The sequence below is a fragment of the Bombina bombina genome, chromosome 3, assembly GCF_027579735.1.
Source record: "Bombina bombina isolate aBomBom1 chromosome 3, aBomBom1.pri, whole genome shotgun sequence".
Lineage (NCBI taxonomy): Eukaryota > Metazoa > Chordata > Amphibia > Anura > Bombinatoridae > Bombina > Bombina bombina.
The window spans coordinates 674,826,786-674,970,964 of NC_069501.1; positions in this window are offsets into that span (position 1 = coordinate 674,826,786).

The following is a 144,179-nucleotide window of genomic DNA, read 5'->3' on the forward strand; positions in this document are numbered from 1 at the left end:
TAGCCACTTTATACCTAAGATAACATCAAACATAGGGGAAGTGATTACATCAAGGGATATTTCTTCAGGTGTGATGTGGTCAGTAGTTAGGTGGAGTGAAATGGTTTGATGTGTGAGAGGACCACTTGATAACATACTACCATCAATGACTTTCATTGACACAGGAGTTTGCTTAGGGATTAAAGGGATTTTATTAGATTTCACAAAATTCATGTCAACGAAATTCCCACAGGATCCTGTATCAATTAAGGCTGTCGTCTTGATCTTGTAACATTCCCACTGTAGAAAGATAGGAATTGTTAGGTAGGAAGTAGAAACTATCTTAGAGAAAAAATTAGGTTGGGGTCTGGGATCCTTACCTAGTTTTTGTTTAGCCAATAAGGGGCAGTCCTTTACTTCATGCTTTGAGGAAGCACAATATAGGCATAGGTTTAAATTCTTTCTCCTAGTCTTTTCTTGTGAATATAGGGGACCTTTAATAAAACCAATCTCCATCGGTTGTGGCTGGTCCCTGCTAGGTACTGTGGAGGGTGTAGGTAGCCTTTTTGCAAAGCCTAATTTCTCAGAACGTCTCTCTCGTAGACGTCTGTCAATAGAAATAGAGACAGTATAGAATTCTTCTAATGTCTCTGGTAGCCCAATACGTGAAATTTCATCCTTTAACTCCTCACTTAACCCTAGTCGGAACTGATTTTTAAGTAAAACTTCATTCCACATAGAGTCTCTAGCGTATATTTTAAATTGTGTAATGTAAGTTTCAACCGCATTTTTGTGCTGTTTTAAAGCACGTACGTTGTTTTCAGCCGATATTTGCTTATATGGATCGTCATACAATGTTGACATCTCTGTAAAGAAAGCATCTAAGGACCCCAAGATTGGGTCTTCTTTTTCAAAAAAAGTGTCTGCCCATGCCCTGGGCTCTCCCCTTAGGTAAGATATTACAGTTAAAACCCTTGTTCTTTCAGAAGCATAAGTTTTAGGTTTCAGTTGAAACATAAGCATACATGAATTCCTAAATTCTCTAAACTGTGAGCGATTGCTGATTGTTGATACAGCTGGCTCTGGGGGATGCTCAGCAGTGTGTGGTTTAGCTGCAAGGGTTTCTCTGAGACAAGCTTTTAGAGCCTGATTCTCTACCTTCAGTTAATGAAATGAATTAGCTAGGAGATCCACCCTGTCTGACAGGTTTTTTAAATGTTCAGCCATAGCGTTAGGATCCATTACCAAAATAAACAGCAGGTAATAGTTTAACAAGAAAAAAAGGCTGGAATACAAATGAAATACCCCAAGTCCTGTTATTATATGTTGGCTGGATTATTATGTAATGATCTTTATAGCACACAGTATATAGTGATGTTTACTTGGTAATAATGGTAATGATACAGCTAAAAATTAGGTATTGTGTCACAGAGGTAACTATGCTTTTAGGGACCTTTCCTAGTTACCTATGTGACTTTATATAGCCAAAACTTATCACCTGTAGTCTGGGGTGCTAAGAGAATAGCAAGATAAATTACGGCATAAATGTCAAAGAAAAGGAAGTTCGTACCTCGAGTCCTTATGTGAGCGTACCCCTGAATAACTCTTTACTTGTCAGCTGAGAGTAGGAAGAGCGAGATCCTCTGTGTACAGCTTACCGGCGTTTGAGTGAGACGCGGTAGCAAGCTGCTGGCTGTAGCTGATGACGTAAGCATCAGCACTCAGGATCGGCTCTGTACACTTAGAAGCAGGAACTCGGAGAGAAAACAAAAATAGGTTTAAATGTTCCTAGCTTGATTCTCGCAAAGGTAAGAGACTTATCTGGTGGCTTCGTAATCCTCACGGAGAAGGAAGAGGCTGAGGTTAGTTGAATAACTTCAATAATCCAGCAACGAGTAAGGCAGGATATGACCTTTTATAGGGAGGAGGTGATTGTCCTTAAAGGTGTAGTGCAAAATAAGGTAAGACCTTACATATACCTTCCCTGTAACAGAGGACCTAAAGGTGTCAGATATGATCAAATAATCACATGCCCCACATCCCTTCGTTGAAGCTTTGCTTAGATTTTTGAGAGACACCAAGCACTTGATCAATCTGATTGATGAACTAAAATGGGATAGTGACTTATATAGCTGGGTGACCATTGATGTCACTGCTTTATATTCCTCTATCCCTCATGATAGAGGATTAGAGGCTATTGCATTTTTCCTACAGGAGTGGTCTGACTTCTCTGAAGATTTTCAGGCCTTTGTCTTGAGAGTTACCCACTTTCTTCTGACTCATAACTTCTTTGAGTTTGAGGGCACTTTCTATCTCCAGAGGCGTGGGACAGCTATGGGGGCCAAGTTTGCCCCCTCCTATGCCAACCAGTTCATGGGTTGGTTGGAGCTGTCCCACGTCTTTGGAGATGGGAATGCCCACAGGTCACAGATTATATTTTTCCGTCGTTTCATAGACGATTTGATTTTTATCTGGAGTGGAAGTGGGGTTGATGTGACAGAATTTATACATAACATTAACTCTAACACCATAGGCCTCAAATTCATGCATGAGATCCAAAAGGTCAAGATAAATTTTCTGGACATAACTCTCAGTGGTAGTAAGGAAGGTAGAATTATTTCTAGCTTGTACAGGAAACCCATCTCTGGCAACTCCCTGCTACATGCAAGGAGTTGCCATCCCAGACATGTTCCCTATGCCATCGCCAAAGGCCAGCTCATCAGGGCGAAAAGAAATTGCACTGATGAGATTGAGGGCCAAGTCCAGATGAAAGAGGTTCGTAAACACCTCTTGCAGAGAGGGTATCAACGGAAAACTGTGAATAGGGCCTTTAACATACATAGATAGATCTACTGCAGGATAGATCTAAAACTCTAGAGACACACAAAGGTGTCACTTTTGTAACTGATTACAGTTCACAATATGAAGATGTATGTAGAATTGTGAAACATCATTTTAAAATGCTCGTTGCGGATGAAAGACTACTGGTATGTGTCCAGGAAGGTGAGAGATGCTCCTATCGGAGGAACCTCACATTAGGCAATATATTGTCCCCCACAGTCCTTAAGAAACCGCTATCTCAGGCTAGCTCGTGGCTCACAAGTAAAGGCTCCTACAGATGTGGAAGCTCCAGATGTGGGGCATGTGAATATTTGATCATATCTGACACCTTTAGGCCCTCTATTACAGGGAAGGTATATGACGTTAATTTCTGTCTAAACTGTACCTCCACATATGTTGTGTACTGCATCACGTGTACTTGATGCAGTAAGCAATATGTGGGACTCACGATCAGGGATGTTAGATCAAGAATGAGAGAACATCTCTCTACCATACGTGTTGGTAAGGCGAGTACCCCGTTGATAAATCACTTTGCAATAGTACACAATAAAGATCTTACTTGCTTCTCCTGGCAACCTATAGATATGATCCCCTATCCTAAGAGAGGAGGGGATAGAGATCTAATATTGGGAAAAAGAGAGATGCTGTGGATCTTCAAACTAGAGACTAGGGTCCCCCATGGACTTAACTCCGAATTTGACCTCATCAACTATTGGGAGTAGGAGTGGATTGTCCTGGGTGCGGGGATCCACAGTGCCTCTCGCCCTCCAATATTTGTAATGGCACCTCTGCTCACATTTTATTGTGTATGTGCACATATGCACTTAAACATTTCCTCACTATCTTAGCAACTGTACTTAATGTGATGTATCAGTTTAATAAGAGGAGTCCAGGCAGGCTGGTTTTATATTAATATTATCATCCTTATGTATTATTGATAACTTAGGTACCCCTCATGGACCCTTTAAAAATTGTCTGTTTAGCTAATTTAATTAAATTCCACCTCACCATTCTAATCTTAATATATACTCTTAATGCATTCATAATAGCTACAGACATATGATATATCCATATTTGAGCAGCATTGAAAATATATATATATATATATTTTCACGTTGACAATAATATCTATGGGTGCATACATAGGTTCATTGTACATAGTGTACTATTGTTTAACTGCTCACTATTATCCTACATCCTTTGTCTGCACTATGTAATCATATGTACTACAGTCTATTTGCTTACTATCTTTTAACATTGGTATGTGTTATATATATTTGGTGTTACGTGACCTCATTTTCATTGTCTTACATCCTTTGTATCAAGGCCGTGGCTAGTATCAGGCACCTTAGATGTAATTAGCACTTTAAGAGGAGTGACTTTATTTTAAACTCTCCTTTGTTTTATTGACGTCACTTTAATCAATGTGTGTATAAAATTGCACCTGGAGTAGGCTCACCTATGCTATGATTACGGCTCACAGCTGAAACGCGTAAGCAAGCCTATCCCTTGGTGCTTATGTGTGCGCTCTGATTATGAATCTTTCACTTTTTGACCATCTGTTTTTAAACTTTTTTGAATAAAGGACTTTTATATTTACATGAATACCAGCAGTCCGCTTTTTTGCTTTTTCTCTATGGTAAGATATATAGAGTTAAGACACTCACCAGATTACAATTTTAGATCACTCAACAAGAGTATATTCCCCACTAATCGTCATTAGGCGCCTTCAACCTTTTTCACATATTCTGATTCAATAAAGCCTATAATATAATTATATAAACAAAATATATTTACCTTTAAATTCTTATTTTAATGGAAAGTTTTTTTTTATATATCTATATCTATCTATCTATCTATCTATCTATCTATCTATATATGTGTGTGTGTGAGCGCATGTATACATGTGTATTTATGCATACAGGGAGTGCAGAATTATTAGGCAAGTTGTATTTTTGAGGATTAATTTTATTATTGAACAACAACCATGTTCTCAATGAACCCAAAAAACTCATTAATATCAAAGCTGAATAGTTTTGGAAGTAGTTTTTAGTTTGTTTTTAGTTATAGCTATTTTAGGGGGATATCTGTGTGTGCAGGTGACTATTACTGTGCATAATTATTAGGCAACTTAACAAAAAACAAATATATACCCATTTCAATTATTTATTTTTACCAGTGAAACCAATATAACATCTCAACATTCACAAATATACATTTCTGACATTCAAAAACAAAACAAAAACAAATCAGTGACCAATATAGCCACCTTTCTTTGCAAGGACACTCAAAAGCCTGCCATCCATGGATTATGTCAGTGTTTTGATCTGTTCACCATCAACATTGCGTGCAGCAGCAACCACAGCCTCCCAGACACTGTTCAGAGAGGTGTACTGTTTTCCCTCCTTGTAAATCTCACATTTGATGATGGACCACAGGTTCTCAATGGGGTTCAGATCAGGTGAACAAGGAGGCCATGTCATTAGATTTTCTTCTTTTATACCCTTTCTTGACAGCCACGCTGTGGAGTACTTGGACGCGTGTGATGGAGCATTGTCCTGCATGAAAATCATGTTTTTCTTGAAGGATGCAGACTTCTTCCTGTACCACTGCTTGAAGAAGGTGTCTTCCAGAAACTGGCAGTAGGACTGGGAGTTGAGCTTGACTCCATCCTCAACCCGAAAAGGCCCCACAAGCTCATCTTTGATGATACCAGCCCAAACCAGTACTCCACCTCCACCTTGCTGGCGTCTGAGTCGGACTGGAGCTCTCTGCCCTTTACCAATCCAGCCACAGGCCCATCCATCTGGCCCATCAAGACTCACTCTCATTTTATCAGTCCATAAAACCTTAGAAAAATCAGTCTTGAGATATTTCTTGGCCCAGTCTTGACGTTTCAGCTTGTGTGTCTTGTTCAGTGGTGGTCGTCTTTCAGCCTTTCTTGCCTTGGCCATGTCTCTGAGTATTGCACACCTTGTGCTTTTGGGCACTCCAGTGATGTTGCAGCTCTGAAATATGGCCAAACTGGTGGCAAGTGGCATCTTGGCAGCTGCACGCTTGACTTTTCTCAGTTCATGGGCAGTTATTTTGCGCCTTGGTTTCTTGCTTCTTGCGACCCTGTTGACTATTTTGAATGAAACGCTTGATTGTTCGATGATCACGCTTCAGAAGCTTTGCAATTTTAAGAGTGCTGCATCCCTCTGCAAGATATCTCACTATTTTTGACTTTTCTGAGCCTGTCAAGTCCTTCTTTTGACCCATTTTGCCAAAGGAAAGGAAGTTGCCTAATAATTATGCACACCTGATATAGGGTGTTGATGTCATTAGACCACAACCCTTCTCATTACAGAGATGCACATCACCTAATATGCTTAATTGGTAGTAGGCTTTCGAGCCTATACAGCTTGGAGTAAGACAACATGCATAAAGAGGATGATGTGGTCAAAATATTCATTTGCCTAATAATTCTGCACTCCCTGTATATGTATATACAAATATATTCACATATAAACACATATATACACATGTATACACATATGTATATATACTTTGGAGCCCTTTCCACTCAAATACATTTAAACATGAAAAATCTATTTTATTCAATATTAATATTTAATAATGTGTTTTACTGTGTATTTACTGCAAATATTTTACATTCTAATGTTGTTCACAAAAAAAGAACATTTTATTCTATGTGAAGAACATTGGAATATATAATATGAATAACTGCCTTCTAGTTTAATGTGCTTGGTTAGCCTAGTTTGGATTAGCGCAAGAGCGATTAGTGAGGTTTTTTGTTTGTTTTTTAAATGTACTTCATTAAAGTTTATGGGGAGTAGCAGTTAAGCGGTATCCAAAGTCCAGAAGTTAGCCCATCAGGTTTTGCTCTCATTCTAACTTTTTTACTTTGAAGTTGTAATATCTGCGCTAACCTGCCCGCTTTAGAGGGTTGTTATATTTCTAACTCTAGCACTCAGGTCTCAAGTCACACTAACTTTTCTAGCTCTGTTATGTGCTGCACGCTTTCAGCTTGTAATTAATATGAGTGGTTTAGTGTGGTTGCACTATACATTGAAAAATTAGGGAACACAAGAGGAATTCCAGCTGCATTAAACATTCTCTGGTTATTATCATGATATAACTCAAAATACTCTCAGAAAGAGAACTATTCTATCTGTTGCTGTCGGCACTAGGGTTGCCACCTTTCGCCCAAAAAAGTCCTGGACACTTTTAAAGTGGGCGTTGAGAGGGTGTGGCTTAGGTCGTGGTTGGCGGCGTGGCTTGTCACGGCCTCAAATTAATTATGAAATTAATATATATATATATATAATATATATACATATATATATACATATATAAATATATACATATATATATTAACATTCTAAGCCAAATAATGTTATTTTCTTTAATAAAAAAACAAAACAATGCATTTATTTTTGATCTTATACTTCAGGCTTATAAACATAACTATCATTTTTATGTTTGCCAATGGAACTCAGAAGTAGGTACAGGCTTTATACAGGTGCAGGCAGGGATGATTGAGATGCAGAAATTAGGTTGCTTAATATCAAAAACATTTGCCCATTAGCCCAAAAATGTTGTCATCGTTATCATTCATAGAATATGAATGATGATAACGATGAAAACGTTTTCGGGCTAATGGGAAAATGTTTTTGATATTAAGCAATTTGCAGTACCGGGGACAGTCGAGGAGCAAGCTGCAGATTGCTGTCATGAGCAAATGCAATAAAGAGATAAAAAAAGGAAAAAAATCACGTGCTAAAAAAACACTGCTTACAAATATTACATAAACTATTTATACACAGCTCTATATACAAGTTTTTGCTTCCCTATTACAACTCTTTGAAGTAATCAAACCTTTAATGTCTCCTTTTTTTCTCCACAGTCAAATATTTGCATTTATCTTTGCAAGAGGGACCACAATTAGATGTGCCACTTTCACATCCTTTTATTTAATAGAATAGTCCCAAGGGGGGAAACTTCACTTAATTTAAATTCAACATTAGCATCATCCACCCATAACAAAAATTAGCCTAGCCCTATATATTTCAATAAAGCAACACTCCAAATAATGAGTTCTATTAAAACCTAACGCTTTGCCTTTGTTATTTTATCTGGTCTTGATATTAATAATCACAATCTCTCACTCAGATTTACTAAACAATTTAAATACATCACAATTCTATTATCCTATAAAGTTAATATTCACCATCCTTGTGTAATTTCCCAAATCTTGCCCCACAACTGAATAGATATTTTACATTCATATTGCATTTTATTAAAGGGACAGTGTACTCAAATCCAAACGTAAGGCTTCTTCACACACCTGAGCTACAAAAGTAACTCCAGTCCTCACACACTGCTCTGTTAAACTATCTTCTTGGGAATACATTACCGTGCAGAGAGGTTAATAAGGAAAAAGCACAGCAGTTTTACCAGGGCAGAGGCAGGAAGGGCAGTCTGATTGTAGCTGCTAACTTTGTCTCTGTGCTGCAGTTATGGTTTTATTTGCTAAAATATCAGTATCTCAGCTGTTTACATAGTTCAGACAGTCATGTCAGCCAGTGACTCCCTGGCTGTAGACAGCTAGTTTAGGAAGTGTTGAAAACCCTTTATCACATCAAAGTGTTTCTCTGTTTTAGGAGCTATAGTTGCAAAATTTGTAATTCGTGTATACTGCAAAGTTTACCAACATGTAATAATTTAACTAGTACACTTGTTTTTTTTTCCAATACACTGTCCCTTTAAGCCTTCCTTTAACTTTCTTTTTCCTTTTCTAGTTCCCTGTCCAAACTCATTTCTCCCTCCCACTGGGGTCCTTTCCCTATGTAGTGATGTCGCGAACCTAAAAATTTTGGTTCGCGAACGGCGGACGCGAACTTCCGCAACTGTTCGCAAACCGGCAAACCGCACGAACCGCCATTGACTTCAATAGGCAGGCGAACTTTAAAACCCACAAGGACTCTTTCTGGCCACAATAGTGACGGAAAAGTTGTTTCAAGGGGATTAACACCTGGACTGTGGCATGCCGGAGGGGGATCCATGGCAAAACTCCCACGGAAAATTACATAGTTGATGCAGAGTATGGTTTTAAGCCATAAAGGGCATAAATCACCAACATTCCTAAATTTTTTGAAATAACGTGCTTTAAAACATCAGGTATGATGTTGTATCGATCAGGTAGTGTAAGGGTTACGCCCACTTCACAGTGACAGACCAAACTCCCCGTGTAACGCACCGCAAACAACCGCAAACAGTCCATTTGCACAACCACGAGATAGATAGATTTGACAGATGGATACATAGATTGCATAGATCAATAGATGCAATATACATATGATAGATACAAATTACATAGATCAATAGATGCAATATACATTTGATAGATACGAATTACATAGATCAATAGATGCAATATATATTTGATAGATACGATTGATAGTTAAATAGATTCGATAGATAAATCGATAGATTTGATAGATATAAAATTTCCCTGACAGAGTATAACAATAAGACATGCGGTCTGGGACCCGTGGTGTGTTAATTAGTACTATTTTTAGCAGTTTACTACCTGTTACTCCCCATATCGGGGGAGGTCTATATGGCCTGCATTTTTGGAACAGGGAGATGGAAGAAGATGATTGGTCTGTCCTCCTACTTCAAATTTGGCCTAAACACAAGTGGCTGTCTCAAAACAGTCCGGACACAAGATAGATAGATTTGATAGATAGATAGATAGATATACATAGATTGATAGTTAGATAGAATAGATAGAAGATAAATAGATAGATTTGATAGATATATAATTACCCTGACAAAGTATAATAATAAGACATGCGGTCTGGGACCCATGGTAACTAGGTTGTGTTAAGTAGTTTTATTCTTAGCACTTTCATCCCTGTTACTCCCCCTATTGGGGGGAGGTCTATATGGCCTGCATGATTACCCTGACAAAATATAATAATAAAACATGCGGTCTAGGACCCATGGTAAGGTTCTGTTAAGTAGTACTGTTCTTAGCATTGTAATACCTATTACTCACCCTATCAGGGGAGTCTATATGGCCTGCATGATTACCCTAACAAAATATAATAATAAAACATGCGGTCTGTGACCCATGGTAAGGTTGTGTTAAGTAGTACTATTCTTAGCATTTTAATCCCTTTTACTCCCCATATCGGGGGAGGTCTATATGGCCGGCATGATATATAATTAGCCTAACAAAGTACAACAATCGGACATGTGTATTGTTCTGTGACCCATGATAACTAGGTTGTGTTAAGTACTATTATTCTTAGCAGTTTAATCCCTGTTACTCCCCCTATCGGGGGAGGTCTAATATCTATATGGCCGGCATGATCTATAATTAGCCTAACAAAGTACAACAATCGAACATGTGGTCTGGGACCTACAGTAACTAGGTTGTGTTAAGTACTACTATACTTAGCAGTTTAATCCCTTTTACTCCCCCTATCGGGGGAGGTCTATATGGCCTGCATGATCTATAATTATACTAACAAAGTACAATAACAGAACATACATGTGTTCTGGGACCGTATGATTCTTTCAGGTATACCAGTTGCAGTGTTTCTGACCCTGATCGGGGGAGGTCTATATAGCCTGCATGATCGATAATTATACTAACAAAGTACAACAATAGGACATACCATGTGGTCTGGGACCGTATGATTCTTTCAGGTATACCAGTTGCTGTGGTTTCCGACCCTGATCAGGGAGGTCTATATGGCCTGCATGATATATAATTATACTAATAAAGTACAATAACAGAACATACATGTGTTCTGGGACCGTATGATTCTTTCAGGTATACCAGTTGCAGTGGTTCTGAACCTGACCAGGGGAGGTCTATATGGCCTGCATGATCGATAATTATACTAACAAAGTACAACAATAGGACATACCATGTGGTCTGGGACTGTATGATTCTTTCAGGTATACCAGTTGCTATGGTTCTGACCTTGATCGGGGGAGGTCTATATGGCCTGCATGATCAATAATTATACTAACAAAGTACAACAATAGGACATACCATGTGGTCTGGGACCGTATGATTCTTTCAGGTATACCAGTTGCTGTGGTTCCGACCCTGATCGGGGGAGGTCTATATGGCCTGCATGATCGATAATTATACTAACAAAGTACAACAATAGGACATACCATGTGGTCTGGGACCGTATGATTCTTTCAGGTATACCAGTTGCTGTGGTTCCAACCCTGATCGGGGGAGATCTATATGGCCTGCATGATCTATAATTATACTAACAAAGTACAATAACAGAACATACATGTGTTCTGGGACCGTATGATTCTTTCAGGTATACCAGTTGCATTGTTTCTGACCCTGATCGGGGGAGGTCTATATTGCCTGCATGATCGATAATTATACTAACAAAGTACAACAATAGGACATACCATGTGGTCTGGGACCGTATGATTCTTTCAGGTATACCAGTTGCTGTGGTTCCGACCCTGATCGGGGGAGGTGTATATGGCCTGCATGATCGATAATTATACTAACAAAGTACAACAATAGGACATACCATGTGGTCTGGGACCGTATGATTCTTTCAGGTATACCAGTTGCTGTGATTTTGAGAGATCTGTTACAGAATCTGTGGGCCGGTATGCAAAGAGCTGGCCTGCCTCAAAGGAGCATCAATTTTAGGAACCCGGAGATAATTTTTAGGAACCGGGAGATGGTAAAAGATGCTTGGACACCCAGTACAGGTCGTTCTTCTTCAGCCTTTTTATACGTGGGTCCCGGACCCTCAACAGAAACAATAGCATGAAACACCACATATGCCATCCTTTTGCACAATAGAGTACAGGTATGGCATCGATTATAGGAACCCAGGGATAATTTTTAGGAACCGGGAGATGGAAAAAGATGCTTTGACACCCAGTACAGGTCGTTCTCCTTCAGCCTTTTTATACGAGGGTGCCGGACAATCAACAGGCACAACAGCATGAAATACAACATATGCCATCCTTTTGCACAATAGAGTACAGGTATGGCATCGATTATAGGTTCCCGGGGATAATTTTTAGGAACCGGGAGATGGAAAAAGATGCTTTGACATCCAGCACAGGTCGTTCTCCTTCCGCCTTTTTATAGGAGGTTCCAGGACCCTCAACAGGCACAACAGCATGAAACACCACATATGCCATCTGTTACAGAAGCATTAGTTATTTTGTTGTGAAGAGCTTATTTCCCAGCAGCAATGCCTAAACCAGCAAGCCAGCGCCTAAGAAGGGCTCCAAGAAAACTGTAACAAGTATCATTTCATAAAGAGTTAACTTTTTTTTCAGCTTTTAGAAGCTATTGCCTAAATACACGTTTGCTGGCCTCAGCTCTAAGTTTAGTGATAACCAATCCCATTGTCTAATCACCTCTGGAGCCAGACTGCTAATTGATAAGATGAACTTGTAAACTTGTTATCTTAAGTACTGTAATCCTATTGTGGCCTGTCAAAGGACAGTGCTCTCTATCTAAATGTGTGATGGGGGATTTTGTGCTTCCCCCCCTCGCCCCCTGGGAGTGCCCTGTGTGCATGTAACCTTAATAAAAAGCAGGCTGGGCATCCCAGTCCTGAGTTCTTGTTTGACCATCAAACGCAGCGTTGACTCGTTTTTGTGGGCAGAAGGGTATCCTAGCTGTACTGCAGCTAAGGGAGATTATTCTATATTTGCGATACTCATATAGAATACTATGGAAAGCAGCTTCTCCCCTCTTTAGCAATAGGGATCCAGGCTACTAAGCGGTCCATCTCTCAGCGAGACTAAGGGTAACCGTAACATTTGGCGGCAGCGGCGGGATTTTCCTGGATTTCCTAGGAGAGGTACAGAACGGATGGAGAGCGCTTACGAAAAATTGAAGCGTACAACCCTAAAGGATTTACTTGAAAGCAGAGGGGGGTATGCCAGCAACCGGCCGAGGAGAGAGCTGATCGCAGAATTGACCGAACTGGATCAGAGCTTCACAATGGCGGAAACACCGACCACGTTTAGTGACGAAAAAACCAGGATTGTTCGGGAAAGGCTCTCATTATACGGGCCGAACCCCTCCATGGAATTGGTACAGCAGTTGATGGCAGAGGCGGACGAGGATATACGAGAGACTCGAGCCCACGAACTCAACCTAGCGAACGCACACCGCAATGCTGAAGCCCCACAGGTAATCATCCCTGTCGAAAATGCTGGGAGGCCCAAGATACCCTATGCGGCATTTCGACCCTTCCTAGAGAGCGAGACAGGGATTGATGAATATTTGGCGGACTTCGAAAGGCAATGTGCCCTGCACCAGATTCCCAACAGAGAGTGGCCCACGATATTGTCTGGGAAACTATCCGGGCGAGCCCTGGAAGCCTTTCATACTCTGGGTGCTGAGGAAGTGACACAGTATGAGCTAGTTAAGGAGACACTGTTGCGACGGTACGCTGTAACTCCGGACACATATCGCCGACAGTTTCGGGGCACGGAAAAGAAGCCTAACGATACCCATATGGAATGGGCGCACCGAATGCGGAGAGCGGCAAATCACTGGCTGAGCGGAAGTAAAGCGGTGACTGGGGAGGAAATTTTACAATTGTTTCTCTTAGAACATTTTTATAATGGCATGGAACAGCAAGGGAAGGAATGGCTGCGAGACAGGCGGCCTTCTACCTTAGAAGAAGCAGACAAATTGGCCGATGAATATTATGACTCCCGTCTTCACGAACCCATGAACTACCGAGCTCCAGCACGGGTCGAACCCAGAGAGGTTTACCGTGCACCCCCTCGTGCTGAATTCCGAGCCCCGGTGCCCACAGGGCCCGTCCGACACTCAGGACCACCCAATAACAGCTCTGAGCGTCCAAGACCGACTTGCCACTGATGCAAGCAACCAGGGCATTTCATGGCTAGCTGCCCCCTTAATACGCACCAGACACCCAGGAATTACAATTACCCCTCTGGGTCCTATCATCCGGCCCGGGCCCTCTGTGTTAACCAAGAGGCCCCTATGGAGGGATATGTGGGGCCGCTTCACGAGGCAGACCCTGTATATGCTGCCTCAGATAACCGCCAGCACCATCGGCAGAGGGTATGGCTCGAGGGGCGATCTACCGAGGGATTGCGAGACACAGGGGCTACTATCATGCTGGTACAGAGTCATTTGGTGCCAGAGCACAAGCGATCCGGACAGACTGTGGCCATTAGAGTGGCGGGGGGGGATGTGTACAAAATTCCAACAGCTAAAGTGCATCTTGATTGGGGAGCGGGAAAGGGGGCTGTGAACGTGGGCCTAATGGATAATTTACCTGCCGAAGTACTACTGGGCAACGATTTGGGCCCCATGACTTCTGCCTATGCTCCAGTATGCAACAACGAGGCGGACCCAGTGACTACACGGGCCCAAGCCCAGACGGAGCGAGAGCTCTCACCAGTGCGGGAGACACAGGTAAGACCTACCCCGACCTTGCCTGACAGGTTAGGCCCCATACCCTGGGACACCCCAGATGCTTTCGAGGCAGAGTCTAAGACTGACCCGACCTTACAAAAGTACCGGGAACGAGCAGAGACCAGAGGGGGCGGGGCAGATAACGAAACATTCTTATGGGAAAAAGGGAAACTATACCGCTGGACAGAGAAAAGGGGACAGCGTAGGCGACAGCTGGTAGTGCCCCACAAATACCGTCAAGAAATCCTCAAAATAGGCCACGACATCCCCTTAGCAGGCCACCTAGCCGTAACCCGTACCCTACACCGCATTACTCACACGTTCTTTTGGCCAGGGGTGCACGCTGACGTTAGAACTTACTGTAACACCTGCGATGTGTGTCAACGAGTAGGAAGGTGAGGCAATCACCCTAAAGCCCATCTAGTAAATATGCCCATTGTAGAGGAACCCTTCAGCCTGGTTGCTATTGACCTAGTGGGACCACTGGCTACCCCTAGTCCCTCCGGTAAGCGCTACATTCTTACCGTAGTGGACTACGCTACCAGGTACCCAGAGGCTGTCGCCCTATCCAACATACAAGCGGATACAGTAGCGAATGCACTAGTACAGGTGTTCTCCCGGGTAGGATTTCCAAAAGAAATCCTATCCGACCGAGGCACCCAATTTACGGCTGAATTGACCCAACAACTCTGGCAGGTTTGCAAAATTAAGTCCCTCCTGAGCTCCCCATACCACCCCCAGACGAACGGGCTGTGTGAGAGGTTCAATGGGACCCTCAAGCAAATGCTCAAGACGTTCACTCAGGAATACCGAGACTGGGAACGCTTCCTGCCGCACCTCCTATTTGCTTATCGGGAGGTGCCCCAGGAAACGACAGGGTTCTCTCCCTTCGAGTTGCTCTACAGAAGAAAGGTACGGGGACCCCTAAACCTGATCCGGGAGCACTGGGAGGGAGAGATGGAGGCTGACGGTGTCCCCATTGTGCCATACATGCTGGAACTCAGGGACCGAATGGAGCAATTAGCCAAATCCGTGCGGGCTAATCTCCAGTTGGCCCAGAGAAGACAGAAAGTATGGTACGATCGGGGGGCCCGAAAGAGAATCTTCACCATAGGACAAAAGGTGTTAGTACTTAAGCCGGTGAAGACAGACAAATTGCAGGCGTCCTGGCAGGGTCCCTACCAGATCGTAGAGAAAAGGGGAGACACCACTTATGTGATAGCTAGCTGCCATGACAACAATCTTAGAAAGACATTCCATGTAAACATGCTCAACGAATATTTTGAGCGACCAGAGAACGTGACGGCCGTATGTTGTTCCCCTCAGGAAGACCCCGACAGTTTACCCATTCCAGACCTATTAGAAAAGAGTCTCCCCACAGGTATAGTGGCGCAGGTTCAGATAGGGGACCGACTTAGCCCCACTGAAAGGGAGCAGCTCAACCAACTCCTCCAGTCCAAACACCTCACCTTCTCCCTGAAGCCAGGGTACACTACTTTAACCACCCACCAGGTAGATACTCCGGGACAAGCTCCCTTGCGCCAGGCTCTGTACCGAATCCCCGAAGCAGTTAGGACAGGAATGAAGAAGGAGATCGATGAGATGCTCCAGCTCAGGGTAATTGAGCCCTCCAATAGTCCCTGGGCCTCCCCAGTTGTCTTGGTGCCCAAGAAAGATGGGACCACCCGGTTCTGCGTAGACTATCGGAGGCTCAATGAAAATACTGTGACGGACGCTTACCCTATGCCCAGGGTAGACGAGCTACTCGATCATATAGCCAGGGGAAATTACCTGACCACTATTGACCTCTGCAAAGGTTACTGGCAGATTCCCTGGCCCCGGAGGCTATCCCCAAGTCAGCATTCGTCACCCCATTCGGCTTATATCAGTTTAGGGTAATGCCGTTTGGGATGAAGAATGCCCCAGCTACATTCCAGCGCTTGGTGGATAGGCTCCTGGATGGCTTCCAGAGTTTTGCTTGCGCCTACCTGGACGACATAGCGATCCACAGTGAGTCCTGGGAGGACCACTTAGCTCATGTCGGAATGGTTCTGGATCAGATCCGGGCTGCTGGCCTGACTCTGAAGCCAGAAAAATGCCACTTTGGGATGGCCGAGGTACAGTACCTGGGTCACCGGGTGGGGTGTGGAAAGCAGCGACCAGAGCCGGCCAAAATAGAAGCTGTCGCCAATTGGCCCACCCCCATCACTAAGACTCAGGTCCTAGCCTTCCTGGGCACGGCAGGGTACTATAGACGGTTCGTACCAGACTACAGCACACTTGCCAAACCCCTGACTGACTTGACCAAGAAGAACTTACCTCGACAGGTCCTCTGGTCTCCCCACTGTGAAACGGCTTTCCAGGCTCTCAAAAATGCTCTAATTAACGCTCCTGTCTTGGCGGCCCCAGCCCTTAACAAACGTTTTATCGTCCATACAGATGCTTCCATGTTCGGGCTGGGAGCCGTCCTCAGCCAAGTAGGTGAAGATGGAGGGGAGCATCCAGTTGCCTACATCAGCCGGAAGCTCCTGCCCCGCGAAGTCAGCTATGCAGTGGTCGAAAAGGAGTGTTTGGCTTTGGTGTGGGCATTAAAGAAATTGACTCCCTATTTATATGGTCAGGAGTTCACTCTGGTCACCGACCATAACCCGTTGGTGTGGCTGAACCGGGTCTCTGGAGATAACGGCAGGCTATTACGTTGGAGCTTATCGTTGCAACCCTTCAATTTCACCATTACTTACAGACCTGGGAAACAGAATGGCAACGCCGACGGGTTGTCCAGACAAACCGACCTCAGCCCCGCATAACCAGCGGTCTGGACAGCCTTAGTCTACCCCGAAAAGGGGTCAGACCGTGTCTGCCAGAGTGTTCCACAGAAAGGGAGCACTGTTACAGAAGCATTAGTTATTTTGTTGTGAAGAGCTTATTTCCCAGCAGCAATGCCTGAACCAGCAAGCCAGCGCCTAAGAAGGGCTCCAAGAAAACTGTAACAAGTATCATTTCATAAAGAGTTAACTTTTTTTTCAGCTTTTAGAAACTATTGCCTAAATACACGTTTGCTGGCCTCAGCTCTAAGTTTAGTGATAACCAATCCCATTGTCTAATCACCTCTGGAGCCAGACTGCTAATTGATAAGATGAACTTGTAAACTTGTTATCTTAAGTACTGTAATCCTATTGTGGCCTGTCAAAGGACAGTGCTCTCTATCTAAATGTGTGATGGGGGATTTTGTGCTCCCCCCCCTCGCCCCCTGGGAGTGCCCTGTGTGCATGTAACCTTAATAAAAAGCAGGCTGGGCATCCCAGTCCTGAGTTCTTGTTTGACCCTCAATCGCAGCGTTGACTCGTTTTTGTGGGCAGAAGGGTATCCTAGCTGTACTGCAGCTAAGGGAGATTATTCTATATTTGCGAGACTCATATAGAATACTATGGAAAGCAGCTTCTCCCCTCTTTAGCAATAGGGATCCAGGCTACTAAGCGGTCCATCTCTCAGCGAGACTAAGGGTAACCGTAACACCATCCTTTTGCACAATAGAGTACAGGTATGGCATTGATTATTGGAACCCGGGAATAATTTTTAGGAACCGGGAGATGGAAAAAGATGCCTTGAAATCCAGCACAGGTCGTTCTCCTTCCGCCTTTTTATAGGAGGTTCCAGGACCCTCAACAGGCACAACAGCATGAAACACCACATATGCCATCCTTTTGCACAATAGAGTACAGGTACGGCATCGATTATAGGAACCCGGGGATAATTTTTAGGAACAGGGAGATGGAAAAAGATGCTTTGACATCCAGTACAGGTCGTTCTCCTTCCGCCTTTTTATAGGAGGTTCCAGGACCCTCAACAGGCACAACAGCATGAAACACCACATATGCTATCCTTTTCCACAATAGAGTACAGGTTTGGCATCAATTATAGGAATCCGGGGATAATTTTTAGGAACCGGGAGATGGAAAAAGATGCTTTTACATCCAGTACAGGTCGTTCTACTTCCGCCTTTTTATAGGAGGTTCCAGCACCCTCAACAGGCACAACAGCATGAAACACCACATATGCCATCCTTTTGCACAATAGAGTACAGGTATGGCATCGATTATAGGAACCCAGGGATAATTTTTAGGAACCGGGAGATGGAAAAAGACGCTTTGACATCCAGTACAGGTCGTTCTCCTTCCGCCTTTTTATACGAGGGTCCAGGACCCTCAACAGGCACAACAACATGAAACACCACATATGCCATCCTTTTGCACAATAGAGTACAGGTATGGCATCGATTATAGGAACCCGGAGATAATTTTTAGGAACCGGGAAATGGAAAAACATGCTTTGACATCCAGTACAGGTCGTTCTCCTTCAGCCTTTTTATACGAGGGTCCCGAACCCTCAACAGAAACAACAGCATGAAACACAACATATGCCATTCTTTTGCACAATAGAGTACAGGTATGGCATCGATTATAGGAACCCAGGGATAATTTTTAGGAACCGGGAGATGGAAAAAGACGCTTTGACATCCAGTACAGGTCGTTCTCCTTCCGCCTTTTTATACGAGGGTCCAGGACCCTCAACAGGCACAACAACATGAAACACCACATATGCCATCCTTTTGCACAATAGAGTACAGGTATGGCATCGATTATAGGAACCCGGAGATAATTTTTAGGAACCGGGAAATGGAAAAACATGCTTTGACATCCAGTACAGGTCGTTCTCCTTCCGCCTTTTTATAGGAGGTTCCAGGACCCTCAACAGGCACAACAGCATGAAATACCCAATATGCCATCACTTCCTTTTGCACAATCGAGTACAGGTATGGCATTGTTTTTAGGAACCCGGAGATAATTTTTAGGAACCGGGAGATGGAAAAAGATGCTTGTTCGGTCCTCCTACTTCAAATTTGGGGCACTGCTCATGCAATCTACTGTGCCACCAGATATGAGTGGTGTGTTAATGAGTACTATTCTTAACAGTTTAATCTCTGTTATGTGCCTTTTTTGGTTTTGTTTTTGTAGCCACAGTGCATCACCAGAGGCCAGAAAAATTAGGCATGTACAAGTGCCTGAAAAATAAGGTATTGTTGCAGCCGTAAGCTTTAGCAGCGGAAAGAAAAATTGATGTTTGTAAAACAGTTAGAAAGTGCACTAAAACCTTGAGGCTTGAACACTAGTTGTTGGTGGATAAGTCACACAAGTCATCCACCATTCGAAGATAAAATACGGCAGCGTGTGTACCATTTGTAGCCCAATGCAGCTCATCAGGCCTTTTTTACTCAAATGTATCGCCCAATGTCAGTCCCTTCAGGATCCATCCCTCATTCATTTTAATAAAGGTGAGATAATCAAGACTTTTTTGACCTAGGCGACTTCTCTTCTCAGTGACAAAACCTCCTGCTGCACTGAAGGTCCTTTTTGAAAGGACACTTGAAGTGGGGCAGGCCAGAAGTTCGATTGCAAATTGGGATAGCTCAGGCCACAGATCAGCCTGCACACCCAGTATTCAAGGGGTCCATCGCTCCTAAGAATGTCGAGATCCGCAGTTAATGCTAGGTAGTCTGATACCTGTCGGTTGAGTCTTTCTCTGAATCGCTGGATCCCGAAGGGCTGTGGCGATGCATAGGAGTTAAAAAGGTCCGCATGTCCTCCATCAACAACACGTCTGGAAAGCGTGCTGTCCTTGCCGGCGTGGTCGTGGGAGGAGGAGTATTAATTTCATCTCTTCCCCTGTTAGATTCCCGTTGTGCTGCTGTGACATCACCCTTATATACTGTGTAAAGCATAGTTTTTAATTTATTTTTGAACTGCTCCATCCTTTCCGACTTGCGGGAATTTGGTAACATTTCAGTCACTTTATGCTTATACCGGGGTCTAGTAGCGTGGACACCCAGTACAGGACGTTATCCTTAATCTTTTTTATACGAGGGTCCCTCAACAGGCAAGACAGCATGAAAGACCCCATTTGCACAAGGTTGGATGCCGAGCTAGTCATGTCCCGTTCCTCGTCCTCACTGATGTCACTGAAGGTATCTTCTTCCCCCCAGCCACGTACAACACCACGGGTACCAGATAGGTGACAACAACGAGCACCCTGGGATGCCTGTTGTGCTTGGTCTTCCTCCTCAAAGATACATTCCTCCTCTGACTCCTGTTCCTCACAATCCTTTTCCTGCGTTGCCACTGTTCCAGCAAGCGATGCTGATAAGGCTGTTTCTGGTGGTGATGGAGACCACAACTCTTTCTCTTCCTCTTCACGCTCATCTACGGCCTGATCCAGCACTCTTCGCAGGGCACGCTCCAGGAAGAAAACAAATGGTATGATGTCGCTGATGGTGCCTTCGGTGCGACTGACAAGGTTTGTCACCTCCTCAAAAGGACTCATGAGCCTACAGGCATTGCAGATGAGCATCCAGTACCGTGGAAAAAAAATCCCCAGCTCCCCAGAGGCTGTCCTAGCACCCCGGTCATACAAATACTCGTTCACAGCTCTTTCTTGTTGGAGCAGGCGGTCGAACATTAGGAGTGTTGAATTCCAACGCATCGGACTGTCGCAAATTAAGCACCTCACTGGCAGGTTGTTTCGACGCTGGAGAGTGGACAAGTGCGCCATGGCCGTGTAGGAACACCTGAAATGGCCACACACCTTCCTGGTCTGCTTCAGGACGTCCTGTAAGCCTGGGTACTTAAGCACAAAGCATTGTACAATCAGATTAAATACATGTGCCATGCACAGCACATGTGTCAATTTGACCAATTTCAATGCCGCCACCAAATTAATTCCATTGTCAGAAACAACCTTGCCAATCTCCAGTTGGTGCAGAGTCAGCCACTGATCCACCTGTGCGTTCAGGGCGGACAGAAGTGCCGGTGCGGTGTGACTCTCTGCTTTGAGGCAAGTCAACCCCAAAACGGCGTGACACTGCTGTATCTGGGATGTTGAATAGTACCTGGGGAGCTGGGGGGGTGCCGTTGATGTGGAGCAAGACGCTGCAGCAGAAGAGCAATCAGCCGAGGAAGAGGTTATGGAAGAGGATGGAGTAGGAGGAGTAGAGGAGGTAGCAGCAAACTTGCCTGCAAGTCGTGGCAGTGTCACCAACTCTTCTGCAGAGCCACGCATTCCATGCTTGTCAGCCGCCAGCAGGTTTACCCAATGAGCAGTGTAGGTGATATACCTGCCCTGACCATGCTTTGCAGACCAGCTATCAGTGGTCATATGGACCCTTGCCCAAACGCTGTGTGCCAGACATGACATTACTTCCTTTCGCACAATCGAGTACAGGTTGGGGATTGCCTTATGAGAAAAAATGTTTCTGCTGGGTACCTTCCACTGCGGTGTCCCAATAGATACAAATTTTTTGAACGCCTCAGACTCCACCAGCTTGTATGGTAAAAGCTGGCGGGCTAAGAGTTCTGACAAGCCTGCTGTCCAACGCCGGGCAAGGGGGTGGCTTTGGGACATTGGCTTCTTACGCTCAAACATGTCCTTGACAGACACCTGACTGTGGGCAGATGAGCAGGAACTGCTACGTAAGAGAGACTGTGTGGCGGATGTTTGAGAGGGGGCAAGGAGGACAGCAGTGGTTGACGTGGCTGAAGATGCTGGAGCAGGAGGAGGATGGCGGCTTTCAGTTTGGGTGCTGCTTCTACTCATGTGTTCATCCCATCGGCATTTGTGATGTGAGACCATGTGCCTTCGCAAAGCAGTTTTACCTAGGTGGGTGTTGGACTTCCCACGACTCAGTTTCTTTTGGCACAGGTTGCAAATGGCATTGCTGTTTTCAGAGGCAGACACACAAAAAAAATGCCACACTGCTGAGCTCTGCGATGACGGCATTCTGGTGGTGCCAACAGCATGCGTTGATTGGCGTGCTGTCTGGCTGACCCCAGGTGCTGATGCATGCTGTCTGACTGTGACTGTGCCACTTTCTCCTTGCAACGACTTCCCCCTGCTTCAAACTCGTCTCCTCCTCCTCCTTTCTGTCTCCCCATCTGAACTTTCCCCCTCTTCTTCTTCTCTTCTAGCGGGCACCCACGTGACATCCACGGACACATCATCATCAACCGCTTCACTTGTATCTTACAAATCAACAAAGGAAGCAGCAGCGGGTACAACATCATCATCACACCATACATCCATGTCTGTAATGCTGCCTGACTGAGACATATCACTGTTATCTACATCCGCTGTCAATGATGGTTGCGCATCACTCATTTCTTCCAACTGATGTGTCAATAACTCCTCTGACAGATCAAGTGAAGCGGCTGTGGTGCTATTGTTGATGGTGGCGGCAGGCGGGCGAGTGGCACTGGTCACTTGAGAGGTGCCCGAAGCTATGCTGGAGGTGGATGGTGCGTCAAGGTTCCGAGCGGAAGCTCTAGAAGATTGGGTGTCCTGTGTTATAAAGTTAACTATTTCATCAGAACTTTTCGGGTTCATGGTACGTGCCCTAACACTGGGCATTATTCTAGGGCCAAAGGGAATCACAGCACCACGACCATGATGGCACCTGTGGGGTGGCCTGCCTCTGCCTGTCATTTTTTTTTTAAAATGTAGACTTACACTACTATTAAACAAAAATGAGTGGTGCCACTGGGAAAGTGGGCACAGTATACGCTGTGAGCCTGAAACAAAAAAGCAAACTGATGTTTCACAATCCAAAAAGTTTATTTTTTTTAAATGTACACTTACACTACTATTAAACAAGATGAGTGGTGGCACTGGACAAGTGGGCACAGTATACGCTGTGAGCAGGAAACAAAAAAGCAGACTGATGTTTAACAATCCAAAAAGTTTATTTTTTTTAAATGTACACTTACACTACTATTAAACAAGAAGATATGAGTAGTGGCACTGAGGATGGAAGTAGGCACAGTATATGCTGGGAGCCTGACACACAGGCTGGCACTAGGCTGACCTGGCAACTAAAATTCAATAACACTACCAGACTGATGTAAAAAAAAAATTAAAAAAAATTTACACTAATGTTACAACAGATATGAGTGGTGGCACAGAGCAATTAATCACAGTATACGGTTGCTGTGGGCCTGGCACACAGGCCTGATGGAAAATGAAATTAGATTACACTAACAAACTAATGTAAATTTGTTGTTTTTTTTTAAATTTACAATAATGTTCTGTTACACCACCAGATATGAGTGGTGGCACAGAGGAATTAATTACAGTATATGCTTGCTGTGGGTCTGGCACACAGGCCTGATGGAAAATTCAATTAGATTACACTGACAAACTAATGTAAAAAATGTTTTTAAATTTACAATAATGTGCCGTTACATCACCAGATATGAGTGGTGGCACAGAGGAATTAATCACAGTATATGCTTGCTGTGGGTCTGGCACACAGGCCTGATGGAAAATGAAATTAGATTAAACTTGCAATTAGCAAACTAATGTAAAAGTTTTTATTTTTAAATTTAAAATAATGTTACACCAGATATGAGTGGTGGGGGTGGCACAGAGCAATTAATAACAGTATATGCTGTGTGCCTGAGAGACCCAGGCCTGATGGAAAATGAAATTAGATTACACTAACAAACTAATGTAAATTTGTTTTTTTATACATTTACAATAATATTCTGTTACACCACCAGATATGAGTGGTGGCACAGAAGAATTAATCACAGTATATGCTTGCTGTGTGCCTGGCACACAGGCCTGATGGAAAATTAAATTAGATTAAACTTGCAATTAGCAAACTAATGTAATTTTTTTTTTTTTTTAAATTTAAAATAATGATACACCACCAGATATGAGTGGTGCCACAGAGGAATTAATCACAGTATATGCTTGCTGTGGGCCTGGCACACAGGTCTGATGGAAAATTAAATTAGATAAAACTTGCAATTAGCAAACTAATGTAAAAGTTTTTATTTTTAAATTTAAAATAATGTTACACCACCAGATATGACTGGTGCCACAGAGGAATTAATCACAGTAAATGCTTGCTGTGGGCCTGGCACACAGGCCTGATGGAAAATAAAATTAGATTAAACTTGCAATTAGCAAACTAATGTAAAAGTTTTTTTTTTATTTAAATAATGTTAAACCACCAGATATGAGTGGTTGCACAGAACAATTAATCACAGTATATGCTTTCTGTGAGCCTGGCACACAGGCCTAATGGAAAATAAAATTAGATTAAACTTGTAATTAGCAAACTAATGTAAAAGTTTTTTTTTTTTTAATTTAAAATAATGTTACACCAGATATGAGTGGTGGCAGTGAGCAAGTTGGCACAATATATGCTGTGAGGCTCTCACACAGGTGGCAGGCAGGCAATTGCCAAAAAAACGACTGGAGTTCTAGCCCTATGCAAAAAAAAAAAAAAAGACTGAAAACAAAATAAAAAAAAACGACTGATGTAGCCCTAAAAAAGGGCTTTTTGGGGTGCTGTCCTTACAGCAGAGATCAGATGAGTTCTTCAGGACTGTAGTGGAGACTGAATACACTAGCCTAGCTATCAACTTCCCTATAATATCTGGAGCTGCAACACTAAACCTCCTCTCTCTTCAAAAGCTGCATCACAATGATTCTAAAATGGCTGCTGCCCGGGACCTGGGAGGGTCTGGAAGGGAGTGTCTGCTGCTGATTGGCTGTAATGTGTCTGCAGACTGTGAGAAACAGGGTCAAAGTTTACTCAATGATGACGAATAGGGGGCGGATCGAACATCGCATATGTTCGCCCGCGGCGGTGAACACGAACAAGCTATGTTCGCCGGGAACTGTTCTCCGGCGAACAGTTCGGGACATCACTATCCCTATGTCCCTCTTCCTGTCCCACATAAAAATACATAATCAGCATCCAGCCTTCAGAGTAGCCCTGAAACCAAACTCGCTTTTGACACCTCCCCTCAGGTTATTCTTACCTTGGCTGCCATGTTGTGCCCAGCCAGCCCAGGTGATGGTTGCTTCTGCTCTCAGAGACAGATAAACAGCACAGGGCTGCACACACACACCACTACCTCTTTCTGTCTCTGCCCCTCTATTTAGTATGGCAGCCCGCGGCCAGCCCACCGCACCAACGCCTGACCTCTCAGTCTGCCGCTCTCTGCAGCTCTGCTAGATCATCATATGATGAATACCCTCCTCAACCTTCTTCCACCATCCTCCAGACTCCACCTACCCAGTATTGTAGTAACCCTGGGCTAAGAGCTCCCCTGGCTGGCTATTTTTTTTTTAAAATCTTTGCTCACTGCTGCTTGCTGCATCAGGGGAGCTCTTAGCCCGGGACATTTCAGTGTAGTTCTGGGTCACGGGACATGCAGGGTCAGACTGGGACTGTCCCGGTGATACCGGGGCAGGTGGCAACCCTAGTCAGCACTGAACAGGGATTAGTTCAATCTGCCATACCCTGTGCAAGATCTGCATCTTGTCCATCCTTGTTTCTCCAGCATGCCAGCCACTCACCTTGAAGTCCTTCTCCTGTCCATCTTCACATACCCCTTTTTCATTTGCAGCATCTCTGTGCATTCTGCTATTAATCCAGTCCCCAGGCTTGAGGCCCACGGCACAGCAGTATACAGAAAGGAACATGAGCACCACCAGTCTATGTGGTGAAAGTGAGGTACTGCAAGATAGCAAAAACCTTGTAAAACTATAGGTGCATTCACTTACAAAGAATCTATACTTTAGGCTCTATTTATCAAGCAGGGGGGGGCAGGGGCCTACATATTAATCCCTGTCTGCCCTACATCTCTTCTGGAGGGCAACAATCCGCTTGCAGAATTTAAGATTGCACGCGAGACTGGGGAGATTGAAATTCTCCACCTAAGAGATGGAGAAAAGGGTAGGGAAGCATTGGTCTGATGACCGCTGCTTGATAAAGCATGACTGCAGGTTCTCTTGTGAGAACCTACAGTCATGTGGAGGAGAAGGGCTTGATAAATTGAGCCCTTTGCATTGTCTCTCATCCTGCGGGGTCTTTGCCTATAAAACTCTGCAGCTCCTTCTAACAAATTACTTGGCCATTGCTTTGAGTTTCTCCAGTTTCCCAGCTCCTGTTGCTTGGTGATTTTCCTCTTTCTGTGTTGTTTCTGGATTCCTGACATCTGCCTGTTTTCTCTGGACTTTGCCTCCTGCTTGCTCCTTTTGCATTAAAGCTTTGTTTGGACTGCCTCTCTGTGAATAAACCCTGGCCTGTTATCTGTACTTAGATTTCTCCTGCTCCCCTTGTATCTAAGCTTGTGCAGACTGATTTTCAGTGTATTACCTAACCTGCTGCTCTGGACTGTCATCTGCTTTACTCCTTTACTTCTGCATATTCTGTTTTATCATGGACTTGTAATGCCAGATTGTGCGCTAAGCTTAGTGTGGTCTTGTGATATTGATAGTGCACCCTACACTATAAATAGGGCTCTGCTTATAATCTAGGCCTTAATGTGCAACAGCTACATTGGCAGATTCTGACAGTGGAGGACCCTCTAGTGGGCCTGTAACAAAATTAAGGGATAGCTGACTTGAAGTCTGGAGTTTGCTATGTATATGTTTGTTACTTTATTGCAACTGGAGGGGCGGAGAATGTGTTAACCATTATAGGTCAATGTTGCAGTGGTTCCAGCGTCTTTTTCTGCTTCCAGACTTCAAGAGGATTTTGTTCTGTGACAAGGATTTTCTTGAAGGCCGCATGGATCGTTCCAGGAGAGCTTCTGTTCACCCCAGGTGTTAAAGGGATGAGTCGGTGGAGAGAAGAGGATCTGAAAAAGAAATTGTGGACAGTTTAGATGGAAGCGAGGTTGTACCGCCTACACCCCAATCCTGCTCCCCTGTCAAAACATTATCTAAGGCTAGGAAAAATGTTAAGAGTAAGGGTGATATCACACATAGGCCGCATATAGTGATGGCTGCCCCCCTTTAATATAGGCGAGGTGGTTGCTGGGCCTAGTTCAGTCCCACAGGGGCCTATTGCACCTCCTCTGCAGTCTGGTCTGATACAGCCTTTAGCTCAGGTGGCCATTTATTTACCAGAGCCTGCCCCTTCTATTTTCTCTGCGACACCTCTTACTGCACACACTATCCCCGTAGCTGTGCCCGGTGTTGAGCAGCTGCTCACGGCTCTACTCCCAGCAACCCTGGCAGCCGTCCTGGCGCTAGCACAGTCCCTCACTGCTGTGGCTGGTCTGCCAGGGGCTGCTGATGTGTCTGGAGGTTCAGGGCATGGGGAGGAGCCATTGGGCCTGCTTGGGCCTCGTGCGGTGTCGTTGGTCTGTGCTGTGTTTGGCCACGCCCCCTTATGTGACACAACATACGCATCATTATCATCAGACATAGAGAGCGGTGATGATCGCAGTCAGTGCATGAGTGGTGGAGGGCCAGATCTGGAATTGCATCCCCACAAGGAGTCCCCAGTAAGTTGGGGAGACTCTGGGAGGAGGGTGGCACTCCAGGGGGATGGGCTGGCCACAGGGATACAGCGGTGGGGCCTACAATCAGTGGAGAGGAAGGAGGTTCAGAGCAGGGTGTGACACACATGGGATCCAGGGAGATCATTGAGTCGCACACAGCAAACAGAGTTATGGGTTCAGATCAGCTGGGCAGCAATATTGAGACCACTACTTTGAATGCAGGGATCGCAGGGAATGCTGGCTTGAGCAATAGGAATATTGTGTGACCCACATTAGCTGGGAACAGCGTGGGGGCTAACATGAGCAGTGTTCAAGGGTGTGATTCTATTAATGCAGGGCAAGCCTGTAGTCGGGCAGCACCTAGCTACAGTGGAGAAAGCAGTATGAATGGTAATGCTCGGTTGCAAGGGTCTGTGCCAATAGGGGTTTGGGGCAATCAAGTGTCCAGAATATATGTTTGTATAGTGGATTGACAGAGGGTTATGTGTGCTGCTTTGGGAATGGCATGGGGAGGGGGGCAGTGTTTGTCATAAGGGGTGGGCCCCACTGGAGCCCCATCCTCTTTCGAGAGTACTCCCCTTCTTTCTGTTATTTCCCAGCGTGCCATGAATCCTTCATCCAGCGCATCCAGGGTGGAGCAAAGCCAGCCAACAAGCAGTGTAGATCAGCAGGCAGCAGGACCCTCAGCAACATCACTGGCGGAGCCTTCTACATCAGGCGCAGCTACGCAGGCATGGGTGAACAATGAGTTCTTGATATCTTCACACACACATGCTGGCCTTAGCTCATCCTCCAGTGGGTCAGACTCAGAGAGTGGGAAGGAGTTGAGCCTAGTAGGAAAGGGGCAGCAGTATATGTTTAGAATGATCAAGAAAATGTTTGCAGCGCAGGCACAAGCTAAAAAAGAGGGAGCTGGAGTCCCAGAGGTCAATAACAATCTTCAGTTGGCAGTATATAGTGGCGCAGGGGCTGGTATTCTGGTTCCCAGGCAAGTGGCAGCGCACGGGGACACCTATCCTTGTTTAGTACACTCTTTATATGGGCATTTAAAAGCTAAAGTGATTAAAAATATATAAGAAGGGAGGTATGTTAATATCTTTGAACTGTTAGCGGAAGCTTACAGTAACAAAGAGAGGGCGGAAGATGGCATTGGCCCTAAGAGGGTCCGGCGGCCTGAAACATACCAAGAGTGGCAAAGGTGCTTTAGGGTTTTAGCAACCTGTTATGTGGACAAATGGCCTGCGCAAGGGCACAACTTTTACAATTATGTGGATACAATTGATAGTATCTATAAGCGTTTTAAAGAAGGCATGTGGCGCAAGTATGATATGGCCTTCCGGAGAAAGATGGTTGGAAACCCATTTCTTCATTTTGGCACACAGTATATACACCTGTGGTCGAAACTGGGGTCAGAGTGGTCCGAATCCCCCCCAGCAGGAGCGAAGCCAGGGTCTTCATGCTCCTTTCCGCGCCAGCGGAGGCATGGCAAGGAATGTTGGAAATATCAGGAGAGTAGCGAATTGCTCCTTTCATCACATTTGTAAGCACTGTGGTGGCCAACACCCAGGAGTGGAGTGTGCCAAAAGAAAGGAACCTGGATCTGACAAAACGGGAATTAGAGGTGGGCCTGGTAACAAAGGCCCCAAAGCCTCTTAAGCCAATGGCAATGATCCCATGGCTGGTGTGATAGGGAAGCCGTGGGGGTGGGTTGTTCGAGGGCTTTCAAATGCCAGTGCAACATTCAGTTAGGGGGTCTTCAGTTCATCGCAACCTCAAATCCGTGTACAAATTCCCAATGGTGGTGCGAGAAAAACTTCAAAAAGAGGTGGCATTAGGAGGGGTAGTAGGACCCTTTCGGGAACAACCATTCTCAGATTTGGTGGTTTCACCACTGGGGGTGGTGCCTAAAAAGGACACAGGAAAATTCAGGTTGATACACCACCTTTCCTACCGAAAGGGCACATCGGTGAATGACGCAATAGATCCAGCTTTAAGCTTAGTGCACTACCAGTTGTTTGATGATGCAGTGGCTTTGGTAAAATTGGCAGGTAAGGGTGCACTGTTGGCCAAGCTGGATATAGAATCCGCCTTCAGGTTTCTTCCATTGCATCTGTCTGCTTTCAAACTCATGGGTTTGAAATTTGAGGGGGATACTTTGTGGATAGATGCTTGCCGATGGGTTGTTCACTGTCTTGTGCACTATTTGAGTGCTTCAGCTCTTTCTTAAATTGGATGGTACAGGAAGCATCAAAGGTAGGGGTAGTAGCCCCTTACTTAGATGACTTCTTATTAATAGGAAGAGCTGGTACTTATGAATGTGAAGAGCTAATGGCGGTCATGAGAAAGGTGATGGCAGAGTTCGGAGTCCCACTTGTGGAGGACAAAACACAGGGCCCCTGCAAATGTCTAATTCATTCTTAGGGATCGAGATAGATACAGTGGCAGCAGAGTTTCATCTCCCGTGAGACAAGTGGTCAAACTCTTGTTGACAGTCAGATCAGTGGCAGGTGCACACAGCATTTCACTTAATGAACTTCAGTTATTATTGGGGATGTTAAATTTTGCGGGCAGGGCAATCCCCATGGGCCGGGTTTTTATTAGGAAACTAGAAGAACAACTGAAGGGTCAAAGAGAGGGTGCCAGGAGATTTGTGGTGTCTGCAGAAATGAAAGAGGACCTATAGATATGGGACAGATTTTTCACCCATTTCAACGGTGTCTGCATGTGGCGGGCCGATCCAATTTCGAATCAGTCCATGCATTTATTCACGGATGCAGCAGGAGGCTTCAGTTACAGGGCATACCTTGAAGGTGAATGGAGTGCCGCTCCATGGCCTAGTCAATGGGTAGATAGGGGCCTTATCATGAACCTCACACTACTAGAACTATTTAAATTGTGGTGGCGGTGGAACTGTGGGGAACAAAGCTGGCAAACAGATCAGTGGTGTTCTGGTCAGATAACATAAGTGTGGAGTACGCCATAAACAGGTTGTCTGCACCGTCACCAGTAGTAGTTAGGCACCTAAGGCACCTAGTGCTTTGCTGTTTGCAACTTAACATCTGGTTCACTGTGAGTCATGTCTCTGGGGTGCATAACGTAGTAGCAGATGCATTATCTAGATTCAAGTGGGAACAGTTCAGGAGGGTGGCTCCAAGGGTTGCTGCACATGGTTTACCTTGCCCCTTATTTCTCTGGCAGCTTGCAGTTCCTGGGCATCCATTATACCATTAGTGAAGGCTTCTCTGGCTCCCAAAACTTGGAAAACTTATGAGTCACATTGCAAGGGATGGGAGAAGTTATGCAAAGACAGGGGTTTCGCCATGCAGCGAATATCTCAGGTACAAGTGTTGGAGTGGCTGGCATGGCTGATGCAGGCTTTCAGCAGTAGCATTCTTTAGCAAGACGCTAGGCATTCAGGAATTCTCGAATTCCTTTTTAGTGAGGCAAGTCTTAAAAGGATGGGTAGAACTGAAGCAAAGACTCAGGATCAGAGGGAGCCTATTACCCCTTGGCGATTACAGGAGTTGGTGAAATCACTAGACAGTATTTGTGCATCAACTTTTGAAGTGACATTATTTAGGGCTGTTTTCTCTATGGGTTTAATGGGAGCTCTAAGAGTGGGGGAATTGGTGTCCTCAGCTAAATGGGGGGAGGCATTCAGTTTGAGCATGTAAGGATAGGATGCTTCTATTCATTCCTCAGTCTAAAACAGATCAAGAAGGAAAAGGTGCGTGGCTTCCCCTTAACAGGCATGAGTTACCTGATTGCTGTCCGGTAGGTAATGCAGAGAATTATTTGAAGGTCAGGCCGGCATGGCCGAAAGAGTGCTTTGTGCATAAGGATTCTACTGCATTGTCAGTATTCCAATTTAAAAAGGTGGTGTCTTTAGCAGTGGCTGCGTGTGATTTAGATACATCACGGGTTGCCCCTTATTCTTTTAGGATTGGTGCAGCTACTTGTGCAGTGTTAAAGTGTTTTTCAGCTGGGGAAATTAAACGTTTTGGGCGTTGGAGATCCGGGCACTATAAGCTATACATTTAAATATATATATAAATATATACTTTAAAGACAGATAGCTAAGTCCTTCAGGGGAGTGGGACGGCTCAGTTTCTTTTATTATGCTTATGTTTTGTTTATTGTTGTCCATGTTCCAGGCTGAGAGTATCCATGTGATGTTGTTCTAGGTAAGGGCTCTTCGACAGTTCACATATGGATTGTAGGGCACTTGTTTGTGCATTGGGCCGCGATCAGGGCTCTGCGTTCTCCGGACGGGCAGCAACTCGGCTTTCCTTCAGCTAAGGCTAACGTTTGTTGGCTGGGCCACAGGGGCCTAACCTGGAACGAGTTGCCTTCACTTCTGCAAGATTCACACAGCAGGTGGGGTCTTCTTGACATTATAGTATTACACCTAGGGTGAAACGATATGGAATCCCTCCCTGCGTTAGACCTTATCAAGCGAATGGTTTCTGATATCAAATGGCTGTGTGCTTGGCTGCCAAGTGTTAGAGTGGGGAGGTACAATGTGGTCGCACGACTGCATTGGAGGTACATGGTCTCACAAAGGGCGGCTTATAATGTATGCAAAAAAGTGAACAGGGAGGTGGTAAGAGCAGTCACGGCCTTGTCAGGATTTATCATTAGGCATGATCGAATTACGGCTGACAAGAAAACATTGTATCAACCTAACGGTGTTCACTTGGCCAATGAAGGGTTGGATATGTTTATTGCTGATTTGAGAGGAGCACTGTTAGCTCAAGTTTAAAAAAAAAAATTGTTAAAAAAAAAATGTTATTAGTAAGTTATATTAAGGTCAGTTACAGTTGACGGCAAGAGTATAATCAGTCTTTCCTCTTGTGGCGGTCGGTCATGACCCTGGAGCGAGCAATCAGGATGAAGAGTGACAGCCTTGAAAATGGGGAGGGGTGATGCCCACTAGGTGCCGGCCTAGGGGTTCCCCTCCTTGACAAATTGCTGGTCGATAAATCTCTAAGCTAACATCCATCTCTTTCTGCTACTGAGCGTGAGCAACCCGTGCCACTCTGCAAGTACCGAAGGGGGTCTTGACCGTCCGTCGGTAGGGGTTAGTTAGTTATTGTTAAGTGCCACCAAAGAATTTATAGCTTTTACAAAGTTCTAATTGTTGAAAAGTTAGCTAAAACTATTACATAGTTGATAAAGTTTGCGTTTTAATAAATGTGACCGGGACCGGTCTTTTCCCCAAAATAGGTGTAGGTGTTTTATTTACAGTGCTGTTAAGTTAGTAAACGAAATGACGTAATAGGAGGTTTATCCTTTATACCTTTGCTTTTAATTTATCCAGGGAACTGATTATTAGCCTTATTTAAATACACTTTTAGATCAAAATATCTTTCAAATCTCTATTTCGACTCCTATTTAACATTTACAAAAACTTGGTTATCATACCATTACTTGTTAGTTTATTACTGCTGTTTTTTAAAACATTTTTATTTTAGAAAGTGACTTTAAAATCGCTAATAAGTATTTTGGTTTGAGAACATAGATGGAAAATGTATTCTGGTGGTCTCATATATTAATTATTGTTTTGTCATTATTTAATGCTTAACAGTTCTGAAAAGGATGTCATTAATAATTAGGACATCCTGTTTCAGGGGCTGAAAATAAGAATCATAAAATGTATTAAACATGAAATTATTATTTTTTTTCGCCTAGATTTAGAGTTCTGCGTTAGCCGTCAAAACCAGCGTTAGGGCGTCCTAACGCTGATTTTGGGCTACCGCTGGTATTTAGAGTCAGTCAGGAAAGGGTCTAACGTTCACTTTCCAGCCGCGACTTTTCCATACCGCAGATCCCCCTACGCCAATTGCGTTTCCTATCTTTTCAATGGGATCTTTCTAACGCTGGTATTTAGAGTCTTGGCTGAAGTGAGCGTTAGAAATCTAACGACAAAACTCCAACCTCAGAGAAAAGCCAGGAGTTAAGAGCTTTCAGGGATAACGCCGGTTCATAAAGCTCTTAACTACTGTGCTCTAAAGTATACTAACACCCATAAACTACCTATGTACCCCTAAACCAAGGCCCCCCCACATCGCCGCCACTCTATTAAATTTTTTAACCCCTAATCTGCCGACCGCACACCGCCGCAACCTACATTATCCCTATGTACCCCTAATCTGCTGCCCCTAATATTGCCGACACCTACATAATATTTATTAACCCCTAATCTGCCCCCCCCAACGTTGCCGCTACCTTACCTACAATTATTAACCCCTAATCTGCCAACCGGACCTCACCGCTACTCTAATAAATGTATTAACCCCTAAAGCTAAGTCTAACCCTAACACCCCCCTAAATTAAATATAATGTAAATCTAACAAAATAAAATAAATCTTATTAAATAAATTAATCCTATTTAAAGCTAAATACTTACCTGTAAAATAAACCCTAATATAGCTACAATATAAATAATAATTATATTGTAGCTATTTTAGGATTAATATTTATTTTACAGGCAACTTTGTATTTATTTTAACCAGGTACAATACCTAATTAAAATAATTACAAAATTACCTGTAAAATAAATCCTAACCTAAGTTACAATTAAACCTAACACTACACTATCAATAAATTAATTAAATAAACTACCTACAATTATCTACAATTAAACCTAACACTACACTATCAATACCCGGCGTGGTGAAGACAAGGTAGGGAGATCTTCAGGGGCTTAGTGTTAAGTTTATTTAAGGGGGGTTTGGGTTAGATTAGGGGTATATGGGTGCTGGGTTGTAATGTTAGGGGGGGGGGTATTGTATGTTTTTTTTACAGGCAAAAGAGCAGAATTCTTTAGGGCAGGGCTAGTAAGGTAAAAGAGCTTTTCAATTTTTATTTTAGAATAGGGTAGGGCATTTTTTTTTTATTTTGGGGGCTTTGTTATTTTATTAGGGGGCTTAGAGTAGGTATAATTAGCTTAAAATTGTTGTAATATTTTTATAATGTTTGTAAATTATTTTTTTATTTTTTGTAACTTAGTTCTTTTTTTATTTTTTGTAACTTAGTTCTTTTTTTATTTTTTGTACTTTAGTTAGTGTATTTATTTGTATTTATTTGTAGGTATTTGTATTTAATTTATTTATTGATAGTGTAGTGTTAGGTTTAATTGTAGATAATTGTAGGTAGTTTATTTAATTAATTTATTGATAGTGTAGCGTTAGGTTTAATTGTAACTTAGGTTAGGATTTATTTTACAGGTAATTTTGTAATTATTTTAACTAGGTAACTATTAAATAGTTATTAACTATTTAATAGCTATTGTACCTGGTTAAAATAAATACAAAGTTGCCTATAAAATAAATATTAATCCTAAAATAGCTACAATATAATTATTATTTATATTGTAGCTGTATTAGGGTTTATTTTACAGATAGGTATTTAGCTTTAAATAGAATTAATTTATTTAATAAGATTTATTTTATTTCGTTAGATTAACACATTTATTAGAGTAGCGGTGAGGTCCGGTCGGCAGATTAGGGGTTAATAATTGTAGGTAGGTAGCGGCGACGTTGAGGGGGGCAGATTAGGGGTTAATAAATATAATATAGGGGTCGGCGGTGGTTAGGGACAGCAGATTAGGGGTTCATAGGGATAACGTAGGTTGCGGCGGTGTACGGAGCGACAGATTAGGGGTTAATTGCATAATGCAGGTGTCAGCGATAGCGGGGGTGGCAGATTAGGGGTTAATAAATGTAAGGTTAGGGGTGTTTAGACTCGGGGTTCATGTTAGGGTGTTAGGTGCAGACTTAGGAAGTGTTTCCCCATAGGAAACAATGGGGCTGCGTTGGGAGCTTAACGCTGCTTTTTTGCAGGTGTTAGGTTTTTTTCAGCTCAAACTGCCCCATTGTTTCCTATGGGGAAATCATGCACGAGCACGTTTTTTAAGCTGGCCGCGTCCGTAAGCACCGCTGATATTGAGAGTTGCAGTGTCGGTAAATTATGCTCTACGCTCCCTTTTTGGAGCCTAACGCAGCCCTTCTGTGAACTCTAAATACCAGCGTTGTTTAAAAGGTGCGGGGGAAAAAAACATGCGTAGCTAACGCACCCCTTTGGCCGCAGAACTCTAAATCTAGCCGTTTATGAGTTAATGAGGGTCATGTACTTCTATAAGTAGCAGATGTCTTTAGGAAATTTAAATGGAAATTGTACTGTAAACTGTTCTCCCCTTTAAAGGGACATGAAACCCACATTTTTTATTTCATGATTCAGATATTGCATGCAGTTGTAAACAACTTTCTAATTTATTTCTATTATCACATTTTCTTTGTTTTCTTCGTATGTTATGTTGAAAAGCAGGGACTTAAGCTTGGGAATGTTCACATGTCTTGAGCACTATATGGCATCAGATTTGCCAAATTGTTATTCAATTTCAAGAGCACTAGATGGCAGCACTATTCCCTGTTATGTAGTGCTCCAGGCACTACCTAAGTATCTCTTCAACCAATACCAAGGGAATAAAGGAAATTTGATAATAGAAGTAAATTGGGAACTTCTTAAAATTTGTATCCTCTATCTGATTAACAAAAGTATTTTTGCCGGTTTCCTATCCCTTTAATGTGTTTCCAATCATCCATTATCATCTATATATCTATCTATATATATATATATATATATATATATATATATATATATATATATATATATATACTGTATATATATGCATATGGTTACTCAGTATTTATTTCCGACCTACAGGGGTACTCAAAAATGTGAGAAACACTTATTTAAAATATAACCTTGGAAAGAAAAACAGTTAATGAGGGTTCAAATTCAGAGACAATCTAGCACATTTCTCTGTAAAATCAAAGTTAAAACGTAACATTTTGCTAGCGTGACAGAGTAAAGACAAAAGACTTGCTAAACTATATAAGTCATTTCATGACTTGGTGATAGTCTGCAGTATTTTTACTTTGATTACCCAGTGGAAATATTAGCATGATGTTGGAGTTTATTGTATAAAGTTAAAAGTGGGGAGTGTCATTCCTTATTTTGTTCAGTCTTATGAAGCCTGTGATTATATTTTGTATGAATAATAAATGTATGGTGTTAAATTATAAATCAAAAACATTTTTTAAAGTGCAGCTGTTTGGTCCCTTTATTCAGGTTGTGTTCATAATCAGGTACTTTTAGTGCAAGGGAAATTCAGGTCAAGGGCTTTCTAATCTTCATAAATGTCTAAATTGTTCTAATATAATTTCTTCCTTAACCAAAATAATTCAAGAGAAAATGTTTTCATTGGTAATAGAATCCACTCCACCTTCAGTGTTATCTGAAATTAAAGGGACAGTCAACACCCAAATTGGCATTGTTTAAAAAGTTATATAATGCCTTTACTACCCATTCCCTAGCTTTGCACAACCAACATTGTTATAATAATATACTTTATAACATTTTAAACTCTAAATGTCTGCCTGTTTCTAAGCCACTACAGACAGCCTCTTATCACATGCTTTTTATTTGCTTTTCACTACAAGAGACTGCTTATTCGTGTGAGCCATATAGATAACATTGTACTCACTCCCATAGTTGTGCATGACACAACACTAATAGGCTAAAATGCAAGTCAAAAGATAACAAATAAATAGCCATGTGATCAGGGGGCTGTCAGAAGAGGCTTACATAAAAGGTAATCAAAGAGCTAAAAAGTATATGAATAAAACAGTGTTGGTTTTACAAAACTGCGGAATGGGTAATAAAGGGATTATCTATCTTTTTAAGCAACACCAATTTTGGAGGTATTGGAAAGTCATTATATTTTTACAGTTATTGCACAAAAAACTCTTGAATTACTACTTCAAATACAGAAATATATGTAAATAAAATTCAATTTAAATGTAATTTTATTTTAAAATAAGAGATGTATTTGAGGAATATATTAAGGCCATTGTGATCCAGGTACTAAATGCATTTCTTTTATTGACAGTTGGTTAAAATAATGTCACTTTTTACAGTTTATTGTTCATTCTCATACTTAGGGGCCAAATTATCAAGTGCCCCTGTTTCCGCGCAAGCCTTCAGGCTTGCTGGATATAGCAATTATGAATCGGAGGTCTAAAGACTGCTGCTCCATAACTTGTCCGCCTGCTGAGGCTGCGGACATCAATCTGCCCGATCCTATACGATCGGGCTGATTGACACCCCCAATGGCCGCTAATCTGCTGGGGGCGGCATTGCACAATCAGTGCACAAGAACTGCATGTGCAATGATAAATGCCCACAGTGTATGCTGTCGGCATTTATCGATGTGTGGCGGACATGATACGCTACATTGTTTTATGTCCGCTTGCACTTTCATGTGTTCTTTTCTTAGATGCAGTTCTGTAAAATGGTAGAATTAGAAAATAAATACATGTATGTTATTAATTCTTTCATATATTTGGTACAGCTCCTCCAAAATCAGAATAGCAATGAAAGCATTTAAAAAGTTAAAAAAAATGTAATTCCAGAGCTAATATGTGCAATGCCGACAGTGGGAATATGTTCCAGCGCAGAATTGTTTTGCTTCTGACGTTAATGTTAATAGACACTATAATTCTCTGTAACACTCACACATTCCCTTCCCTCACATCCTCCTTGCAGAAAAAGCCATAATGTAATCAGTGATGATGTATTGCTGAGGAGGTTCCGTCTGTTTTATGACTACCAGCCCTGAAGCTTTCTCAAGTGAGATACTGCGTCTCGCCTGAGAACTGATTGCCTTCAATGTCAGTGGATCAGGGACTAGCAACAGAAAAATAACTGTTGTATAAGAGGTACACAGCAAAGCAATACAGTGGATGAAAAAGTACTGATAACAGAGAGAGGGAACAAAGTGTGTGAGAGAATAAGAGAAAAAGGGAGGTAGCAAGGGGAAAATACATAACAGAAGGAGTATAACAGCACATTTTACAAGCAGAACCAGAAATGTATGACAAGAAAGTAATGAATGAAATTAGAAGTATTACAGATTGTATTTGTAGGAGGAAACAGTGAAACACACAAAAGGGACATAGAAAAATATCATCTCCTGTTTTCTTTTACCTTGTTCTGGAAGAGATTTAAGCAAGAAAGGAAATATTTTTCTTTTTTTTTTCTTTAAAATTGAGTAACTATAGATTGATATTAGAGGGACATTGTATTCAAAACTATTTTATCATGGCTATGAACATTGTAAATATTGCATACCCCCCCCAACTGTCCCGATTTTCATGGGACAGTCCCGATTTTAGGGGTCTGTCCCTCTGTCCCTCTGTCCCGGGTTGCTAGGCATCTGTCCCGCATTGCCCCATGTATTTTTAAATTATTATTTTTTTATTTTTTTTAAATTCTATTGGGCACATACTCAGAAGCAGCTGGCTTTTCTCTCCCAAGGTTATATACCTGTTAGATTCCTTGTGGAAAAGTAATGGTGTGTGGGTTAAGCAGGAGTAGGAAGGCTGTATACTCTCTGACCTTAGGTAATGATGACCTCTAACCCCTGGTAGTGATGACGTCTACCCCTGGTGATAATACTAGCATGCCTTCAGTTTCATTCAATGAGCAGTGCTAACACCAGGGTAACGCACAGTGGCAGCCTCAGACTGCCAGCTAATGTGCTTGCCAACCCCAGAACCCCATACAATGAGTTATAGATACCCATATATGATGTAGTGTGTGTGTGTCTATCTGTATCTATTAGTGTGTATGTGTGTGTATCTGCATGTATAAGTGTAAGCTGTGTAGTGTGTGTGTGTATCTGTATGTATAAGTGTGTGTGTGTGTGTATCCGCATGTATAAGTGTATGCTATGTAGTGTGTGTGTGTATCTGCATGTATAAGTGTATGCTATGTAGTGTGTGTGTGTATCTGCATGTGTAAGTGTATGCTATGTAGTGTGTGTGTGTGTGTGTGTGTATCTGCATGTATAAGTGTATGCTATGTAGTGTGTGTGTGTGTATCTGCATGTATAAGTGTATACTATGTAGTGTGTGTGTATCTGCATGTCTAAGTGTATGTTATGTAGTGTGTGCGTGTATCTGCATGTATAAGTGTATACTATGTAGTGTGTGTGTATCTGCATGTGTAAGTTTATGCTATGTAGTGTGTGTGTATCTGCATGTGTAAGTTTATGCTATGTAGTGTGTGTATCTGCATGTATAAGTGTATGCTATGTAGTGTGTGTGTATCTGCATGTGTATGCTATGTAGTGTGTGTGTATCTGCATGCATAAGTGTATGCTATGTAGTGTGTGTGTATCTGCATGTGTAAGTGTATGCTATGTAGTGTGTGTGTGTGTATCTGCATGTATAAGTGTATGCTATGTAGTGTGTTACTGTGCAGTTTTGCTAACTTTAAAGGCCAGAATCTAGAATATTAATGAGGAGAGCAGAGAGCAGCTTTAAATAATCTATTATTAAAGGGAAATGAAACCCAAAATGTTTCTATTGTGAATCAGACAGAGAATACAATTTTAAACAACATTACAATTTACGTCTATTATCTAATTTGCTTCATTCTTTAGATATCCCTTGTTGAAGAAATAGCAATGCACATGGGTGAGCCAATCACACTAGGCATCTATGTGCAGCCACCAATCAGCAGCTACTGAGCCTATCTAGATATGCATTTCAACAAAGGATTTCAAGAAAATTAAGAAAATAGGATAACAGAGGTACATTGGAAAGTTGGTTAACATTGCATGCTCTTTCTAAACCATGAAAGAAACATTTTGGGTTTCATGTCCCTTTAAATGTCCAATTAAGATAAAAATATTTAGCACTGTCTCTGCAAAGGTTAATTAAATACTGAGCTCACATAGCTATACCAGTGGTTTGAGCTTGTGTTTGATTTGCTGCCTAAGAGTATTTCACTTTGGTCTTATGATTTTTTTAAGCCCGGCCCCCGCTCCTACCCACCACATTCCAAAAATGTTTTTGCCGCGGGAGGGGGGGGGGTGTCCCTCTTTTGAATTTTGAAATGTTGGGAGGTATGATATTGCCTAAAAACATATTCATTAAAACCTGTTCTTTCTTCTAATCCTCAGTGTATTGTAAGGGGAATCTCTGCTTTATTGGTGAAGAGAGATGTGTCTCTGCAAATGTGACAAGAAAACATTTATTTATTCAGACAGTAAATACATTTAAAATGGTCTTTTTTAGAGAAAAAAAAAGTGGAATATAATGTCCCTTTAAAATATATGGGTATTATACAAAATTGAGAGAGTTATGTATAACACAAATGAGTTTAATGAGCTCAGTAAAATGCTATAATTGTGTAATTTGTTTTTATTAGAATGTTATTCTTGTGGATGTTAGCATTGGATGAGATGGGTACTTGATCCAAGTAAAGTTGTGAAGTGTTTCTAGTAACTGATTTTGCAACCTTCCAGTCATATGAGCTTTTCTTCCTACAACAACATGGGTGGCAGCAAGTTATTAACTATTTAAAACATTAATTAATCATAAACAACAAAAAAATCCTTACAAAATCTGAAAACCAGACCTGAACATTTCTCCCAGACCCAACATTGGGCCAGATTACAAGTTGAGCAATTAATATCTCTTTCTTAAATAATTCTTGCACTGGTACTACCAGTTCACAGCATTGCAAACGCAACCTCGAGGTCACATTACTAGGAAGCATTGAGATCCCAAGAGCACGTTTCCTTGGGCTCAAATGGGAGCCTTAACCTCATGCCGTGACACATAGCATGAGAACCTAGCACAGGAAAGGGGGTAAGTAGCGCAACGATGGCAGCAATTTGTAAAATATAAGTACATTATATATATATATATATATATATATATATATATATATATATAAAAATACATATATATATATATGTATGTGTTTATATGTATATATATATATATATATATATATATATATACGCACACATATTAACACATACATATATGTATATATATATATATATATATATATATATATATATATATATATATATATATATATATATATATATATATATAAAAGCACATTTGGCCGTTTGTGGGCTCACAATAATTTTGAGCTCCTTTAGTAATCTAGCCCATTGAGTGTTATTAAGCCAATGGTAAGCCAAATATTTTTAAATTCTGCAAATTCTTTCTACCCTTCTGGGCAGCATTTTATAATTTAAACCACAGTAACTTAAAGAGTGCAAGTTTCACAGTCTTGGACATTGTTCTTGTTTTGGATAAAAATGATTTGGTTTTAGAAAAATCTCTTCAGTTTGTGTTATAGTGTGAAATAATCAACTTTGCTTGGGGCAAGGAGAATAAATGTGTCTTTAATTTGCTTCATTAAACTATTTTGATATTATTACAAAACATATGACAACTAATGCCCTTCTTCAAAGACCGTGAAATAAGCACTAGCAATACCATGCTAAAAGAATCAATATCAGGTGTTAAACAGTAAAAGACAAATACAACTCACATGTGTGCTAGGATGTTACTCTTTTATTAAATATATAGGAATAGATTACAAGTGGCACACTAAAAGTTAGCACGGGTCATGATATTGCTTATCTTATGCTCATATTACAAGTTGACAGTAAAAGGGCTCGCTCAAGCTAAATTTGTGCTCAGTGGATTAGCACTAGAGAAGACCTTGCTTAAAGTGTAAGAGTTAAAAAAAATGTTCACTAAACACAACATAAGTACATTAAAATAAACTATTACACTTATAAATACTTTCTGTTTAAAATATTTCATAAAAATATATTTTTGTATAAGGGTTAAAAAGAATATAGTATATAACAAGGTGTATGTGTGTGTGTCTAAATATCTATATATATATATATATATATATATATATATATATATATATATATATATATATATATGAATATGCATACATATATACACATATAAACACATATATATGAATATATACATGCATTTACATATATACACATAATAAAGAAATAATAATTATTTATATATATATATATATATTTTTATATATATATATATATATATATATATATACACACACACACATACACTCACTTTGGGGCCCTTTTTCCACAAATATATTTAAACATGAAAAATACATTTCAATAAATATTAATATTTTTTAACATGTTTTACTGTTATTTTAATGTAAATATTTTACTTTCCAATGTTCTTTGTATTTCTAAATTGATTTTTCTATATACAGTATATCTGTATATATCTATACCTGTTAACAGTTTTTACTTTGGGGCCTGTATTTTAAATACAGTCTTTCTAAAGTATTTCTTTTTGATTGTTCATAAGAGGAAATACTCTACTTGTCAACTTAGAAATAATGCAGTTATTAAAAGGTAATACAATATATTCATATAGATAGTATATACTGAATATATAGATATGTTATACAAACAAAGTAGTCAAATATAAAATATATAGAGAAATAAATATTAAAAAAGAAAAAGAACATTGAACATGTGAAGAACATTGGCATTTCAGGTTATCGCATAATCGCTAAGTGTTATCCGATGTCCTGAAGTTAGCACGCATTGGGTTTTTGCTTACAAACTTTTTACTTTCAACTTGTAATATGCGTGCTAACTCGCCCGCGTTAAAAGATTATTTCTAGGGAAGTTTGCACAAGAGCGAAAAAAATAGGGTAATTTAGCCCATAGTTTTGAAAATGTTTTTGCAGGTGGGATGTGAAAAGCATAGTCATATACATGGCAATATCACATAAAGGTTAAACAAAGAGATAACAAATAGTTGGGTTAAATATAAATGTTGGGGTTAAATAATTTAATCTTGAATAATGAGTATAAACCCCCCCTAAAAAAAACTGTTGCTGATGGTGGACTTAGATATTTAGATCCTGCTGCATGTGTAGATATATGACATTTCTTATCAATATTTCATGTAATGCTTTTGAAAAGGTCTGGGATATTCATTATTACTATTTAAGGAATAAGTAAATCAAACTGGAAGGTTGCTCAAGGGAACACAGACCTCCATTCTAGTGCTCTCTATAGGACACTGCAACGAATCATTCCAAAGTTTTCCTTACTTGAAAAACAGCCTCACACATAGATCACTGATGCTTCCAAATTAAAAATAAAAAAGTATTAGGTAATTTGCTGCACAGAGGCTGGCAGAAAGTACTGTTCCATAATCACAACGTGTTGCTGCTTTTTAAAGGGATTTTCTACTTATTTCACGTCTCTAAAAACAAAGAAGAAAATGAAATGACAAAAGCTTATTATGGTGCTATGTTCCCAGGTAAACTCACAAATGTAGGACCATTTCTACATTTGAGTATCTGAATAAATGAAACTTGAACTTAAAAGAACTTGAAACCCCCAAAAATTATTTGATGATTTAGATAGAGTTTTAAATTCTAATTAACTTTCAAATTTATTTTTATTTTCACATTTTCTTGATATTCTTCATTGGAGAGATACCTAGGTAGGTCACATGCAGGTGTCCATAGCTTCACATGGCAGGAAACACTGATGCCATCTAGTGTTCTTGCAAATGTATAACATTGGTAAAAGTATTCTTGTAAAACTGTTGTCTTTTAGTGCTCCAGACAAGTGCATGCTCAGGAGCCTACCTACCTGCTCTTTAACAAAGGATACCAAAAGAAAAAAAGTAAATTTGATAGTGGAAGTATACTGGAAAGCTGCTAAAAATTGAACACTGTCAGAAACAGGAAATAATTTATTAGGGTTTCCAATATAAAATCTGCATCAATCCCTATATAACTTTTGAATGAAAATATTTAAAGGGACAGTCTAGTCAAAATTAAACTTTCATGATTCAGATAGGGCATGCAATTTTTTTTTTTTTTTAATCTTTTATTTATAGCCAACATTTGGTGAGAAGACACTGTACATATGGTTATGCCACGCAGGGCAAAAAGAAAACAAAAAAAATGAACAAAGAGAAAAAAAAAGAGAAATTCTGTTTCTACACAGCATTACCTTATACTTTAGGTATACAACTTTTAAACGCAATACCTGCATTAGTGCCAAGGTTTACTATACTACAAGCATGTGGAATGTGTCTTGGATAGAGTATATTCATATTTGTTTAATTCCAGTCATACTTGGGTCCACTTTTTATAGAGATAATATTTGTTATATACAGTTTATATAACCAAAACGTTGGATTTTTATATTTATAGCGACTAAATCGAAACATTTATCAGACCAGTTAACAAAACATAACTGTGGGGGGAAGGGAAGAGAAAAAAAAAAAAAAAAAAAAAAAGGGGGGGGAAAGAAAAAGAAAAAAAAAAAAGGGGGGGGGGAGATTCTCTCCCACTCTCCTCCCCCTCTCCGTGGGTTACCAAATATTTAGCTGTATTAGCTCTGAGTTTCTAAATGGGAAGATCAAGTGCTCTACTTCCTTTTCTGGAAAGCTTTTAATAAAAACAGACCATTTCTTGAAGAATACCTTTATCTCTTCTTCATTATTTAAATTAGTGTCTTTCTGTTCTAGCATGCATTGTTTTTTGAGATAATTTTTAACTTCTAATATTGTAGGGGCCCTATGCATCTTCCAACCCTTGGTAATTAGATACCTGGAAGCTAATATTGAGAGAATTACTAGTTTCTCCTGGGAATGTTGCCTTTCATGCTTCTTTATACAAAAAAAGCACCTGCGTAAGTGTAAAACCCAGAGGGGAGATCCCCAGCGTATTGTTGAGCCAATATTCTAATTTATGCCAGAATTGCCTAATTTTTGGGCAACTCCATATCATGTGTATTAAGTCTGCTGCGAAGAAAGAGCATTTTGGACATGTGTTAAAGTTTACATTGTGCAATTTATGGCCCTTCTCTGGCGTAAAATATGCTTGGTGCAAAAGTTTGACATGTGCCTCTCTCCAGTTCGCAGAGAGTGTGGTCTGGGATACTTTTCTAATAGATCTTTGGATAAATTTTTGCTCAATGTCATTAGGGACAATAAACCTGTTCCAATTCAACGTTATCTTTTCCAGTACCGATAACCCCTTAAAATTACATAAAGATCTATAGCAATATGTAATTGCTGTATATCCGCTCTTTGTTAGTACCAGCCAATTTTCCAAGTTTCCCAAGGCCCAGTTCCAGTCTGTCTTTATGACCAATTCTGAAATATAGTGCCTTAGTTGAAGGTATGCAAAGAATTCATTCGGCTAGATTTGGAGTTTTGTCGGTAACGACCCGAAAAACTAACGCCCGCGTTTTACTGGCCGCACCATAAAAATAACTCTGGTATCGAGAGTCCACATAAAGGCTGCGTTAGGCTCCAAAAAAGGAGCGTAGAGCATTTTTAACGCAGCTTCAACTCTCGATACCAGAGTTGCTTACGGACGCGGCCAGCCTCAAAAACGTGCTCGTGCACGATTCTCCCATAGGAAACAATGGGGCTGTTTGAGCTGAAAAAAAACCTAACACCTGCAAAAAAGCCGCGTTCAGCTCCTAACGCAGCCCCATTGTTTGCTATGCGGTAACCCTTCCGACGTCTGCACTTAACACTCTAACATGTACCCCGAGTCTAAACACCCCTAACCTTACACTTATTAACCCCTATTCTGCCGCCCCCGCTATCGCTGACCCCTGCATATTATTATTAACCCCTAATCTGCCGCTCCGTAAACCGCCGCTACTTACATTATCCCTATGTACCCCTAATCTGCTGCCCTAACATCGCCGACCCCTATATTATATTTATTAACCCCTAATCTGCCCCCCACAACGTCCCCTCCACCTGCCTACACTTATTAACACCTAATCTGCCGAGCGGACCTGAGCGCTACTATAATAAAGTTATTAACCCCTAATCCGCCTCACTAACCCTATCATAAATAGTATTAACCCCTAATCTGCCCTCCCTAACATCGCCGACACCTAACTTCAATTATTAACCCCTAATCTGCTGACCGGAGCTCACCGCTATTCTAATAAATGTATTAACCCCTAAAGATAAATCTAACCCTAACACTAAGTTAAATATAATTTAAATCTAACGAAATTAATTAACTCTTATTAAATAAATTATTCCTATTTAAAGCTAAATACTTACCTGTAAAATAAATCCTAATATAGCTACAATATAAATTATAATTATATTATAGCTATTTTAGGATTTATATTTATTTTACAGGTAACTTTGTATTTATTTTAACCAGGTACAATAGCTATTAAATAGTTAAGAACTATTTAATAGCTAAAATAGTTAAAATAATTACAAATTTACCTGTAAAAGAAATCCTAACCTAAGTTACAAATAAACCTAACACTACACTATCAATAAATTAATTAAATAAACTACCTACAATTACCTACAATTAACCTAACACTACACTATCAATAAATTAATTAAATACAATTGCTACAAATAAATACAATTAAATAAACTAGCTAAAGTACAAAAAATAAAAAAGAACTAAGTTACAAAAAATAAAAAAAATATTTACAAACATAATAAAAATATTACAACAATTTTAAACTAATTACACCTACTCTAAGCCCCCTAATAAAATAACAAAGCCCCCCAAAATAAAAAAATGCCCTACCCTATTCTAAATTACTACAGTTCAAAGCTCTTTTACCTTACCAGCCCTGAACAGGGCCCTTTGCGGGGCATGCCCCAAGAAATACAGCTCTTTTGCCTGTAAAAAAAAACATACAATACCCAAGCCCCCCAACATTACAACCCACCACCCACATACCCCTAATCTAACCCAAACCCCCCTTAAATAAACCTAACACTAAGCCCCTGAAGATCATCCTACCTTGTCTTCACCATACCAGGTTCACCGATCGGTCCAGAAGAGCTCCTCCGATGTCCTGATCCAAGCCCAAGTGGGGGGCTGAAGAGGTCCATGATCCGGCTGAAGTCTTCATCCAAGCGGGGCAGAAGAGTTCTTCCATCCGATTGAAGTCTTCATCCAAGCGGCATCCATCCGGAGCGAAGCGGCAGCATCCTGAAGACCTCCACCGCGGAACATCCATCCTGGCCGACGACTGAACGATGAATGACGGTTCCTTTAAATGACGTCATCCAAGATGACGTCCCTCGAATTCCGATTGGCTGATAGGATTCTATCAGCCAATTGGAATTAAGGTAGGAATATTCTGATTGGCTGATGGAATCAGCCAATCAGAATCAAGTTCAATCCGATCAGCCAATCAGATTGAGCTTGCATTCTATTGGCTGTTCCGATCAGGATGATCTTCAGGGGCTTAATGTTAGGTTTATTTAAGGGGGGTTTGGGTTAGATTAGGGGTATGTGGGTGGTGGGTTGTAATGTTGGGGGGCTTGGGTATTGTATGTTTTTTTTTACAGGCAAAAGAGCTGTATTTCTTGGGGCATGCCCCGCAAAGGGCCCTGTTCAGGGCTGGTAAGGTAAAAGAGCTTTGAACTGTAGTAATTTAGAATAGGGTAGGGCATTTTTTTATTTTGGGGGGCTTTGTTATTTTATTAGGGGGCTTAGAGTAGGTGTAATTAGTTTAAAATTGTTGTAATATTTTTATTATGTTTGTAAATATTTTTTTATTTTTTGTAACTTAGTCCTTTTTTATTTTTTGTACTTTAGCTAGTTTATTTAATTGTATTTATTTGTAGCAATTGTATTTAATTAATTTATTGATAGTGTAGTGTTAGGTTAATTGTAGGTAATTGTAGGTAGTTTATTTAATTAATTTATTGATAGTGTAGTGTTAGGTTTATTTGTAACTTAGGTTAGGATTTCTTTTACAGGTAAATTTGTAATTATTTTAACTATTTTAGCTATTAAATAGTTCTTAACTATTTAATAGCTATTGTACCTGGTTAAAATAAATACAAAGTTACCTGTAAAATAAATATAAATCCTAAAATAGCTATAATATAATTATAATTTATATTGTAGCTATATTAGGATTTATTTTACAGGTAAGTATTTAGCTTTAAATAGGAATAATTTATTTAATAAGAGTTAATTAATTTCGTTAGATTTAAATTATATTTAATTTAGGGGGGTGTTAGTGTTAGGGTTAGACTTAGCTTTAGGGGTTAATACATTTATTAGAATAGCGGTGAGCTCCGGTCGGCAGATTAGGGGTTAATAATTGAAGTTAGGTGTCGGCGATGTTAGGGAGGGCAGATTAGGGGTTAATACTATTTATGATAGGGTTAGTGAGGCGGATTAGGGGTTAATAACTTTATTATAGTAGCGCTCAGGTCCGGTCGGCAGATTAGGGGTTAATAAGTGTAGGCAGGTGGAGGCGACGTTGTGGGGGGCAGATTAGGGGTTAATAAATATAATATAGGGGTCGGCGGTGTTAGGGGCAGCAGATTAGGGGTACATAGGGATAATGTAGCTGGCGGCGGCGTGCGGACGGCAGATTAGGGGTTAATAAGTGTAGGCAGGTGGAGGCGACGTTGTGGGGGGCAGATTAGGGGTTAATAAATATAATACAGGGGTCGGCGGTGTTAGGGGCAGCAGATTAGGGGTACATAAGGATAATGTAGGTGGCGGTCGGCAGATTAGGGGTTAAAAAATTTTAATAGAGTGGCGGCGATGTGGGGGGACCTCGGTTTAGGGGTACATAGGTAGTTTATGGGTGTTAGTGTACTTTAGAGCACAGTAGTTAAGAGCTTTATAAACCGGCGTTAGCCCAGAAAGCTCTTAACTACTGACTTTTTTCTGCGGCTGGAGTTTTGTCGTTAGATGTCTAACGCTCACTTCAGAAACGACTCAAAATACCGGAGTTAGAAAAATCCCATTGAAAAGATAGGATACGCAATTGACGTAAGGGGATCTGCGGTATGGAAAAGTCGCGGCTGAAAAGTGAGCGTTAGACCCTATTTTGAGTGACTCTAAATACCGGCGGTAGCCTAAAACCAGCATTAGGAGCCTCTAACGCTGGTTTTCACGGCTACCGCCAAACTCCAAATCTAGGTCATTGTTTGCTAAGTTGAATTCTCTTTTTAGGTCCTCAAATGTTCTCATACAATTTGTGTTTGACCTGACCAGTTGATGAACTTTCACCAGGCCCCTAGAGGCCCAATTACTGAAAGTTGCTGAATTCAGGCCAGGGCAAAAATTGGGATTACCCTGTATGGGTAGATACTGCGAAGCGCTACACTTAGTTTTTAAAAGACTCCCTATTTTCCACCATGCTTTAATGGGATTTAGTATGGTTTTAAGTGTCTTAATTTCAGGCGGGAGTGCTTTGGGCTCGCAGTGAGCCAGCCCAGTAGGGAGGAAAGGGTAGCAAATGTTTTCATCTAGCAAATTATTGGTCACATAGTTTTTGGAGAGAAACCAATCTGTCACCGTACGAGCGAGAAAGGCAAGGTTATAATTACTTATGTCTGGCAAAGACAATCCTCCGTATTTTTTTCCTGTTGACAATTTAGGTATTGAGATCTTAGATCTCCTCCCTTGCCATATAAAGTTTCTAATTGCCGAATTAAGAGACCGAATGTCTTTTTCAGCCATCAAAATTGGTGTGTTCTGTAATATATATAAAAGTTTGGGCAGGAGGGCCATCTTGAATAGCGCAATTCTGCCTGAGAGTGAAATTGGTAAATTTAATCAGATTTTCAGTTTTTCTCGGATCAGTGAAAGAGTTGATATTATATTGAGTTTATATAAATCTGAGGGATTAACTGGAATAATAATTCCCAGGTATTTAAATGATTCCCTCACCTCTTTGAATGGGCACTCGCTTAATGAATCCTTTTTTTTTCTAAGCCACATAATCTCTGTCTGGGCTGCATTTATTTTGTATCCAGAGAAGGACCCAAACCTATTTATTATGTGCATCAACTTGGGTATGTTCCTCTTTGTATTCAAAAGATAAAGAAGTATATCATCCGCATAAAGCGCGATTTTTAATTCATGTTTAGAGATTGTGACCCCTTGGAGAGACTGTCTGATCTTTATTGCCAGAGACTCAATGGCTATGTCAAAGATGAGAGAAGATAGGGGGCAACCCTGCCGCATGCCCCTTTGGATTGCAATATCTGATGATAGAAAATTGTTAATAATTAATTTTGTATGTGGATTTTTGTATAGATTTTCTATAAAGCTAGGGAATTTGCCTGAAATTCTGAATTTTTCCAGAGATGTGAATATATGGCTAAAATAGACCGAGTCGAAAGCTTTCTCAGCATCGATTGCAACTATTGCAAGATCTGAGTCCCCCATCTCCTCCTCGACAGCTGTCTTCCGATAGAGGTATTCTGTTATTGCTAGAACTTCTCTGATTTTGGAGGCCGAGTTACGATGTTTAAGAAAGCCTGCTTGATCATTATGTATAATATGGGTGAGACCATTTTGAAGTCTGCTTGCTAAGATTGAAGCTAATATTTTATATTCAGTATTCAGAAGAGCTATGGGCCTGTAGGACTCTCTTTGGGTTGGATCTTTCCCCCCTTTGAGCAATAGAGTTGTATATGAAGCCGTAAAACTAGGCGATATATTTTTACCATCAATAAAATATTCGTTAAATAGTTTACAAAGACATGGAACCACTTCTGGGGCTAAAATTTTATACACCTCATTAGGGAGCCCATCGGGGCCTGCCACTTTATTAAGTAATAGCTCAGAGATCATTTTGCTAACTTCTTCCTCTTAAATTGGTTTGTTCAAATTAGTTATTATTTCCTCTGGGACTGTGGGACAAGTTATTTTGCTCCAAAATTCTTGAGACTGATCCAAATTGGCGGCTCTAGAGGAGTAAAGATCTACATAATATTTTGTGAAGCTCTCTAAGATATCCTCTGATTTTGTAAGAGTAATCTCTTTTTGTTGTATTCTATCGATAAATGAAGGTTTTTTTTCTCCCTTAACTAGTCTGGCCAAAAGTTTACCGGATTTATTACCGAATCGGTACATTTTCGCCTGATATCTAAGATCTTTTTGAGTTTCTATGAGCAATGTTAAGGCGTCTCTTTCTTTTTTGGCTTTAATATATTTGGCCCAGTTAAAAGCTGATTTGTGTAGAAGAAAATGATTATAAGAATTTACAACAAAATTAAGAGCTTCTTTTTCTCTATTTTTCATTATCTTTTTAAGTTTGGCCGCGTAGGCGGTTATTTCTCCTCTAATAACTGCTTTTGCAGCGCCCCAGAAGATCTCCGGTCTATCCATATATTCGATATTAAATTGAATATATTCTTTAAATTTATCATTTAGGTGTTTTTTAAATTTCGCGTCATTTGTCAAGTGGTAAGGAAACCTAAATCTTAGAGGGGTTTTTATCGTAGTGTTTAAATGTATCTCAAGGAAGATGGGGGAATGGTCTGAGATAATTATAGGTGTGATTCCTGCTTTCATATTCTTTGAGCAGAGTCTCTCGTCAGTTAATAATAGATCTATTCTTGATAAGGTTTTATGAACCCTGGATAGGCAGGTATAGTCTTGGATATCAGGGTTTTGTATCCGCCAGATGTCTTTAAACGATAGATTCTGAAAGAGACTCTTAAAAATTTTCGTTTCTAACTTATCCTTTTTAAACTTTAATTGTCTGCTATTATATCTCAGTCTATCTAAGGGAGATTGTGGGGCCATGTTAAAATCTCCTCCCGTTATTAGAAACCCTTCTGTGAAGGACAAGATGGTGGATTGCATTAAATTCCAAAACTCATAATCCATTTCGTTAGGTGCATATAAATTGCACAATGTATAAACTTGTTTAGCTATTCAGGCTTTAATCATTACGACTCTCCCCTCTGGGTCACTCCTTGTCTGAAGTATATCATACTCTAGTCTTTTACCTAGAAGTATTGCCACCCCTCTCTTCCTTCTGACACTAGGGGAGGCAATTACCTCCTTTATCCAAGAGCCTTTCAATTTCATTACTTCCTCTAAGTTTAGATGTGTTTCTTGGAGGAAAGTGATGTCTGCCTGTAATTTTCGCATATGTGAGATTATAGCTTTTCTTTTTATATGAGTTGTGATTCCACCCACATTCCATGAAATTAATCTAAACCTATCTGGCGGCTTCGTCATATTAACTTATCCGTTCAGAAAATATATATTAAAAAAAAGAACAAAAAGCACCCGGGAGGGAAAAACGAGGGAGGAGGGGGGGAGAGAGAGGGAGAGAGACGAGAAAAAATAATAATAATAATAATAATAATAATAATAATAAGGGGGAGGGGGGGGATTGATACTCTATTATATGATGGAAGAGGAGAACTAACTTCTCTTTTTTCCCTCTGTCCCAAAAGGGATCTCTTTCCGAGGGAAGTAATTTTGATAAAACACCCATATTGTATTTAAATAACAGCAGGAAAAAGAAAAAAAAAACAATGAAACAAAGAACAAAATTATTTCTATAATTAATTAATTTTGAGCTATGAGCCCCTACTAAGCAAGCGCTTAGCTTGCTGACTCTACTTCAATAAAGAACCTTTCTGCTTCTTTAGCATTTTCAAAAAAATGTATGTCATCACCAATAACTACTTTGAGTTTAGATGGATATATTAAAGTTGCCCTGTAACCTTTTTGAATAAATTTTGTACATATAGGTGCTAGATCTCTCCGTTTTATGGAGGTTTCTACTGAGTAGTCCTGGAACAATAAAATTTTTGCACCATCTATATTGATAGGTTGCTTTTTTCTATATTGTTGTAGAATATAAACTTTATCTAAGTAGTTCAGGAATCGTGCAATGACTACCCTAGGTCTCCTACTTGTTTTGTTATCATCTGGAGGAGGGCCAATTCTATGAGCCCTTTCAATTATTATCTGAGTGTTTGATATTTCCAATAGTTGAGCTAGCGTTTCTGTTATAAATAGCGTTAAATTTTCGTATTTTTTTTCCTCAGGTATGCCAATTATCCTTATATTATTTCTTCGCAATCGATTTTCTAGGTCTTCTAATCTCAACTGCATTTTTTGTAATTTAGTTCCTGTGTCTGCTAGTTTGGAGCCTTGTACCATTGAAAGATCTTCTAAATCTGATACACTTTGTTCTGCTTCTTGCAGTCTACTTGAAAATTGCCTGACTTCCTGAGATAACCGATCTATATCTTGTTTTATTTCATTTCTTAGGGTGTCAAATTTAGGGGTCAAGGCTTCTGAAATGTTGGTAACCAAATTTTGTAAATTCAATACCTCGCTTATGGGGCTTGGGTTAGTTGCAGAGTGAGCATCAACTAGAGGCTCGGCAATTCCTTTAGATTTCTTATCTCTATGTCTGCCTGCCATGCTTGGGGATGTGGTCTTAGAAGAAGTGTTGAGAAATTTGTCCATGTGCGAATTGTGCGTGTGGAGAAAATGCTAATTGAAGGGGGTGCCCCTAGGTAGTGAGTAATAGTAAAATAGGGGAGTAGTTAACTCTTGTGAAAAAAAATAAAGGAAGGTATGTATAGATTATAAGTGAGAGAATAATTTAGAGATCAGGGAAAAAAGAAGAGAGTGATCCAATTAATGTGACTATTTGCGTGAAGCGTGACGATGTGAAAAAAGCTTTGAGTGAAAAAAGAAGAGAGATAAAAAAGTGCAAGTGACTTCAGAGTGATCAAATCAAGCTTTGGCAGTCAGGCATAGAATCGCATACAAGTTTTAAATGGATAGAGCGGAGCAGATAATTTGTGTCCTCTGCCGCCAGGATCGATTTTAAATTTAAATTTAGCTGAAGTATTGAATCAAGGCCTTGAGTCTCTTAATAAGGAGCTAGCTGAGAAAAAACACGAATCTCAAGATATTGTGAGATTCTGCTTACTTTTATCCAACAATTAAATATCAGTAGTTAAGGCTAAGAACTTGCTTGGGGGAACCCTCAAAGGGGGTTCTCTCGGGCAAATACCCAGACCCAACACAAATAAGACTGTGACTATCCCACAGTGCACTTATGGCTATGGAGTATAGTACCTGCAATTAACACAAGCTGTTTAGATTAATAATTTTGTCCTACTAGTCAAGAGCCTATACGTAAACCTGAGGGCTTAATTGCAAAAACCAGAGAAAAAATGCTCTTTTATGTGCAGCTTGACTGGGGTGGCAGAGGTTAGTACACAGCAATTTAATCCTAGTTAGTACATTGGCGATGTTAGTAAAATAGGCGTAACTATTGTACTTTCAACAATTTAGCAGATTACAGACAGTTACAGGTAGTCTGCTTCCAGGGTCAGTTTCCTTGCTAATTTTAATCTAAATTAGCTGATATATTAAATCAGAACTTTAAATCGTTTGAATCCAACAGTAAAATAGCTATAGATAAGGCTAGGAGTCTATCCCAATAAGCCCATATGAGGGACCTCTGCAAGCAAATACCCTGACTAATCCAAAGATAGACATATAGCTAGCCCACGGTATGGTTATAGCAATGATATACAGGGAGTGCAGAATTATTAGGCAAATGAGTATTTTGACCACATCATCCTCTTTATGCATGTTGTCTTACTCCAAGCTGTATAGGCTCGAAAGCCTACTACCAATTAAGCATATTAGGTGATGTGCATCTCTGTAATGAGAAGGGGTGTGGTCTAATGACATCAACACCCTATATCAGGTGTGCATAATTATTAGGCAACTTCCTTTCCTTTGGCAAAATGGGTCAAAAGAAGGACTTGACAGGCTCAGAAAAGTAAAAAATAGTGAGATACCTTGCAGAGGGATGCAGCACTCTTAAAACTGCAAAGCTTCTGAAGCGTGATCATTGAACAATCAAGCGTTTCATTCAAAATAGTCAACAGGGTCGCAAGAAGCGTGTGGAAAAACCAAGGTGCAAAATAACTGCCCATGAACTGAGAAAAGTCAAGCGTGCAGCTGCCAAGATGCCACTTGCCACCAGTTTGGCCATATTTCAGAGCTGCAACATCACTGGAGTGCCCAAAAGCACAAGGTGTGCAATACTCAGAGACATGGCCAAGGTAAGAAATGCTGAAAGACAACCACCACTGAACAAGACACACAAGCTGAAATGTCAAGACTGGGCCAAGAAATATCTCAAGACTGATTTTTCTAAGGTTTTATGGACTGATGAAATGAGAGTGAGTCTTGATGGGCCAGATGGATGGGCCCATGGCTGGATTGGTAAAGGGCAGAGAGCTCCGACTCAGACGCCAGCAAGGTGGAGGTGGAGTACTGGTTTGGGCTGGTATCATCAAAGATGAGCTTGTGGGGCCTTTTCGGGTTGAGGATGGAGTCAAGCTCAACTCCCAGTCCTACTGCCAGTTTCTGGAAGACACCTTCTTCAAGCAGTGGTACAGGAAGAAGTCTGCATCCTTCAAGAAAAACATGATTTTCATGCAGGACAATGCTCCATCACACGCGTCCAAGTACTCCACAGCGTGGCTGGCAAGAAAGGGTATAAAAGAAGAAAATCTAATGACATGGCCTCCTTGTTCACCTGATCTGAACCCCATTGAGAACCTGTGGTCCATCATCAAATGTGAGATTTACAAGGAGGGAAAACAGTACACCTCTCTGAACAGTGTCTGGGAGGCTGTGGTTGCTGCTGCACGCAATGTTGATGGTGAACAGATCAAAACACTGACAGAATCCATGGATGGCAGGCTTTTGAGTGTCCTTGCAAAGAAAGGTGGCTATATTGGTCACTGATTTGTTTTTGTTTTGTTTTTGAATGTCAGAAATGTATATTTGTGAATGTTGAGATGTTATATTGGTTTCACTGGTAAAAATAAATAATTGAAATGGGTATATATTTGTTTTTTTGTTAAGTTGCCTAATAATTATGCACAGTAATAGTCACCTGCACACACAGATATCCCCCTAAAATAGCTATAACTAAAAACAAACTAAAAACTACTTCCAAAACTATTCAGCTTTGATATTAATGAGTTTTTTGGGTTCATTGAGAACATGGTTGTTGTTCAATAATAAAATTAATCCTCAAAAATACAACTTGCCTAATAATTCTGCACTCCCTGTATAATGCCTAAAATTGTCCGAATCTTCTAAAATTAGTAATTTAGTCCCTTATGGCTTAGAAATACTTAACATAAACCTGCTAGCTTAGCTTGTAGAGACCAAACAAATACCCTGTTTGTAGACAGGTTAGTAGGGATAACATGGGTTAAATACATAGCATTGTTTTAAACACAGATAATGATTTAGCGGTATTGGCAAAAAAAAAAAAAAAAAAAAAAAATAAGAAGAAAAACACATCTGCTGTATTTTCAACAATTTTGCAAGTCAAGGGTAGATATTGTGTAAGAATTTAAAGAGTCACAGTCCTTTTGATTTGTTAAGATAAGAGTCTTAACATGCTGAGATCAGTACAGAAACTTTTAATGTTACTGTTTCTCCCTTTGTATCTTACGCTATTTGAGGAAGGGGAAAATGTAACTTTTTGCTGTGACTGTATCTTCTAGTAACGTTATACTATATTCTGTTTTTTCCTTTTCCTTTTTTCCTTTCCCCTTTTCCTTCTCCCTTTCCTTCCACTTTCTTCCTCTCTTTTCCCTTCTTCTCTTTCCCCTTTAGTGTGAGTCTTTAATTTGCCCCTGCTCCCAATTCTTTGGGCTTTTTGGTAGCGTAAAAGATCCCACAAACTTTACCTTGTTTGTTTACTAGGGGTTTATCCCAAAATCTTAAGTTTAGCGAAAGATAGTTTTCTCATGTAAAGGGATGTTTTTTAATTTTGTATATGTTTCTGTCCAGCGTGTATAGTTAAAGTGAGTCTGTTCCCCCTTCTTACTGACGCCCGCTATCTTTTTAAAAGTTTTTAAAGAAAAGTCCCAAAGTTTCCAAGCACACAGTGTTTGCCTCTGCTTGTTGCACTCACCCTCCGGTGTTTCTTTTTTTTTTGGGGTCTACCGTCCAGGAAGTAACCTCTGGGCTTGAAACCCTTCCGTTGACTGCCAGAGATTAGGGGACGCTTCTGGGCTATGCTCCGTGTTGTCGCGGAAGGTGTCCACTCTTGCCTTGTCTGACCCACCTCCTCCCGCGCAGCACCGGTGGGAGGGGAGGGGGTCCGTTGACAGCCTCTAGGTCGGGTCCGAGAGCAGCACCACCAGTACAGGTACTTAGACAAACCGTCCCCACAAGCGGACTCCAGGTAAAGTCTCCACGCTCAGGGTCTCTCTGAATTGTCGATACAACTGGCTCCCGCCAGCGCCTCCTCCCACGCAGCACCGGTGGGGGAGGAGGGGCAGATCCCGAGCCCTCGCTAGACTCCCAAGCTCTCCTGGAAACTATTCAACACTCCTCTGCGGCCAGAGGCAGTAAGTATACAGACTTCACACCAGGAGGAGAAGGGTGCAAACAAGCAGGATTTAACAGGGGGCAACAATATGAAGCAGAAAGTTAGAAGCCTTATCAGGTGAACAGACTTGTATTCTTTTCTCCGTCAATTACACCTTTGAATCCTCCTTATTTACAATGTAGTGTATTGGAATTACGTTCCCCTTCAGAACAGGGGGTCTCTCTGCAGTGGGTTGGAATTTACACTGTTCGTTCCGGTAGCGTGTGATTCTTGCTGTCCAGGTAGCAGCCTCTGATTTCAGGGCTTGGCACGTGGATTACACCGCCAGGTGCTTGGGACTCGAGAACAAACGCTCAGCTACCTGTGCTAAGCTCCTCCTCCGGAACTCTCTAGGGCATCTAGGGCATGCAATTTTAAACAACTTTAGAATTTACTTCTATTATCTAATTTGCTCAATTCTTTAGATATCCTTTGTTGAAGAAATAGCAATGCACATGTGTGAGCCAATCACACAAGACCTCTATGTGCAGCAACCAATCAGCAGCTACTGAGCATATCTAGATATTTTTTTTCAGCAAGTGATATCAAGAGAATGAAGCAAATTAGATAATAGAAGTAAATTAGAAAATTGTTTAAAATGACATGCTTTTCTAAATCATGAAAGAAAAAAATTGGGTTTCATTTCCCTTTAAGTCTGGGTATGAAGAAATGACTGTGGGTTTCAAGATTTAAATTTCTGTCAATTAAAAGTTCTGGCATCAACGTAGTTGGTGTCTGTTAATCTGTGAAACACTTTATGGCACGGTTGGATGCATTTGTTATGTTTGGTGTTTAATATGCACACAATTTGCCTTACAAAACACATTGGTATGATTAGATGTATTTTAATATAGAAAATATTCTAAATACTTTAGAAGTTGCCTTTAATATGTTTAATAAATACTCTAGAAGTTGCCTTTAATATGTTTAATGATGATTAAAGTAATAGGAAACAATAATGTTTGACCATACACTGTATAAAACTTTAAGTTAAGCACATGTGGCTAATATAAAAAAAATGAAAATTTTGAAAAAAGTTATTTATTTTTATATCTTAAATGTAAAGCCTACAATCTTCTATCCCCCTCTTCCCTCTTGATGGTCTGGAAGTGTCGAAAATGAAAAATGTAGCTCACACTATTGTGCTGTTGCTATCCAGTTCGTGAGTGTAAAAGCAGTTTGCAACCAAAGCCATTGCTCTGAATAGCAGCAGCTTAGAGATAGTGCTGCTATAGATTTGAATGGGAAATGCGGTAAACTTGACAACAGCTGCACCGCCCACTTGTGAAGAAGCAGCAGCTGGTTGGTGCAGGTAGAAGCTTGGGGGATTTAAATAGTAAGTAAACTTTCTAAAAGCATTTTCAACAAACACTTTACTTTAGCCATATGTGCTTAACTAAATATTGCATTGGCAAATATTATTGTTTACTGTCAATTTAAGCTAAACTAATGTGCTAACTTTAGCTTGAGAGTTGTAAAAACAAATATTTTCATATTTAAAAAATCTATAAAAGTAATTTACATGTGTATTTTTTGTTTCTGTGTTTTCAAATTTTCTTTGCACTCAATAGGGATTGCATGTTAGGCTTTACATTACTAAAAGAAAGGGGCAAATTATATAAAATGTGATTATTTTCAAGGGGGCTGATTCTTTTCAATACCCACTGTATATATCTATATTTATATACATATACACACACACAAAATAATGGTTATTGTTTCATAATACATATAATAGCCAGTAAAACTTCAACCCTAGAAGCTGTGAGCTGGGTTTCCCAATTCGGTAGTATTACAGTCTGTGCAGCTGTAGTGTATAGAAGGGCCAGACTTTTATTAAAGTCTCCAAATGTAAAAGACAAATGTTCCTTACCACTGCCTTCCTGTGCTGTGGCCGTTCTTAAGGGTAGAAGTTGGCGGCTGGATTATGACTGAACCTTTTGATGGTCTCCTTCGCCTGGTCCTATGTGGATCCTCGACTCCAGCGTGCACCTCCGTTGTGCTGTCTTAACTTCCCATAACCTCCTTCAGCTGTCAACAGGGGCGTGGTGTAGTTGCTCCAATAGATGCGTGCCGCACTCAATCTCGATGATGACATCAACGGCCCCTTCCATACTCAGCTGTGTCCGTGTCCCGGACTGTAAACCTGGATACAGGGTGAGCTATTCTGCCAGAAGCTGAACTGCACTTAGGGTCCTATCAAATCTCAGCAAACAAACAAATAGGTGCACTGGCTCGGGAATAGTAGAAAATTTAAAAGTCCTTTATTATTGACAAATAGTGTAGTATAAAATATCCAGCAGCTTTTGAGTACGGCTATCTAGCCGAAACGCGTAAGCTGTAACTTGCTGACTCCTCTAAACTTTTATCTTCCACTATTGTGCTGAGATTGTGGATATTTTATACTACACTATTTGTGAACAATAAAGGACTTTTAAATTTTCTACTATTCCAGAGCCGGTGCTCCTATTTGTTTATTTGCTATTGTTTCATAATGTTTAATAATAATCTGCTGGGTCTGCTGAAAAAAATATTTATTAGATGTGGGCTTTTCTCACTGAAAAACGGTCTACAGTAGGGCCAAAATGCAAGCAGCATCTAAAATTCCAAAACAGCTCTGTACATGGGGCGGAAATGGTTCAGCAGTTTAAGGGTTAAAGAATGAATGTTAAAATACATTTTTAAACAAAGGGACAAATAAAAATATTTTTTTAAGAATTAGTAACTAATCCAACAATAAATATTTAAAGAAACTATAATGGAAAAGTAACATTAAGAAAAAAATTAGAATTCATTAAGTTTCTCGCTATAAGAATATGAATGGCTGATTTCCAGTATATTTTTAGCTTTCTGAATAGCTAGTTTTCATAATATTCTTCCCTTGATGTCTGAAATATCAGTTCAGCAGAAGTACAGAGGATTTTTCTCTATTATTGCACACTTCAAAAACTCACCAATTTTCCTGCTACAATTTACCTTTAGAAAATCTGCATTCAGAGTGAGAAACCAGAAATATCTTTCTTTCATCCTTGATAGCCAGTTCCCAGAGGCAATTAAGCTTCAATAGTTCTTGTAGAAATGTATCACAGTTCATATACTATATATATATATATATATATATATATATATATATATATATATATATATATATATATATATATACATAAATACATACACACACAAGTGGTTGTGACAAAGAAGCTGTAATAATCTCCATGTTCTATTTATTTATAGAACTAAACACTTTTTTCTCTCACCATCTATTAGAACCCTAAATCATTGGTGAAAGGAATGCTAGTGTAAAATAATCTAAAACTGTTTTAATTAGAGGGATATAAAACCCAATTTTTTTATTTCATGATTCAGGTGTTCGGCTCCTTAATAAAAAACAAGGGTGTCACTTGTAAGGTAAAAAAGGTTTTTTATTGCTCAACACGTTTCAACGGCAACAGTCCGTCTTTCTCAAGAGCTATTAAAATCAGTAAAAGTATGCTGATAAGGTGCTGACATATGCACTTTGTCAGCATACTTTTACTGATTTTTATTAAGGAGCCGAACACCCAACTCTATCTTGTGAGTATATATCACTTATTCCACATACATTGGTGGATACTGCATGATTGTGAACCTTTCTACGTAGAATTACCGGTTGAACCTGAATGTGAGTCCTCTTCTGTGGATCAGCGCCTCCAAGCTTTTGTACATTTTCAAGTCAGTCTGGGAGAAGCTGAGGGACGGCTGCGGTCACAGCTTCAGAGGAGAGTATTCATTTATTTATTCCATTGATTCAGATAGAACATGCAATTTTAAAACAACTTTCCAATGTATTTCTATTATCCAATTTGTTTCATTTTCTTTGTATCTTTTGTTGAAAAGTATACCAAGGTAGACTCAGAAGATGCTGATTGGTAGCTGCACATATATGCCTCTTGTCATTGGCTTTCAGCTAGCTTCCAGTAATGCATGGCTGCTCTTTCAAGAAAGTATAGTAAGAGAATTAAGCAAATTAGATAATTAAAGTAAATTGGAAAGTTGTTTAAAATTGTATGCTCAATCTGAATCACGAAAGAAAAAAAATGTGTGTTTCATGTCCCTTTAAAGCTATAAAAGACAAACTTGTTTGCCATTGTGAGAGTGTTGAGGCAGTGACAAAAGTGGATTAGAAATATGGATTGCTTAAACTGTTGTCTACTCCCCATGTGGGATTAATTCAGTCAACACCGAATAAATTCTGCGGACATACAGGTATACTTGTTAATGCCCAGCGAGGGGTAAATACATTGCTATACTGGCAATTGATTTTATAAAGGTCTGCTGTTTTCTGAGTAATACTACACAGTAGTAGGGTCTACTAAATGACATTCAGCTGCACTTGCAGGATACGAATGAAAGTAAAGGGACAAGGAATAGGAAGGCACCAGTCTGGGATTGTATGAGTCTTATGCATGGTCACCTGGTAATGTGGGTCTTCTGATTTGATTACCTGGTCAAGAAAGGTTATAGACATTCAAAGGGGATGATGATATCAAAGTCTGCCATACAGGTAAATATCTACAGTTGTGCTCCATTAAAACAATTTATCATTTGATTAATTCATCTTTGTATTAATGTATTTTATCTATGCTGAAGGGTTTAACACTTACAGCCCTATTTAAAATCAAGTGTAGTGGCAGAGGTAGCACGAGTATGTTGTTACATATGTGATACTTCACCGGAAGAATTAGTTGTTAAAGGTAGCAATATGGGCTTGCTTTGTTTTTTTCATACCTGAAGCAGTCATATTGACTGGCATTGCTATTTATAAACCCCTCACACGTGTCTTGGCCACACAAATTCATTTCTAATCACCCTGTAAAAGGTCTTCTTCTGGTGGCTGGAAAACCTCTTTGTAAGCAATGGTGCACATAGAGTCAAGACAACTGCATACACAATTAAGCTATACATTTTTTATGTCACTAATTCTATATTTACATGTAGCAACAACTGCATGTAACTGTAGCAGTTACTCATATATTTTATTTATATAAAACAGTTAGGGCCAGATTAACCCCTTAAGGACCAAGGCCATTTTTCAATTTCTTTCCCTTAAAGACCAGGGCTATTTTTACATTTCTGCGGTGTTTGTGTTTAGCTGTAATTTTCCTCTTACTCATTTACTGTACCCACACATATTATATACCGTTTCTTTCATGTAATTAGCAAGAGTCCATGAGCTAGTGACGTATGGGATATACATTCCTACCAGGAGGGGCAAAGTTTCCCAAACCTTAAAATGCCTATAAATACACCCCTCACCACACCCACAATTCAGTTTTACAAACTTTGCCTCCTATGGAGGTGGTGAAGTAAGTTTGTGCTAGATTCTACGTTGATATGCGCTCCGCAGCAGGTTGGAGCCCGGTTTTCCTCTCAGCGTGCAGTGAATGTCAGAGGGATGTGAGGAGAGTATTGCCTGTTTGAATTCAATGATCTCCTTCTACGGGGTCTATTTCATAGGTTCTCTGTTATCGGTCGTAGAGATTCATCTCTTACCTCCCTTTTCAGATCGACGATATACTCTTATAAATATACCATTACCTCTGCTGATTTTCGTTTCAGTACTGGTTTGGCTTTCTACAAACATGTAGATAAGTGTCCTGGGGTAAGTAAGTCTTATTTTCTGTGACACTCTAAGCTATGGTTGGGCACTTTGTTTATAAAGTTCTAAATATATGTATTCAAACATTTATTTGCCTTGACTCAGGATGTTCAACATTCCTTATTTTCAGACAGTCAGTTTCATATTTGGGATAATGCATTTGAATCAAATATTTTTCTTACCTTAAAGATTTGACTTTTTTCCCTATGGGCTGTTAGGCTCGCGGGGGCTGAAAATGCTTCATTTTATTGCGTCATTCTTGGCGCGGACTTTTTTGGCGCAAAAAATCTTTTCTGTTTCCGGCGTTATACGTGTCGCCGGAAGTTGCGTCATTTTTGACGTTCTTTTGCGCCAAAAAATGTCGGCGTTCCGGACGTGGCGTCATTTTTGGCGCCAAAAGCATTTAGGCGCCAAATAATGTGGGCGTATTATTTGGCGCTAAAAAAAAATATGGGCGTCGCTTTTGTCTCCACATTATTTGTCTCATTATTTATTGCTTCTGGTTGCTAGAAGCTTGTTCACTGGCATTTTTTCCCATTCCTGACACTGTCATTTAAGGAATTTGATCAATTTTGCTTTATATGTTGTTTTTTCTCTTACATATTGCAAGATGTCTCACGTTGCATCTGAGTCAGAAGATACTTCAGTCAAATCGCTGTCTGGTGCTGGAACTACCAAAGCTAAGTGTATCTGCTGTAAACTTTTGGTAGCTATTCCTCCAGCTGTTGTTTGTATTAATTGTCATGACAAACTTGTTAATGCAGATAATATTTCCTTTAGTAATGTACCATTACCTGTTGCAGTTCCATCAACATCTAATGTTCAGAATGTTCCTGATAACATAAGGGATTTTGTTTCTGAATCCATCAAGAAGGCTATGTCTGTTATTCCTCCTTCTAGTAAGCATAAAAAATCTTTTAAAACTTCTCTTTATACAGATGAATTTTTAAATGAACATCATTCTGATTCTACTGACTCTTCTGGTTCAGAGGATTCTGTCTCAGAGATTGATGCTGATAAATCTTCATATTTATATAAAATGGAATTTATTCGTTCTTTACTTAAAGAAGTACTAATTGCTTTAGAAATTGAGGATTCTGGTCCTCTTGATACTAAATCTAAACGTTTAGATAAGGTCTTTAAATCTCCTGTGGTTATTCCAGAAGTTTTTCCTGTTCCTGGTGCTATTTCTGAAGTAATTTCCAGAGAATGGAATAATTTGGGTAATTCATTTACTCCTTCTAAACGTTTTAAGCAATTATATCCTGTGCCGTCTGACAGATTAGAATTTTGGGACAAAATCCCTAAAGTTGATGGGGCTATTTCTACCCTTGCTAAACGTACTACTATTCCTACGTCAGATGGTACTTCGTTTAAGGATCCTTTAGATAGGAAAATTGAATCCTTTCTAAGAAAAGCTTATCTGTGTTCAGGTAATCTTCTTAGACCTGCTATATCATTGGCTGATGTTGCTGCAGCTTCAACTTTTTGGTTGGAAACTTTAGCGCAACAAGTAACAGATCATGATTCTCATAATATTATTATTCTTCTTCAACATGCTAATAATTTTATCTGTGATGCCATTTTTGATATTATCAGAGTTGATGTCAGGTTTATGTCTCTAGCTATTTTAGCTAGAAGAGCTTTATGGCTTAAAACTTGGAATGCTGATATGGCTTCTAAATCAACTCTACTTTCCATTTCTTTCCAGGGTAACAAATTATTTGGTTCTCAGTTAGATTCTATTATCTCAACTGTTACTGGTGGGAAAGGAACTTTTTTACTACAGGATAAAAAATATAAGGGTAAAAACAGGGCTAATAATCGTTTTCGTTCCTTTCGTTTCAACAAAGAACAAAAGCCTGATCCTTCATCCTCAGGAGCAGTTTCAGTTTGGAAACCATCTCCAGTCTGGAATAAATCCAAGCCTTCTAGAAAAGCAAAGCCAGCTTCTAAGTCCACATGAAGGTGCGGCCCTCATTCCAGCTCAGCTGGTAGGGGGCAGGTTACGTTTTTTCAAAGAAATTTGGATCAATTCTGTTCACAATCTTTGGATTCAGAACATTGTTTCAGAAGGGTACAGAATTGGTTTCAAGATAAGACCTCCTGCAAAGAGATTTTTTCTTTCCCGTGTCCCAGTAAATCCAGTGAAAGCTCAAGCATTTCTGAAATGTGTTTCAGATCTAGAGTTGGCTGGAGTAATTATGCCAGTTCCAGTTCTGGAACAGGGGATGGGGTTTTATTCAAATCTCTTCATTGTACCAAAGAAGGAGAATTCCTTCAGACCAGTTCTGGATCTAAAAATATTGAATCGTTATGTAAGGATACCAACGTTCAAAATGGTAACTGTAAGGACTATCTTGCCTTTTGTTCAGCAAGGGCATTATATGTCCACAATAGATTTACAGGATGCATATCTGCATATTCCGATTCATCCAGATCATTATCAGTTCCTGAGATTCTCTTTTCTGGACAAGCATTACCAGTTTGTGGCTCTGCCGTTTGGCCTAGCTACAGCTCCAAGAATTTTTACAAAGGTTCTCGGTGCCCTTCTGTCTGTAATCAGAGAACAGGGTATTGTGGTATTTCCTTATTTGGACGATATCTTGGTACTTGCTCAGTCTTTACATTTAGCAGAATCTCATACGAATCGACTTGTGTTGTTTCTTCAAGATCATGGTTGGAGGATCAATTCACTAAAAAGTTCATTGATTCCTCAGACAAGGGTAACCTTTCTGGGTTTCCAGATAGATTCAGTGTCCATGACTCTGTCTTTGACAGACAAGAGACGTCTAAAATTGATTTCAGCTTGTCGAAACCTTCAGTCACAATCATTCCCTTCGGTAGCCTTATGCATGGAAATTCTAGGTCTTATGACTGCTGACGCGATCCCCTTTGCTCGTTTTCACATGCGACCTCTTCAGCTCTGTATGCTGAATCAATGGTGCAGGGATTACACAAAGATATCTCAATTAATATCTTTAAAACCGATTGTACGACACTCTCTAACGTGGTGGACAGATCACCATCGTTTAATTCAGGGGGCTTCTTTTGTTCTTCTGACCTGGACTGTAATTTCAACAGATGCAAGTCTCACAGGTTGGGGAGCTGTGTGGGGATCTCTGACGGCACAAGGAGTTTGGGAATCTCAGGAGGTGAGATTACCGATCAATATTTTGGAACTCCGTGCAATTTTCAGAGCTCTTCAGTCTTGGCCTCTTCTGAAGAGAGAATCGTTCATTTGTTTTCAGACAGACAATGTCACAACTGTGGCATACATCAATCATCAAGGAGGGACTCACAGTCCTCTGGCTATGAAAGAAGTATCTCGAATTCTGGTTTGGGCGGAATCCAGCTCCTGTCTAATCTCTGCGGTTCATATCCCAGGTATAGACAATTGGGAAGCGGATTATCTCAGTCACCAAACGTTGCATCCGGGCAAATGGTCTCTTCACCCAGAGGTATTTCTTCAGATTGTTCAAATGTGGGAGCTTCCAGAAATAGATCTGATGGCGTCTCATTTAAGCAAGAAACTTCCCAGGTATCTGTCCAGATCCCGGGATCCTCAGGCGGAAGCAGTGGATGCATTATCACTTCCTTGGAAGTATCATCCTGCCTATATCTTTCCACCTCTAGTTCTTCTTCCAAGAGTAATCTCCAAGATTCTGAAGGAATGCTCGTTTGTTCTGCTGGTAGCTCCGGCATGGCCTCACAGGTTTTGGTATGCGGATCTTGTCCGGATGGCCTCTTGCCATCCGTGGACTCTTCCGCTAAGACCAGACCTTCTGTCGCAAGGTCCTTTTTTCCATCAGGATCTCAAATCCTTAAATTTAAAGGTATGGAGATTGAACGCTTGATTCTTGGTCAAAGAGGTTTCTCTGACTCTGTAATTAATACTATGTTACAGGCTCGTAAATCTGTATCCAGAGAGATATATTATAGAGTCTGGAAGACTTATATTTCTTGGTGTCTTTCTCATCATTTTTCTTGGCATTCTTTTAGAATTCCGAGAATTTTACAGTTTCTTCAAGATGGTTTAGATAAAGGTTTATCCGCAAGTTCTTTGAAAGGACAAATCTCTGCTCTTTCTGTTCTTTTTCACAGAAAGATTGCTAATCTTCCTGATATTCATTGTTTTGTACAAGCTTTGGTTCGTATAAAACCTGTCATTAAGTCAATTTATCCTCCTTGGAGTTTGAATTTGGGTCTGGGGGCTCTTCAAGCTCCTCCGTTTGAACCTATGCATTCATTGGACATTAAATTACTTTCTTGGAAAGTTTTGTTCCTTTTGGCGATCTCTTCTGCTGGAAGAGTCTCTGAATTATCTGCTCTTTCTTGTGAGTCTCCTTTTCTGATTTTTCATCAGGATAAGGCGGTGTTGCGAACTTCTTTTGAATTTTTACCTAAGGTTGTGAATTCCAACAACATTAGTAGAGAAATTGTGGTTCCTTCATTATGTCCTAATCCTAAGAATTCTAAGGAGAAATCGTTGCATTCTTTGGATGTTGTTAGAGCTTTGAAATATTATGTTGAAGCTACTAAGTCTTTCCGAAAGATTTCTAGTCTATTTGTTATCTTTTCCGGTTCTAGAAAAGGCCAGAAAGCTTCTGCCATTTCTTTGGCATCTTGGTTGAAATCTTTAATTCATCATGCCTATGTCGAGTCGGGTAAAACTCCGCCTCAAAGGATTACAGCTCATTCTACTAGGTCAGTTTCTACTTCCTGGGCGTTTAGGAATGAAGCTTCGGTTGATCAGATTTGCAAAGCAGCAACTTGGTCCTCTTTGCATACTTTTACTAAATTCTACCATTTTGATGTATTTTCTTCTTCTGAAGCAGTTTTTGGTAGAAAAGTACTTCAGGCAGCGGTTTCAGTTTGAATCTTCTGTTTATGTTTTTCATTAAACTTTATTTAGGGTGTGGATTATTTTCAGCAGGAATTGGCTGTCTTTATTTTATCCCTCCCTCTCTAGTGACTCTTGCGTGGAAAGATCCACATCTTGGGTAGTCATTATCCCATACGTCACTAGCTCATGGACTCTTGCTAATTACGTGAAAGAAAACATAATTTATGTAAGAACTTACCTGATAAATTCATTTCTTTCATATTAGCAAGAGTCCATGAGGCCCGCCCTTTTTTGTGGTGGTTATGATTTTTTTGTATAAAGCACAATTATTCCAATTCCTTATTTTATATGCTTTCGCACTTTTTTCTTATCACCCCACTTCTTGGCTATTCGTTAAACTGAATTGTGGGTGTGGTGAGGGGTGTATTTATAGGCATTTTAAGGTTTGGGAAACTTTGCCCCTCCTGGTAGGAATGTATATCCCATACGTCACTAGCTCATGGACTCTTGCTAATATGAAAGAAATGAATTTATCAGGTAAGTTCTTACATAAATTATGTTTTTTCTCGCCACTAAATGGACTTTCTAAAGATATCATTATTTTCATCATATCTTATAATTTATTATTAAAAAAATTATAAAATATGAGGAAAAAATGGAAAAAAACACACTTTTTCTAACTTTGACCCCGAAAATCTGTTACACATCTACAACCACCAAAAAACAACCATACTAAATAGTTTCTAAATTTTGTCCTGAGTTTAGAAATACCCAATGTTTACATGTTCTTTGCTTTTTTTGCAAGTTATAGGGCAATAAATACAAGTAGCACTTTGCTATTTCAAAACCACTTTTTTTCAAAATGAGCGCTAGTTACATTGGAACCCTGATATCTGTCAGGAATACCTGAATATCCCTTAACATGTATATATTTTTTTAGAAGACATTCCATTTTGGTATATTTAATGCCACCATTTCACCGCCAAATGCGATAACATTTTTAAAAAAGTATTTTTTTTTTCGCAATTTTAGGTTTCTCACTGAAATTATTTACAAACAGCTTGTGCAATTATGGCACAAATGGTTGTAAATGCTTCTCTGGGATCTCCTTTGTTCAGAAATAGCAGGCATATATGGTTTTGGCGATGCTTTTTGGTAATTAGAAGGCTGCTAAATGCCGCTGCACATCACACGTGTATTATGTCTAGCAGTGAAGGGGTTAATTAGGGATCTTGTAGGGAACTTGCAGGGTTAATGTTAGCTTTAGTGTAGAGATCAGCCTCCCACCTAACACATCAGACCCCCTGATCCCTCCCAAACAGCTCTCTTCCCTCCCCCACCCCACAATTGTCCCCGCCATCTTAAGTACTGGCAGAAAGTCTGCCAGTACTAAAATAAAAGGTATCTTTTTTTTTTATTATTATTTTTTTTAGCATATTTACATATGCTGCTGTGTAGGATCCCCCTTAGCCCCAAACCTCCCTGATCCCCCCCAAACAGCTCTCTAACCCCCCCCCCCCCTCTACATTATTGGGAGCCATCTTGGGTACTGGCAGCTGTCTGCCAGTACCTGTCTGCCAGTACCCAGTTTACAAAAAAATATATATTTTTTATTTTTTCCCCCCACTTTTCTGTAGTGTAGCTTCCCCCACCCAAGACTAAACCCCCACCCCCTCCCAGATCACTTAGATTATATATATTAAATTTTATATACCCCCTCTCTCCCTCTAAATATAAACAAAATCTGTTCCATAGTGTAATGGTTCCCACCCGCTCCCTCCCCGTGCACGCGCCCGCCTCCCCCGTGCACGCGCGCACATCCGTGCGCGCTCCCAGCAATCCCGCCCATGATCCCGCCCACCTCTGCATTACGTAATCCACCGATGGCCGCCCACGTCTGCTCCCACCCACCAACGATTGCGGCCATCGATGTGCGGTGCAGAGAGGGCCACAGAGTGGCTCTCTCTGCATCGGATGGGGTAAAATGTTATTGCAGTGATGCCTCGATATCGAGGCATCACTGCAATAACCGGAAAGTGGCTGGAAGCGATCAGGATCGCTTCCAGCCGCTTTCAACCCCAACGTCGTACAGGGTACGTCGCTGGTCTTTAAAGACCAGGTTGTGTGCGACGTACCCTGTATGACGCATGTCGTTAAGGGGTTAAAAGTGGAGTGGTATTTAACACTCCCGCTCGAGTGCTAACTTCTAGAAGTAAGCTTTTTGCGCACATCGGGTAATACTAGTATTTCTAAGCTGAAAGTAAAACGTTTTCTCTCTTGCACTAGCCTAATGTGCTCTAAAACACCTCACATCTTTGAGTCCTTGTAACTTTTTTGTGCAATATTTTTTTAAAATATTATTTATTAGATAGTGTTATTATGCGTGTAACTGTACTTTGCTCAAGCGATCATGTTTACTTTCAAAATGTAATATGAGCGGTAAACCCGACCAGCACAAACACCCGTGATAAACCCCTTTTCACTTGCGCATAACTGTTAATGCGCCACTTGTAATCTGGCCCTTATTTGGCAAATTAATTATGAATACATTTCAAATGAGAAGCTTTCATGGTTTTCACCTGAAATTGTACAATATTTTATGGTTTTCAGAAGCCATACTTGTGTTAATACATCCCTTTAAAGCAGTGCTTTCCAAACTGTGTGTCGGGACACACTAGTGTGTCGGCAGCAGTGTGTAGGTGTGTCCCTGCTTCAGCACAAATTTTTTTAAATTTAAATTTTTTTTTTTTTAAATTGTTTTTTGGTTTCTGACTTTCCACCTGCTTGCTACGCATATCACATGGTTGACACGTGAGTGATACCTAGTGGGTCACAGATCATCTTAACCAATTGGCACAGCTCAGTGGGAACTGAAATTATTACCATTGGCAGATTTGGCGGCACATTGACTCCTGACTGCACGTGTAGTCTCCTTAATTGGCTCGTGACTGCAAGTGTAGCTAGTGAGTGTGACAGCAGTGTGTTTGCAGCGCGGGCAGTAGTCAGTCGGGCTCACAGAGCTCTGAGGGTGGCAGCTTAAACGCTGAGCTGAAGTCAGAAGTCAGTGGGATTTCTTTGCAACTAGCTCCCAGTAGTGCATTGCTGCTCCTGCCCTTGATATATGGATAGGAAGTGGAAGCTTAAAAATGCTTGATGATGAAATGTAAGTGTCTTTATCTAATATTACACCAAATATTCTGAAACTGTGTTCATCTCATCAACCTCATACATCCCATTAAAATAGTAAGTAGCTATTGGTGTTATTAAACATGTTTTTTAATTCTTGCACATACTGTTACTTGTAAATACATTTTGTTATTATATAATTTATGTATGTGTCCGTATCTCTTAAAACAAGTTAGTTTAACCTCCTTTTTGCTAGTACAACTGAATTACTGTGTCGCGAAATTATGTAGGTTTAAACAGTGTGTCACCAACATGAAAAGTTTGGAAAGCTCTGCTTTAAAGGGACAGTCTACACCAGAATTTTTATTGTTTAAAAAGATAGATAATCCCTTTAGTACCTATTCTTTAGTTTTGTACAACCGACATAGTTATATAAATACACCTTTTACCTCTGTGATTCCCTTGTATCTAAGCCTCTGCAAACTGCGCCCTTATTTCAGTTCTTTTGACAGACATCCATTTTAGCCAATCAGAGCTGGCTCACCTGAACTCCACGTGCGTGAGCACAGTGCTATCTATATGACACACATGAACTAACACCCTCTAGTGGTGAAAAACTATCAACATGTCCTGAGAGAAGAGGCGGCCTTCAAGGGCTTAGGAATTAGCATATGAAACACCTAGGTTTAGCTTTCAACTAAGAATACCAAGAGAACAAAGCAAACTTGGTGATAAAAGTAAATTGGAAAATTGTTTAAAATTACATTCTCTATCTGAATCATAAAAGTTTATTTTGAACTAGACTGTCCCTTTAAGACTTTTATTCATATATTTATTGAGCAAGTCATTTTTTCAAAGATTTCTGTGTGCCTTTGCTGTTTTTTTTCTGCAAATTTGTAGGGTTTGTCAATTGCATTATAGTAATGGAATAGAATGAAGAAAACTAAAGTTAATATTAATTAAAAACAATTGTACTTTATTTTCTTGCATAAATATTAATCAAAAGGAAATATAATAAAAATTGATTTTGAAATAATATACCTAGAAGCAGTGCTCTTTTGTAATAAAAAAAGGTGCCGGAACTCATTGATTATTGATTGATATATTCTGCTCAGTAACATTGAGAAAAGCAAAGGTACACGATTATTTATGTCTGATGTATTTTGCAGCCCCCTCTTATTAAAACTTGAGTATTTACATGATGATGAGAAATATTACCTCTTATGAGTTGACAGAGGTGGGGGCACTCAGTACAGGTAAGTAGCCCCACAAAAAAAAATCTGCCCAGAAGCATTTTGTATCTAAAGGTAATTTATAAGCAAATTAATACATGAGATTAATTCATTTTATAAGAGTATAATGAACTAGGAATTTTTAGAGAAATGTACGGAAACTACATTTATAAGTATACTATTTCTAATTATTATTATGATCATTTATTTGTATAGGGCCGCCAAATTCCGTAGCGCTGGGTACAATGATAGGGGTATACAATGACAACATTTTGATAAAAATACAAAACATAAAACTAAACAAATCTAGTACAGGATGAAGAGGGCCCTGCTCCGGAGAGCTCACAGTCTACAGGTTTAGGGTGCAGAGACATAAGGTTGGGGTAGCTTGTTACATCAGTTGTAGTTGCAGTAGTTAGTCAGGCAGTTCATGTATTAGTTTGGTTCGGATGAGGGATGGAGGAGATATGGTACGCCTCTCTGAATAGGTGGGTTTTCAAGGAGCGTCTGAAGCTATACAAGGTTGGAGACTTATGGAGTAGGGTAGAGAGTTCCAGAGGACAGGAGCAGCACGTGCGAAGTCTTGGAGGCGGGAGTGGGACGTAGAGATAACAGGAGTGGAGAGACGTAGGTCAGAGGTTGATCGAAGAGGACGGAATGGGGAGTATTTCACGATAAGAGAGTAAATATAGTTGGGAGATAGACTGTTTAGTGCTTTGCAAGTTAGGGTTAATACTTTAAACTGTATTCTGGAGTGTATGGGGAGCCAGTGTAGAGACTGGCAGAGTGGAGTCGCTGATGTAGATCGGCGACTTAGGTAGATGAGTCTAGCAGAAGCATTCATAATAGATTGGAGGGAGTAGAGGCGGTGTTTTGGAAGGCCATTTAGGAGTAGGTTGCAGTAATCAATGCGTGACAAAATGAGGGAATGAATAAGTATTTTTGTCATTTTTTGAGTAAGGAAGGGACGAATTCTGGAAATGTTGCATAGGTGTGAACGGCAGGATTTGGTAAGCGCTTGTATATGTGGGTTGAATGTGAGCTTTGAGTCTAGTGTGATCCCAAGACAGCGAACCTGGGGTGAGGTGTTGAGAACAGAGTCTCCAACTGTCAGAGAAATGTCAGGTGTTGGATGTCTTGAAGAGGGGGGAATAAGAAGCAGCTCAGTTTTGGACAGATTGAGTTGGAGGTAGTGTGAAGACATCCAAGAGTAAATTGCAGAGAGGCAGTTGGAAATCTGATTGAGTAAAGAGGGAGAGATATCAGGAGAGGAAAGATAGATTTGGGTATTGTCAGCATATAAGTGGTACTGGAATCCAAAGAAGGCTATAAGTTTTCCAAGGGAGGATGTATAGAGAGAGAAAAGCAAGGGACCCAAGACAGAACCTTGCGGTACTCCAACTGAGAGAGGCATAGGATCACAAGATATGTTGTTAAAGGAAACTGAAAACGAGCGGTTTGAGAGATATGAGGCAAACCAGGAGAGGGCTGTGTCTCGGATGCCAAATGAATGTAGTATTTTTAGGAGGAGAGGACTGTGTCAAAAGCAGTGGATAGGTCAAGAAGAATTAGGAAGGAGTAGTGGCCTTTTGCTTTAGCTGATAACAGGTCATTTGTTACTTTAGCAAGAGCAGTTTCTGTTGAGTGTTTAGGGCGGAAACCAGATTGTAGTGGATCAAGTAAAAAGTTAGTTGTTAGAAATTGAGTTAGCCGATTGTAGACCAGTTGTTCCAATAATTTTGAAGCAAAGGGAAGTAAGGAGACCGGTCGATTGGTAAAAGGAGTTGAGGGGTCAAGTGAGGGCTTTTTTAGGATTGGTATGATTGACGCATGCTTGAATGTATCTGGAAATGTGCCAGCGGTGAGAGATTGGTTCAAGAGATGAGTTAGGGTAGGGGTTAGTGAAGCAGAGAGAGAGGGAAGAAGTTGTGAAGAAATAGGGTCAAGTGGGCAGGTTGTGAGATGAGCCAAGGATAGGAGTACAGAGATGTCTTCCTCTGTTACAGGGGGGAAGTAGCATAGAGTTTTGTTAATAGAAGGGGTGGGTAGGATTGCTGGGTTTGAAGGGTGTGAGGTGCAGATCTCTTTCCTAATGGTGTCAATTTTATTTTTGAAGTGATCAGCAATAATCTGAGCAGTGAGGTTGGTAGTAGGCGGGGGTGCAGGCGGACATAGAAGGGAGTTAAAGGTTGAGAACAGCTTTCTGGGGTTGGATGCATGAGATGACACAAGGGAGGAAAAATAGACTTGTTTGGCCAGGCTGAGCGCAGAGTTGTAGGACTTAAGGATGAATTTATAATGCCGGAAATCAGCACAGGTGCGTGATTTCCTCCACTGCCGTTCAGCAACCCGTGAACATCGCTGAAGATATCTGGTCCCAGCATGTTTATTTAAGCATGTTACATAGCAATATAACATTTCCAAATAGTAAAAGACATAAATAAATCCCCACCACATTCCACCATTCAGAAACAACACACACAAAAAAAGGTGAAAAAATAGAAAAAAAATAAAAACAAAACAAAAATGAAGGCAAAAAAATTAAATTGAAAATAATTATCCTCCAAGGAGTTCCAAGGGAGGACCGTCCTTCATCACCGCACTGTACGCCAGAGAATACCAAAGATGTTAGATAGTACTTTATTCAAGATAGAATAGACTCATGTAATACAATGATAACAGTGTCCAAGGTCTTTGTATCTTTAAATATAACCAGAAGCAGTGTAATAACTGTCTCTTTAAATCAGTACATGGAGACCAAAGATAAAAACATATATCACATATGTGTACTATAGGGTGATAGCAAATTACAATTGCATAAACATATACTACAGATGTTTTCATATGTGTGTCTCTATGCTTTATATCTAAATACTTAAAAGCAGCAATCAATTCTTATATTGCCATGCTTTCAATCCAGATACTTCTCTTAATGCTGTGGCTGTGCTTTTTCCCATGCACCTCGCAGAAAGGTTTCTTATAGATTGAAACACAAAATGTTAACAGTGGTGCTGTCACTAAGCAATTATTTACTTTTATAATTAATTAATAATGTAATATAATGACATAAGAACTGTAATTTCATGCAGAATAAAAAGTCTGTTTAAGAATATTACCACAAAACAATTTAGAAGCCATGTTGTCTTAAAATTTGAAATATTTTTAGTTATACTAGATTTCCAAAATTTAGCAATAGAATGTAATGCACAAATAAAGTAATACATTTTTAATGTGTTTCTTTTATTCAATGAGGGAAATTTATCAAGCCAGCAACCGCAAATGCATTGGAATTCCGCAGCGTAATTGTGGCGACCCTGATTCACCCCATTTATCAAAGCCTACAGACCGGCAAAAGTTGAAATCTGTGACGTAACATACGATCCGCCGGTCTCAATCCGACACAGATCGATGATTATGTCATTACAGATGTTCTGAATACAAATTCATCACTATCTGACTACTTTTGCAAGTTATCAAATTTCTAACAGGTACGCTCGCCACTATTCCGGCGTACCTGGTTTTCAATCCGCCACCCTGGAGGCCGCGGATGCCATAGGAATCAATAGTTTGATGCTGCCCGATATCCCATTGATTTATATGCTAGAAAACCAGTAAAGTTTACACCTAACACCCTAACATAAGCCCAGAGTCTAAACACCCCTAATCTGCTACCACCTACATAATATTATTAATCCCTATCCTGCCGCTCCCGGAGCCCACCGCAACCTAAATAAATATATTAACCCCTATCCCTCCACTCCCGGACCCCGCCGCAACCAAAATAAATATATTAACCCCTATCCCGTCGCTCCCGGACCCCGCCGCAGTTAAATAAATGTATTAACCCCTATCCCGCAGCTCCCAGACCCCGCCGCAACTAAATAAATGTATTAACCCTAAACCCCTGGCCTCCCACATCACTACCACTAACTAAAGCTATTAACCCCTAAACCGCCAGCCCCCATATCGCCATAAACTAAATTAAGCTATTAACCCCTAAACCTAACAACCCGCTAACTTTACATTAAATATTAACTCATCCCTACCCTAACTATTATACTAAAATTACATTAAACTATATTAAACTAATAATTAATCTACCCTATTATACTAAAATTACATTAAACTAACAATTAAATTAACTATATTACATATTTAAAACCCTAACCCTACTCAAGTTATTTAAATCTACAATTAAAAATTACTAAGTTACAAAAAAATAACAACTAAGTTACACAAAATAAAAAACACTGTTACACAAAATAAAAAATAAATTATCCAATTTTTAAACTAATTACACCTAATCTAATAGCCCTATCAAAATAAAAAAGACCCCCCCAAAATAAAAAAAACCTAGCCTACAATAAACTATCAATGGCCCTTAAAAGAGCCTTTTGCGGGGCATTGCCCCAAAGAAATCAGCTCTTTTACCTGTAAAATAAAATACAAACATCCCCCAACAGTAAAACCCACCACCCACACAACCAAACCCCCCAAATAAAAACCTATCTAAAAAACCTAAGCTCCTCATTACCCTGAAAAGGGCATTTGTATGGGCATTGCCCATAAAAATGCATTTAGCTCTTTTTCAACCCAAAGTCCCTAACCTAAAATTAAAAGCCACCCAATAAACCCTTAAAAAACCTAATGAAGTTTCCTTTAAATGACGTCATCCAAGATGGCGTCTCTAACAATTCTATCAGCCAATCGGAATTAAAGGTGAAAAAATCATATTGACTGTTACAATCAGCCAATAGGATTGAGCTTTCATCCTTTTGGCTGATCCAATCAGCCAATAGGATTGAGCTCAAATTCTATTGGCTATTCCAATCAACCAATAGAATGCAAGCTCAATCCTATTTGTTGATTGCAACAGCCAATAGGATGAAAGCTCAATCCCATTGACTGATTGCAACAGCCAATAGGATTTTTTCTCCATTAATTCCGATTGGCTGATAGAATTCTATCAGCCAATCAGAATGTAAGAGATGCCATCTTGGATGACGTCATTTAAAGGAAACTTCAATCTTCAAGAGACGTCGGAAGAAGAGGATGCTCCGTGCCAGATGTCTTGAAGATGGATCCGCTGGATGGATGGATGAAGATAGAAGATGCTGTCTGGATGAAGACTTCTGCCAGCTTGGATGAAGACTTCTGCCGGCTTCGCTGAGGACTTCTGCCGCTTGGATGAGGATGGATGTCCGGTCTTCAAAAACTGTAAGTGGATCTTCAGGGGTTAGTGTTAGGTTTTTTTTAAGGGTTTATTGGTGGGTTTTAATTTTAGGTTAAGGACTTTGGGTTGAAAAAGAGCTAAATGCATTTTTAAGGGCAATGCCCATACAAATGCCCTTTTCAGGGCAATGAGAAGCTTAGGTTTTTTAGATAGGTTTTTATTTGGGTGGTTTGGTTGTGTGGGTGGTGGTTTTTACTATTGGGGGGGTGTTTGTATTTTATTTTACAGGTAAAAGAGCTGATTTCTTTGGGGCAATGCCCCGCAAAAGGCCCTTTTAAGGGCCATTGATAGTTTATTGTAGGCTAGGTTTTTTTTTATTTTGGGGGGCTTTTTTATTTTGATAAGGGTATTAGATTAGGTGTAATTAGTTTAAAAATTGGATAATTTATTTTTATTTTGTGTAACAGTGTTTTTATTTTGTGTAACTTAGTTGTTATTTTTTTGTAACTTAGTAATTTTTAATTGTAGATTTAAATAACTTGAGTAAGGTTAGAGTTTTAAATATGTAATATAGTTATTTTAATTGTTAGTTTAATATAATTTTAGTATAATAGTTAGTGTAGATTAATTATTAGTTTAATATAGTTTAATTTAATTCTAAAGGTAAGTTTAAATTTATTATAAGATAGGGATGAGTTAATATTTAATGTAAAGTTAGCGGGTTGCTAGGTTTAGGGGTTAATAGCTTAATTTAGTTTATGGCGATGTGGGGGGCTGGTGGTTTAGGTGTTAATAGGTTTAGTTAGTGGTAGTGATGTGGGAGGCCAGGGGTTTAGGGTTAATACATTTATTTAGTTGCGGCGGGGTCCGGGAGCGGTGGGACAGGAGTTAATACATTTATTTAGTTGCGGTGGGCTCCGGGAGCGGAGGGATAAGGGTTAATACATTTATTTAGCTGCAGTGGGCTCTTGGAGTGGCGGGATAGGGGTTAATACATTTATTTAGTTGCGGTAGGCTCCGGGAGCGGCAGGATAGCGGTTAATAACTTTATTAGAGTTGCAGTGGGCTCCCGGAGCGGCAGTATACGGGGTAATACATTTATGAGAGAGTCAGGGCCCAGCCGCTCAGAAGCTTCCGTGTTGCAGGACAATGTGGTGTCGCTTGAACGCTCCATCAGCTCATAAACGTAACCATCAGGAGATTGCTGAGAGAACACTGAATGAAGAACTCAAGGTGCAAAGCCATAAAGGAGCAAGAAACAACCGCTCGATACATCAAGAATAAAGGCAACGGCTGCACAAAAGGTCCAAAGTTAACACAAAGGTTTATGGTTAGAATAAGACCCAGACAGACATGGACAAATAGAATAGTCTGACATGTTTCGTGCCCCCTAGTGGCGCTTCATCAAAGACATCAAAGAGTTTACAATGTACAACACTCATCTTTAAATAGGGCCAACATTGCCCACACATTTGCCAGTACAAATATTAATTTAAAAACAAAAGTTAGTACAAATGATCTGCAGTTATTTCATGCCAATTGACAATATGATGTGAAACTTGAGCTAATATATATATATATATAATGCTGAAACTGTTGAATGTGCTCATAATAATATGCATAGAGTGCATCGTAAAATAAAATATAACCACTCCTGTTATAAACAGTTAGGAAACTGAAAAGCCTGCCCACAGCTGGTTAATAAATAAAATGTTACATTAAATGTTATGATAGTGCTAAATCTCTGCGATCCCAGACTTAAGTTCAGACAGCTAATAGCGGAAATCCTCCTAGGGGTATGTTAATTTAGAACCTCTTACTCATATGCTACACTTCAGACCATGCACATTATCCTAATAATCTACCCTCAAAGGATCTCTACCAGTAATACAGTTCAGAGTACATAAAGGACACATACAGATCATTATATTTTATACTATAAACACTTTTAAAAGTTAGTGTGAAGACACATACCCCTAAATGGTAAATTTCTTTCTTTTAATTATTGTTGCTTTCCTTTAGAAACTGAGTATTACATTGACAGTTCCATGTAGGGTAAAAATATATACCCACACCTTCTATACAAAATAGATAATGTCCAATTCTCTGTTAAGATCAAATGGGGCCCTTTTCTTTAATTTAAAGATCCAAAACAATTATTTCTTGTCTAAGATCCTAGACTTGTTTCCCCCTCTAATTGGCCTCCTAGCTAAATCAATAGCTTTGATAGAGAAATTTCCTATACTAGTGAAATGTACACTGCTGAAGTGCTGAGCCACGGTTGAATCTTTGTTATAATTCTTGACATCATTATAATGCTCTCGGGCTCTCGTACCCATTTGCCTAGTCATTTTACCAACATACTGGCAGTGGCAAAACAGACACTCCAACAGGTACATTACGAAGATAGTTCTACAGTTTGCATAAAAATCTATATTATATTTACAGTTATCCACCAATGAGTTGAACTCTATTCTAGTATCCAACATATCACAGGTCAAGCAACCTCTGCCTCCACATTTATAGTTACCCTTAGCATTCAACCAAGTTTTACTTTTTCTTGATTTGGTGCCAATTTGTTTGCTAATGTAACAGGTTTTTTGGAGACAAACTTGCAGTGCTCTACTACATCCTTCAATACATCATCACCTAATAATAAAGTTAAATTATTTTTTAGGATCCGTACAATCTATGGAAACTGTTTGGTATACTCAGTAGAGAACAAAACGTCCCCCTGTTGTACCCCTCTATTATTTTGAATAGGGGAATATGTTAATTCATGTGACTGACAAATTTCCATTCTTACAGACTAATAATTTAGAGTCATACCCCCTAGCTTCCAATCTTTTACACAACTCAAAGGATTGCTCCATATATACATCTGTGTCTCTGGTATTCCTTCTTAGCCTTATGAACTGACCTCTCGGTATGGATTGGATAAGGTGGCATGGATGACAAGACTTAGAATGAAGTATTGTATTACCAGCACTAGGTTTTCGAAAAGTCTGTGATACTACCCTTTTGTTCTCCACGTCAACCTCCAACGCCACATCCAGAAAGTCAACACCAAAACTGCTAAACACTCCTACAATCTTTAATCTCATATCGTTGTTGTTGATGTATGTCATGTATTTCTCAAATCCTTCCTCCTCCAGAGGCTCACCAACGATCAAGATAATGTCGTCAATGAACCTCTTGTAGAGGAGTTCACAAATGGATTACAGGTTTCAAAAATATAATCAAGTTCCCAAAAACCTACATACAAGTTTGCAAAGGAAGGTACATATTTTGCACCCATAGCAGTGCCACAACATTATAAAAAAAATGTTTCATCAAAAAGAAAAAAATTATGCGTAAGGAGGAACTCCAGTACTGAGCATATGAAGGAAAAAATATCCGTGGTATAGCTAGTATATTTATTTAGAAAGTACCTGATTGCTGAGATACCTAATGTATGGGGAATAATTGTGTATAAAGACACAACATCAGCTACCATTCATGTGCACCCCTCCTGCCAAGTTATTTTATACAAACAACTCAAAAGGTGATGTGAATCCCTCAGATAGGAGTATAATCCTTTTACCAATGGCTGGAGATTGGAGAATATCATCCATCCATTCGGACATTGGTTCCAAAAGGGAACCAATGCCCAAAACTATTGGCCTACCCGGGGGATTCACAGGATCCTTATGGATCTTTGGCAAGTAGTGAAAAAGGGGCACAATTGGATTGTCAGGTATTAAATGTTGCAAATCTTACTCACTAAATACACCCAGTTCCACTCCATCATCTAGCATGCTTATCAACTCTTTCTTAAAGCTAACTGTAGGGTTTCCTGATAAACGTTTGTAAACATTTATATCCTGTAGTTGGCGTTGTGCCTCTGCAAAATAATCAACTTTATTCATCATTATGATGTTACCTCCCTTATTGGAGTTCCTAATTACAATCTCTTCATTATCTTGCAGAAGACCCAGTGCCAACCTTTCTGATGGTGTTAGATTCGATGTGTGTATTTTAGATCTTTCTATTCTCAATAGTTCTATCAGCCAACTGTAATATTTGTCTCTCAACATTTTTTTGAAACACATTTAAAACCTGTCCCCTATATTGGATAGGATAAAAGCTAGAAGTACTCTTTTTTTAGGTTTTTGTGGTCTAACATGTTGCAACAAGGTGTCACTATTAACATTTAATTCCACTAAGGTATTTAATGTACACGCATCCTCAAATGAGACATTATCACCCACATCTTTATTTACCATTAAACACTGCTGTCCTCCAGCTGAGGCTCTGGATTGAGACTAAAGAAACTCTTTAATGTCAGCTTCCTGACAAACTTATTCACATCCAGCAGTATGGTAAATGGTACAAAATTTCTTGATGGGGCAAAACCTAAACCTTGTTAATAACACTGAGATCTAAAGTCCTACTACTACTTAAAGGGACAGTATACACTCATTTTCATATAACTGCATGTAATAGACACTACTATAAAGAATAATATGCACAGATACTGATATAAAAATCCAGTATAAAACTGTTTAAAAACTTACTTAGAAGCTGTCAGTTTGGCTCTGTTGAAAAGGTAGCTGGAAAGCCCACTGCAAGTGGCAAATAAGACACTCCCCCCCTCCCCCTTCTTTTGCATATGAAAAGACCCTTTACACAAACAGGAGCAAGCTGGAGTAGGTAGCTGAACGTATTCACATAAAACTTTGGGGCTTGGTTAGGAGTCTGAAAATCAGAGCAATGTTATTTAAAAATAAGCAAAACTATACATTAATTTAAAAAAAAAAACTTTATGGGCTATATAAATAGATTGTCTACAAAACATTTATGCAAAGAAAAAATGAGTGTATAATGTCCCTTTAAGCCTTCTTTTTTATGGGTTTTCCTTTTAGATCTCCTGGTTCTCCTAAAGGGACCTTCTGCTCCTTCCTTACAACCTTAGGACGCACCACCGGTTCTTCACCCTTGGTGTCTTCCGCTGACGTACCCTGTAGAGAATGGGAACAGTGAGAAGAGACAGAGGAGACAGAGTGTAACAAGTACTGAAACTCTGAGTATATGTGTGACAATGTTTCAGTATCGTGATATAAATATAGAGTGCAAAAACAAACTGGTCTCAAAATATATGATTTGTTACACCAAAATCGTAATTCACACTATGAGGAAGTATGAACAGTAAGTTTCAGTGTGATTTATAAAGAGCCCAAACGTTTCTATGGACTTAATGAGTGACCAGGTAAGTCAGGACAAATGTATACTATTTGTATTGCAGCAGTTTAGATAGACCAGATCATAAAGTTCATATGCTTAGTAAATCAGGATAATACTTAAGGAGAGAATCCGTACTTTATCACAGACTGAGTGCATACCTTGTTGTTTAGTGAAAAGTCCATTCAGTGTAACACGGAGCTGAGCGGCAGAGAGGAGCGGACTCGGCAGAAAGATCTGATGCTCTGGTTAGATAGACTGTGGCGTGGCATCTGACGTCAGCGGAGCTGACTCGTAGTTACTGCGGTAAGAAAACTTTGAAATTCTAACAGTTCGAAAAAGACACAAATGTAATAAATGTACCTTGGAGCAAATCCTTCACTTGATTTGGCAACTGCGGCTATTGTTGGAAACAGAAAGTATATCCAGTCAGTAATCCAGAGTTGTTGCGGTGAGGGCCGAATGATCGGCAGTGCTGAAAAGAGAATTAGCTCACACAAAAGTTTAGACAGGAGTTGCAAATGAAAAGCAATGTTCATGAGTGAGATTTCCAATAAGAAATATCAGAAGCTTAGAGGAGATTGTTCCTTTGTGGGTAACAAACAAAATACTAAGCAATGTGCTTAGTGAAAGGTGTGGTTTTAAAACAGGTGAGGTGGTTTGATTGGAGGTAATACTTAAAGGTATACACACCTACACAGAGGTTCTGACATGACCCCCTCCTCAAACAAGCTGACCCTCAGCTTGAGGTCTGGGACGTTCAGGGAAGCGATGGTGAAACTGTGAAACCAAACGAGGTGCGTTAATGTTACCAGATGGTTCCCAGCTGTTATCTTCTGAAGAGAAATCCTTCCATCTGACAAGATATTCTAGGGAGCCTTTGTAGTATCTAGAATCCAGAATGGTTTTAACTTCATATTCATTTGTATCATGTTGGAGCAACGAAGATGGAAGAGTAGGAGGTAATGTTCTGGTACCCAGGTATGGTTTTACCAAGGAGATGTGGAAAGTTGGGTGAATTCTGAAAGCGGCAGGTAGATCTAATGTAACTGTATTTTCATTTATCACTTTATAGATTGTGAACGGGCCACAGAATTTTTGAGCCAATTTTTTACTGGGGACTTGTAGCTTGAGATTTCTGGTGGATAACCAAACTTGATCTCCCACTTGATATGACGGTGGTTTTCTTCTCCGTAAATCAAAAAATCGTTTCTGGTTAGCTTGAGCTTTGATGATATTCTCTTTGATGAATTTAAAGTTGTCAAGTAGCTGGTTGTTAAATTCATCAACTAAAGGTGATGTAGAAGGTGATGAGGATACACTAGTTAAGGTTGGATGGTACCCATAGTTTGCAAAGAATGGAGTTAAGTTAATTGAGGAGTTGGTTAAGTTGTTATAGGCAAATTCTGCCATTGGTAAGAATTGCATCCAGTTGTTTTGTTGGTATGAACAGAAACATCTTATATATTCATCCAACCATTGATTTACTCTCTCAACCTGCCCGTTGGCCTGTGGATGGAAAGCTGTGGTATAATGATGGTTTATGTTTAGTGATTGACATAGGTTCTTCCAAAACCGGGAAGTGAACCGAGTCCCCCTATCTGATATAATGACAGAGGGCAACCCATGGAGTTTAACGACATGCTGGAGGAAGAGAGTAGCTGTTTCAGATGAGGTTGGTATTTTGTGAAATGGTAGAAAGTGAGCCATTTTTGTGAATGTATCAACGACGACTAAAATTGTGTTTTGGTTATTTGATAGCGGAAGTTCAACTATGAAGTCTAAGCTTATCTGTTGCCAAGGTCTATCTGAGACTGGTAATGGCATTAATAGTCCGTAAGGATGCTTCTTTTCTGTTTTGGAAGTCTGGCACGTAGCACAAGTCTTAACATACTCCTTTACAGTGTGAAACATCTTTGGCCACCAGTATGTTCTGGAAAGAAGATCATGAGTTCGTTTGACTCTGGGATGTCCTGCCATGGGAGAATCATGATGGTCTTCAAGTAAGTTTTGTCTGAATTTAGGAGGTATGAACATTCTTTGTTTGTAGTAAAATATTCCATTGTTATTGAGTAGAGTCTTATTTAGAACCTCAGATGAGTCTTTGGTTGCTTTCCTTATTTCTGTTAGGAAGTCGGTGGTCAGTCCGATAAATTTTTCAGGAGGAATGATTAAAGTTGGGTTGTTTGGGACCATAGGTGGGTTATGTTGTCGTGAGAGTGCATCTGCTTTGGTATTTCTGTAGGCTGGACGATATACGATTTGGAAGTCAAACCTAGAAAAGTATAGGCTCCATCGGACCTGTCTGGCCGACAAGGTTTTGTTACTTTGAAGGAACTGGAGATTCTTGTGATCCATGTAAATTGTTATTGGGTGTGTTGCCCCTTCTAGAAGGTGTCTCCAGAATTCCAGTGAATGTCGGATTGCCAAGAGTTCTTTGTCACCTATTGCATAATTCCTTTCAGCGGATGTCATACTTTTAGAAAAAAACGAAATCGGATGAGAGGTTTTTGATGTGGAATCCTGTTGAGATAATACTGCTCCAATGGCATGATCAGATGAATCCACCTCCAAGATATATGGTAGGTTGGCGTCAGGAAATGCTAGTATAGGTGCAGTTGTGAAACATTTCTTCAAATAGTTGAAAACGTTAGTTAAATTAGGAGTCCAAACAAAAGGTGTGTTGGAACCTGTTAATTGGGTGAGTGGTTTTACGATATGGGAGAAATTCCTTATAAATTTTCTATAATAATTGGAAAATCCTAAGAACCTTTGTAGTTCTTTTTTATTGGTAGGTATTGGCCAACTCTTAACAGCGTCAACCTTCTCGGGTTGCATTTGTATACCAGACGAGGATATCTTATAGCCCAAAAAGGAAACAGTTGTATTATGAAATGAACATTTCTCTGGTTTTGCGTATAGTTTATGAACCCTTAACCTGGATAGGACCCATCTCACGTGTTTGATATGATCTTCCAAGCTGTTTGAGTAAATCAAGATGTCATTGAGGTATACCACCATGCAGACGTCCAGGAGATCTCTGAAGATATCGTTTATAAAATGCTGGAACATCGCTGGGGCATTGCATAAGCCGAACGGCATAACAAGATACTCAAACAACCCGTAGCGGGTCCTAAAGGCTGTGAGCCACTTATCCCCTTCTCTTATACGAATTAAATTATACGCACCACGAAGATCTAGTTTGGTGAAAATTACAGCATTACTCAACCTTTCAATTAATTCAGGTATAAGAGGAAGGGGATAGCAATTATTTACTGTGCATTTATTTAACTCACGGTAATCGATTATTGGTCTTAGTGTAGCATCCTTATTTGTCACGAAAAACATGCCAGCGGCTGTTGGTGAGGTTGATGGTCGAATAAAACCCTTGTGGAGGTTATCTTGTAGGTACTGTTTTAGGTGTAGAAGTTCTGGTTGATTGAGGGGATATAGGTGTCCTACAGGTAGTGTGCTACCAGGTATTAATTCGATAGGACAATCGTACACCCGGTGAGGAGGTAAGGATTCGGCTTCGGTTTTACTAAATACGTCTGAGAAATCGGAGTATTGATCTGGAAGAGAAATTTTAGCAGAGGTAGTCTGTAGTAGAAACTGTTGAGGGAAGCAAGTATTGGTACAGTAATCAGAGTGGAAATCTATCTCTAAACTGTTCCAGTTGATAGTTGGGTTGTGAAGTTGCAACCAAGGTAATCCTAGTACTACAGTAAAATGGGGGGAAGGAATAACGTCAAATGTTAAATGTTCAGTATGACCTGACTCAGTAGTGACCAACAGTGGGATAGTGTGGTGTGTTATTGGTCCGGTTGTAATTGTGGAACCGTCAATGACTTTGAGAGAGACAGGGTTTTTCTTTGCTATAACAGGTATTTTATTAGACATAAGAGTGGATTTATCAATAAAGTTGCCAAAGGCTCCTGAATCGATTATGGCGTTTGTCTTTATCCTTTTAAGGTCCCACTGTAAGAGGATAAAGAGATTGCAGTAAGTTTGTTTATCTTTTACTGTATAAGAATTATGAATAAACATGAACTTACTCTTTTTATTTTTTCTTAGAACAGGACAGTCTGAGACAGTATGTGAAGGATTTGCGCAGTACATACATAAATTCTGTGTCCTTCTTCGTAATCTTTCCTGAGGCGATAATGGTCCCCTTAAGATGCCTATCTCCATGGGAGTAACTTGTTCTTGAGTCACTGTAGATGGCGTGGAATATCCTGAGGCTTGAGATTTGTGGCCGTATTCGGTATGAGCCCGCTCAGCCTTTCTTTCTCTCAACCTCCTGTCTATTTGTGTGGCAAGCTTCATTAGAAATTCTAAGGAATTGGGCAGTTCTACACGTGCAAGCTCATCTTTAAGCATCTCCGACAGTCCTAGTCTGAACTGGTTACGCAAGGACACCAAACTCCAAGATGAATCTGAAGCATAAAGCTTAAATTCAGTAATATAATCTTCCACTGTTTTTTTACCTTGTCTTAAATTTCTAATTTTTTGTTCAGCTGATAATTGTACGTCAGTATCACTATATAGTTCATCCATTGCCTGGAAGAAATCAGTTAACGAATTTAGGATGGGGGCATTAGCTTCACACAATTGGTCAGCCCATATCCTTGGTTCAGATCTTAGGAAAGAAATTGTGGTGAGAACTTTAACTCTATCAGATGGATATGTTCTAGGTTTCAGATTGTACAATAACTGACAAGCATTCTTAAATTGCCTGTACAATTTTCTTTCACCAGTAAAAATTTCAGGCACACATACATGAGGTTCAGGAGCGGCAGCATGTTGCTCTCTAGATTCTTTAAGTAGTTCCCTAAAAACCTGATTTTCTAATTGCAAGTCATGAATGGCTTGTCCCATCTGATCTACTTTTTGGGAGAGGTTATATACAACCTGCGGCAGTTCGGGTTGTTCCATCTTAACCTTACCCTTTTGTTTTCAGGCTTAGTATTATGTAACGAGTACTGAAACTCTGAGTATATGTGTGACAATGTTTCAGTATCGTGATATAAATATAGAGTGCAAAAACAAACTGGTCTCAAAATATATGATTTGTTACACCAAAATCGTAATTCACACTATGAGGAAGTATGAACAGTAAGTTTCAGTGTGATTTATAAAGAGCCCAAACATTTCTATGGACTTAATGAGTGACCAGGTAAGTCAGGACAAATGTATACTATTTGTATTGCAGCAGTTTAGATAGACCAGATCATAAAGTTCATATGCTTAGTAAATCAGGATAATACTTAAGGAGAGAATCCGTACTTTATCACAGACTGAGTGCATACCTTGTTGTTTAGTGAAAAGTCCATTCAGTGTAACACGGAGCTGAGCGGCAGAGAGGAGCGGACTCGGCAGAGAGATCTGATGCTCCGGTTAGATAGACTGTGGCGTGGCGTCTGACGTCAGCGGAGCTGACTCGTAGTTACTGCGGTAAGAAAGCTTTGAAATTGTAACAGTTTGAAAAAGACACAAATGTAATAAATGTACCTTGGAGCAAATCCTTCACTTGATTTGGCAACTGCGGCTATTGTTGGAAACAGAAAGTATATCCAGTCAGTAATCCAGAGTTGTTGTGGTGAGGGCTGAATGATCGGCAGTGCTGAAAAGAGAATTAGCTCACACAAAAGTTTAGACAGGAGTTGCAAATGAAAAGCAATGTTCATGAGTGAGATTTCCAATAAGAAATATCAGAAGCTTAGAGGAGATTGTTCCTATGTGGGTAACAAACAAAATACTAAGCAATGTGCTTAGTGAAAGGTGTGGTTTTAAAACAGGTGAGGTGGTTTGATTGGAGGTAATACTTAAAGGTATACACACCTACACAGAAGTTCTGACACAGAGGAAGTAGGAGAGAGAGAGGATGCTTCAGATGATTTCATAGATTCTTGTTCTGTGGTTTCAGCTTTCGTTGATGAAAACACCACTTTCTTATTCTCTTTGTTTTTATAGTTCTTCAAGATGGGTTTAGGTGCAGAATCATTCACTTTATCCACATCATGCGCATCCTTATTGTTGTTCGATCTAGTTTTTCTATTGAATCTATAGCCTTTATTCCCTTGTTGGAAACTTGGCCAGGAATATACCCTGCTTGATTAATAGTCCATTCTGTCTCAACTGAACTTGGTCCCCTTTCTTTCTGCAAGGATATTATCCAATTTATCAATGTTTTCCTGCATAACCTTTCTATGTTCCAGGAATTTCTCATGTTCCTCAAATTTCTTCAACTCCAGTTCAATTTACCCAATACGGTCCTTTAGATTTACTCTCTGCTTGTGTTTACAGCTGCAAACATCATATATATACTCTTTGTCACAAGCAAAAGTCAAAGAAAAGAGGCACTTACAAATCCGTCGGGAACCAAATCTGTTGTATTCAATTTGCCCCTGTAGCTGTGAAACAATGTGGTGTCACTTGAACAATTACCTCATCAGCTCATAAACATAACCATCAGGAGAATGCTGAGAGAACAAACGTTGTCCCGCAACACGGAAGCTTCTGAGTGGCTGGGCCCTGACTCTCTCACACACTGAACCGATTACAGCCTGTCTCATTTCACGGCTGCAGGGGCAAATTGAATACAACAGATTTGGTTCCTGATGGATTTGTAAGTGCCTCTTTTCTTTGACTTTTGCTTGTGACAGAGTATATATATGATGTTTGCAGCTGTCTATGAGGATCCTTAGTTTTATGTGACAAGGAAGGTCTGCAGTAAATGAATAAGCATTTTTGCAATAAGGGACACTAATTACTGTTCTTTGGGAATTATTGATCTATGAGAACTGTTGTTTTTGGATTATTATAAATAAAGGTGTTACAACTAAAATCACACAGTATTACTACGTTTAATGTTCTGAATGCACTAAAGTGGCAGAGAATCACATGGTACTGTATCACTGTTTGTAGCAAGTATTTGGTCTGACCCATATAAATAATGACAGACATGGACATGGATAATGCAGTTTTGTCCAGTTCATTCTATGATGCTGCTAGAAAGGAGCTCTTTAAACGAGTATTCTCTAGTGATAGAAGCGATGGGTTTATACCAAAGATGGAAGCCTTATTTAAATCATTAGAAAAATTATTAACCTCTGATCTGAGATTAACTTGGGATATTGAGGCCTTTGAAAATTACATAAACCTCAAAAGAATACCCAGAGGCCTCAGACTGAATAAATTCCCGACATTTGAGGTAGATGATCTCAGAGTGGAATGATGCTCCAACAGACTGTTCTATTAAACTCATGAATATTTTGATCAAGTGTAAACACAAGCAGAGAGTAAATCTAAAGGACTGGATATGAAGAAATTTGAGGAACAAGAGAAATTCCTGGAACATAAAAAGGTTATGCAGGAAAACATTGATAAATTGGATAATATCCTTGCAGAAAGAAAGGGGACCAAGTTCAGTCGAGACAGAATGGACTATGAATCAAGCAGGGTATATTCCTGGCCAAGTTTCCAACAAGGGAATAAAGGCTATAGATTCAATAGAAAAAATAGATTGAACAACAAAAAGGATGCAAATGATATGGATAAAGTAAATGATTCTACACCTAAACCCATCTTGAAGAACTATAAAAACAAAAAGAATAAGAAAGTGGTGTTTTCATCAATGGAAGCTGAAACTACAGATCAAGAATCTATTAAATCATCTGAAGTATCCTCCCCCTCTCCTACTTCCTCTGTCTCCTCTGTCTCTTCTCACTGTTCCCATTCTCTCAGGATACGTCAGCGGAAGACACCGAGGGTGAAGAACCGGTGGTGTGTCCTAAGGTTGTAAGGAAGTAGCAGAAGGTCCCTTTAGGAGAACCAGGAGATCTAAAAGGAAAACCCTTAAGAAAAAAGAAGGCTTAAATAGTAGTAGGACTTTAGATCTCAGTGTTATTAACATGTCTTCATATGCATTGAATATGGATCAAATTAAAGTTTTGAGCAAAGGTTTAGGTTTTGCCAAATCAATAAATTTTTCACCATTTACCACACTGCTGGGTGTGAATAAGTTTGTCAGGAGGCTGACATTAAAGAGATTCTTTAGTCTCAATCCAGAGCCTCAGTTGGAGGACAGCAGTGTTTAGTGGTAAATAAAGATGTGGGTGATAATGTCTCATTTGAGGATGAGTGTACATTAAATACCTTAGTGGAATTAAATGTTAATAGTGACACCTTGTTGCAACATGTTAGACCACAAAAACCTAAAAAGAGTACTTCTAGCTTTTATCCTATCCAATATAGGGGACAGGCTTTAAATGTGTTTCAAAAAAATGTTGAGAGACAAATATTACAGTTGGCTGATAGAACTACTGAGAATAGATCTAAAATACACACATCGAATCTAACACCATCAGAAAGGTTGGCGCTGGGTCTTCTGCAAGATAATGAAGAGATTGTAATTAGGAACTCCTATAAGGGAGGTAACATAGTAGTGATGTATAAAGTTGATTATTTTGCAGAGGCACAATGCCAACTGCAGGATACAAATGTTTACAAACGTTTATCAGGAAACCCTACAGCTACCTTTAAGAAATAGTTGATTAGCTTGCTAGATGATGGAGTGGAACTGGGTGTATTTAGTGAGGAAGATTTGCGACATTTATTACCTGAGAATCCAATTGTGCCCCTCTTTCACTACTTGCCAAAGATCCATAAGGATCCTGTGAATCCCCCGGGTAGGCAAATAGTTTTGGGCATTGGTTCCCTTTTGGAACCAATGTCCGAATGGATGGATGATATTCTCCAGTGGTGATGTCGCGAACCTAAAAATTTGGGTTTGCGAACGGCGAACGCGAACTTCCACAAAAGTTTGCGAATGGGCGAACCGGGCGAACCGGGCGAACCGCCATAGACTTCAATAGGATGGTGAATTTTAAAACCCACAGGGACTCTTTCTGGCCACAATAGTGATGGAAAAGTTGTTTCAAGGGGACTAACACCTGGACTGTGGCATGCCGGAGGGGGATCCATGGCAAAACTCCCATGGAAAATTACATAGTTGATGCAGAGTCTGGTTTTAATCCATAAAGGGAATAAATCACCTAACATTCCTAAATTGTTTGGAATAACTTGCTTTAAAAGGTATGATGTTGTATCGATCAGGTAGTGTAAGGGTTACGCCCGCTTCACAGTGCGCAGTGTAGGTGATATACCTGCCCTGACCATGCTTTGCAGACCAGGTATCAGTGGTCAGATGGACCCTTGCCCCAACACTGTGTGCCAGACATGCCATTATAGCAGACTAATATGGCTTTGGCGTTGCTTTTTGGTAATTAGAAGGCTGCTAAATGCCACTGCGCACCACACGTCTTTTATGCCCAGCAGTGAAGGGGTTAATTAGGGAACATGTAGGCAGCTTGTAGACAACCCAAAGTATTGATCTAGGGCCATTTTGGTATATTTAATGCCACCATTTCACCGCCAAATGCGATCAAATTTATAAAAAACTTTTCTCACTGAAATTATTTACAAACAGCTTGTGCAATTATGGCACAAATCGTTGTAAATGCTTCTCTGGGATCCCCTTTGTTCAGAAATAGCAGACATATATGACTTTGGCGTTGCTTTCTGGTAATTAGAAGGCCGCTAAATGCTGCTGCACATCACACGTGTATTATGGTTAGCAGTGAAGGGGTTAATTAGGTAGTTTGTAGAGAGCTTGCAGGGTTAATTTTAGCTTTAGTGTAGAGATCAGCCTCCCACCTGACACATCAGACCCCCTGATCTCTCCCAAACAGCTCCCTTCCCTCCCCCACCCCACAATTGTCCCCGCCATCTTAAGTACTGGCAGAAAGTCTGCCAGTACTAAAATAAAAGGTTTTTAATTTTTTTTTATTTTATTTTTTAGCATATTTACATATGCTGTGGTGTAGCATCCCCCCTTAGCCCCCAACCTCCCTGATCCCCCCAAAACAGCTCTCTAACCCTCCCCATCTGCCTTATTGGTGGCCATCTTGGGTACTGGCAGCTGTCTGCTATTATTTCACAGTCAAAAAAGTGTGTTTTTTTTTTAAATGTACACTACTGTTACACCAGATATGAGTGGTGGCAGTGAGCAAGTGGGCACAGTATACGCTGTGAGCCTGACACACACACTGGCAGGCAGGCAACTGCAATTAGATTACAAAGGAAAAAAAAAAAGATCAGATGAGTCCTTCAGGACTGTAGTGGACACTGAATACACTAGCCTAGCTATTGATTTCCCTATTAAATCAGCAGCAGCTACACTGTCCCTCCTCTCACTAAGAATGCAGATTCCAAATGAATCTAAAATGGATGTTGTCCAGGAGGTGGGAGGGTCTGGGAGGGAGGGTCTGCTGCTGATTGGCTGTAATGTGTCTTCTGACTGTGAGGTACAGGGTAAAAGTTTACTCAATGATGACAAATAGGGGGCGGATCGAACATCGCATATGTTCGCTGTCCGCGGCGAACATGCTAACCGGGAACTATTCGCCCGCGAACTATTCGCGACATCACTATTCTCCAGCCATTGGTAAAAGGATTATACTCCTATCTGAGGGACTCACATCACCTTTTGAGTTGTTTGGATAAAATAACTTGGCAGGAGGGGTACACATGGATGGTAGCTGATGTCGTGTCTTTATACAAGATTATTTTCCATACATTAGGTATCTCAGCAATCAGGTACTTTCTAAATAAATATACTAGCTATACCACAGATATTATTTCATTCATATGCTCAGTTCTGGATTTCCTCCTTACAGATATTTTTTTCTTTTTTGATGAAACATTTTTTTACAATGTTGCGGCACTGCTATGGGTGCAAAATATGCACCTTCCTTTGCAAACTTGCATGTAGGTTTTTATGAACTCAATTATATTTTTGACACCCGTAATCCATTTGTGGGTGATACTCTCCTCTACAAAAGGTTCATTAACAACATTATTTTGATCGTTGGTGAGCCTCTGGAGGAGGAAGGATTTGAGAAATACATGACATACATAAACAGCAATGATATAAGATTAAAGTTTGTAGGATTGTTTAGCAGTTTTGGGGTTGACTTTCTGGATGTGGCATTGGAGGGTGACGTGGATAACAAAAGGGTAGTATCACGGACATTTCGAAAACGTAGCGCTGGTAATACAATACTTCATTCTAAGTCTTGTCATCCACGCGACCTTATCCGAGCCATACCGAGAGGTCAGTTCATAAGGCTAAGAAGGAATACCAGAGACACAGATGTATATATGGAGCAATACTTTGAGTTGTGTAAAAGATTGGAAGCTAGGGGGTATGACTCTAAATTATTACAGTCTGTAAGAATGGAAATTTGTCAGTCACATGAATTAACATATTCCCCTATTCAAAATAATAGAGGGGTACAACAGGGGGACGTTTTGTTCTCTACCAAACAGTTTCCATAGATTGTACGGATCCTAAAAAATAATTTAACTTTATTATTAGGTGATGATGTATTGAAGGATGTAGTAGACCACTGCAAGTTTGTCTCCAAAAAACCTGTTACACTAGCAAACAAATTGGCACCAAGTCTGGTAAGAAAATCAGGAAAAAGTAAAACTTGGTTGAATGCTAAGGTTAACTATAAATGTGGAGGCAGAGGTAGCTTGACCTGTGATATGTTGGATACTAGAATAGAATTCAACTCATTGGTGGATAACTGTAAATATAATATAGATTTTTATGCAAACTGTAGAACTACCTTCATAGTGTACCTGTTGGAGTGTCTGTTTTGCCACTGCCAGTATGTTGGTAAAACGACTAGGCAAATGGGTACGAGACCCCGAGAGCATTATAATGATCTCAAGAATTATAACAAAGATTCAACCGTGGCTCAGCACTTCAACAGTGTACATTTCACTAATATATATAATTTCTCTATCAAAGCTATTGATTTAGCTAGGAGGCCAATTAGAGGGGGAAACAAGTCTAGGATCTTAGATAAGAAATAATTGTTTTGGATCTTAAAATTAAAGACAAGGGCCCCATTTGGTCTTAACAGAGAATGGGACATTAGCTATTTTGAATAGAAGGTGTGGGTACATATTTTTATCCTACATAGAACTGTCAATGTAATACTCAGGTTCTAAAGGAAAACAACAATAATTAAAAGAAAGACATTTACCATTTAGGGGTATGTGTCTTCACACTAACTTTTAAAAGTGTTTATAGTATAAAATACAATGATCTGTTTGTCTGAACTGTATTACTGGTAGAGATCCTTTGAGGGTAGAGTATTAGGATAGTGTGCATGGTCTGAAGTGTAGCATAGGAGGAAGAGGTTCTAAATTAACATACCCCTAGGAGGATTTCCGCTATTAGCTGCCTGAACTTAAGTCTGGGATCACAGAGATGTTTCACTATCATAACATTTAATGTAACATTTTATTTGTTAAACAGCTGTGGGCAGGCTTTTCAATATCCTAACTGTTTATAACAGGAGTGGTTATATTTTATTTTACAATGCACTCTATGTATATTATTATGAGCACATTCAAAAGTTTCAGCATAAGACAGGGGTGCACTATAATGAATCTAATGTATATATATTAGCTCAAGTTTCATATCATATTGTTAATTGGCATGAAATAACTGCAGATCCTTTGTACTAACTTTTGTTTTTAAATTAATATTTGTACTGGCAAATATGTGGGTAATGGTGGCCCTATTTAAAGATGAGTGTTGTACATTGCAAATGAGTCTTTGATGAAGTGCTACTAGGGGGTGCGAAATGCGTCAGCCTATTCTATTTGTCCATGTCTGTCTGGGTCTTATTCTAACAATAAACCTTTGTGTTAACTTTGGACCTTTTGTGCAGCTGTTGCCTTTGTTCTTGTTAATACATTTATTTACTTGCGGCGGGGTCCAGGTGCGGCGGGATAGGGGTTAAACATATAAATATAGAGAGCGTTTTCAGGTCCGCGACCACGATGTTAGGCGAGCGTATTGGTGCTGATGAATGCAGCACATTTGACGGCTTGATAATTCGTCCTCAATATGTTCTCCCCACTAGAGATGACAAGTTGGTTGACATCTAATCACAATTGTTTGTTTACATTCTGGTGCAGTGGACTAATACATGATCCATAGGTTAAAGCAGCTGTGGGAAAACTTTATGTACTGCTACAGAAATGCAAAACTCACAAATGTCTGCATCTTACATTATGTTCCCAATATTTAAAACTGTTCTCCTTTTAGCGAATTATATATATATATATATATATATTTATATATATATATATATATATATATATAAAACTCTGCTATATACTTTCATTATTTATTCAGTCTTCTTTTCCTGTAATTCCATTCTGAAATTGTGAGCTTTTCAGTTCCTGTTTGAAATGAAACTGCAGAACACTGTTATATTCCACACAGCCATTGGCTGCACACTCTAGTGACCTGTTTATAACTGTCCCTAATTGGCCACAGCAGAGAAGGTAACCTAAGTTACAACATGGCAGTTCCCATTGCTTTATAGACACTAAGGGGTCAATTTATCAAGCTCCGTATGGAGCTGCTCCATATCCTGTCCACCTGCTCTGAGGTGGCATACAGAAATCAACCCGATCATATACGATCGGGTTGATTGACACCCTTGTTGGCCGCAAATCTGCAGGGGGCGGTATTGCACCAGCAGTTCACAGGAACTGCTGGTGCAATGATAAATGCCGACAACGTATGCTGTCGGCATTTATCGATGTGCAGCTCACACTATAATAAATTGACCCCTAAAACTTTACACTTATTTTGTCTATATTTAAACAGTTAATGAAACTTTGAAAAATACAACTACATGTTATCCTCACACTAATCTTTTCTTTGAATGCATCATTCTATCTAGCATTTATTAAGTGTTAAATGTCCCTTTAAAGGAACACTAAACTCAAAATTAAATTTCATATTCAGATAAAGCATGCAATTTTTTAAAATGTTCCAGTTTACTTCCATTATCAAACTGTCCACTGACTTTTTCTACGCACACTTTCTGAAACTCTAGCATTTACTGAGCATGTGCAAGAGTTTAAAGTGTATACATACATGAGTTTGTGATTCGCTGATGTCTGAAATATGATACAGGAGAGCAGAAGAAATTTTAAAATTTGTTGCAAAAAAAATTACTGCTAAATTGAAATTCAGATAAAAGTGATATTACACTGTCTTTTTATTATGTCTTTTTCATTATGCAATTTTATTGTATTTAATGGTTCTTTAACTCATATGTTAAAAAGCTGTGCATATTTTTCTCATATATTTTATTAATTAATAGCTGCTTTTTTTAATATTATATGAAATGTATAAGTGTACAAGAGAAAACCATCAGTGATCATAATACATAAACAGTAGAGCTGGTATGCAGCAATAATTAATGAGAGAACATTACTTATTATAGCAATGTTCCACTACCTGCTTGTGTTTTCCCGTAATAAGTTGACATTCATTTTCATTTTCCATTACCTAAGGGAACTTATGTTTTACTTTGCCGAAGCTAACAGGACTTGTGATAAGCATGAAATAAATGTTCTCATGGTACCTTTTAGCTTTGGTCGTTAAAATGTACATGAATAAAAAATAAAAATCCCTGAAGAATAATTGTCTTAATCAATTGTAAATACAAACTCTATTGTTAACATTCTGCTTTTTATCTTATTCCTGTTGCTATACTATTGCCCCCTTAACAGATTTGCCCAAAATTGGAGAATAACAGCTCTTAATCATAAATGATGCTCTAATTTAACCACAGAAAAGCAGTGCAGTGGAAATTGATAGATAGCTCTTAGTCTGTATGGATTTTCTATTTACTGTCTTACACTAATATAATAAACTGTTCGATCAAGGAAGAACAAAAACTAACATTTCGCAGTGAAATAAAAAAAAAATACTGCAAGGATCAGAGAATATCATGGATACTGCTAGAAAAAAAGTTTAGCTTATATCCCCTTGTATATGACAATTTACTTAATGCCCAATGATTTAAACTTCACCTGCTAAAAAAGAAAATAGTTTATAGACTTCACTTAGGCGGAACTCACTAAATTCTATAACAAAGGGTGGAACTTTCAACTCTCTGAGAGATGAGAGTTGCCTCCCATGGAAACTACTAAAGCCTTTTTAGATAGATAATCTCACAGTGGAGAGTGAAGTTAAAAGGGGAGCATCTGGGACTGATATAAAGTCTCAGTTTGCAGCAAATACAAATTAACCGAAATGTTTTAACTAAAATTTAACTTGCATTTGCATCTAGTTTAGTAAATTTACTTTTCTGACAAATAATTAAGTTTATTGTGAACTTTGAGCATATTTCACCAAGCTACAGGTGTAAAATGCTTATAGAATATCATGATAATTGTGAAACAGATTTAGATACCCCCTGGGAACTTCCCTGTTCAGCCCAGGGAACTTCCCTGTCCCTTACATAGTATAAGTACAAAGTGCAATGCAATTTGCAAAATAGAATATGATCATAGTTTGTTACATAGAAAGTTTCAAAGCATAATCAGAATTTGTAAATTCACAATCCTAAATATATTACTGTATACAGAATCTAAATACATTAAAATGAAAAATAAAAAGTGCAAAGCTAAAATGTAATACAACTTAAAGGACAAAATCTGAAGTCTAAAATAATATAATATACAAAGCACAAAGTATAAATACAGCAAAATATCATGCAGTGCTATACTGCACCGGGCTTGTCTCTCCATCACATCCAGAAATGCAGGAGAAGCCCCTTAGAGAAATTAGCAAAATCTACCTTTCTAGAATCTTGTAAGAGATTTTGCAGTGCTGATGGATCATTTTAGATCATTCCATCTCAGCAGAAAGCCTCATATTATCGGGCTCTAAGTCGGAATTAGTTAGGAGGTTAGGGGTATATAATCTTAACTGGAAATGCCTCCAACCCATAGAGAGATTAGAGATTGTTTTCATCTAGAGGATATCAGTATTGAAATGTAATGAGACAATTACATTTCAAAATCATTTTATCTTCCCAGTACTTTATATAGTATTCATATGGTATATAGTTTTCATATCAACCCTCACATCAGTATAACCCAATCTACTATAGCATCAAATACTTCCTAATATTACTTTACATACTGCAGCCCCACCCAATAGGGCACTCACCTGGCCTAGATTCATAGATGTGACATTCTCAAGGAGCTTCACTGAAAAGGTGACATCATGTTTGAAATTCAATAAGCATTGCTTCACCTGTCTTTTCCAACTTTTCTTTAGTGGGCCTTCATGGTATACACATATATAGGTGTTTAAGTGTGCAATACATTATATGTCCTGCATCAAACAAGAACAGCTAGCAATGTAGAAAAACAATAATTACAATCACAACACTTAGGAAGAACAAGAAAGTTGCTGCTCCATTGATTATAATGGAGCTTTGCTCATGACTTTTATAAGAAATTAGTACAAATGTCTTTGAATTCTGCAAATTTTAAGTAACACTTTTTTTTAGGGAGATATTAATTTCACAAACAGGTTTTATTTAAAATAAGCCATTGCAGTTCCATTCACTGTGGCATTCTACACAATTTTCTTTAATGACATCAGTCACCATGGCAGCATACTCCATATTACTCTCTTCAGAGCACTCAGCAATTAAAACTTGTCCACCAATTGCAGAACCCAGCTAATGTTTCCATTGGTATACAGATTCAACTATCTCTCCTAACACCCCATATTTGCTACATAAATGCTAACCACTAAACACTATTATGTGTATTATACCATTCAACAATATTTCTTACCTTAAAGAGCCCCATCCCTTAGACAGCTTATAACACACCCAATACCCTTAATATGAAATAGGAGGTTCCCCTCATTTATTTGAGGGGCCTCGTACACCTCTAGGGAGCCATTAATTGAAATTTAAAATTGATGTCACTTATCTACTAAATTATTTTTAGTGTACTTTATGCTCCTAAAAGGACACTAGCTTCCCCATATAAGCATACAAATTGGGCAAATTACCCTCTTTTATAAGAGAAGAGACTCTTCTTTCACAGGTGATGCCACATGCTTAGGGATATATGCCATGATTGGATTCATTATAAAATCTAAGTGCAATTCATCCTTGAAATAGTCATGATGGCAAAATGTGCATTTGATTAGATGCCACCATATGTACTTCACATAGAGGAGCTTTTGAATAATGGCGTTCTCTGATACGTAAGAGCAGCAATAAGAAACAGAGGTTCCACACAACTTTTCCCATATTGAGGAGAATACCCTTAATGACTTTCTGATATGTTATATTGTAGTGGTATAAAGTGTTTTAACTGATTTTAATAAATTTGTATTTCCTTTATTCAGGATGTGTTTCCACAGGTATACTTTTTAAATGTAGGTGTGCACTTATATTAGAGATATAGAAGCGCTACTTTATGTGAGTAGTTACTTGGCACATCAAACCATTTATATATATATATATATATATATATATATATATATAAAAATATATATACACCCACACAGAAATACACTATTGTATTACTGCTTATAGAATACTATGTCCTCCTTTCAAGTCATTGAACATGAGTGTTGGACTACAAGATTTACAAGCCCATCACTACTGCTGAGATGTGGACTCAACCCTTTCCTTACTATGAGATTGCCAAGTCCTGTTTTGATTCCTAACAATTCCTGATTAAGGGCTAGATTATCTAACACTCCCCAGATGAGACGTGAAACAGCACTGACACTTGCTTGGACTACCATCAAGGAAATTCTCTTAAAAAATTGTCTGTTCCTACGAGTTGCAGGATGCATCTCAACTAATAGAGTTAGCTGGAAAGGGAAACTTTGCTGGCAAGAGCAAATTTAGCAGAGAGCCTGGGGGCACATTTTAAAAATTGATTACACCAGCCAATACATATCAGATTACTCTGCTTTCAGTTGTATAATATTTTACAATAACCTCTATTTATGTATTTATATCTTTTTCTATTACGGTAATGAGTGTTCTGCATATTTTTTGATACAATATTGCAACTTTTCAGTTCGCTAACATAAAATCAAGCTCTGCAGGGAAAATATGTTTAGAGAATACACCAGACCTGGAAGCGAATATTGCCCTGCCCCTGTTCAACCCACTAGCTGAGGCAGTGAAACTCATTTTATAATAAAGAAAAGAATACGTTTTTAAAGTATGATTTTTGCAGAATGATATTGTTACAAATTTGACTGCAATTTAACAATACAATATTCACTAGTCAAGCATGTTTTGTTATTCAGAATGTGTTACAGAAATAAATGCCAAATATGGCTGCAGCTATCTAAACATGTAATGATGGCTGTTCATCATAACCAGCTACAAGAAAGCAAAAAAAGTCCTCCAGCTCCTCATGTATAAAATTATCTTTATTTTTTCAACATGGGTCCAACAATACGTTTCGGACCTAACTCAGCCTTCATCATGCATGATAAAGGGCTGAGTTAGGGTCGAAACATTGCAGTGTATTGTTGGACCCATGTTAAAAAAAATAAAGGTAATTTATACATGAGGAGCTGAAGGACTTTTTTGCTTTCTTGTGGCTGTTTGAGACTTGGGAAGTCTCCTCCGTGGACTCTCATAACAAGTGCTGCCTCCACTTTCTGCTGTTGTAAATACTATTCATCCTAACCAGCTACCAGAGAGTTTCTTCCCAGATGCTATCTTATTGGTACTAATATGACATTGACACCAGTATTATAGCAAATGAACTAAAACAATGTCCGCATCCCACTTAAAAGAATCATAACCACAGATGACCTGATCCCTACATGACAAATAATTACAACTGCTGCTTAACTTATCCCCCACCACTCTTGATCCTAACAGTGACCTCATCCACTATAAATAACAATGACCGCTGCTGTTTAAATTCACACAACCGGTGATAACACTAACAATGGATGACCCTATTGCCATCATTGTTTACCCTAAATTGAAATGTATTCCTCACTGCTCACTCTTGCTGACATGCAATGGAGTCCCCATTTGATCCCCTCTTTTAAACTCTTCCCTACACAATCCCCTCATTGGTTAGAATCCCGTTAGAAGCTCTTCTTCCCTGCCAGAAATACAATCTTCTGAATATATACACCATATGTACACCAACTGTAATTATCCCTTTACTAAAGTCTAGTTGAAGATTCTTCAGTCTATTCCAGGAAACAACAGGTGTTTTTCTTGTGGATCATTTCCACATTATGAATGATGCTTCTAAGGAGTTGGCTTATATATTATAACATGTTGGACAACATGTTGGGCTCATTATCAAGATTGAGCTCTACTATTTTTCTGATGAGTTAATCACATTACAAAATAAGAGGCAACATCTTAGAAGAACTAGAATACTCAATGATCAGTATTAAAAACCTGGTGCTGATGACCAGAAGAGGCTTAAGAATAAAAAATATTTATTCAGGCTTCAGAAAATGTTAAAACTTGGTTTATGTAGTTTATTTATATCACAAGGAGGAGGTAATGTAGTTGAGGATGAGTACTGACCAAATAGGGGAATTTTCAGGGAAGATTAGATTTAAAGTTACAATGTACTATACATTTGAGTAAACAGTGAGCAATAAGATCAGGAGGACTTTGTATAAATAATTAGACAAATAACTACAAGCTATTTCATACACACACAAAAATATAAATAGGAACAATTTCCCATACATTTTAATTGGAAATGCATTAAGAAAAAACAATTTTACAGTACACTGTCTCTTTAATTGGGAAGCCCTTGCAATGGTGGATCATGTATAAGGCTAGTTACTGAGGGGGGACCTTGAAAAGTAAATATTGAATGTGTGTGTTTAAATCCTACATTGGCATATTATGCTTTAAATAACTTGTTTCCATGTTTATTTAGAAATGTTAATAATAAGTTTGGAACCATTAACAAAAACAGCTTTCAAAGAGTTTGTTTTCTATTACTTTGTGGACACAAAATATTAATTGGCTTTCAGTAAGGCAGATTCACAGTTTATGATGCTGAAAGGTAAATCTGTTTGCAGTTTTGAACAGAACAGCAATAATTATAGTATATTTTTAGCTATCCAATTAAATTAAAGCATAGTAAGGACATTTGACAAGAAGATTTGACCGTATTAAACACATGCACAAATGTAGATCTTTTAAGCTTTGATCAGTAAAGATGTTTTAAATGTAAGATAGATATAAGCTGACTTTATTGGCTTTCATGTTGTAGATCAGTGCCCCAAGCTAATTTCTCAAGCAGCATCAAATTCTTTTTTTCTAAGTATTTGTTTCATCAAAGTGGTCGATCCTAAGGAAAACTATGACAGTGCAATATTGGATACAAGTCTGCATGTAACATTGGAAAGCCAACCAACATTGATGCATTTGGAAGATAAATGCCAGGAAACAAAACCCCTGGCAGACTAATTATTGAACAGCTTGCATAGATTTTTGCAATGCTAAATAGATTTAAACAACAGTTCTTCATAATGATGTGTTAGGGCATGAAATAATTTGTTTTAAATCTTATATTTGGGATGAAAAGTTACTGAGGCAAAATTAAATGAACAAACTGTTCTAAGGTATAGAATAATACCATAAATTACCTAGATTATTTTTTTCTCTCAATAAATTACTTTAAAGGGACAGTCTACACCAGAATTGTTATTGTTTTAAAAGATAGATAATCCCTTTATTACCCATTCCCCAGTTTTGCATAACTAACACAGTTATAATAATATGCTTTTAACCTCTGTGGTTATCTTGTATCTAAGACTCTGCAAACTGCCCCTTTTTTTCAGTTCTTTTGACAGACTTGCAGTCTAGCCAATCAGTGCCTGCTCCCAGATTACTTCACGTGCACGAGCACAGTGTTATCTATATGAAATACGTGAACTAACACCCTCTAGTGGTGAAAAACTGTTAAAATGCAATCTGAAAGAGGTGGGCTTCAAAGTCTAAGAAATTAGCATATGAACCTCCTAGGTTAAGCTTTCAACTAAGAATACCAAGAGAAAAAAGCAAAATTGGTGATAAAAGTAAATTGGAAAATTGTTTAAAATTACATGCTCTATCTGAATCATGAAAGTTTATTTTGGCCTAGACTGTCCCTTTAATAAAGAACTTAATTGAGATCAGATAGCAAGAAATAACCCAGTTGAAGAAAAAAGTTTAAAGGGATTTTGTCCACTAGATTTTTCTTTGCATAAATGTTTTTTAGATGCTCCATTTATATAGCCCATCTGGTAGTGTTTTTGTAAAAATGTATAGTTTTGCTTATTTTTTAATAACATACGCCTAGATCACGAGTTTTGTCGGTAAATCTGTGCGGTGCTAACAAGCCTTTTTTTCTTACTGCTCCCTTTAAACAATGCTGGTATTATGAGTTTTCTGCAAGCTGGCGTTAGCCTCAGAAAAGTGAGCGTTGAGCAAAATTTAGCTCCACATCTCACCTCGATACCAGCATGGTTACGGTAGCAGTAAGCTGGCAAAACGATTTCCCCATAGGAAACAATAGGGCTGAGCTGGCTGAAAAAAAAACCTAACACTTGCAAAAAAGCAGCGTTCAGCTCCTAACGCAGCCCCATTGTTTCCTATGGGGAAAGAAAATATACGTCTGCACCCTAACATGAACCCTGAGTCTAAACACCCCTAATCTTACACTTATTAACCCCTAATCTGCCGCCCCCGACATCGTCGCCACCGGCATTATACTATTAACCCCTAATCTGCCGCTCCGGACACTGCCGCCACCTACGTTATATCTATGAACCCCTAATCTGCTGCCCCTAACATCGCCGACACCTACATTATATTTATTAACCCCTAATCTGCTGCCCCCAACGTCGCCGCTACTATATTAAATAAATTAACCCCTAATCTGCTACCGCCAACTTCGCCGCCACTATAATAAATTTATTAACCCCTAAACCTAAGTCTAACCCTAACCCCCCTAACTTAAATATAATTTAAATTAAACGAAATTAATTGAACATAATTAAATAAATTAATCCTATTTAAAACTAAATACTTACCGATAAAATAAACCCTAAGCTAGCTACAATATAACTAATAGTTACATTGTATCTAGCTTATGATTTATTTTTATTTTACAGGCAACTTTGTATTTATTTTAACTAGGTACAATAGTTATTAAATAGTTATTAACTATTTAATAGCTACCTAGCTAAAATAAGTACAAAATGACCTGTAAAATAAATCCTAACCTAAGTTACAATTACATCTAACACTACACTATCATTAAATTAATTACCTAAACTACCTACAATTAATTACAATTAAATTCAATAAACTAAATTACAAAAAAAAACCCACTAAATTACAGATTTTTTTTTTTACAAGAAGTTTAAACTAATTACACCTAATCTAAGCCCACTAATAATATAAAAAAGCCCCCCAAAATAATAAAATGCCCTACCTTATACTAAATTACAAATAGCCCTTAAAAGGGCCTTTTGCGGGGCATTGCCCCAAAGTAATCAGCTCTTTTACCTGTAAAAAAAAGAACACCCCCCCCCAACATTACAACCCACCACCCACATACCCCTACTCTAAAACCCACCCGATCCCCCCTTAAAAAAACCTAACCAGGCACAAGCGGTCATCCAATCTGTCCAGAAGTCTTCATCCGATGGGGCAGAAGAGGACATCCAGACCGGCAGAAGTCTTCATCCTATCCGGGCAGAAGAGGACATCCGGACCGGCAGACGTCTTCATCCAAGCGGCATATTCTATCTTCATCCATCAGACAAGCAGCGGCTCCATCTTGAAAACCTCCGTCGCGGAGCATCCTTCCATCATGACGGACTAACGACGAATGACGGTTCCTTTAAATGATGTCATCCAAGATGGCGTCCCTCGAATTCCAATTGGCTGATAGGATTCTATGAGCCAATCGGAATTAAGGTAGGAAAAATCTGATTGGTTGATTTAATTAGCCAATCGGATTGAAGTTCAATCCGATTCGCTGATTGGAGCAGCCAATAGCATTGACCTCGCATTCTATTGGCTGATCCAATCAGCCAATCGGATTGAACTTCAATCCGATTGGCTGATTAAATCAACCAATCAGATTTTTCCTACTTTAATTCCGATTGGCTGATAAAATCCTATCAGCCAATCGGAATTCGAGGGACGCCATCTTGGATGACGTCATTAAAAGGAACCGTCATTCGCCATTAGTCCATCGTGATGGAAGGATGCTCCACGCCGGAGGTCTTCAAGATGGAGCTGCTCCTCATCTGATGGATGAAGATAGAAGATGCCGCTTGGATGAAGACATCTGCCGGTCCAGATGTCCTTTTCTGCCCCATTGGAAGAAGACTTCTGGACGGATCGGATGACCGCTTGTGCCCGGCTGGGTGAAGACGGCTCAAGATAGGCTGATCTTCAATGGGGTAGTGTTAGGTTTTTTTAAGGGGGGATCGGGTGGGTTTTAGAGTAGGGGTGTGTGGGTGGTGGGTTGTAATGTTGGGGGGGATTGCTTTTTTTTTACAGGTAAAAGAGCTGATTACTTAGGGTCAATGCCCCGCAAAAGGCCCTTTTAAGGGCTATTTGTAATTTAGTATAGGGTAGGGCATTTTATTATTTTGGGGGCTTTTTTATTTTATTAGGGGGCTTAGATTAGGTGTAATTAGTTTAAACTTCTTGTATTTATTTTTTTCTGTAATTTACTAGTTTTTTTTTTTCGTAATTTAGTTTATTGAATTTAATTGTAATTAATTGTAGGTAGTTTAGGTAATTAATTTAATGATAGTGTAGTGTTAGATATAATTGTAACTTAGGTTAGGATTTATTTTACAGGTAATTTTGTACTTATTTTAGCTAGGTAGCTATTAAATAGTTAATAACTATTTAATAACTATTGTACCTAGTTAAAATAAATACAAAGTTGCCTGTAAAATAAATATAAATCCTAAACTAGCTACAATGTAACTATTAATTATATTGTAGCTAGCTTAGGGTTTATTTTATCGGTAAGTATTTAGTTTTAAATAGGAATAATTTATTTAATTTTGTTAAATTAATTTCCTTTATATCCTTTATAATAACATTTTATATAATAATTTATAATAACATTATTTTATAGGTTTACTGGCCCTTTAACCCTGTCTTTTTAGTTTCTGAATTGTATAGTTCTAACTCCCCACACACAATTCCTTTTATGGCTGTATCTATGTTTATTGTTCTTTTGGTAAAATGTAAAAGTGAATAGGGATTATCTGTTGGAGCATGCCTAGAAGCTGTGAGCTCAGTTGAAATATAATGCCTGTGTCTAAACACTGATAAGAGGGGTGGAGTTAGCTGCTCCAGGCAGCTTAGCTATATAAATAATATTTTGACAACTAGTGCAGAATTATATAACATTATATTAGCGCTAGCTTTATGCAATCTAATATTGCCTGTGAATTTTTATTAAAAAAGATTGTTTTTCAGACCCGCTCTCTGTGCTCTTCTGAGCGGGTCTGTTTTTATCACAGAGCACATCTGGCCAGATGTCTAGTCACAGCCTGGCCCAACCGCGCCATTACACTCAGCTCACAGCTCGCTCCTGCTGTCAGACAGATAGCTAGCGCTAATATAATGTTATGTAGGTTTACTGGCCCTTTAATGGTGAGGCACTGCAGTATAAATTTGCAGGTAAAGTAATTAAAGTACATAATATATTATTTTGTCTCTATCCCAACTTGTTTTATGTCCTTTTAAATACACGTTTGTAACAGCTATAGCTTTTATTAGAAGCATTTTAACTAATCTATGTATATTGCAAAAAAATGTATATTCAAAACTGAAATGCACTAGTAGGCATTTTAGCCTGTAACGCAACGTCCATTCTGCACTCAAAAAAAAAGAAAAAAAACAGCATATTTTGTTCTTGTTAATCACATCCTCCTTTTCTGTGGTGATAACTAATTTGTGAAGATAGTGACATGCATGGTCACCTAAGAAACTAAAGTTTTTTTTTATAAGAAGCCTAAACAGAGCTCCTGTCATTGTATCTAAACAGGTGCAGGGGGTAGAACCTCTGAGAATACTCTTTCTGAGACAATGCAACATTATGTGTGATGGTAAATGATGTGAAAAAATGTGTGTCTGTGGGGGGGGCATGGCAATGGAGATCTTTTAGGAGAAAAGTGTCCTTCTTTGGCACTTTGAAATGTTGGGAAGTATGTTTTGCCATAACAAAAAAGACAAGGGTCTGGTTTTGAAAATATGTTGTTGTTTTGGCTGCAATTACTGTATTCCCTTGTTGTAAGTGACTCTAGTTTGATGTGTGAGACAGTATGTATTGGGCATCTCAAAGAATTATATATGCTAACTGCAGGAACAGCCTGATGGTAGGCTATAAAAGATAGGAGAAGTGAGGCTCAATGGCTTTCAAACATGATCTTTGCTGAACAACAATACCCTTTTTTTTTTTTACAAAAAAATATAACTTAAGGTTACCCTATCTGCATCCTTAAATAGACATGACATCCAAATGTTGAGGCAGTTGAAATGTATGTAGCATTGCTGTAAAAACGCTGACTAGAAAACATCAGCTAAACATCTCTTGTTAAAAAAGGAAGATATTTAGATATTTAGATCTAGCCACATTCCATTCTAAAGGGACTTTAAAGGTATATGAAATTGAAAAAAGTCTCTTAAAACTAAAGAATGTTGCATAGTATATATTTCATTAAATACCTTTGTGTAATAAACATCCATAATGTCCTTGTAATTTCTATACAATACAATAATTAACATTTTTCTTCATAGAGACCGTTGCACATGCATTAACTTGTGACAGTACTGCGCATGCATCAGAGAACGAGCATGGGCAATTTTAATATTCATGAATGCATGTAATGATTTGATGAATATATTTCTGATTGAACAGCCCATTTCCTGGGCTGTCTTACGTGATGTCACAATGTAAGTAAAAATATTAAAATTATACAAAAACCAAGCTTCGTTTTCTGAAACAAATAAGGTAGTAATAATGCTCTTATATATCTAAATGTTTTTTTATATTTTATCAAATTTTTGTAGTGATTTATTATCCTTTAAGCAGCCAATCAGGATGCTAGTCCTGAGACTTGCAAGGGAGTGTGCATCTGGAATGTGCATCACATTCATGATATTTCTCTCTTCAATTTAAGGAAGTTTACAATTAAATATTGAGAGGTTTTAGTGAAATCTTATGAGATCACAGTAAAGCAAAGTGTGATATCAGCACAGATTAAGCGATTAAGCTGACTGGCTGTTTTCTGGTGAAAATGCTTGGGCAATGTCACCCCCTGCCCATTCGTGGGATGATTGCAGTCCACCACCTCAGAGGTTGTGGACGAGTTAAGGAGTAGCGGTCTGCACATAAGATCTCTGATCAGCTGAGCGGAGCCGGAGCCTGTAGACGGTAGATGACGAGTGGACACGGGCATCGGGTGGCTGTCTGTCACTGCCAGGGGTGCTAAATTAAAGCTAATAGGCTTAAATAGTAAAAAATATAAATAAAAAAAATTTCAAAAGCAAAAAAAAAAAAATACCAAAGGCTATGTCTGTTTTTTTTTTAAAATAAAATTACTGCGCAGTAGCCTGAAATACCGGACAGTCCGGTCAAATACCGGACACCTGGCAACCCTAAGTCAGCCACCCCCCACATTGCAGTACCTAAATAAACTATTAATCCTAAACTGCCATCCTCCACATCTCAAAGTAACTAAATAAATTATTAAACCCTAAAACACGAATCCTCACATCACAAAGTTATAAACTAATATAAAACCCCCTAACATAACAATCCCTAACTTAACCCAAAATAAAATACCCCTAAATTAACTAAAAAAAAATCAGATCGTATCGAGATGATTGCGGTCCACCACCTCAGAGGTTGTGGATGAGTTAAGGAGTAGCGGTCTTACACCGCTGCTTCTTAACTTAAGTTTCCGGCATGCCAGAAACCTCGGGGGTAGATTGCAGCATCCGCTGCTTGGTAAATCTACCCCAATGTATCTAGAGGTTTTCTGGAGGAAAAATAAGTCTTTCGACTTGCTAGATTTGTTAATGGGCAACACAATGATTTATTTTTTAAATACATATTAATATATATATATATGTGTGATTATTTTTGTAAAATTATATCTATACCTATATATCTACAGTATATTAATATATACAACTATTTAAAAATAAAGATAACATTTTTTTCTAAGTGAAGAACAAATTAATTTCAATGATTTCTATTAAAAACAAATTACAACATGTTAAAAATAAATACAAATTATAATGCATATTTGAAGGTATTTGATTGGGAAGGGTTTAAAAGCATATATAAATAAACATAAATACAGTCAAACACTTTTATCCCTTTCTATTTCTTTTAAAAACGTTTTATTAATATTAAAATTATATTTCTTATTAAAAAGTCAAATACTTTATTTTAATATGTTTTCGGATGTGTTTTGTGAAAACATTGTAATTTTTTTTTTTTTTACCCTTACACTTTACTTTAGATCTCAAGTAACGCTAAATATTGTAGCGCAGTATGGGCTTTTGCGTGAATGCAAACTACAACATTCAACTTATAATATGAGGGCAAGTCAGCACGTTATTATCATTATTATCGGTTATTTGTAGAATGCCAACATATTCCACAGCGCACGTTCACAAGTTCACAATCTCCATTTTTGTTGTAGAGTGATATCGTCTGTGCTAACCCGTCTCTGGTAAACACAATTTACCATTGACTTGCAATGTGAAGTCACATGCTAATGTTACAGTGGTCCAGCGATATTGCGTATTGTGTCCGGAGCTATCATTAGCCTGCCACTTGTAATCTAACCCAGAATGTGCAAAGTTCCTTAAAGATTTAAAAAAAAAAAAAAGGTAAAAAAAGGAGCATACAGAAACAATTTTCAAAGGATTGGGCAAACAGTATAAAATCATACAAATAGGGGGTGTTATTGTGGAACATATGCATAAGAAATATGGGTAATTTTGGAGTTTTTAACTGATTTGTAATTAGTTTGAATTTGAAAACCCATACACCCATGCATTGAACTTCACAAGGGAATTTGGTATGATTGATTAAGTGATTGATAAATTAATTGATTCATTGATTCATCCAATATTAAACTGTCTGAGGTATGGGGTGAGGTGCTGAACCTCTATCCAAATAGTGGTAGCTGTATGCTTACTTGCAGACAGAGAGTGCAGGCAGTGTATAAACACTGATCAGAGCCACAGAACCCATACATGTATACAAATTCTTGGAAAACTGTGGAAAACAATGGAACATATAAATATGTATGTTAAGAGAGGGGTTCTTGGAGATTTCATTATTTTAGCTCTTGTTTGAATTCTTGCTAAGCACTCAGGCATTTCATATGAATCTAATCAATCTGCGAATTTATTCTGCAATTGTGTTTTTATAGCTGTAATATCAGTTTTGTTATTCCCATAGACATACATTTAAGGACTTTTAATAAAATAACAGATTTAAGCAAATAAATGATCTGCAAGCAAGGCAGGTTCATGCCTACATTCTATATTTTTACAGCTACTGAAATGAGGTGTAGTAAACATAACGGGCTACATTACAAGTGCGGCGCAAACGGTTTTGCGCTAGCACAATCGTGATTTTGCAATCCATTTTTAATCCGCTGCTATTACAAGTTCAAACAAATCGCAATTTGCACTAGCACAATCGCCTCTTATGCTTCAATCCTGTGGTAAACTGGTTTCGAAATTAAAACTGTCACAAAACACAAAAAATACATTACAAAGTTCACCTTATACCCATTAAGAAACTATAACCCTTAAACGGCCAGCTGTCCTTCAAAAAATACTGGACAGCCAGCAGATAACATGGGGGGGGGGGGGGGCCACACATTTATTTGAGATTTATTTATATATATATATATATATATATATACTTGTATATATATATATATATATATATATATATATACTATATATTATATTATATATATAGATATATATATATATATATATATATAAATATATATATGTATATAAGTCAACTTTATGGGTTACTTGTACAAGGACAGTCACTTTAATTAGAGAAGAATTCACATATATATATACAGTATATATATATATATATATATATATAATATATATATATATATATATATATATAAATATATATATATATATTATTTATATATATATATATAAAAATCCATTATAGAAGAGGACTGCACTCACTGGATTTGGTATATAAAATAAATTTTTTTATTTAAGGTGGACGTTTCGGGGTACGCAGACCCATTCCTCAGACCAGGCAACAGTGCAAATGAACAGTGTGCAATATAAAGCAACATAGCCCCTCCCATCCAAACAATTAGTGAAATTGCGCCCAAAACCTATGTATCCATGACAACAGATGAATCACCTAATTAAACATTTATTCCTACCTTTTACTAATGTGATAGTTAAAAACAGTATAATTGTGCAAACCATATAAGTGTATCTTAAACTATTCCTCAAACAATAAATGACATGACAAATGAGTAGCACCTAAAACACTCAAGGGTGCACACAAAGAAATAAAATGTCCCCCTACAATGTGATGTGTGACCTACTGAAATAGCTACCACAAAGAAACAACTTAACATCAATAAAGGCAGTCTATAGGAAACAGCGCTCAATAAAGATAGTTGCAGGACCTAGGCAGTATATCAGCATTTAAACATTAGTGTATCAGTATCTCTCAGTAAAACATACTTCTCAGTAAACAAAGGACAAGTAGAGAACAAGGACAAGTAGAGAAAAAGGGCTCAATAAAAGATAGTTGCAGGACCTAGGCAGTATATCAGCATTTAAACATTAGTGCATCAGTATCTCTCAGTAAAACATACTTCTCAGTAAACAAAGGACAAGTAGAGAACAAGGACAAGTAGAGAAAAAGGGCTCAATAAAAGATAGTTGCAGGACCTAGGCAGTATATCAGCATTTAAACATTAGTGCATCAGTATCTCTCAGTAAAACATACTTCTCAGTAAACAAAGGACAAGTAGAGAACAAGGACAAGTAGAGAAAAAGGGCCAATAAAAGATAGTTGCAGGACCTAGGCAGTATATCAGCATTTAAACATTAGTGCATCAGTATCTCAGTAAAACATACTTCTCAGTAAACAAAGGACAAGTAGAGAAAAAGGACAAGTAGAGAAAAAGGGCTCATAGCCAGAAAAACACGTATGTCAAGATTTAGGCAAGCATGTAGATGTGTGTGTCAATTGTTGAACATCAGTAGGTATATCGTATAGCATCCATAGACTAATCTTAGAGAAAGAGGGTGTCATCACACCATCACCGACTACTGAGCCTAAGGGGTAATATAGATAATTTCAAAGCAGTGTGATTGCAATACATACAAAGAGTCAGCAACGTAAGATCGCTATTTATATCTCAAAGGGGAAAAAATATATATATCTCTACCAGCCAGCACTGTCTCTAGTTCAGGTAACTTACTTGGCATGAGATGTGATAGATACTGTCAAAGTGGTTGCAGCGTGTTGCAGAGAGGGAGCTGGAGACAAGATATGTCAGTTAGAAGTTTCAAAAACAGGCGCGGATCAACACAGTCCCGCGTCTGTGTCAATGGTGTCAGCGAGCATGGCTAATTTGCATAGCCGTCTGACATCATCAGGGGGGTGTGTATCAAGCAGTCAGAAAACATAGATGACAGCTAACCGATGTTGTAGTACTCTGTGTGGTATGTGGGTGTCGAAACACCTTGCAGGGGATCATGCCACTGCAGGTGGTGCACCCCAGGCATCTGAAGCAACCTGTTTTAGTGGATTTTAGCCACTTCTTTGTGTAGCTTTGCCTTCTTTGTGTAGCTTTGCTCGGGGTCCGTCTGCATCAATAGATCCCTGAGGCTTCTGCCACGTCTGTATCCCATGATTGGTGGGTCCAAGTGTCTAAAGGGGAGCGTTTGGTCGGTGCCAAGGATTTCCCATCTGTTTTTGATAGAATCAGCCAAGACCTTTTTCCCTTTGTTATAGGTGGTTGTAAAAACCATTCTTGGTTTCTTGTCAGCAGGGTTTGTTCGTTTGTTTTCAGACATTAATTCTTGTCTTACTTCCTCTAACAGTTCAGGTGAGTAGCCCCTCTGCAGGAATTTGTTGGACATTTCATCCATTTGGGTTAACCTGTTGGTTGCCTCAGTATTGTTCCTCATTACCCTGATCATTTGGGATTTCACAATAGCCCTCCTGGTATGTGGCGGGTGGTTACTTGTTGCCTCAAGTAAAGAATTCCGATCTGTGAGTTTTTGTGTATAAAGTTGTAGATAGTTTCCTTCTTCCTTCTTGTAGATTCTTAGATCCCAGAAAAATTCTATCTGGTCTAGGTCAAATTTTAGTTCGAACTTGATGGGACAAGTTAGAGCATTAAGTTTAGTTACCCATTCAGTGAGTAAATCTACAGGGCCACACCATATTAGGAAGACATCGTCGATATACCGTCTGTAGTGTTTAACCATTTCATGGTTATATACCTTCATGGTGTCCCTTTCATACTGCTCCATGTAGAGATTCGCGTAGGACGGGGCTACGTTAGATCCCATCGCCCGTTCCGTGTTAATTGCTGGTTAGAAGATGTTCTCAAAACGAAAATAGTTAAGTTTCTAACATTTGTGTCAAGATTGTCAAGAATAAAGGTCATTGGAGGGCCAATGGACGTCCATTGTCACAAGTATGTCCTCACTTGTGATACCTTCCACAGAATTCGAATCTAATGAGGTCAACCAGAACCATACTTGTGACAATGGACGTGAGGAGTCTATACACAGTGATCCCGCACGATAGGGAATAGATGCTATTTCTACAGCACTTGACAGATACCCCTATGTGGGCCCTCCAATGACCTTTATTCTTGACATTCTTGACAAGTGTTTGAAACTTAAACAGAGGGGAAATCCTTGGCACCGACCAAACGCTCCCCTTTAGACACTTGGACCCATCAATCATGGGATACAGATGTGGCAGAAGCCTCAGGGATCTATTGATGCAGACGGACCCTGAGCAAAGCTACACAAAGAAGTGGCTAAAATCCACTAAAACAGGTTGCTTCAGATGCCTGGGGTGCACCACCTGCAGTGGCATGATCCCCTGCAAGGTGTTTGGACACCCACATACCACACAGAAGTATACCATAAGGCACTTTATCACATGCACAACAAGTCATGTTGTATACCTTCTAAGCTGCTGTTGTGGAAAATATTACGTTGGTAAAACATCTGACAAATGACAGAATGGCAAATCACCGTTCAGCAATTCGTACTGCTTTGGATAAGGAAACAGCAGACCAACCAGTGGCTAGACTTTTCCTACGGGCCAAGCATAAGGTAACAGACATACGTTTTATCCTCATTGACCACGTCCCATCGCTACGGCGGGGGGGGGGTAATCGGGATAGAATACTCCTGCAGAGGGAGACCAAGTGGATACACAGACTTGACACCCTATACCCGAGGGGACTTAATATGTCCAATGACTGGCACTGTTTCCTATAATATCTGTGTAACCAGCAATGGTCCTTCCTCGGACTGTGCATGATACCTTACCCTATATGGCAAGGTTTCCTGATTTAGGCAAGAACATACATTGGCCATATCATCAATATCTGTTTGCATAGTGATAGGATGTTTTACTTTTACTTCCAAAATTTGCCCACTGACTATGCATATGCTTTATTGATTTATCTGGATACCATGGCTAGCTGTTAATATAACCCTGATTTTATCTTTTGCATATAACCACACTTGATTGACAATTGTAACAGGGGATCTATGATTGTAACACTGAGATCCCACTGTAAGAGTAACATGTTACTCAGGCACAAGACTCTGGCATATGTTTTACCAGTATAGGAGTTTTGGTTGTTTATTTTGTATCATGATTAGCTCTAGCACCAACATTCTGGTAGACTATGCTCTCTTTAAGTACATTTACTAACCCTATACCTATACTGTTTCGTACACATATGGCTCTCTGGATAGATATGGTACTCATAACATACATTAGAACATTTTGGGCAGACTAAGGCTCTCAGATCCATACAACTATCTGCAAGTCTGATGGCTTCTCTTAGCCTTTTTGGGATATGATAGAAGTATACAAGCAATATAGACGCATGTTATGCTGTTGTTTTTGTGATATATTCTCAGATGTTTAGACAATTCGCCCCTTTCCTACAAGTGTAGGTATGTACAATCATTTGTTGGCTTTGCCCCAGCAGTCATCTATGTTTTCTGACCTGCTTGATACACACCCCCCCCCTGATGATGTCAGACGGCTATGCAAAATTAGCCATGCTTGCTGACACCGTTTGGACACAGAACAGACGCGGGACTGTGTTGATAAGCGCTCGCCTGTTTTTGAAACTTCTAACTGACATATCTTGTCTCCAGCTCCCTCTCTGCAACACGCTGCAACCACTTTGACAGTAACTATTACATCTCATGCCAAGTAAGTTACCTGAACTAGAGACAGTGCTGGCTGGTAGAGATATATATATTTTTACCCCCTTTGAGATATAAATAGCGATCTTACGTTGCTGACTCTTTGTATGTATTGCAATCACACTGCTTTGAAATTATCTATATTACCCCTTAGGCTCAGTAGTCGGGGGTGAATGGGTGTGAATGACACCCTCTTTCTCTCTAAGAGAGAGATACTGATGCACTAATGTTTAAATGCTGATATACTGCCTAGGTCCTGCAACTATCTTTTATTGAGCCCTTTTTCTCTACTTGTCCTTGTTCTCTACTTGTCCTTTGTTTACTGAGAAGTATGTTTACTGCAGAGATCACTGATGCACTAATGTTTAAATGCTGATATACTGCCTAGGTCCTGCAACTATCTTTTATTGAGCCCTTTTTTCTTCTACTTGTCCTTGTTCTCTACTTGTCCTTTGTTTACTGAGAAGTATGTTTTACTGGAGAGATACTGATACACTAATGTTTAAATGCTGATATACTGCCTAGGTCCTGCAACTATCTTTTATTGAGCGCTGTTTCCTATAGACTGCCTTTTATGATGTTAAGTTGTTTCTTTGTGGTAGCTATTTCAGTAGGTCACACATCACATTGTTGGGGGACGATTTTATTTCTTTGTGTGCACCTTGAGTGTTTTAGGTGCTACTCATATGTCATGTCATTTATTGTTTGAGAATAGTTTTAAGATACACTTATATGGTTTGCACAATTATACTGTTTTTTAACTATCACATTAGTAAAGGTAGGAATAATGTTACATTAGGTGATTCACCTGTTGTCATGGTTACATAGGTTTTTGGCGCAATTTCACTAATGTTTGATGGGAGGGGCTATGTTGCCTTTATATTGCACACTGTTCATTTGCACTGTTCTGAGGAAGGGGTCTGCGTACCCCGAAACGTCACCTTAATAAAAATTTTTATTTTTATATACCCAAATCAGTGAGTGCAGTCCTCTTCTATAATTGGATTATTGATTAACCTGACTTGGCACCCTGGTTGATGTCCCTATTGCATTGTGAGTGCAGACACACATGGAAGTTTTATATATAAACTTTATATATTTATTATATATATATATATATATAATATGGTAAATATACATACAGTATATACCAAATTTTCTAGGGGATAGTAATTTTTTATTTATAATTTACATACACATATATATATTAGATCACAGGAGAGCACTCTTACTTAACAACCCTAGCTGCCAGGGTGGTGGTAGGCCAGTAATAAATAAATAATGGTAACAAAAAACTATGCACTAGCTGGTCTTTTTTGTTTAAAACACAATTTTTTGTGAATAAATAGTGACATTTCAGGGACAAAGTATCCCTTCTCAGACCAACAACATATATACATATATATATATATATACACACAGATATGTATATATATATATATATATATTATACAAATATTTAGATAGTTATTAGATACACATATATTACACACACACATATATATATTGTCAATTATTTTGCTGTCACTTTGCAACTTCACATTATGCACCACTATGTTATACGGTTTAGCCTGGCTGGCTCTAAATCTGGCAGGCTGTAAATCTATTCAATGAAGAATCCTCACTCACACCGTGACTGGAGTCTGACTGAGACACACATTCCTCATTGTGACTGTAGACTGTATTTAGACTGAGTCTGAGTCTCCCCTTCAAGTGAGTGACACACTAATTAAATTTATAATGGCTTATTGCTTGGCAATTATGGCTGGCACCAACAGCACTGCAGCATAGACTGACTGACTGTAGACAGTGTCAGCGCAGCCCCGTGGATCCTTCTTGCTGTTGTTACGTCACACGCGTGATTATGTAACATCTAACAGTCTCACACAGACAGTCACTACAGTGGCAGGTGGCAGCACGAACGGCGCAGGCTGAGGGGCACTGCACATCAGGATCTCTGATCAGCTGAGCGGAGCCGGAGCCTGTAGACGGTAGATGACGAGTGGACACGAGCTGCAGGTGGCTGTCTGTCACTGCTAAGGGTGCTAAATTAAATCTAATAGGCTTAAATATTAAAAAGTATAAATAAATAAACAAATTCAAAAGCAAAAAAAAAAAAAATTCAAAACCAAACTACCAAACGCTATGTCTGTTTTTTTTTTTTTTTTTTTTTTTTTTTATAATGTTATTGTTTTTTATTTTGTTAATAGATTGTTATTTTTTTTTAATGGTAGGTTTTTTATTTTTCTGTAATGGTAGGTTGTTGTTTTTTGTGTTATGTTAGTTTTTTTAGGTTAGGTTTTTATTTAATTTCACAGGTAAATGTTTTAGGATTTTTTTTAGTTAATTTAGCGGTATTTTAATTTGGGTTAAGTTAGGGGATGTTAGGGTAGGGGTTTTAGATATGAGTTTATAACTTTGCAATGTGGGAGATGGCAGTTTAGGGGCTTATTTTAACAATAATCCTGATTTGCAATGGGAGTTCAATTACTTTTGATTACAACTGTACACCTATATATCTATAGAAATAGATAAACAGGTATAGTTATATACAAATATAAATATATATATATATACTATATATACTGTGTATATATATATATATATATATATATTTATATATATATATATATATACAGTATATTTATAGAGTGAGAGAGAAAAATCTGTTTCTTACAATGAAAAGGACATTTTCTTGTAAGTGAAGAACATTGGAATATTAAATATGTACAGAAAATATGCAGTAAAACACATAAATATTTAAAAACACAAGTACACATATTTAGACATGTATGTATGCTGCACATATATGTTAAAGCCCTTTGCAACCCTTTTTTTCAAACACCTGATGAGACCTCATATATAGATGCCCATGATGTGTCACCTTTTAATGCATTTTCTTTTTTTTGCAATAAGAGTCAGTGTTATTATGAGTGTAACTATACTGTTAAATGTATTTTTTATGTGTTTTGTGCAACTTTTTACTCTTGCATACCAGTTAACCAGAGTTCTGAAGCTAACCCAATGCACTTTAAATTAAATTAAACGTTCATGATTCAGATAGGGCATGCCATTTCAAGCAACTTTCCAATTTAATTGTATCACCAAATTTGCCTTTTTTCTCTTGGTATTCTTTGTTGAAAGGTAAACCTAAGTAGGATCATATGCTAATATCAAAGCCCTCTTATCTCAGTGCAGTTTTTCCCAGCTAGACAGTACTAGTTCATGTATGCCATATAAATAATATTGTGCTCATTCCTGTGGAGTTACCTATGAGTCAGCACAGATTGGCTTAAAAGCAATTCAGTCAAAAGAACTGAAATAAGGGGACAGTCTGCAGAGGCTTAGATACAAGGTAATCACATAGGTAAAAAATATAAAAATATTTGGGAAATGGGGTATAAAAGGGGATTATCTATCTTTTTTTGTAAACAATAACAAATTCAGGAGTAGACTGTCCTTTATATATTTATGCTAACGCTACCTTATTCATCTCACACTATAAAGGGTGATTTGAATACAGTTTTTCAATGGATACGAGATATTGGTTTAGGATTAAATAAAAACTCACCTGTCAACCAAACATCTCTGAAAAAACAATGCACAGCATTACAACATTAAAATGGGTGTAACTAATAAATATTTAATCACAAAGCCACAAGTTGCTCCACCAGCTACATTATAATCAATAGAACCTACTATCTCCACAACCATTTGTTTTACTCAAATGGTAAATGATATGGTATCACCTTCAAAATGTTACAGTAATAAACAATATAAAAATGAATAAAAACAAAAAAAACAAACGCCTCAGCTAGATACAACCACAGGATGAGGATGCTTCTCAAGGGCAAATAAAATGTTTATGAATTACACATGTTGAGCCAAGGTCTAGGTTAAATATCCTGACCACACGCCTTTAGAAAGAGCTGAGATGCCCATGATGTGTCACAGGCATTGTGTGGCAACTCACCTTCCAGGAACAGACCCAGATGTGTGTTTACTTTTAAATCCAGAATGTATGGAGTTCTTTCTACTGTGAAGGCTGTGTTCAAAGTTGTTCCAGGACCAAAATACCCAAGGAGAGAGGTATCTTTGTCACTATAAATAAATATATATACTGTATATATATATACAGTATATATATACTTAAAAATAAAAATAACTTTTTTCTTCTAAGTGAAAAACAGCTTACATTTTTCTATTAAAACACAGTAAACTACCCGGGGGGCGGAGCCAAGCAGGCATAACTAGCAAGACGTGAGTGACTGAGCCTCTCCTTGCAAAAGCGTATTTTAGCCTTTTTTAGCTAGATACACCTAGGCGAATTTGCACACAAACCACCTGGGGGCAACTGAGTCTAACTACCCGGAGCAGATCCCTGTCCGATTTTTCAGTTAATTTTGGCCGCAAAATTAGACTGCCCAGGAGAACCGGACCGCTTCCCAGGAAAGACCGCGGCTGCGGCCTACACCGGCACTCGATACCAGCCTGAAGAAATAAAAGTGTACCTGGTAGCAACAATACACCTTGCAGACTTACCGGACCTACAATAACCCTAGGAGAGAGGAGAAGCACCGACTGGATTCTACTTTTTTTCCACGTTGGCAGATATAGTGACCCCTGCAGCATCCCACGTGGCGACCTGTAAGTAGTGAGTTCCTTGCTGCTCCTATAAGGGACACATAGACTGTGACTATTGTATCCAACTCACTACGTATATCACCCCCCTCTAAGATACAGTCCACAGCAATTGCTCACACAGACTTTTTCACAGCGGCTTTTTAACACTGTCACGGCCCTATATACCCTGGACACCTCTGAAGTTCGCTGCAGCTCACTTCTCCCTCATACTTACTTGCAGCCCCTCAGAAGCCTGCACCAACAGAATTCTCAGTACCTACAGACCACAATAAGGGCCTGGCACTATTCACTATCCTTATTATAACCACTCTTCACTAGTCCCCCCCCCACCCTTTCCTGCAGGAGCGGGGTACCTGTGGGTCATACCCCCTAACCTTTCACCGACTTCGCTGATAGGAGGCATATTCCCGGGGGGGAGACAGTGGTTGTAGAAGGCTAACTCTGTTAATTGTTTTTTCCTCACCCTGAAACTGTTTGAAACCGAGGAGGCTCTCACTATAGGCCGCCACTGGGTAAAGTACAACCATATGCTGGTTCTAATCTTAAACTAGTCGATCCACATGGCTCACAACATGCACTAGGAGACAGGGGTCCTTAGGGCCGAGGCATAAAATGGAACATAAAGGAATATGATTTAAGAAACTAAGAGATCTCTACCCAATCATATCATTTCCCTATTGGAGTACTTCCTACTGATCCCCCACTTCCTTTATCATGGCCACAAGGGTCTAGAAGATAAAAAACCGCTAATCCCTCAGAAGTATAGGAAATCGGTGGTAGACCACTTTAAAGTCAAACCTACTCTGGGAAAACCTGCAACCGACCCTGACACTCCACAGCAATTGCAGGGAACGGCTGTGATATGGCCGAAGCTGCTTAACACTGAGAGCAGTACCCTGACTCTGTAGCCTCAGATATTGTCACTACCCTTACTCACGAGGATGAATTCTCTCCAAGATTCCCTTACAAAAGCTATTAAGAGCTCCCACGGCAGACCTCAGGCGAGATATTGGCGTTATTAGTAAACGCATTGATAGTCCTGGAAAAAAAACAGAGGACTTACAGTTGAACAGGAAAACTTGGCTAACACTCTCAAGTTCTAGTGACATGCTAGACACGGTTGAAGCCAAGATGGCGGATATGGAAGATCGCCTCCCGCAGGAACAACTTAAGAATTTAGAGGTGTACCTGAAGAGATTACCCAACTGATCTTGGCAAATACCTTCTTGAACTGTGTGAAATACTCCACCCTCCTCGGTTTCCCCAACGAGACCCTGATAGACAGGAGCGCTTCTGACCCTCCCCAGGGGGGAGGAATGTCTCAGCTGAGAAACCAAGGGATGATGGATTGCCAGATTCCACTACTTCACATACAAAAGAACAAATTCTTAGAGCCATGTTTCTTCGCCCCACTCTACCAGCCAAATTTGCCTCTATACAAATATTTCCAGATCCTGTTCTCTCAATTTACGATGCAAAAAGAGAGGCACATTCCGTGAAGTGACTAAGACATTGAGTACAGATGGGAATTAATTATAGGTGGGGATGCACCTACACTATACTACTGATTCAAAAAGATGGACGATCTACACAGCGGATACCCCAGAAAAAGGGCCTCATTTCCTTCTCAAAGGGATAGGACCAAGGTTCCCCAACCAATTTGGAAGGAAAAATAGCTCCCTTATCCCTCAGGATATGGACCTCAACACTACCCCCTCCTCTATCCTAAGACCATCTGCATTTGAATGGAGGCCCCTTGCTCAGAGAAGTACCCCTTCTAAAAGACAGAACTTAGCACCTCAGCAACTATCATCAGATAGGGTAGAAGAATCCTCAGGAGATGAAGACTGATAAGTATATCCTTTACCACTAAATGTTTTTTGTTATATTGTTTTGCAGGGGGGATGTTTTATTTGCTCCCTAGTTGTACAACTGTTATGAAAGGGGGAATGTTAAACTACAGGACTAGAGACATTGGATCCTGATTGAAGATAAGTTTCATGGGCACATACATATTATAAGAGACTTTCTACCTCAAGAACTATGCTCCTGACTCGGCTTTAACTGTGAAAATATCTGAGTACTACATACCTTTCTTGCAAGGCTTAGGTTTACTATTGCTGATAATGTAAATGCTAGAATTCTTTTTATTGTTTGCAGTGTCTACAGTTCTTATGTGTTACTCTTGATATTGATTACATGTACTGTCATTAGCTGACTTTCTGCCTCAGGATTCATCCTCCTGCTTTGGCATTGACTGTGAAAATGTCAGAGTATACATACCTTTCTTGAAATGCTTAGGTTTATCTTATCTGTGACTACAGCTAATATGTGTTACTCCTTGATATTGATTACATGTACTGTCATAAGAGACTTTCGGCCTCAGGATTTCATCCTCCTGGTTCGGCTTTGACTGTGAAAATGTCAGAGTAATACATACCTTTCTAGCAATGCTTAGGTTTATTCTTTTATCATCTTAGGTACTTGTTGCAATTTCAATGAATCCTATATGGAAGGTATAAATAGGATATGCTGCAAAAATCCTGGACACGCAATAAGGGACGATCATCCCATTTGTCCTATTGCTGATAACGAAAATGCTTGTATTTTTTCTTTCTCCTTGCAATGTTTACAGTTATTATGTGCTACTCTTGACACTGATTATATGCACTGTTTATCAATAACTCACAAGCCCTATTTTATTATATGTTACATGTGTCTAGAGATTTGAAAACAGGTAAATTTCCTGACCAACCTAACAGTCTCTACAAGAGATGAAACATCACTATCTTTGTTCCAAAGCACGTATCATCCCCAGGACCTCAACTGCCGCACCCTATTCCCTAGACACTCATACTTGCTTGAATAGCTCTCTGCCCATAGTACCCCTACAATTATATTCAAACCTAGCATACACCCGACTAGGTACTAATAGAGACACATAAGCCGTTGAACATGCGAATGGGTGATGTTAAGATGGATGTGATAGGAAGGATATGTTCTTCACCACAAAACTAGAGCCTGTTAGCCTCAGTTGGAGAGTCTCGCTTGATATAGGCATAACTTATTGAGTCCTAAAGTTAACTGCTATAAGACAAGTCCTAAAACATATTTTGACAAAAAGGCTTTACTAGCTCCCCTCTAGTTCTCTATTGTTTATATTGAGTTAATTATTAATTAAGATATATTAGTTTTGCACCTGTGAGTATAGATTAGCCTAAATATCAATAGATACCCGCATAAAAGATGCGAGATCAGAATAGAAACACCTGACCTTGGCAATTAAGATGCCATTATGCACTTAAATGCAGTTGGCAGGTTTTGGTTATACAGAGTGAAGCTACTATGACCCATACCAGATGTTAGATCAGCACAGAAACACCTAACCTAGGCAATAAAGATACCATTATGTGCTAAAATATAGTTGGTAGGTTCTAATTACACAGAGTGAAGCTATTATGATTACTGTGATCCTTCACCAGTTTCTCTCGCATTTATGATTGAAAGATATTGTTTTGATCAGATAAAGTTTTTACAAGACCATCAGGACAGCACACTGAACCATTAATATCTCATTTTTCTCTCTTTGACATCTGCACTCTTAATCATTTACGGTTAAACCCTATACAGGACCACCTTTTCTTCTTTCCTCATGACCTATAGAATGATACTAATTTATACAGTTACACCTCGATAAATATACATAGAATTGACCCTGCTTATCAGGGGAAGCGATGCACATTACTGTTTCTCCTCCCCCCCCCCCCCTGCTTACAGACTTTGCCTCGGCCCGAACCCCATCTCCTCTCTCCTCTCCCCGATTTTCAGTTTTCTCTCTCTTTTTTCTTACTCTTTTTGGACATCGGTTAATGCAGTCGTAGGACTGTATCTCTCCACCCCCCCCCAAGGGTAACACCATAGCTTACCGAAAGTAAGCACAAGAACACAGATTCAATCGCACTCACTAAGTGACCTACTTTTCATATTTTCATAACTTATAAGCAGACGATAACCCATCAGCCCACACTCATTACTGCTCTCAGACTACTAACAACGGCTATTTAACCTCCCTTCTCCCTCCTCCCTCACCCTTTAGATCCCCCCCCCCCTCCCTTTTTTTTTTTTTTTTTCTTTCTTTCGCGATGAACCCTGGTCTTAAATTTGTCTCCCTCAACTCGAAGGGACTTAACTCGCCAGAGAAGCGAAGCATGGTACTAAACTTACTTAAGGAAGCTCCAGTGTGATGTTTCCTTCCTTCAGGAGACGCATTGGTCTTCAACTAATACTCCAGTATTGATATCTAGACACTTTCCGGTGGTCCTTAATTCGACCTAACCATGAAAAAAACCAGAGGTGTCTCAATTTGCATCAGTGCAAGAGTTGCATTTCAACCACAACATATAGAAACGGATCCAGAAGGGAGGTTTCTTTTGGTGGTTTGCAGACTGAATTCACACCTCTTCACTCTAGTAAACTTGTATGCCCCTAACCAAGGTCAGATAACCTTCCTCCGCACAATGCTGCATCTTATCGATGGCCTGAAGCAAGGCACATTAATTTTAGGAGGAGATTTTAAGCTAGTCTGGGACCCCCATACGGATAAAAAACTCCTGAAAGATAGAGTTTTAGACAACTACTCTAGGTCTACAGCTCCTAAATTTTCAAAAACCTGATATACCAGTCTGAGCTCTATGATGTGTGGAGGGCATGTCACCCAGACTCACGAGATTAACACGTATTTTTCTCCCCCTCTACCCGGTCATACTCGAGATTGGACTACTTCTTTGTCGACTCCTGGTCTATGAACAACATCACAAACTCTAGTATATGCAGCTGTCCATGGTCAGATCATGACGCTGTTACAATGACTATCGACATTGAGAGATCCGTACTGGCTAGACCGTCATGGAGGCTCCCGAGGTTTCTCTGGGAGGACATCTCTTTTGTCACAGAATTGGTCGACAAGGTTGAGGAATTCTTAGACACTAACAGACCCAATCAGACTTCGCACCAAATCAGGTGGGCAGCATTAAAGGCGTACATCAGGGGATTTTGTATTGCAAAGGCATCAAATATCAAAAAAAAATGGGGGGGCCCCGCTAGGCAAGCTCACTTGCGACCTACGGGGCGAAAGAAAGGCAAAACAAACTAATGCCTACAGCTAGCCTATCCACTGAGATTTTGAATTTGAAATCACAGATTAAAAACCTGGAAGTGGAAAAATTTAAGCGAGCCCTTTCGAGATTCAAAATGGTTATGTACTCAAAAAGCAACAAAGCAGGCTCGATGCTTGCAAATAAACTGAAGCAGAAACTAGCTAGCTCCCGAATACCATACCTCGTCCTTGAAGGGCAAAAAGTACATGCCCCTGAAGACATAGGAAAGGCTTTTGCCAACTTTTATGAACGCCTGTACAACATCAACTCTCATGAGACACCCAAAGTGATGTCTCCTCCGGACATCTCCTCCTTCTTACAGAGACTAGGCCTACCCAAACTCTCAGAGGAAGACAAGGTTAAGCTAACTGAACCTATCACAGAGATGGAACTTGGAATAGCAATTAAACAGATGAAGACTGATAAAGCCCTGGGCCCGGATGGGTTTCCGGGGCAATTGTACAAAAAATTACAAACGCAACTCAAACCTGTACTCTGTCAAGTGTATAACGAAATCAGAACTGAAGGACAGATACTACAAGAATATCTTGAAGCAACTATAGTTGCGATCCCAAAGCCGGGTAAAGACCCCGACCCTTTGTGGCAATTTCCGTCCCATTTCACTTATTAATGTAGACACAAAATTATATTCTAAAATTCTCGCGGAAAGGCTATCTCCCCTGCTGCCGGGATTAATCAACACAGACCAGGTCGGATTCGTGAACGGCCGGCAGGGACCGGACAATACGAGACGACTGATTTCCGTCTTTTCCGAGGCGAAGAGACGAGCTGTCCCCCCTTCTGGCCCTGTCCACTAGACGCTGAAAAAGCATTTGACAGGGTCAGATGGGAGTATATGTGGAGAGTCTTAGACACGTTTGACTTCCCACCCGAAGCCATAACCATGATCAAAGTCTTGTACTCTAATCCAAGTGCCAGAGTAAGAGGGTTGGGCTTCTGCTCTCCTCCCTTCAATATTTCTAATGGTACCAGGCAAGGCTGTCCATTATCCCCCTTGCTATTTGCCCTGGTCATGGAACCATTGGCAGAACTGATTCGGATGTCGCCTGTTATTGAGGGATTACCAGTAAGCACTAGTCAGGAAAAGATTGCTCTGTATGCGGACGACGTTACTCTCTTTCTCACAAACCCCCAAAGTTCAGCCCCAGCAGTTTTCACTGCCCTAGAACAGTTTAGCCTTCTGAGCTATTACAAGATAAACGTCTCAAAAACAGAGGCATACAGTATTAACTTGCCCGGAGACCAACTCCTAAGCCTACGCGAAACGTATGACTTTCACTGGTCTACAACGTCCCTCAAACATCTAGGTGTTCACTTAAGTGCAGACTTAGACGTCATCCTCTCTTTAAACTTTGACGCCCTCATCATTGAGTTACGATCCTTAACACACAGATGGGATTTCAGAGAAATCTCTTGGATGGGCCGTATCGCCACGGTGAAAATGTCACTGCTTCCTAAAGCACTATACCTATTCCGATGTCTCCCATTGAACATCCCGCATGGCACATTACAACAAATTCACCAAATTTTCTCTAAGTATGTATGGGGGAAAAAGATGCCTAGGATTGGCTACAAAACCATGCAGAGAGAGTTCTCTAAAGGTGGAGTAGCTTTTCCAAATATATTCCTTTACTATGAAGCCGCTAGGCTATCACAGATCACGGCTTGGGGCCCGACTAGAGAGGAACCGAAATGGTTCAAAATAGAGGAACTACACCTACCTGAAGGCCTAGACTTACCAAGTATTCTCTGGGTTCATAAACACAAGCAGCTGGTAGATAGGGTTCCTAACCCCATAGTACAACAAAATATTAAAATGTGGCATGAACTTAGACATCATAAGGAGATTGCCCCACATCCCTCACCGATTCACCAGATAAGGGGTCTTCTCTGGGACCTACCGAATATCCATCTTGAGTTTTGGATACAACACAACATAGACATGGTGGAACATCTGTTTTCAAACGGTAAACTTATGACAGTCCATCAAGTACTCGACTTACTAAGCGGTTCTCCTTTATGGCTCTACTTTGAGTGCTGCAGGGTACTCAGCTTACTTCGCTCCTGGAAATTTGGCACTCAGACTCTCAGACCCCATTCTAAATGGGAAGAAAGATGGCTGCTTGAGATGGGGACGTGGAAACCCCTCACATTCCACTACAAAGCCATGCTACAAGATCACTCAGAGGGCCTCACAAGCCAAATCAAAATGTGGTGCAAGGAGTTGGCTTTAAACATATCAGATATGGAGCTGAAAGCAGCGATCGAATTGACAAAAAAAAACGATCCATTGTATAACGATCTTCGAAAGTTACATGAAACTAATGCTACAATGGTACAGAGTGCCCACCAAACTGTCGAGAATGTTTCCTAATTTATCTCCCGATTGTTGGAGATCGTGCGGAAGGGTAGGCTCCAATTCTCATGTATGGTGGTCATGTCCTAAAATAAAGGACCTATGGAGAGATGTTGAGACACTCTTGCATTCTATGAATCTGACTATACAGCTAACGCCAAGGGTGGCACTCTTCCACATCATGGATAAAACTCTCCCCAAATGTAGCAAGCAACTGGTGATCTATGTGATGGCAGCCACCAAACTTTGCATTGCTAGAGCCTGGAAACAGGTTACCTCACCCACGATTTCGGAAGTCTGTGAGGTAATACAATACTTAGCCAACATGGAAAAATTTGCATATAGCTCGTTAGAGCGAATGGAAGTTTACTGGGCAATTTGGGGTGACTGGATTCAGATCCAGTAGACCCATATGGACTCCCGTACCGCTTTACCTCTCCCTAGGCAGTTGGGACAGGAGATATCGCGCACAAGTAGTTTTACCCCTTTTTCTTTCTTTTTTTTTTTTTTTCCTCTCTCCCCCACTCACTTTCTTCATATCTCCATCTCCACTACCGCGTTCTTTACCCTAACCCCTTCCCCTCTCCTCACATCTTCTTACCTGAACTTCCCCACCCCCTCCCATGTGATGACTCCCTCCCTACTTACCCTATAACCTACCCCTTACTCCCAATGCCACTGAATGACCATGTCAAAATAAAGACCGACAAACTAATTGAGAAACGTGGTTATAACTGTCACTTCAATCTTATCATTACGACTCTGGAGTTATACTCCGCTATCCGTGACTTCTAGGTACATTGTAGACACTCCGCATTGACTGAATAGAAGCACAAATATTGCTTACAATATATATGGATGTATATAACTCTGCAATATGCCTAATTGTTATATGTTAATGCTATGTAATTGTTTTGATATACTTGTGGAAAGTAATTTCTTTCTTTGGTTATCTAACTGTATGTACTTTTTGTTCTTAATAAAGAAAAAAATTTAAAAAAAAAAAAAAAAAAAAAAAACACAGTAAAACCCATTACATTATATAAAGAATGAATAAACATGATTTTTAATGTTTAAAGGTATTTCATTGGAAAGGGCTCAAAAGTGTATGTACATTTTTATATATGTGTATATACTATATGTATGTATAGACATATTTACACATATAAACACCTAAATACACACGTATACACACACACATATATATATATATATATATATATATATATATATATATATATACTGTATATATATATATATATATATATATATGTATGTATATATATATATATATATATATATATACATACATACATACACATATTTAGAGATATACAGTATGTATACATTCTAGCCCTTCCCATTCAAATACCTTGTCATATGCCATATTCAGTTTAACCCTTATAAAACCTTTTTATTTAATATTTATATAAAATATTTTACCATAAAGTGTTTATTTAAGTGTAACACTTTATTTTAAAGTATTTTGTTGAGTACTTGCATGATAACTCAGGTAACTTGAAACTTACTTCATCCTGTTAAATGAATAAGGAGATCATCTATTTAGATCTATTTAGATCTAAAGATAATATTAGATAGTCATTTGCAAAAATGTAAAACTGAGGTATACCGAAAAGCAAAATCAGGAAATACCATCTTAAGATCGGACCCCTCTCATCCCAGATATCTCTACCTCAGGGGCCCATGATAAAGAACTTAAAGGGCCATAATACCCAAATGTGTAAACACTTGAAAGTGATGCAGCATAGCTGTAAAAAGCTGACAAGAAAATATCACCTGAATGTTTCTATATAAAAAAGAAAGATATTTTACCTCAAAAGTTTCTCAGAATCCACATCCCATTGTAAAGGACTTCTAAGCAACAACTTAGTATGTCTGTCCCGGGATAGCGGAAGAAGCAAGCTTTCTTATTTCCCTACTCAGTGTAAGGAAGTTTACAATGAAATCTCATGAGAGTTAAGTGAAATCTCATGAGATCACAGTAAAAGTGTTCATGACCTCAGCACTGCTGATGCTGATTGGCTGCTGTTCATTTCTTCATTTTTTTTTTTACCTGCAGTTGAGCAGCAGTTGAGTATAACTTTTTACACAGCACTTACTCTGCTGAGCTGAGGAGATTGTGAGGTAAAATATCTTCTTTTTTACATAGAGGTGCTCAGGTGATATTTTCCTGTCAGCTTTCTACAGTTATGCGGCATCAGTTTCAAGTGATTTAGCATATGAGTATTATGTCCCTTTAAGGATAGACTATGTTTATAGTGGGTACAGTGAATCAGCTTTGGAGAAGACCTTGTTTAAAGTCACTAATATGAAAAGAGAAGATTTATTGAAGCATAAGAAGTAGAGCTTTTTTGTCATTTTTATAAAACCATGAAGCAACAGTGGTTGCAGAACTAAATGTGCATGAGATTGGCAGTCCTTCCCCCCCATAATAACATCACAGAAAAGTCTAGATGTGCCATGTACATATTGTCAAATGAGTTTTTTTTTACAGGCTAAAGGTTTTCTGCTGGATTGAAATAGAGTTTGTGAAAGGTTTCAGTGAAGTCTCAAAATATTTATTGAGGTCAATTTGAAGTCATTTGAAAACTGTTCTAAACTCTGTTTTTCTAATGGATTTAGATGTTCTTGATGAATTTGAAAAGGGGATTACTACACTGTTAACCTATATGAGATTAAACTAGGTTTGTGGAGGTGCTAATGTCAAAGGAAACATGAGACCACCCAGTATTAAGCAAGTGTGTTAATAAAAGGAGAAGCCACATACATGCATTACTCTGAGAAAAAAAAAATGACAACAAGAATTAAAAAAATGTATTATGGCTTTCTGTGGAAAAATACTCAATACAGAATGTGTAAGTCCACCATGGAAACCTAAAAACTTTCCTTCTATAAAGGAATACTTTAGAACTGGGGCAGGATGAGTGACAAAATGGAGTCTTAAAAGGTAAGTGGGAAAGCCAAGTGTTAATATGAAAATGTATGAAATGTAATAAAAATCTCACAAACAGATCCATAAAAGTGGTACCCCAAACCACTGCTACATTATTGTAAAGAGAGAAAAATTAAAGACATAAAGGGTATAAAAGCTGTGGTTGAGGCAGAGCAGGGCCATTCCCACATAGGTGTAACTTGGTAGAAGAACATAATCCATATTGCACTGAATTTTCTCTTCTTTTTAATGTCTGAATGATTCTACTCTAATTGTTAATTAAATCAAGGGGCCAATGCAAAAATGCCATTAAAGTGAATGTAAACTTAAGACTAGTGCCCCATGGCATTAGATAGACTTTTAAAAATTAGCCAGGGTTTAATTAATCAAATTTTTTATATGTATGTCATTTGTCAAATGTTTACCTTTTTACCGCTGCAACGATAGAAACATAGAAACATAGATAGAAACATAGATATTGACGGCAGATAAGAGCAATAAGCCCAGCAAGTCTGCCCGATATTACCTAACAGTATAAACTTATCTAGTTTGTAGGATAGCCTTATGCTTGTCCCATGCAGTGGCATCACTAGGGTTGGTGTCACCCGGTGCAGTAAGTTATGGTGTCACACCCCCCCCCCCCCGAAAGCAGACACACACAAAAACACAGGCACACACACATACAAACACTCAGACACACTTAAAAACATACTCAGATGCACACACAAACACTCGGAAACACACTCAGACACACACACACAAAAACACTGAGACACACACACACACAAAAACTCAGACACACACTTACAAAATATGTAAACTGCACTGCATTAATTATAAAGCGCATGCCTAGAGCTGCTCCCTGGCTCCGCAGAGCATCAAATGAAAGATAAACAGAGCACTCTAAAAATAAATCACTAAAGAAAAGGTTTAGGCGCAAACTATGAAAATTCTGCTCTCTGACTCTGTTCCAAGCCTGTCAGTGCACAGCCCCGGGCCGCGTGCCTACCACTTCTTATGGCCAATCACCTCTGCACTCTGCCCACCCCCAGACCCCCGCCCGCCCTCCTACCTGTTCAGTGTGCACTTAGTGTATCATAACCATAATGGTCTAGTGGGCATCATACGTGGCTCCTTCACTTTAAAGACAGTGTCAAACAGTCATGCGGTCAGGTGCCAGGCATCCCCTCATGATTTGCCAGTTCCCGTTTAGAGAGACAGCACAGCAGTGAGTGACTCCACTGCTCCACATGTCACTGAGCAGTGAGCACAGATAGGCAGGCAGGTTTAGGCTAGCAGCGCAACTTTGCAAGCCCCACGGCATGCCCACAACATTCATAGCGAAATTGGGCAGGGGAGAAGCAAAGTACAAACAAGCAAAAACAGCCGGGAAAACTATTTGCTGAAATTGCAGCACTGGCTCAAGGGGCAAAAAAATTGTGTGTCTACAACTTCCCCAGTCCCACCAATGTTCACAAATTACAGCCCCTCTAATAAAAAAAAATCTATGCATCTCAACATTGTATTTCTTTGAATTTCAATAAAATAAAAATAAAATAAAAAAAAAAAATTGTTTTTTTTTTTTTTTGGTGTCACCCCCCTGGAGGGTGTCACCCGGGTGCGGCCCGCCCCCCCCCCCCGCCCCCCCCCTAGTGACGCCACTGGTCCCATGCATTTTTAAAGTCCCCCACAGTGTTTGTTACTACTACCTCTTGAGGAAGTTTATTCCATAAATCAATCACTCTTTCTGTAAAGTAGTGCTTCCTCAAATTACTCATGAATCTACTACCCTTTAGCTTGAAATCATGACCCCTTGTTCTTGAATTTTCCATTTTATGTATAAAACCCACAGCCTCAGTTTTACTAAGCCCTTTAACGTACTTGAAAGTTGCTATCATATCACCTCTTTCCCTTCTCTCATCTAAGCTATACATATTTAGGTCATTGAGCCTATCCTGGTAAGTTTTATTTTTTAGACCATGTAGAATTTTTGTAGCCCTCCTTTGCACAGATTCAAGTTTGTTAATATCCTTCTGAAGATATGGCCTCCAGAACTGCACACAATACTCAAGGTGAGGCCTAACTAATGATCTACAGGGAGTGCAGAATTATTAGGCAAGTTGTATTTTTGAGGATTAATTTTATTATTGAACAACAACCATGTTCTCAATGAACCCAAAAAACTCATTAATATCAAAGCTGAATAGTTTTGGAAGTAGTTTTTAGTTTGTTTTTAGTTATAGCTATTTTAGGGGGATATCTGTGTGTGGAGGTGACTATTACTGTGCATAATTATTAGGCAACTTAACAAAAAACAAATATATACCCATTTCAATTATTTATTTTTACCAGTGAAACCAATATAACATCTCAACATTCACAAATATACATTTCTGACATTAAAAAAACAAAACAAAAACAAATCAGTGACCAATATAGCCACCTTTCTTTGCAAGGACACTCAAATGCCTGCCATCCATGGATTCTGTCAGTGTTTTGATCTGTTCACCATCAACATTGCGTGCAGCAGCAACCACAGCCTCTCAGACACTGTTCAGAGAGGTGTACTGTTTTCCCTCCTTGTAAATCTCACATTTGATGATGGACCACAGGTTCTCAATGGGGTTCAGATCAGGTGAACAAGGAGGCCATGTCATTAGATTTTCTTCTTTTATACCCTTTCTTGCCAGCCACGCTGTGGAGTACTTGGACGAGTGTGATGGAGCATTGTCCTGCATGAAAATCATGTTTTTCTTGAAGGATGCAGACTTCTTCCTGTACCACTGCTTGAAGAAGGTGTCTTCCAGAAACTGGCAGTAGGACTAGGAGTTGAGCTTGACTCCATCCTCAACCCGAAAAGGCCCCACAAGCTCATCTTTGATAATACCAGCCCAAACCAGTACTCCACCTCCACCTTGCTGGCGTCTGAGTCGGACTGGAGCTCTCTGCCCTTTACCAATCCAGCCACGGGCCCATCCATCTGGCCCATCAAGACTCACTATCATTTCATTAGTCCATAAAACCTTAGAAAAATCAGTCTTGAGATATTTCTTGGCCCAGTCTTGACGTTTCAGCTTGTGTGTCTTGTTCAGTGGTGGTCGTCTTTCAGCCTTTCTTACCTTGGCCATGTCTCTGAGTCTCTGAAATATGGCCAAACTGGTGGCAAGTGGCATCTTGGCAGCTGCACGCTTGACTTTTCTCAGTTCATGGGCAGTTATTTTGTGCCTTGGTTTTTCCACACGCTTCTTGCGACCCTGTTGACTATTTTGAATGAAACGCTTGATTGTTCGATGATCACGCTTCAGAAGCTTTGCAATTTTAAGAGTGCTGCATCCCTCTGCAAGATATCTCACTATTTTTGACTTTTCTGAGCCTGTCAAGTCCTTCTTTTGACCCATTTTGCTAAAGGAAAGGAAGTTGCCTAATAATTATGCACACCTGATATAGGGTGTTGATGTCATTAGACCACACCCCTTCTCATTACAGAGATGCACATCACCTAATATGCTTAATTGGTAGTAGGCTTTCGAGCCTATACAGCTTGGAGTAAGACAACATGCATAAAGAGGATGATGTGGTCAAAATACTCATTTGCCTAATAATTCTGCACTCCCTGTATAAAGTGGCATAAGAACCTTACTATTTCTGCTGCAAATACCTCTACCAATACATCCAAGCATTCTGCTAGCCTTACTCGCTGCATTACTACATTGTTTACTAAGTTTTAAATCATCTGAAATAATAATTCCCAAGTCCTGTTCCTCATCTGTAACAGTCAGTAAAGTGTCATTTAGTCTGTAATTAACATTTGGATTTTTCTTCCCTAGATGCATTATTTTACACTTTGCTGTGTTAAACTTTAGATCCCAGTCGTTTGTCCAATCCTCCAATTGTTGTATATCATTTCTCATTTTGTCTACCCCCCCTGGAACATCCACTCTGTTGCACATTTTTGTATCATCTACAAACAGACATACTTTCCCCTGTAGCCCTTTGCTGATATCACAGATAAATATGTTAAACAAAACAGGCCCCAGAACTGACCCCTGAGGAACACCACTAGTAACAGCCCCCCTCTGCTGAATGAACTCCATTTACTAAGACACTTTGTTTTCTGTCCTTAAGCCAGCATTCCACCCAGTTCACAATTTTTGAATCAAGACCAAGGAGATACAGTTTGTGAATTAGTTTATTGTGTGGGATGGTGTCAAATGTTTTGCTGAAATCTAGATATGCTACATCAACTGCTCCACCCTTGTCTAATACTATGGTTACATAATCAAAGAAGTCAAAGCGCAGCTTTCCTGCCCGCCATTTTGTCTAATTGATTGACAAATGACAATTCTTAAAAGAACTAATCCTTGTATCACCCGGGCTGTGACGTTTATACAAAGGGAATGAACGCCTCGGGGGGAACAAGGATTAGTTCTTTTTAGAATTGTCATCTGTCAATCAATTACACAAAATGGCGGGCAGAAGAGCTGTGCTTATCGTCGCAGTGGCAAAAAGGTAAAAATTTGACAAATGACATACCTATAAAAAATTTGATAAATTAAACCCTGGCTAACTTTTAAAAGTCTATCTAATGCCGTGGGGCACTAGTCTTAAGTTTACATTCACTTTAAGGCTAAACAGATCTTCTTAGAAAAACACATTTTCATATTTACAAGACATATTGGTAATGAGAGAAGTGCAGTATTTAACAGCATACAAGCACATTGCTGATCTTACAAATCTGATGCCCTTGCTTAGATTTATCTGTGCACCTACTGATATAATCCATCCTGTATAAGGTTTATTTTCCTGTTCATGTGTCTGCTTTGCTCTCTTTGATAAATCCTGCTTAAAACCTCTTACAGCAAGGAGATCTGAGATGGCCTTTGCTGTTATGTATAGTAAATTATAAGCAGTAAATATTTAACTAGCTTTTAGTTAATTGATCTTTAAAATGTAAGATATGTTTCATTGTATTTGGCTTCTCTTGAGCTTTTAAAAAGCTTAATCTGGCCAAGACTCTAACCTCCTATTTTCTAAAAATGTTTCTAGGTCATCAGGAAAAAAACAGAATATGAAAGGTCATTAACCAGTTATAGCAGAGACAAATATGAATCTGCTAAAGACATTGATTATCAGTGCTTACATGAATCAATGCAGTCACTCAAACAACTCATAATGTAACATTGTTTGACTTCTGTCACTATTGGGGCAAGCTCATAAAAATACTTCTCATCCTCACATTAGTGGTTGTTTAATGCTCAATAACAATTTTCTCATACTTGAAGACTAGCCCTTTTATCAAATGTCTTTCCAATGGAGCAGTTATTGTGGTAGTCATGGGCTTTTGTGCTGTGGGGATCAGACATGAGATCTCTGTTGGTTTTACTTATCTATTTGTTTACATATTTATGGCATCTGAGACTCCAGCACTTTACATTAAAATAGCAGAACAGCAAAATAAAAATATAATTTTTATTTGGATCTAGCATTAGAGTGTGTAACAGTTTACAGATTAGATTAGCTGTTTTGTGAATGAGCAGACAGGGTAAAGCGGGCTAAACCATTGGTAAATAGTACTGTAACCTTCTTAATTGATTGCTACAAAGTGACCCTAGAATTGTTTTCAAATGTTGGCAACTAGTATGCAGTGATTGGTTACCTGCCAAATATCTTTTTTAATACCATCTGCTTGCTTATGTAGTCTCCATTTATTGTGACTCCCAAGTTGTGTTGTTGGTTGTAGCTTACAATAGATCAACATTAAGATACATCAGATATTTAGTTTAAAAACTTAGACAATGCAAAGGGGAGCTATTTAAATATTAATGCATTCAATTTTTGTGCAGTAAATATCAAATTACTGTGAGAAAAAAATGACTGTGTCCCTAGTCAAATAAAATTTATTTAGAAAATACAAGTAACCTTTTTATCTTCACCTGCTTTATTGTAAAAGACTTTGGTTATTTTCTGTTTTCTTTCTTTAAAAAATCCTATTCAAATATGTGGATAAATAATAGCTTGAGATTATTATTATTATTGTACAGAGAGAAAAGATGGAAACAAATACTGAAAATTGCAACATTAATTTTCATTTTCAGAATATTTAAAATTATACAGTACAGGCTTGATTTGACTATGAAATCTTGAGTTATTATTATTATTTTTTATTTGTATAGCACCCCCGAATTTGGGAACACTGGAATCGATCCTGCAGCAAATTCTAGGACAATTTAAGTTATTCTATAGAGCCTGTAAAAGGGATGTGTAAGGCAATTAAACGTTCATGGTTTAGATAGATTAGATAGATTTTAAGAGACTTTCAATTAATTTCTCTGATCAAATATCCTCTTTTTTTCTTGGTATTCTCTGTAGAATATCAAACCTAGGTAGGCTCAGAAGCAGCGATGCACTGCTGGAAGCTAGCTTGGGATTGGTGGCCTTACAGATATAACTTTTGTAATTGGTTTACCAGATATGTTCTGCTAGCTCTCAGTAATGCATTGCTGCTCTTGAACTGACTTTACAAGGGTTAATTGCACAGTTATATGCTAACAATAGAGCAATGATAAAGGGCCAGATTACTATCTAATAAAAAATATTAAAAATATAGGGCACAAAGATATGAGGTCTAGTTTTTTAAAAAAAAGCCAGGGGAAGGGCTTTTACATACATAACTATGTCTAGTTAAAATTAAACTTTCATGATTAAGATAGAGCAGACAATTTCAAGCAACTTTCTAATTATCAATTTTTCTTTGTTCTCTCAGTATCTTTATTTGAAAAAGCAGGAATATAAGCATAGGAGCTGGCCCATGTTTGGTTTAGCACCTGGGTAGCACTTTCTGATTGGTGTCTAAATGTAGCCGCTAGTCAGCAAGCACTGCCCAGGTACCTAACAAAAAATGGGCCACCTCCTAAGCTTACATTCAAATAAAGATACCAAGAGAACGAAGAAAATTTTATAATAGGAATAAATTAAAAGTTGCTTTAAATTGCATTATCTATATGAATCATAAAAATTTAATTTTGACTAGACTTTTCCTTTAACCCCTTAATGACGCAAGTTGTACAGGGTACGTCTTACACAAACTGGTCTTTAAAGACCAACGACATACCCTGTACGACGTTGGGGTTGAAAGCATCTGGAAGTGATCCTGATCGCTTCCAGCCACTTTCCGGTTATTGCAGTGATGCCTTGATATCGAGGCATCACTGCAATAACATTTTTCCCCATCCGATGCAGAGAGAGCCACTCTGTGGCCCTCTCTGCACCGGACATCGATGGCCGCAATCGTTGGTGGGTGGGAGCAGATGTGGGAGGCGGGTGGGCAGCCATCGATGGCTTACTGATGTGCAGAGGTGGGCGGGATCGTGGGCAGGGCTGCTGGGGGGTGCGTGCGGACGCGCGCGCGTGCACGGGTGAGGCGGGCATGCACGGGAGGGAGCAGGTTGGAACCATTACACTATTGAACAGTGTGTTTTACATTTAGAGGGAGAGAGGGGGAATAAAAATGTTAAAAAAAGTTAATTGAAGTGATCTGGGAGGGGTGGGGGTTTAGTCTTGCGGGGGAAGCTACACTACAGAAAAGTGGGGAAAAAAATAAAAAAATATACATTTTTTTTGTAAACTGGGTACTGGCAGACAGCTGCCATTACCCAAGATGGCTCCCAATAATGTAGAGGGGAAGGGTTAGAAAGCTGTTTGGGGGCGGATCAGGGAGGTTTAGGGCTAAGAGGGATCCTACACAGCAGCATACCTTTTATTTTAGTACTGGCAGACTTTCTGCCAGTACTTAAGATGGCGGGGACAATTGTGGGGTGGGGGAGGGAAGAGAGCTGTTTGGGAGGGATCAGGGAGTCTGATGTGTCAGGTGGGAGGCTGATCTCTACACTAAAGCTAAAATTAACCCTGCAAGCTCCCTACAAGATCCCTAATTAACCCCTTCACTGCTAGACATAATACACGTGTGATGTGCAGTGGCATTTAGCAGCCTTCTAATTACCAAAAAGCAACACCAAAGCCATATAAGTCTGCTATTTCTGAACAAAGGGGATCCCAGAGAAGCATTTACAACCATTTATGCCATAATTGCACAAGTTGTTTGTAAATAATTTCTGTGAGAAACCTAAAGTTTGTGAAAACATTTGTGAAAAAGTGAAAAAATGTTTTATTTGATCGCATTTGGCGGTGAAATGGTGGCATGAAATATTCCAAAATGGGCCTAGATCAATACTTTGGGATGTTTTCTAAAAAAAAATATATACATGTCAAGGGATATTCAGGTATTCCTGACAGATATCATGGTTCCAATGTAACTAGCGCTCATTTTGAAAAAAAGTGGTTTTGAAATAGCAAAGTGCTACTTGTACTTATTGCCCTATAACTTGCAAAAAAATCAAAGAACATGTAAACATTGGGTATTTCTAAACTCAGGACAAAATTTAGAAACTATTTAGCATGGGTGTTTTTTGGTGGTTGTAGATGTGTAACAGATTTTGGGGTCAAAGTTAGAAAAAGTGTGTTTTTTTTCCCTTTTTTCCTCATATTTTATAATATTTTTAATAGTAAATTATAAGATATGATGAAAATAATGGTATCTTTAGAAAGTCCATTTAGTGGCGAGAAAAACGGTATATAATATGTGTGGGTACAGTAAATGAGTAAGAGGAAAATTACAGCTAAACACAAACACCGCAGAAATATAAAAATAGCCCTGGTCCTTAAGGGAAAAAAATTGAAAAATGGCCTTGTCCTTAAGGGGTTAATCACAATAAGACAGTCAAATCCTTCTCTCTGTTGACACCTTAGGATTCATATACCTAAATTACAAGTTATGCGCTAAAACCCGGTGGGTAAATAACGCTAAACATTTAGCAATATCGCACTTTTCATAGCGCTGCCATTACAAGTTGTGTTGTGCGATATGGTGCGATAAGCTCCATACTTGACATGCTCGTGCATATTTTCCCCATAGACATCAATGGAGAAAAAGTGTTAGAAAAAAAACACCTGCAATTGCAGAATGGTGATCTCTATAACGCAACCCCCAATGATGTCTAAGGAGACAAAAAAATGTATTATAAATCTAACACCCTAACATAAACCCCTAGAAGCCCATTTATCAAGCTCCAGATGGAGCTTGAGGGCCCGTGTTTCTGGCGAGTCTTCAGACTCGCCAGAAACAACAGTTATGAAGCAGTGGTCTAAAGACCGCTACTCCATAAAGCTGTCCGCCTGCTCTGAGCAGGCGGACAGAGATTGCCGGAATTCAACCGGATCAAATACGATCGGGTTAATTGACACCTCCCTGCTGAATACGGAGAGCGTATCGCTCTCCGCATTCAGCGAGGTCTGTCGGACCTGATCCGCAATGTCAGATCAGGTCCGACAGACCTTTGATAAATATTCCCCTGTCTAAATACCCCTAATCCGCCACCCCGACATCGCCAACACTAAAGATATTAACCCCTAATCCGCCGCCCCCGACATCGCCAACACTAAATAAATTTATTAACCCCTAAACCGCTGCCCCAACATCGCCAACACTAAATAAAGATTTTAACTCCTAATCCGCCATCCCCGACATTGCCAAAACTAAATAAACCTATTAACCCCTAAACCGCCAAACCCCCACATCGCCAACACTAAACTAAACCTATTAACCCCTAATCAGCTGCCCCCCCCTCATCGCAAATGCTAAACTAAATCTATTAACCAGTAAACCACCAAACACCCACATTGTGAAACACTAAATTAAACTATAAAACCCCTAAACCTAACACCCCCCTAACTTTAAATTAAAGTTACATTATATCTACCTTAAATTAAAACTTACCTGTGAAATAAAAAAAACTAAGCTTAAACTAAATTAAAATAAAAAGCCTAAATTACAAAATTACAAAATCCTAACAGTACGAAAAAAAAAGAAAAAAAGAAAATTACAAAAAAAAGTCTACTTTTTTTGGGTGGGTTTTTTATTTAGATTAGGGCTTTTTATTTTTGAATGAGCACTAAAGAGCTGATTGCTGTTTAGGGGCAATAGGTAGCTTTGTTTTTTTTTTAGAGTTAGTTTATTTTATTTTGGGGGCTGACGGTTTAGGGGTTAATAGGTTTATTTTAGTATTAGCGATCTGGGGGGTTGGCGGTTTAGAGGTTAATATGTTTATTATAGTATTTGCTATGCGGGTGATGGTGGATTAGAGGTTAATACTTTAATTTAGGTAGTTGTGATGTGTGTGGGCGGCGGATTAGGGATTAATAGGTTTATTTATTTAGTGTTGGCGATGTGGTTGGGCGGCGGATTAGGGGTTAATACTTTAATTTAGTATTGGCGACGTGGGTGGGCAGCGGATTAGGGGTTAATAGGTTTATTATATTGTTAGTGATGCAGGGGGATGGCGGTTTAGGCGTTAATAGGTAGTTTATGGGTGTTAGTGTACTTTGTAACATTTTTGTTATGAGTTTTGTGAAACATTTTTGCTTCTCAAAATCCATAACTACTGTTTTTGATAGCGGAATGGATCATGGCGGTATAAACTGTAACGCTAGCTAAATAGCTGGACTGCACAACATGTAATACAGGTGACCTGAAAATTCCATACTCAAAAGCCATTTTTTGAGTGCGGCATGGAGAGTTGCGGTATAGGCTAAAACGCTTGCGGTATAGCCGTACCCCTGCGACTTGTAATATGGGTGAGCAGACTACTTGACTCGCAAAGGCCAATTTTTCAGCACTATAGCCGTACCGCATAACTTGTAATCTAGGTGATAGTTTCCAAATGGGAAATCAAGCAAGTCTCTCTTTGTTTTAAATGTACTTCCCTTTTAAGACTTACAAATAAAAAAAAGGGAATCTAAGATCCCTATAGGAGGCGCTATGATAAAAGGTATCCTATATGGATATGCAGACTCTCACAGGTTAAACATACAATAAAAAGGTATCCTGAATGGATACACAGACTCCCACAGGTTTAGTATACACAAAAAAACAGATATATAAAGTCAATAAAACTGTATATCTCTCATATATATGAAAGGGAAATAACTCATACAAAACCAATCAGCTGGTGTATCAATAAAATCAACCAGTCCCAAAAAGAGTCCTTTTGGTGTGATATGGTTCTTTGGTGATGATGGAAACTTGTATTACATCCGTTCAGATGGGGCAGCACTCTGACTTCACCAAAGGTAACAGGCAATTCTGAATCTAACAAAGAACAGGAAAGAGGCGCTGTATGTGTGAATCAATAACCAAATGGGTATAGACACAGGATACTCACATGGTGTAGAGGCACCCACTTGTGCCAATAGGGGCAGGCTGTTTATTGGCAGCAGACCAGCTAGCTGAACCAGGGCAATATACTGGATACACCAGTGCGATTACCCCCAGATGGATGGCTGGGCTCAGGTGATGTTCCCAAGGATAGCAACCAGAGAAGCACAGGGGAGGCTATACCAAAAAACCTCCCAAGGTAGCGTTGTGGAATATGCACACAGCAATAAGAGCTATTGTATAAAACTGTTCGAATTTGTTTAATAAAACAATATAAAAGCAAAGTTAAAAACAGCTCATGCTAAAATAGTGCACAAATAGAACAATGCAACGCATTTCACGGTTTCCACCATTTCATCAGGCATCTGATGACTGATGAAACAGTGGAAACCGTGAAATGCGTTGTATTGTCCTATTTGTGCACTATATACATAAAGGGTAATGTGTTAAAAAGAAGTTGCACTAAACACAATATAAATAAATTTACAATTACAGTTACAGTCATATAAACACTATCTGATAAAACGTAGTCATTTAAATATTTAAAAAAAAGAATTATAAGGGCTCAAAGGTATATGGTATATGACAAGATGTTTGACAGAAAAGGGCTATATGGTATATACATGTCTAAATATGTGTATGTATGTATGTATGTATGTAAATTTGCTATGTTGTTTGCACAATATTGAGGTGTTTTTTTTAACATTTTTTTCTCTCCATTGACTTCTATGTGAGATGCGAATATGCAATAGTGTTTGTGTGATATTGAGGTGTTAAGCTATGTGTGAATGCGTAAATGTGATCACGATTTTCGGATTTGGACTTTAATCATGATTTTGGTTACTGCTAGAGAAAAACGTTTAATTTCAACTTTAAATACCAGCGCACAAATGAAAATCCTAGCAGAGTTTTCGCTATAACAAAAACTGAAAATACCGTTCCACTTGTAATCCAGCCCAAAATAATTAAAAATATTGATAATAATTATTCAAATTTACTATATATACTGTTATATATATATATATATATATATATATATATATATATATATATATATATATATATATATATATATATAAATATATATATATATACAGTATATTCTGTAAATTATTTAGAATTTCTTACAGTATATATAATAATTTTTACTATGTATTATTAATATTTTTTAATACTTAATATTTAATATTTCAAGAATGTGCATTGAGGTTAGCAATTCTTCATGTGCGTTAATCCGACACCACATTAGACCTAAAGCGCAAACGCAATACGTATGTTCTTC